At 39.0% G+C, this 110,785-nt stretch overlaps 1 protein-coding gene across 1 annotated transcript; it reads right to left on the bottom strand.

The window, feature by feature from the left end:
* Positions 1–1,788: 1,788 nt before the first annotated feature.
* Positions 1,789–73,970, bottom strand: cntn3a.2 (contactin 3a, tandem duplicate 2). Its single transcript, XM_041799615.1, has 22 exons — positions 73,916–73,970; positions 73,071–73,206; positions 62,692–62,867; positions 55,896–55,991; positions 55,527–55,730; positions 54,559–54,661; positions 54,018–54,202; positions 50,698–50,834; positions 47,660–47,789; positions 46,740–46,890; positions 45,143–45,270; positions 39,213–39,382; positions 37,742–37,859; positions 25,674–25,832; positions 15,390–15,539; positions 15,153–15,223; positions 14,289–14,523; positions 13,654–13,763; positions 11,930–12,116; positions 6,688–6,800; positions 6,348–6,516; positions 1,789–2,123 (listed from the first exon to the last, which is right to left on the bottom strand). The coding sequence occupies exons 1-22, from the start codon at positions 73,968–73,970 to the stop codon at positions 2,026–2,028; spliced, it is 3,081 nt and encodes a 1,026-aa protein (XP_041655549.1). The 3' UTR covers positions 1,789–2,025.
* Positions 73,971–110,785: the final 36,815 nt, after the last annotated feature.

The following is a 110,785-nucleotide window of genomic DNA, read 5'->3' as shown; positions in this document are numbered from 1 at the left end:
TAGCCTTATTTATTCTTGTTAGAATATTTTCCATCAAAGAGCTGCAATGGTACTGAGTCAAGTCTGAAAACCAAACATTTCCTGCTGTTGCAGCTTCCCACTAAAAATATTTAAATGGCAAAATGCAAACTGTCTTTATTTTGAAGGAACATTTGAATACTTACAGGAAAAGCCTGAGCTTAGTGTTTGCACTTAACCTCTCATCAAAAAGCATCTGAGTCGGACAAAACAGGGAACATTTTATGATTTTTTTTTTTGTGTCAGGGGTTAAGTTTTATTCAGTCTGTAGTGAAACAAGAAGAAGCTCTAAGTCTGTATGCTGTAACAATCAGGGCTGTAGCATCTACTTCACTTTGCAGGAAGCTTTTAATAAAATCATAGTAAAAATCAGGGAGATTTCCAAGGACAGCACAAGCCAGGGACAGGTCTCTTAAAAGTGGAACTGTCCCCAGAAATCGGGACTCTTAAGCTAAGGCTGGAGTGAGCCACCATCCACGTATCTACTTCTAAAACTACTTTAATCCTGGATTAGACCTCTGATCTTTTTTCTGTTTTATTCATAAAATGTTACTAAGAATGTAATGTTCACAATGTAGTTATTTCATGGATGCAACTGTAAGACTTTTTCTATGAATAAAGTAAAAAAAAAACAAACAAACAAAAAACTAAAACTGATGAGTAACGGCACTTCCATTCTGACGACGACATCTCACAATAACAGTCCAGGAGAGGGGCATCTGAGATTTGCAGCCAGACTGTCTTGGAACTGTGTGAGAACACTTACTCCTGATGAAGTATAACAACTATTTATAGCTCAAATAAAGAACTTAGAGATAAGTAGTAAGTTAACAGATGCTCACTGATAGATTTATGCTCATTTTAGCTAAGTGAACGCCTGAAACCCCCTCTTGGATTATTGCACAGAAATGAAAGTGGGTTGAATTCCATCAATCTGTACTTTGAACATTACCATATGAGAGAAATGTAAGTTCCATAACAAACTGCACGGATGATATGGTTACTTTAAAGTCAGTTTGTGGACGTGTGGCCCTGGTATAAATTCTGATTAAACTGTTTCATTTTGATTCTTTGAAGGCAAGGGGATAACTGACAAAAACATGCAAATCATATACAGCTGAGTGATTGTTCCAGATAGAGTTCAAAAGGAAACACACTTGCAGTTGTATTACTGTCTCACTAAAGGAGAATGTAAGCTTTGTGAAAGCAGTGTAAAGTCCGGTCCATCGATCTGCAGGCTATCACAATAACCAGTCTGAGGTCTTAAAACCTGTGCAGGCCCTCATGGTACATTCAGCTCTCCACTATCAAAAGATAAAAGCTAAGTGGCTAACACTGGCACTGTGAGCTTTTTTTATGAGTTTCTTCTGGGACACAACCAACTTTTAATGGAGCACATAAAGATGAAGGTTGGCTCCACTATTTTCCGAAACACAGAGTATCACGGGCTAGTGTCTCTAAGTGATGGCGTTACAAGCATCTCCAAAGGCACGGGCACGGGTGAATGAACATGTTAAGACTCGCCAAATCAGACATGAAGACAAAACAGGGAAATATTCCAAAATATAAAATACAACTCCTCATCTTGGCCCTCCACCGTGTTCTCTAAGACTTTCAATAAAAAACTGTGAGGAATAAAATGTTGAAGAAAGCATGTAGCTATTAGCGATTACAACAAGAAGGCTGAAACTACTTTGGCACATGAATGGAAGTAAGGCATCTGTTTCATTCAAAAAAAGGGTTGAAATGGAGCATTGTTCCCAACCAGCAGAAATGTCAAAACAGACTTATTAAGAAAAAAAAAAAAAAAAAAAGCTTAAGCGTTTATCGTTAATAAAACGTCTGACAGCACACTCCACTCTTGTGCTGCCCCATACCCGCAAACTTACACTGTCAAATACTATGAGATCGCCTCCAAAAACCAGAGAAAAAGAAAAAAAAAGCAACTTTCACCAATTCAAGAAAAAAAATACCAATAAGAAGGTTGAAAAACAGTTCCTCATTGTGTCACGACGTCGACCTGAATGTTGATATTGCGATGGCGAGGAGAAGGGAGTTGAGAGAGATTTCAATGCTCCACGCTCTTGAGCCGCGGGCACTCATACCTGAAACACAAGAAAAAATAATCACAATTACTGTGGGTAGAGCTTGTTAGGCAGCAGTGCCTACACTCTCCATCCAGCTGAAATGCTAATTTCTTATCTAAACTCTCTGCTGTGTTTCCTGTAGATCAAACTGAAAGCAGGCTGCCAAAAACAGTCATAATGATGGGCAGATTAAAATTTAAACTGAGTTTTTTTTCTTAGAATCTAATCCTGCCTTTCTTGAGACTAAAAAGAGACTAGTTGCTGCCACTTTATGTCTGTGGTGGACTATGGCGGTGTTTTATGCATGCATGCCTCTTCTAACCCACAATTCCCCCAGGATCCATCTCCACAGCCTTGCATCCATGGTTTTGCTCTGAATGAGGACGCAAACCCCTGCCCGCCGGGTACACTTCTGTAGCAAAGCGCAGCACCGCTTGCAGCAGCTGGATCACAAGAGTTCACGCAGAAATAAAGGACACAACTTACAAAAAGGATGTTTCTTTTCCTGTACATGGTTCTTTGCTTCCTCTTTATACAAAATAGTAAGGTGATAAGAAAAACAAGCAGATGTCTGTTTTTGGTGTTTTATTTTGAAGATGACAGGAAGTTGTTTAGGTTTGCGTGTGTCACTTTGTTCTGTATAGACTGCAGCAAAATGGCAGCGGGCTCAGCTGAAAATAGACTTGGTGGACATCTCAAACTGTTGTGGAAACTTAAAGACTGACTAGAAGGGAGCAAACGGAGCACTACACAGTCAGCCAATGTGGAAATTGGGGGTAATATTTCAGATAATCTCACCTGACACAACAGCTAGACTGTTTGACACATCAATTCCAATGGGATATATGTAACCTCCATCCTGGGACCATCGCATACATGGTGTTTGGGTGTCTTGTTCTCACTTTAGACAGCATATTAAGATGGACAGAGCAATAGACGCCTGGGAGTGAGGACAGAATATTTAAAGCACCCCCTCTTGACTGGCTGCAGTATAAGTCATAATCCCCACCTCTTACATTTTAACACGAGACCAGGCGAAACTATAGAGTAGGGGTGTGTCAATATCTTGAGACTGAAACATTGCAAGATTTCTCGTTGTGGTGAAAATGTCTTGCGAGATGCAGATTACAGCAAATGTTTTATTGACAAATAGATGCCTTTAAGTATATTTTAAACTGATGATCCCTAACACAGGCTAAGGATGGGAAACACGATTTTACTTATTTCAGTCATGAAGAGAGTTCAGGTAAATTCAGCTGCTTCAATTATCTTTATTATTTCAAGTGCTGTTTAAAATGCATGTTTGAGCCGTAATCAGTATATGTAAGCAGTAGGGCTGTAACGGTACAGAAAATTTTTGTTTTGGTACGTACCTCGGTTTTGAAGTCACGGTTTGGTAGTTGAAGCGAATAAATAAAATTTAATTTTTATTTTTTTAAATTAAATTGTATTAAAATAAATAGGCTGATTAAATTACATTTAAATTATAAATAATGCGGCGACCTCCTTCCATAAGTTCTTCAGTGAAAATATTAATAAATAAATATATTTTTTATTTACTAGATTTTTTTAATTGATATATATACCCATTCTTTAAACGCTAAAATTTCTCAGTCAACTTAAATGCATCATCACACAACCGCGAGTTAGCTTGTTTAATATGCAAATTAGCGTCTATCCTGCCGATTTCAACATGGACTTCAGCACTGGATTAATTTTTTTAACCAATGGGACCTACTACAAAGTTTGGGAGAACTTTTCATAGCCATCTAGGCGGATAAAAAAGGTTAGAGCTGTGTGAAATCTGAGGATAACTTTATCTATGATGCAGCTGCAGACATGATGGAGTCCTCTCTCTCCCCCCTCCGAGGCTGACATTTGAAGGTAAAATTAATTTGATTCACAGAGCCAGAGCACCAGTGTTATAATTAAAACTATCTTAAAGAATAGGAAATTCATAACTGGCTGGTGAGACTTGTGGTTGATCCTCCTCTTTACAGTGACATTCTAGTTTGAGTGGAGCATTTTTAAACGCTTTTACTGGTCTGCTGGATGACGTGCTGTCAGCTGCTGAATAATGTCAGCGCTATTGTTGCTGTCTTTGTACACTGTTGTATTTTACTGGGAAACAAAGTGTTCCTAAACAGGACACTTTTATCTGGGAATATTCAGGCTGTTGCTGTCGATTGCTGTGGTTGTGTGGTTGCCAGGACAGTGTGACAGTTAGTTGCGCTCCGGTTTTCTGTGTATGAGCTTCGCTGCACATGTTTTCATTCGGTACACGTCTGTACCATACTGAGAGGCCCGTACTGAATTGGTACGGTACAAATATGCGTACCTTTACACCCCTAGTAAGCAGTGATATTCAGTGCAAGAGAGAGAGGATTAAACTTTTCAAAATGGACCTGTAATCTTTACATTTTATAACTTTGACTTGAATAAAAGAACAAATATCCAGTAATATATTCTGTAATGAATTAAATAAGTGTAAAATCTCATCTTGTTCATGAAATATGACAAGCCATTGAACTGTACACAAAACTGCTTCAAACCAAGACAAAAATCTCCTCGGCTGCAGATGCTGCGGGGTGGGATCTTTCATGCCAAGTTTATCATGCAGGGGTTAGTGGACTGGGCATAGCTACAATTCCACAGTTACACTAGTAAAGTCCACTTTGAACATCTCAGCTCTATTTTGTCAGAAGCACAATATGTCAGCGCCCACTGCAAGGTTATTATGGCTTCAGTTCTGTACAATGGCAGGAGATGGAGAAGCCCCGTTCATATTTAGACACAATCAATGCTTTGTAGACATAAACTATGACACATTTATGATAGATTTTCTGAGTTTTTCAGGTCTATTAAATTGCTGCTTCCCATAAATCCTAGCACAGGAACTTGTTATCTGTTCAACCATTTATTTCTACTGTCTATCATAAAGACAAGAGCTTAAAAGTGGAAAAAGGCATTGGACACCAAAACTCCCTCAAGCAACTAGTCTCTGGATGATTTTAAGGTTATATTAAAAGACTTGAAGGCAGACACATTTGACTGTAGATACTCTGCCTGATATGAATATGTTTGTGGTTGATTCTGACAAACATCTGCTGGGTTTCTACCTTTTATATCTTGTCTTTTTTTTAATATTATATTCAAGTATCTCATTTTTTGTTTGTGTGACTGCTCATCGTTTGTTGGAAACTTTAACTGTGCTGCTGTCTGCCTTGGCCAGGATGCTCCTGGGAGAGATTTTTATTCTCAAGTTTTTCTGCTTAAATAAATATCAGAAGAAAAGACACACAGATTTTAAAAAATGCAGAGCTTCTTGAAATGGGGTAAAAGCTCTCATATACTGGCTTTAGACTGGGACTGATGTTAAAAAAGAAACAAGATATGAAGGGGGCTGGGTGACAAGAGACAAGATGCATGATGCCTTGCTTTGCTGCCTTTGCAAGTTTAACATGTACGCTCTTAGTGAGGGAAAATGGCTCTTATGTATCACTGAATATTTTTCTGTAATGACTCAATATCCAACCACAAACTCTCTCCTAGATAATAACGGTATATTATTGATGAGGAATAAAATCCCTGCACTTCTTTTTGATGTCTTACAGCTTCTAGCTTCTATAAACACTGCACCCTGTTTTGCCTGCTAATGTGTTTTGCTGAAGCCTTTTCCTTAGCAGTATCTCTGGAAAAAAAATATAGAAGCATATTTTTCAAATGATATTTAAAAGAAGAGCCACCGTGGAATTCTATCTCTCTGAAGTGCTGTTTTCAGGGGTTCAACACAGAATATCAACAATGCAAATTAGCATTTAGAGCAGTGGAAGAGCCCCCCGCTGGAGTCCCACAGGACAATGGCAGCAACTAGTAAAAGAGGAAGTCAACCTCTGTGACAGAGACAGATAGCGCAGCATATTTTAGCAAAATAGAAGATGAGGAAAAACCAAACAGGGGTGGCTGGGGACATGGGTAATGGTGAGTCAACGGAGGACAAAATGTCCCTGTCAGGTTTAAAATGTGCTAAGTGACTTCATTTACAAGAGATGGTAAATAATTAAAAAGTTCTGAGAGGCTGAGGTCATGTTCTGTTGTGTTTCTCCACAACAGCCTGGCATCAGCATATTTCAGCGAAGCACGTCAAGACTGAAACCTTAGAGTAACTTTCTCAATTTATTCCCTCAGAAGTTCACATATTTAGCCAGCACTACTTCTAACAACTGTCAACAGCAAGCTTACTTAGCTGATGGACTCGTATGGGATCCGAGGCTGGTCCGAGCCCTCCCTCACTCAGCGTCCGAATGTGGATGATGTACTCGTCATCTTCCTCAGGGAGGGTCAGCTCTGCAGTTGAGTTGGCTGTTGTGAGAGTGTTTACCTCATTGTGTCTCTGTCTCCTGTATGACAGCTGAATGGGAGGGAGAGAAACACGGCGGATGACAAATTGTAAACACATAGTCTTAAAGTCTGACAGCTTACAGTGAGCCAACAAACAGGCAAGGTCCTTGCTTTCACTCAGTCTGAAATATAATAGGAAATAACATTGTATGGTGAATCATAGTGAGGATTTATTACTCACTTGGTATCCTGTAACTTCTGACTCAGATTCCATTGCCATCACTGGTTCCCAGTAGAGAGAAAGCTGAGAACCAATAAGTGTCCATTCCACATTCAGCGGAGGCTGTGCTGGTGCTTCGTTATATAAAGAAAACATCACACAACAGTTAGACAAAATGGCTGTAATTGGTAGAATAGGTATGCATTAGACTGACATGACATTATCATACGCATGACACGATACCTGTCATTCACATGAAGGGGGATTTATGAACATTTATGAACATTGTCCTACATACAAATCAGTCAGTTATGACAACTTAATGAAAAGTTGACATTGTTTAAGAAGTCATTGTCATGACGACCATTAACGAAGACCAAATAAGCTACCAATGTCTTAATTATGTCAGCTTGACATTAACATGTCACAACAGACCTGGTCATCAAACCTAAGAAAATATTTAGCTTTATCTATGAACAATACATCGACCTGTCATGTGTAATTGGTCTTTACATTGGCTGCCACTGGACGATTATGAAAGTGTAATGAATAATTCCCTTGACCTCAAGTAAAGCTAGACACTTTGGACTATTCACTGGGATGTTATTAAGTGTTATAATGATAAAGTTAACAGATTTCATAATAGTGAGAAACGTGAGATACTTTGGATTTCATTATAAAAGTCCAAACTGAAGATAAACTCCCAGATCCCCAAATAATTTCTTTCAGTTTGATTATCAGGTCTGGTATAAAATGGTAATGCTGACATAATAGACACTGGTAGGTTGTTCTGTCTTGGTTTTGTCAAGTTGTCGTTACAAAGACTTTCCTAATAATGTCAACTTTGCATTAGTGGTGAAACAATTGACAGAGTGACACTTAATGACAATAACCATAAATGTTCATAAAGCCTCCTTCATGTGAATGACAATGTCAGATTATGACAGTTTCATGTCAGTATCATGTCAGTCTTACGCATTCCCCTTCAAATAAAGTGTTACCAAGTAGGTAATCTGATTGTAGAGTGCACTATATTGATAAACTGTACAAAGAAGCTGCAGACATGATGTAATTTTCCTCAGTGAGAATCAAAAAGGGGTCTGTGATGTAAGTGATCTGTGTATTAATTTAAACGTTGCATCATTTTAACAAATTAGAGCTGTGTATAACAGTACTGCATCTATTTTTTTCAGATGCCTACAAATCTGTCACTATATCAGAAAACATTTGCCCAGCTTTGAAACCCTGAACAAACACAAGTCTTTGGAGGCAATGAATCAATTCGATCCTGTTAACCCAAGAGCAGTTTCCTATTTTTATCAGATCCTGCATAACAAAGTTTCACTGAACACGTCAGGGCTTAAAAAGGCTTGGGCAGATGAACTGAATATAGAATTTAAGGATGAGATCTGAGTAGAGTGATTAAAGAGCATACATGATTGTTCAGTCAATGTAAGAGATAACCTTACAAACCTTGAAACACTCCATCAGATCTACTATTTCAGGGAAAACTGCACAGCTTTGTTACTGATGTGTTACCTCTGTGAAATACATGTAAATCTACAATCAGTAATCTCTCACATTTCTTTTGGTCATGTGGTAAATTGCCTTTATTCTGGTAAAGCATTTTTCATTGTTTTCTTCGGTGTTTGGAAAATGTTGGAACCTTACACAACTTGTAATCATCCTTGGCTCCTTAACTTCTCTTAATTTGTACAAAAACAGAGCTGCTTTGTTTGGTATGTTTGCTGCAAAAAACCCCTAATCCTTAGAGTATGGAAAATGGACTTTGTGCCCATCTATAATTTATGGATGGGGAAAATGGCTTACACTTTGCACTCTAAGAGACTGAGATTTTACAATGAAGACAGAGGAAGAGTGTTTGAGAAGATCTGGGACTCTCACCTTAAGTTTTTAATGGTAGAAAATAATGAGTGCTGGCTATAAACCATTCTGCTGCATTTGTTGTCCTTGTTTTAGCATTTTGATGTGAACCTTACAATAAGAAACTGCTTTGTTTGTGGCCTTATCTCAAAAAAGATTTGGTTTAGAGGTTTGGAGTCCATTCCTCCTTTTTATTTTTGTTTCTTTTTGCACTGTCATCATTTTACTTGCTCTGAAACCCAATAAAAGACACAAAAAAAGATCAAATTACTGTTTTTGAAGTCACACTTCTTAAAGAACTGTTGTTTAAAATCAGTATCACGCTTAAATTTGACCTTTTAGACAGAATATCTATATGGCTGTTTTTTCTTTGTCACCTTCTTAGTTCCTATCTATATAAACAAAAAGTACTGTAACCATTTTTATTGTTTACTGCTGCTTATAGAACTGTTGTACAAGGCAGAGTTCTGTTAGCTGGTATTTACCATTCTTCAGCAGGTTTTACAAGCAGATGTCTGGCAGAAAAGAATATTAAAGGGCCAAAATAACTGGCTGAAAAATATGACAATTACCAATTAAGTAAACAGCGCGTAACTTTGTATTATATTTTGTCTTACAAAAAAAAAACATGTTTCAAGAATCAAATCAAAATAATATAAATTCAAAGTACTTTTACAACATCCTGCTTACTGTCTGGTGCTGGGGTCATTTATGTAACACATCACATGGCTAATTTAGACGGTAAAAATTCATGTCATCAATGTGGATGACACCAAACAGAGCTTATCTCTTGCAAAGTTTAGAGCTACAGGAAACTATTTAGGGAAATCAATGTTATGTAAGGCAAAGGACAAGGACAAGAACAGGAGAGTTTGCTGTGGACTTTGATGAGTGGGTAAATCTTCCTCTTACTAAGTCTCTGATGAAGTTGAACTGTATTCAACACAGAGTCATGTCATGAAGAAAGGTGAGGGTTTTTTGGGCTGATGTCAAGAGTACCATCTCACTTCCTCAATACTGGAAGTGTTTGCTCGGGGTGTCGTGGCTAATCAGCAACATCAGTTGAATGTAACTTCAGCTGAGGGAAGAACTGTTGATGAGAGGGGGACAAATCTGGACTATCCACAGTGGACATTTATGTCTTTCTTTTGGACAACTCCAATGAAACCACAATGATTGAATTTAATATTTTAGTGGAGGTTACAGTTGAGATCACCAGTTTATGAGGACCAATATGGGACAATTGACGTAAAGCAGTGTTTCAACATGGTGTCTAGCTAACAGACCACTGATTAGTTATTTGTTTTGACAATTCTGCTGTTAGCCACTGAGCTATGGCATCAGCTAATCTGCTAACAGGCTAATTTAGAGCTAACAGTGCATATCTGAAGCTAAGTGTTGTCTATGTGTCAAACGTAAGTGTATATTGTGCAACTGACCTCATGTGAGTAAGGAACAGCTCACAATTTTTATGGTGTTTGTTCAGAAAACGTACACAAAGACATTTAAAAGATTTGGTCATGAGTAATATGTACAAACAAGCAGGCAGGGTAACAATTACGTTGTAACCTTTAGGCTTGGTTTCTTCTGTCTCAGTCTGGGGTCATGTATGCAAAGAAAAATGTGTCTCAAGTCTTGTTTTAGCTAACTTGAAGCTGTTTTACAATGTTCCTGTTTGTACATGTTAAATTTCTGTAAAATGCAGGCTACTGGTCACATACGGCTATCTAAAGCAAATGTCAGGTAGTTGTTCAGAATGGCTGGAATTCTTGGACTGCTGGCCATTGTAGCCGGAGACAAAAAAGTCCAGCAGAAACTCTGGTATAAGAGCAACATCAAACTCAAGCTGATTTTCACCTCATTCCAATCCCTATGATACCTAGTGTGAATTCTGATTGATACCTGCTGCCACTGAATATGGAACTGGTGTTTGCCATGGCAACAAGGCACTAATCCTGATTATTGGCATGATTCAGAGATAAACATGTGCAAACATCACAAAAGTCACCTTGAACGGGTCAAATGATTGGAGGGCAATATGAATAAATTGCCTCCGGCAACGTACACTAGCATATGTAGCTAACTTTATTAGCTACATTTAAATAATTACATAGTAAAAGAGTCATCTATGTGTTGGGACACGACTTTATATACTGTAAAGCAGATGTAGAGCCTAGTCAAAGCCTTAAGTTCTCTAATCAGCATGCCTGGCTTTTGATTTTAGTGCCATTGCTGTGTCATTAGCTGCTGGTTAACGGTATTGTACCTTCAAGCGCTTGCACGGTCTGAACAAAGAAACAAGCAGCCAGCATGACTCATCAGTTTCTTTTCAAAATAAGCTTAATTAAAGATCAGAATAAATATGAGCATGTACACTTAAAGAGGGAGCATCAAAAATTTTAGTCTGTGGATGTTCTGAAGTACTCATTATTTCTTAAATCAGTCCCTTTTTTAAAATGTCTCTTACTGATATCAATGATTCACGTGGGTCACCACTTCAGGTCAGCAAAGCTGAGATTATGGATTAATTTTGGAACAACTGAATCCCTGATGCAGATACAGGGATAGCATGTCTAAAAAACAGCTGTTGAAAACACAAATTCAGCTTTGATTGGTTATTTGTACAAGCCCCAACAGCACAACTGGTATCACAACCCCACACTTCACAAACTTCAAAAATATAACAACAACTTCCTGCCAAACAAGTGTCAATGGCAGAATAAGCTGATTGGCATTGGCAGAGAAGATTTGGCACATTTCTCATGGGTGCAACCAACATACTCAACTCTGCTGCTCATCCCACAAAACATGTTCCTTACAAATGGGGCACCATTTAAAAGAATAATAAACAGACTTTCCCAGTAGGATGTATTGCCAGGAAGCATTGTTACAACAAAAAAAAAATCTACTTAACCCAAATTTCCATCTTTTTGTGCTAAGTTTATAATTTAGATGAACATGTAATAAAAAAAAGAACGGATTTGCTAAATTGAAAATGAATTCCTTAAAAAAAACTGCCATTGGTAGTAAACCACTGTGGTTGACTGCTGTATCAGCAGAAGTTCAACCCATTACCACATCCACAGTTGAGCCCCTAGGAATAAAGGTCGGTATTGAATATCAGAGCTGCTATTTTTGTCTTTCATTATCTAATAAAGTGAGGAAAAAATAGTGATCTATTACACTACATGGAGCTGAAGTGGAGCTGTTATACTAACTATCAGCACAACTCTTGTTTTCCTTTGATTGAAGTCTTGCTGCTCTGATACAAAGCACTCTAGCATTTTCACTTAAGTCATGCTGCTCAGGTGGTAAGTACAGAAACATTTTACTTGAGCGTTTATTAACAGGCAACAATTATCTGGATGCCAAAACTTACGTGGCTTTTTCGTGGTGACATTAATTGCAGGGAGGAAGGGGCCGGTGCCGGCTGTGTTGAAGGCGCTGACAGTTAAAAAGTACTGCGTGTTCCCTGCTAAGCCGCTCACTGTGACTGACGTTTGGTTCCAGGGCACCCTAACCTTTCCCATGGTCTCGGGTTTAGTGTCGTCTTCCCAGTACACCACCTGCTCGAGACAGAAAGCATATCATCTGGAGTTAAACCGTGACATATGGCTTTGGAGTGGAGCAAAATGTGAACATTAGCAGGATGCATTTTCTTTCAAATACAACACAACAGGGTATTTGTAGCTGTGTTTGATGTCTTGAGAGAAATGTGGTGTTGATAAATGATCACCTCTGGGTATATCCTCTTAAGTCAGATCACGGTTTTCTTTTATCTTTGTAGGAAAATGTTTGATCTGATATTACAAAGCCTCTGTTAATGTGCTTTTACAGCTCAGCAGAATGTGCAACGACTATTAGAGAAAAAAAAAGGAAGAACATGATTTATCTTTTCTGTATTGGTCAATCAAGTGTTTTTTGAGCAGGATGTATATGATAGAATCATAAAAATGCCTTATGTTACAAGAAATATGCATTACATTTTCCAAATGGAATCCACTTTATTAACCAGTGCTGAAAAACATGTGTTTACTTGCAGTCACACAAAATAATAAGCAGCAGATGCTTTCATGTGTGCATTTAGGACCATTTTTGCTTGATGGCGGCATCATTTAATCAATTAGCAAAATTAACAGTGAAGATTTTTCTTCGTCAGACTAATGGATTTATTGTCCAATCATTTCAGCCGTTACATACATAAATCTATGTTGCCTCACAAGGCCTGTAATATTTACTGTTGACTAATTAAAATCTAAGTAATTAAAAAATGCATTTCAAATATATTACAACTAAAGTTTCCAATCATAATAGTGGGACTATTTTGTTATCACTCCACGTAGCAGTCAAAATGAAACACATCTTAAGCATCTATCCCCCAACTATCTGCTTCTCTGTCAACATAATTTAGCTTCAGCTGCTGTTGAAATCCCTAGGGTTGTTTGGTATTTTACATATACAATCCCACATGGAAATATTGGAGCAACTTTGCTGTTATTGATCAAAAGAATAACAACAACATCATACTTTAAAGCCCTTTGATCAGCCTCATTACTCTGTGGAAAGTATGCAGGTAAGGTAATCAGGCTGTCCCAGTTTTTGAGGAAAAAATAGAATAAAATCAACTGTAGTGGGTTTCAAATGTAATGTTTTAATATTCATGTTCTATTTGGAGAAAAATTACAAGGCTGAAGATCGATTCCCATGATGCTGCAGTGTTAGACTGTAAAAACAAACAACAGCAGACAGTATTTGGTCTAATCACAGTTTTTGCTAGCATGAGGTGTGCTATGTTTTGCAGCACGGACTATCATGTAGCTCAGTATCATGATATCCTGTAACTGACAGCAACCTGAAAAGGCATGCGGACAGGCAATTTTCTTTTGTTCTCATAAAAACGCTCTGACATGTTTTCCCGTCGTGTTGGGACAAAGCACTGTATAATTTTGCCCATAACAGTCTCCCAACTGAAACAGCCATTACCATGGCGACGCCGAGTTTGGAAGTGTCGGCTTTGAGGTACGACAGGGGTGATGACTAGCATTTGAATCGTCTTGTGTGTGAGTGTGATTTCTATTTCCATTTAAAAGGGAAAAAATGTACCTCATAGCCCAGAACCCTTTCAGGGGTGAAGGAGAGAGCCTGCCAATTCACCTCAATCTCTGAGGCTGAGACACTTCTGGCCCAAACTCCCGCTGGCATCCCACTTGGCTCTGAAAACAGACAACAGGAGACTGAGCAGTGCTTCTTTTTTCTCCACCGGCACAAAGACAAGCAGAACAAATCTCTTCACATTTTACATTTGTAACAGTGCGGCATTCTTGTTGATCTCTACGTGGATAAATCATCACACGCAGGTGCTGCTGGTAAATAGTGGAGCACTACACTAAACACTGACCCCCCTCTCAGCATGCCGAGAGGTAGCATAGATCTAAATGCCAAGCGCTTTTCACGTTGGAATAGCCGTTCGAAAGAGTGGTGATATTTGGAGGCAATCTGCCTGTCCTTAGATGAATTTGTTGCAATTTTACTCCCCATTTTTCAACCTCTTTTTTCATATGAAAGACTCTACAGATTTATCTTCCTGCATGTGTCTTTATTGGATACAGGAAGATAAAAAAGTCCGCTTTCAGCCTACGAAATGCAATAAAAACCACTTTCATGATCTTTGTCCTTTTCAAAAACAGAAAAAGCTTTGTAGCTTTTGCAAAAAAACCCACACATATTCATTCCCATACCTATCTCTGCAGAATAGATGGTGACCACAGGGCTGAAGGGACCCTGCCCTTTGCTGTTGTAAGTGCCAACCTTCACATGAAATGGAGAGAAGGGTGCAATGCTGTCGTTGCGGTACACGTAGCGAGCGGCGCCAGGCGCAGAGGTGGCCACGTGAGTCCAGCTAACATCTCCAAAGGCACGGAAAGCAATGATGTAACCAAAGCTCTCACCATTCTGCAGTTCTTCGGGGACAGGCTGAGAGTGAAACACAAAACTATAGTGATATTAAAACATATACAAACCACTCACGTTCACCCCCCGGCTGGGCACACATCATCGCCACCCCACACTCATAAGAACTGCGTGACCCACAAATTGCTTCTGTGACCCACCTGATGAAATGAAATGAGCGGTAAAATGTCATAAAAAACCTAAGCTCATTACAGAACATCTGTGCAGCTTTTGGAATGAAAAGTTACTTCTGATTTTAATGAAATGAGAAAATTCAAATAATGAGAGAGCTGTAGCAAACTAATGACTTCTTCAATACCTACATTATGTTTCAACCAGCAGACTGGTTTACTCCAGAGCTAGATATGAGCGCAGCGGATTTGGCTGAACAACAGCAATTAAACTGCAGATCAAAGCCTCATAAATGACAGTAACTGTCGGATTAAGTGCTCTGCTTGTGAGTGCTATATTACATGACGACTTTTTAACTAAGAAATTACAGTAACTTAAGCTCCAGACTTCAATTAACACCAAATTTATGACACCAACAAGAAAACAGAGCAGGGGCCTAAATTTAGCCCTCATTCAATCAGAAAAAAGAGGAGCTACAGGCACTTTGAATAATATACTAGAACATAAGACTGATGACTTACCTCCCATGTGATGACCAGTTCAGATCTGCTTCCACCTCCTCCACCCACGTTACCTGGCGGTGCATCAGGAACTGTACAACACAGACCTTGTTCAGACCTCCATGGAACAATCACTTCAGGCCTCAGAAAGTTGTACAAGGAGTGATGGTAGTGCTATTTTTGTAGATCAGAGCTGAAAAAATTTCTATCTGAACAGGACATGAGATCACAATGAAAAGGGGGATTTTTTTTTTGTACCTGCATCCTCTGTCCTGGTCTTGACTGACACAGGGCTGGGTTCTCCAACACCCACACTGTTTCTGGCCAAAACACGAAATTCATACTCCACCCACGCATTGAGGTCCACGACGGTGGCTGTGACTGTGTTCCCATCGATTATCTCAGGGACTGGAAAACAACAGAATTCACAGTGTAAATAATAAAAGGCATAGAAAGCTCATCATCAGAACTAGGGCTGCCAGCATGAATGCTATTATCGCTATTAATAAAGGTTCAGAATTAGGGTTTTTTTTCCTATCATGATTAATGTTTTGTGTCCCTTTCAGTCACTGCAATATCTCCCTGCAGCCACAGTGATGTAAAATAAGTCAACTGCTGCTCATTAATGTCAAATTTCACGACAGCCCAGTGGACAAGTCAAAAGTCATCTGCATCTTGAATTACAGAGCATTTATCTCTTGACTATTCCCATTTTGTTTAAATCCATAACACAATCATTGTTCTATGATCATGCTCATGTCATCATCTTCCATCTACATGAGGTTCCTTATTTTCCTTAAAAATATGGTCATGTCTGTATTTAAACACAAAGTAAATTACTCTTGATGAAAGCAAGTCCAAAAGTCCAAAATGAGACTACAGTTTGAAATAAAAAATAGCGGAATTTCAAAATTGAATGCTTAATTGCAATAAACTACAGAAATTTGGACAACTGAAAACGTAGTTGTCTGAGAGCCTCAATTAGAACTTGTATGATGACATTTAAGGAATATCACACGGGAAGGAAGGTTGTCTTACTACTTGTACTATCTTTGAAAAATGTTTCCAAGTGAGAATTAGTGACTGTTTCCTCTTCTACCCTGTGGAGTTCCCTAAAGCTCCAGCCTAGAACCCATCCTTTTCTCCCTCTACCTCCTCCCTCTCGGGTTGATTTTTCCACCCATTTTTTTTCCCAATTTATACTACTTTTAAATATTTTTTCCACTTTAAACCCATTTTTGCCACTTTTTAACAGCTTTTCACAATTTTCCCACCCATTTTTGCCCCTCTTGACCCATTGTTGCTATTTTATTCCTTATTTTCTTTTTTGCAATTATTTCATTATTTTCCCCTTTAATTTACTTCAGTTCCTTCCTTTTTTTAATTCACAGGCACCTGATGTTTGTGCTAACAATGTCAAAGTTAACGCGTTAATATCGCATTATCTCAAATTACTTTAAACACCATAAATTTTTTTGTTGCATGATGAACTCACGCGCATTCTGTGTGACCCTCATCCTGTAGTTTGCCAAATCAGGAAGCAGCGCTGTTGTGGTGCAGTGTGAACAGAAATGGATAAAGGACAGAGACTTTCGAATAGCAGGTTCAGCATTCAGATCATGCTAGATAAGACTGAGGGTTTTTTGTTCCTACTGTCGACATGAACTGAGTTACCAGGAGTTCGTGGAGTCTTAAATAGCCCGTACCACTCACTGGCTGAGCACACCGCCATGCAGAGGGCTGCCCCCTTAGCCACGCTGGATTGTTTACAACGGAGATGCTCAGACAACTCTGCAAGCAGGGATGGGACTCGCTATCTGGAACCAGGCATTTCCCGGTGGGTCGACACACTTTGGGGCCAGCATGCTTTATTCATTTTTTTAATCTCTGTTATGTTCCAGCTCCATATTGGCGCTGTCCCTTTATATTGACTGTTGACTGGTCTGATCACCTCTCCTAAAAGTCTGTTCACCCCTTCTCTCATCCCCACTCAGCTCCTGCTTGAAAGTGCAAGTTTTTGGAGAAAACGAATTGAACTCGCTAAAATGATCGACTGGGACTGTACTTAAACGCCAAATTAAAAAAACAGTCAATCAAGATGCTGCAAAAGTGTCAAAGACTCTGCAGTCCCTATAGGAGACGGTCTGATGCTGGTAAATATTCAGCTACATCATGTGGAGGAGGGGACAGAGCAGGAAAGGCTGGTATGTGACAGGTGAGCAGAGGTGTTACAGGTGAGCCTGAGAGTGAAGAAGCTCTGTAGAGTATCATTATATAGGCTAAATAGCATTATTAGACTGTGGGTCCCATTTATTTATGAAGAAAAAAACAGTTTGAGATTAAATCTGTAACTCTTCTATGATCTGAAGAATGAAAAGATGGTTAAGTCCTCTTTTTACACCTTAAAAGTTCTCCACTGAGACTTCTTTTACTTTGTGTGTTCATAAGTTTTGAAAAGCATCTTCAAATGTGTGTTTATTGGCATCATTCCAGTAAATCTACTGGAATGATGACAGTAATTTCTTACTGTCAGCATTTATTTTACATCTGGGCATTTTTTAGTTTGAAAATAAAAAGGTGATAAATAATAGCAGACATTTTTTTAAGTAATGACTTGCTTTTTCTCTTGAGTAGGGTGGATGTGTCCACCTTAGTCACCTCTGACCACATCATAAGAGTGAAACACCATTAGATGTGTCTGTGCCTTACTGCTGAGCTCTCAGTGGAGACTTGACTTCTCCCAGTAATCTGCAGTGTAATTCTCTAACTGTATTTAGTCTCTCTTTTTGTATCATCTTGTTGTGAGTCCTCTTGGTGTAAAGGGATGATTGTGAGCCTTAATTTCCCCCTATGTGGGGCTGAAATTCTCTGCTTTAAGCATGAGGGATCCAGGAATGATCTTTGAGGGATTTAAACTTAACTGACCATGTCCTTCATGTCCTAAACACAGTCCTTTAGAACAGATAAAAAAGTGTGATTAATTTGCGATTAATCTCGAGTTAACTATGAAATTTGTGAGATTAAAATTTTAATCTATTGACAGCCCCAGTTTGTGCAGATCATGGCTAAGCTATAAAGTCTAACACAACTTTCCATCTGGTTCAGTTACTGTGCCCATCCACATAGTTAACATTAGCACAAAAAGGTCTTTCCTGTTAACAGAAAAGAGGTTTAAATTTTTAAAAAGGCTACACTAACTTATTGCATATAAAATAAAATTCATTTCTTTGATAAGTGTGGTTATTATTCAGGTTCAATATGAAATATGGTTATTTCAGATTAATTAAACAATGGACCATAATTTTCCTGACCTCCATAGGCCCCTGATTTGGCTATGCCAAAGAACGTTCTCCCTTTTATCCACCCTTATGGGCGCCCTTGCTCTAATGCACTTTATATCAGAGTCAACCAGGTTTCTCTCTCATGTTTACAGTTGGTCCAAGTATCACTGCTCTCCTTCCAACAGGAATGTAAACTCCTCCCACTGGCTCCCTGATTACTTTGGAATTAATTTAAAATTGTATTGTTCGTTTTTAATGTTTTAAACATTTTAGCACCAAAATAAATTTCTGACCTCTATCTCTGAGATCTGCTGATCAGCTTCACTTTGTTGTCCCTGAAACCAGATTAAAAACCCAAGGTGATCGAGACTTTTCTGTGATGGCACTTTAATGTGGAACGAACTACCACTTGAAATCAAAACATTCCTCAACATTTCAATGTCATCTTAAAACTTGATTTCATCCTTTGGCTTTTCGCTCAGCATGAGAGCTGTGTGATCTCTGTCCTGGTTGTCTTTAAATTTCCTTAAGCTCTGTGTTTTTTCTTTATGCTTTTTTACGTTTTTATCGCAAGTTTTAAATCATTTTAACAATGAAGTAGAAGAATACTATTGAAAACGACAAGGCATCCAAGGAAAACTTATTATGTTTTTATGCTTACATATAAAATCCTAACAAGTCTGATGAAAATAGATGGTTTAACAGCAAAGATAAAAACAGACAGCCCATAGATATTTACCAAAAATTAAACCAGTCAATACATCAGCCTGACGCTACTTTGTTCAAATACCAACATTACTTCCATGTATACATGTATGCAGGCTTAGGATGTAGGAAATGGTGCCTGGAGTTAACCAATAAAGTCTGCTACAGATCTAGAGAACAGACACTGCCCTTTTTAACCTTGTACTGTGACATAAAATCTCAACATAAACTCTCAGACAAAAGTGAAAGTGTGGCTATGTGACAAGGACTGTGACCTCAGGAGGGGGCCCTTAAATGTGGCTGCTCAGTGCTACTTGTGCTGAGTATGGATGACATGCAGAGGACAAAGGTAAGTAAGTTGAAGGGCTTTGTTGTGAGCATTGCTGTCTGACTTTTTGATAGAGAGTTTGGGTTCAAAGAGATGTTAAAATTCTAACCTCAGTGGCTTTAACATGCAGTGAACTCTGTTATTGACCATATGGAGGAAAAATAAAGAAAAAGCAGTTTGCACTCACAGATATGTTTAAAACATTTAAAGATAAGGTCAACTTGCAAGCAAACAGGTGCCTTATTTCATATCAAAGTGATATTGACTATTTGAAAGCACTAATGAGAAGTCTTTGGTTGGTTATAAAACATCATGAAATTCATACCGATGCCTTTATGTCACTAACACTAAACTAACCATCAGAGAGAAGATTGATTATTTCTACAAAGTTAGTTTGAGTGCTTATAAGCTTGCTACGGATAGGTTCAGATAAGGCAAATAACATAAATGTCTATTTTCATATCCTCCAAATGAGGACACTTTTATTTTACCTCAAACTGGCATATACTGAATAAAATCAAGGTACAACTGGATTTTCTGATTAAAAAAAAAAAAAGTATAAATAAAGAAGGTGCAATCTTTGCCTATATATACTGTGAGGTTCTTTGCAAAGGCACCCTCCTGAGCAGCCCCTTCATTAGTGTTTGCCTCATTGAGGTAGGCCGCAACCGTATTACTTCCAGCATATTCCTGCCATTTGTGTTTGCTTGTCTTAATATGACTTTACATGATGTAGGCAACTTCAGATGAACACTCAATCTCTTTGGTGAATGCTGATTTCCTTGACAGCTAGCCTAGTTAACATTACACAGCAGGTCCTGTCCAAATGATTAGCTGGGCTGGTGGAGCAACAGCCAGAGGATGCAGGATCTTCAAAACCAAAACATATTGGTTTTGAAGAGCCTGCCCCCCATTGTGCTGACCAGGGGGCATATAGAGCGAGAAGCGGGGCTAGTGCGCAGCTCACTGATATAGAGAGACGTGCTGCCAGGAACAGAGGAGCAAAGCAGCTCTGGGAGATACAGGTAGAAAGAAGAGCACAAAGTGATGCAGAATGGCATATTTTCTTTTAATTTTACAGCAGTATCGTTAAAAAAACCCTCAGAAACAACGCATCTTCAACTCGTCACAAAGATGCAGGTTGTTCGTACTGACGTGGCGCTGCTGAATGTCACTACTCTGTCCCCCTTCACAGCATCAACTCCTGTGGCAAGCACCGGTCAGCAAATAGGCTATGGTATCATCTCCTTTTATAATCTTTTTTTAGTGTTCAAATTAGTGTTAGCGTCTCTTACAGAGAGAAAGCAGAGGAGATAAAAGACGATGTCTGCTGGTCATTACATCCCGACTAGGGCTGTCACGATATCAGATTTTCACTTCACGATTATCGTGAGCAAAAAATGTCACGATAATGATATTATCACGATATCAATAAAAATATAAATAATAATGGGACAATTAATCAAATTTGTCTTTAACTTTATCTATATTGTGTTCCCTCTTTTGGCAGATGAATTACACTCAAAACACCTGTCTAAGGAAGTACTGCAGCTGTTGTGTCATTGCAGAGGGTCATATTTCTTAAAAAATGCAGAAATATTAATGTAAGGTTTTTATTTATTCTGTAGCATGTGCTTTTAAGCTTTTCAAAGTAAAAAAACAAACATCTGATTTGGGTTTTTTCAGTTTGGCAACAAGAATGAAATTTCCATGCTGTGATCAGCAGGGTCAATCTGTTATCAAAATCCAAGATAGTTCTTTTTACATTCATCAGTTATCAGAGATAACACACTTTCACCAGAGGTAAAGATTCAGGGCTTTTGAGTTAGCATTAGGGGCACAGACCCCACAAGCCACCCCATGGCTCCACCTCTGACTGATAAAGTTATCCACCACACAGGATTTACATTGTCATAATGCCAAAAACAGTGTCCGAAACGTAGGGTTGTAAACACATTAGGAAATAATTAATTACAGACATATTTCAAGAGCACCTGCAGCAGTTTTTAACCAGAATTATCCTGTTAGCTCTACTAAAAGAACTGAGTTAGATGGCTGCATTGGGATAAGGTCTGAATTTAATTTTTGCACTAAAACTGTTTAAGTTAGTAAACAAGGCACAGTCTAATTTCTTTAAATGTGCACAGAAGCTTTAACGCTCCTCATAGCGCTACAGACAGTATCAGCGTCTCCACTGCTCTGATGCGCGTCATGACGCACAGGAAGGGACACTGGCACAGAGATTCTGAGCCAACATTCTGTTATTTGAGGGGAAATTCCTTCTATCCATAAAAATTGGCCTCTTTTCATAAAGTGTTTAATTTATGGACAAGGACAGGAACAGAGAGGGGCAAACAGAGTAAAAACTAACTCTCAGAGAGAGCTGACGGAGCGCTGCGCTCTTTGGCACTCGCGAACAATGATCAGTAAAATAATTCTACCTATGGCTTAAAAAACAAAGGATGTAGTCTGTAAATATCACCCTGATGTTGCTCTTATCAATATTGCCCAGTTAATTAGTCCAGGCTGCCAGCTGCCAATGTTTTTGGAGCGTTATAGCTGACGAGGATGTGAGACTCTTTTTCGTGCTTCATTCAGTGAGAAGACTTGGTTTAGAACAGTGAAAAAACCTTATTTGTCAAGGGCAGTGCTTAGGTGAACGCAGTATTACAATTTCTTAACCTGAACACAGCCTCTGTTATTCTGTGCATTACATGGATGGTCAGACTTTAGGAGGAATTGGACACGCATGTTGTGCGTTGAGGGGAGAGAGAGGGATGACACACACCACACCAGCAGGTGTTAACGGTCGGGGAGAGAGAGAGTGAGAGAGAGAGAGAGAGAGAGAGAGAGAGAGAGAGAGAGAGAGAGAAAATGTTGGTGCTGCAGTGGCACTGGATAATTTACATATTATCATATGCACATTTCTAACACGATATTGAAATTTTATTTTTTAAAACCACGGTTATCATCAATACCGGTATACCGCGACAGCCCTTATCCCGACTAGCAAACTCTTTTCCCCTGACCTCCTTAAATAAACTCTGCATGCTGTTTGCTTTATGTTCGTAAATAACAATGGCTGGATCAAGTGATCCTGTTAATAATTACTGTTATAAATGTATAAAAATCAATAATCTGAGATCATTTTGTAGGCTATATGAGTTTAAAGAGTTACCCCAAACAGGATCACAGAGATCATATGATCAAAGGCAGGTGCACGCTGATGATCTCTCAATTAATTGTTTTTTTAGTACAACGTAATGACCCTAAAAAATGTATTAATGCTTCAAAAGGCTTGTTAAGTTCATTTTAAGATCATTTAGACTACCAAACAGATGCAGTAAGGAACCTATCGTGGATTAAACTGGTCCCTGATTAAACTGGTTTATATATTTTTTTTTTTTTTCAAACCTGAACGACCAATCGATTGGTTGGTGCCTGGGTGTAATTTCGGTCAACTGAATTTTTCTTTGTTTGGCTACAGCCCTATTAAATTCCCTGTAAAGTGATTAAAAAAAATCTGTGTTTTAGGTTTGTCATATGACAGGCCACCGTGTTATGAACCACCAGGTCAAATTTCTTTCATGAAAAGCATCTCTAAAATAATATAATGTAGCTTCAAAATCATGAAAAATTAACCTGCACTTGCAGAGGCTGTCTTAGTGTTTATGATGCTAATTGTCTCAGTTATCCTCTAGGTACCGGAATACCTTTCACTTCCTGTCAAAAAATCCCCCGGTTTTGGTCACCAGTCTTGGTGTTTTGTCTTAATATGACCCCATGGTTTACACAGCCTTATGCTGTGGCGAGCTTGTACATCTTTACAAATTAAACGCTGGCTGCTGAGAATCATGACCAATGCAGCAAAATCCTAACTTTAATAGCCGACTCTGTAGGGATGGGTACCGAATTGGGTATTTTTATAGGTACCAACCAAATTCCGTCGGTACTCCTGAGTACCGATTCAGGTAAAATCAAATTGTACCAAGTTTCGGTACCTAAACGCATCCTTGTGACTACAAGAGAGTGTAGGAGTAGTCAATTTTCCATGAAGGACACAAACGTAGCATTGCATGCACAAGAGTAATGATGTCGGTAGCAGCTAACTGAATCAACAAAACAAGCATGGCTGATAGGAAGTGGTCGAAGGTAGTGCTCCATTTTGCTAAATAGGATGCAGGTTATGCTGCAATATTTGTGACATGAATTTCAAGGTTTACTACAGCAAAACTTCTAACCTGAGGAAGTAGTGTCATGATTGATAACCCAGAACGGCTCCTGCTGTTTCCTGCTTGTTTGCCCCCCTCCCTCTCTCTCGCGTACTGAGTCCTCACTTTAAACAATGTGATAAGCCTGTTAATCATGTGGATATCAACCATGAAAATATACTAGATAAAGGGATACATTTGTTATCTCAGTCACCTAACAGACACTGGATCAAGGCATGTTATGGATTGCCTAGTGTGAGTGTGTCCTAAAAGCTGCTCTCCATCTCTCCAACTTGGCACAGCTGGTGCCATATGAAGCCTGCCTCACACTTTGAGAAACACTGTTTTAAGCTTTAACACAATGGGTGTACAACAGAACTTTTAGCTATAATTTAGACTGTTGTTAGCAAGCGAACTTGCTGTTAGACAGTTGTTAGCCTTGATGCTGCAAGAAATTCCTCGGGGTTGGTTGTCATGTGAGTAGGCTATTACTGTTATTTTGTTCTTCATGTTGCTATAGACCTGTAGGTTGGCCTAAAGATGTTCCTGTTCATGTTTTTGCTTATTTTTTTGTTAAGATGCATTGAGTTATGTAATTGTCCACTTGTCAATGCAATAATTATTTTGAATTTACTTCTGCCTTCTTGTCTTCTTTTTTTTCTTCTTTTGTTTTCTTCCTTTTTTTTTCCAGAAAAACAACATTTTGACAAACAACCCCATAGTGTGTGACAACCATCCACATGATGGGGTTGGTTGTCACAATGTGTCAGAGTGGTGATAGTTAATTACCTCTTTGGTAAGATAAGTTGGAAAATGAAAGGGCTATGCATTTCAAGCCAACACCTTTCAGCTTCAATTAAGCGTAGGAATGACTACTGAAAGATGTTTTGATGATGAGCAATTCACTCTAGAGTAAAAAGTGTGACAATGAAAAAAATACATGAAAGTAAACCACTGCTTAAGTTTGGGACTTGGATAAACATAAGTGGGGATGAGAAAAACTTGACAGAGCCAATGGTAATTGCTTTGCTGGTTGATAATTACCTATAAGTTCATTAACACAAGTGACCCCTTTCACATTACACATAGTCTTTAGATCCTTTCTTAATTAAAAGTATTGATTAGGAACTTTAACCTGACCCAGCTTTTTCATGGTTTTGTCCTCTTACTTTCTTGCTTGCTGAGTAGCATTTTTAGTGAACTACAGTCTGACATACTGTTCCTTTTCTAGTGTTTTATGGGGTTTTATTTTAACATATTGTCAAAGAGTAATGTAAGACCCTAACCCTGCAACCAGTGTGATGAGAGCAGCACCGCTAAACTCAAATCTTAGCGATGCCCAATAACATTTCAGTTCCTCAGAAATATTCCATTACACTAAAGTCCAGACAAACATCTCATTTTAAGATACTACAAATAAAACATAAGGCTAGAATTGCTCTTAATCTGTAAAAATATCTGATATTCAGCAAGAAGAAACTCACCTGACGAGACGAAGTCAAAGTTCACATTTTGATTAATGTACTCGCTTTGATTTGAATATTTGCACACATAGTCTTGGTACATCAACCATCTGAACTAAACCTGCCCCACAAACATCTTATTCATCAGAAATAGACACAGCTTCTTATTAAAGAAAAATAATATCTAAATTTACTTTTACTCTGACAGTGATTTTGTCAAAAGCAACTTGCAGCAAATGTGTTGATCCTCCAGGAAAGCAGGAGGTAAATATCATCCACACTGTGCTGAAGAAAAGGGTTTTGTCTGTGACTGCAGCAGGTGTAAAGGTCAGTGAAGTGGTTTTAAATGAGATCATGTAAAAGCAGCAACATTGCCCTCTCACTCTCTTGAGTAAAACCCCTGAATCTCAACCATCTCCAGAGCTTTGTTCTGCAGCTGACCCCACAATCTGACCTCCCAGCAGAGAGACCAATTTCTCTGAGGGGATCTACGAATTATCCGAATAACATCACATGTGGTATTGGATAAAAATTCATCTTTAAGTGCTGCCTACCTGTGTTAACCCTCTGCCAGCCCACAGTGAAGGGAGTCCTGGTCTGGATGAGGTAATTGGTGATGGGGCTGCCGTTGTCTCTGCCGGGGCTCCATGCGAGCTGGGCCGTACTGTCTGTCACCTCCTCCACAGTCACAGAGTCTGGGGGGCTGGGGGGGCCTGGTTCAATCACAGGAACAGACACTGTGAAGTACTTGTGCATGCAGAGCCACAGAAAAGACTACAGAATGTGGATGTGAATATGTGTACTCACAGAAACTGTGAGGAAAACATGAAAAGCAACAACATTTGCATAAAAAACACATCCAGCTCCACTATACTGCTACAAGACATTATGCTTGGTTAAGATCCTCTATATTAGAAATCAACGTTAGTAGGAGAAAAAAAATATGTATTTTCTAAAGCTTTGAGTTTAAGCTTTGAGGAGAAGTTATGCCCTTCACAAGGAATTAAAAGTTAATTCAAGATTTATCCTCCAATATTCACCCAACCTGTAATCCTTCCCTTTCATGCTCCTCCTGGTAATTGATCGCGGAAACAGCAGACATAAGTAGGTGCAGGGGCTCGAATTAAAAGGTAAAAGATGAAAAAGAGCCTCGCAGCCCTGTAGAAACAGAGTTTTATCATTTATTTTCATTATCCCACCAATTAAGCAGTGTGATGTTTTACTTTACCCTCATCTGCTTCTTCCTGTTTCTAATGAATGTGTCAGCTCATCAGAAATAATAGACCGCTGGAGAGCTGAGAGACACACCGCAGAATAATGACGCCCCGAGCTCTGCTTCACACTCTTCACCGGCTCTGGAGTGCTTTCCATCCCAGGCAAAAATTCTAATTATTCAAATATTAAGTGATTATTTTAATAAACAATCAATGCTTTGGAAACACAAACATATGATTTTTTGATTACAGCTCATGCAGAATTTACTTGCTATATGTGTGAGTGCATGCATATAAATATTCATCAGACTCATGCGCAACTTGCATGCTAAATAAGTAACTGCTGGACTACATTTTTTCTTGTTTACAGAAGCCCTGAGCGTGCTGCCCACATACATTTGGCCTTAAGGCACCAGCTTTAGAGGTATTGATCTTTGTAAAACTCATTAGCAGCTCCTGATCAACAAAAACCTTTAATACACTGGCCTCATTAATACATATTAATGGAGCAGACAATCAAGGATCAATTCCTTATCCTCTTAATTATATTTCATTGGCCGAGAGAAGAGGGTGCTGTCAGTGTCTGCAGGGTGTTCAAATAATCTGTTATTAATGTGGACAGACTGTCTGGGCTTGTATTGTGAAGCTGGTAAAGGGCAAATTGATATCTGGTAATATCTTTAGAGCAAAAGACATGGCAATTATAACACATTAATCAGATTTTAATTTAATATCAGCCATATTTTTAATATGTGTGTATATTTCAGAACCACACTGCACCACTTTTTATTGCCTGTGTTATTCCCTTACAGGATGATGATGATGATGCAACTGTCAAACAAGCATGAGTGCTGACCAAGTGGTTTGAATGTGAACAACCATGATGTAATCCATATAACATGACCTTCCGCATCACAACCAACACTCAAAAGAGTGCATAAGAAGAACTGTGGCATCTCCAACATTTTCTGTTGTCTTTGATTTGATCTTTGTGTCAGCCGCGATCATCATTGACCTTCAGATCTAGCGGCAGTGTAGACCGAGACAGGATCAGACACCAGCTTCTGCATTTATACTCAGCCACAACAAAGAGCTTACAAAACAGGACTGCATTATTAATGCAATTAAGACCAATTATCATTATTATAAATGTCTATCTGTGTAGCAGTGATCAGACTCACTTCAACTCTAGCCCGCTGACAGACACACAGTTAAATGAGCCATGCATTATTAAAAGTGTTGTCTTAACATTAAAATTGCAGATTTTGAGCATGTGTAAGAGCAGCTACTGAGGGACGATACTTTCATTGTGTATTCCCATCGACCTATTCCAGTGTAATAAACACATCCACACAGTTTCTACCCGTCGTACAAAAGAAATGAATGATTTTTTGTTGTTTTGAGCCCAGCAACAGAAACGAAAAATTAAAAAGGAGAACAAAACAATCAAAATGCACGTCTCTTTTTAGATTCCCCATTGCTTTGGATAATATACACATCACAGGACAATGGCTCTGATAGGAAGTAGCTCTGATCAATACAGCAGTGTGCTGCTGATTATCCAGACAGGATGGGCTTGTGTACTAAAAGATGGCTTATTGTTAAAGAAGGGGGGAAACTGAGTTCATTTAGTCAAGTATTGTATTTGAGCTTACTTTATGAAACTTTGTTTGCTCCAGGGTTTTGCTTTTCACTGATGATTTATTTCTATTTCACTATATTTTACATGGATAAAATTGTATTTTAAACTCCACTTCAAGTATACGAGTCAAAGGCCCTGTTCCATTTCTAACTTAACCTTTGATTTTGAGTGCCCCCTTGCTCATTAAAACAGAGTTAGAAAAATCAATGGTGAAATTTTCTGCTTCTAAATCAGATTAAACTATTGATAAATCATGATGGCATTTATGTAATCAGACATTTCCAAAACAAACATTTAAAAAAAAAAAGCTTGTCTGAAAAAAGGAACATATTGCACCATAACAACATGAAATCATGATATTAGACTGATCTTCAAATCTAGCTGTTGATATGCAGTGTACTTGTGATTTCCCATGACACTTGGTTTGGCATGTACCTCAGGAAACATTTCTTTAAAAAGGCCATGCACCCCTAGCACTTCACTTTACCCCTCCATCCCAAAAAGAACTATGACACCCTACCCACCTCCAGAAATGAACATTCAAAACATGGGGGTAGAGCAACATGATAAAGGCAAGGGGTGGGCAGGGATTGAGCATTAGTTTCAGAGGTACCATATGGAGGGCCCGACCATGTAAAACGAGCATTGAAGCTTTCCCTAGAGGTTGCCACCCAGCGAGAATAGCCTCCACTCCTCTTGGAAGGATTTAAGATTTTGGAGTGCTTCAGTGGAATTTGTGCCCACTAATTCTGTGGGGCATGGATGAGGACAGGCACTGATGTTGGACGAGAAACTCATCAAACCATGTATTTATGTTCCTTGCTTTGTGCACTGCAGGGCACAGTCATGTTGAATTAGAAAAAAGACCTTCCCAAAACTGCTGTCACAAAGTTTGAAGCACAGCATTGTCAAAAATGTCTTGGTTGCCCTTCACTGGAGATAAGGGGCCTAGCCCAAACCCTGAAAAACAGCTTGTGTTATCCCTCTTCCACCAGTCTTCACAGTTTTTTTTTTTTTTTGCACAATTATGAAATACACAAAAGACAAAGATGACAAATTATATGAGGTGCAGGGAGAGGAAAAAAACCCAAAGGGCTTATTTGAAGCCTCCACCTAAAGGATATTAAAGTTACACAATATTATATGCACGTATAACATACAGTTGGCACAATGCAGTCAGGCAGGTAAACCTACCAGCATCTCCAAACCCCCACTTGCCATCTGTGAGGCTTGTATGCTGCTGCTCAGCCATGGAAACTCATTCTATCAAGCTCCTCCTTCACAGTTTTTGTGTTTACATTGATGCCACCTGAAGTTCAGAACTCTTCAGCAATGGAATCACTATAGTGTTAGCGACCTTTACGCACCAAAAGTCCTTGCAATTGTTGACCCTGCTCTGTGATTTTATGTGGTCTCCCGCCTTGTGACTGAGTTGCTGTTGTTCCTGAATGCTTCCACTTTCTAATAATATCACTTACAGTTGACTGCGGAATATTCAACAGAGATGACATTTTCTCAAACTGTCTTATTGCAAAGGTGGCAACCATCACAGTACCCTTCTTGAAGTCAATAAAGTCTTCAGATTATATTAAGCTAACATATGTGCACATTAGTTTATGCTAATGTTTAATGCTTTATTTCTATTCTGTGTATGATCTGGAGCGGGCTGTGAAGTTATATGGAGTTTTTTGTCTCATGTTATCTTTGCCAGACATTAAACTTGGTCATAAAAGAATCCCAGTGTCACAGTCTGAGATCTACAGTCTACAGCAAAACCGTCTTAAAAAAATCTACCTGAAGATTATATTCCTCCACATGGTATATAATTGCCAGACAGCAAACACATAATGGTAGGTCAAGCAAAAGACCTGGGACTAGTTTTGATCTTGACCTTGTACTTTCAAAATGTAGTGGGCATTAATGTAAAAATTGAAGAAAATTACTCAAAATGTGCTTTAGATATAACAGTTACAAGAATGGCTCAGATGTTTATGGACAGACCTACAATTTAAAAAAGAATGCCTCCAGCCCTGGTTGTCACCAACACAGAGGAATAGAAAATAATTAAATTAGCAAATACTGACCAGCTACCACAGTTCAATGCTGCTTATACACAAAAGCACTTATGGTTAGTATTAAACATTTGCCATAACACTACAAACAGGAACCTCTCTTTTCAAGAACTGATTATTTTACTTTCAGTTTTAGAATCTTAGTAGTTCTACAGGCTTTGGTTATTAACAACTGTAGAAATAAATAAAACAAAACCTGGGAAAATCAAATCTACATGTGCAGCTAGTTACCAGTGAGTAAATGAGAAAAAGGTGAGCCAGGGTCAGGCAGAGCAGAAATGAGAGCCAATCAATGGTGCAGCAATGGAGACTGGATTTTTTTCAGTTCACATTGCCCAAAAGCAAACAAAACAACAAGGACACAGCACAGTATCCAGTTGGGTACTAATGCGTTTGATACACCTGATGGAGCAGATCGAGAGCCATAGCATTGTGTTAGCAAATGCTAGACCGACAACTGTTAAGTTAACTCATTCCTGGTCCACCATCTGTCATGGATGTTGTTAGAGGATTTCAAGAGTTTCGACCAAGTAAAAGTGAGAGTTAAGTGTGGTATAACAACCACAACTGAGTGTTAGTGTAGGCTCATGGTATACAGTTATTGCATCACATGGCACAGTGGGCAACCAAAGGTTAGATGCAACATATTAACTTTGCGTGGCCACTTGGAATATCACAATACATTACAATACAAAAAAAAGTAAACGCAAATAGATAATTATGACATATATGTATGTAAGTACTGCTGGGCAATATGGCCAAAAGTTACAATATTGCCAAAAGTATTCGCTCCCCTGCCTTGTTTGCATGTAAACTTAAGTGACATCCCATTCTTAATCATTAGGGTTTCATATGACGTCAGTCCATCCTTTGCAGCTATAACAGCTTCAATTCTTCTGGGAAGGCTTTCAATAAGGTTTAGGAGTGTGTTTATGGGAATTTTTGACCATTCTTCCAGATGCGCATTTGTGAGGTCATACACTGTTTTTGGATAAAAAGACCTGGCTCTCAGTCTCCGCTCTAATTCATCCCAAGGGTGTTCTATTGGGTTGAGGTCAGGACTCTGTGCAGGCCAGTCAAGTTCATCCACACCAAACTCTCTCATCCATGTCCTTATGGACCTTGCCTTGTGCACTGGTGCACAGTCATGTTGGAACAGGAATGGGCCATCCCCAAACTGTTCCCACAAAGTTGGGAGTATGGAATTGTCCAAAATCTCTTGGTATGCTGAAGCATTCAGAGTTCCTTTCACTGGAACTAAGGAGCCAAGCCCAGCTCCTGAAAAACAACCCCACACCACAATCCACCCTGTGACGCTTTGCATTGCACTTGGTGATGTATGGCTTGGATGCAGCTTGCTAGGCTATGGAAACCCATTCCATGAAGCTCTCTACGCACTGTGAGATCTCTCATCATCACCATCCATTAAATTGTCTTCACAACAACTAATGACCAAGTAGTACCAGGTGCTGGGTCATTCACAAAGAGCTGGGCATAAAATACCAGAAGTAGAGCGGTATGAGCAAATCTGACTCATTTTCCTGACACCCAATGTTTTTTTTCCTGAGACTCATGTTTTCCAGAGACCTGACAGCTTTTCCTGAGATCTGAAGCTATTTATCTGAGACATCTGAGTCTGAGACCTGAAGATGTCCTAAAATGGACACTGTACACATTCAAGGACATTCAAATCATGTTTCTAAGCCATATTAACACGAAGTAATGGATCTAAACATTCTGGAAATGCTCGGAGAAGGGGAGGATGAATGAAAAAAAAAAATTAAAGTGTCATTTTTTTGGAAATTATTGTTGGGGGGTCAGAGGAACATTTTAAGGGGATAAGGCCCTGAAAGGCCTAACAATTTCTATGCTCTTGTTGTTCAGACAGCCAATATTTACAGCTTATATGGGCAGAATTTTTTTAAGCCAAAATATTGGTTGCAAATATCAGTAGAAATGTTCATATCTGCTGACACTGAAAATTGATGTTTCTATTCAATATCTTTTGATACTAAAATCCTACATCTTACTCATGTTTAAAGTCTCGGTAGAGTGAAATCCAAGCTTTGTATTGTAGAACACTAGATATGGTGGAAAAAGGGTGCTGTAGACATATAAAACTGAGATCTGTGTGTGACTGAATTTGATTCAGAACATTAGCCAGTTGTTCCCCTCTTTCCTGGCTCGGTTTTATTTGGGCAGGGCAAATACAGGAGCTCATGACATGACCAGTCTTGATGGGGAATACCTACGCTCCGAATGCTACCACGTTATAAAATCACCAAGCAATTCATTTAAGTACAGTCTAATGTTAGCTGACGTTGCTGCTTTCACTGAAAGTTGACAGCAAGCTTCATGCTGTGTTTTTGTTCATTGTGAGGTAAATTTGCCAAATCTGTCAGCCATGGTGGCCTATGATCATTAAAAGTATCATAGCAGAAATATTTGTACCAGAAACAGTAAATTAAATCCCCAACTTCTATCTGACTGCTCTGGCACGGAGCGAGGCAGCTGCTCTCTGATCAGAAGCATGCTTTTTTTTTTTTTTTTTTTTTAAATCTGAGAGGATTAAAATTTCTCATGAGTGGGTGTGGCTTTAGCTCATTTAACCTACACGCCCACACCATCCTAGAGCAGATATTACAGCTTCATTTTTCATTATTCTGAAGGTTCATTTTATAAACTTATAGATGTTTTTCATGACTGAAATTTGTCCTGGTGGTTTATAACTCAGTTGCCTGTCACACAGCAAACCTAAAAAAAAAGATTTATCACTCTACAAGTGACTTTAAAAGAAGTATGAGGAAATTGGATATTTTGCATTTGTAAAAATGAATATTTATTCATAAATTAGCTTAAGCCTCCTACAGACAGTGCGTTTCTAGCAATCTGGCAAGTTTCTGACATTAAACACTGCGACATGAATCTCATACAACATCAAGTTTGATGTGTGTAGTGGGCAGGCCGTTAGGTTGATCCAAAGTTCAGTTAAGACCACGATTTCAATATGGAGCCTACCGCAAATTGGCTTCAAAAGCAGTTTGAGTCCACCTATTGTAAGCAGATGGCTAATGTCACACAGGCTTTGTCCAATTCTTTCTACAGTCTATGGGGACAGCCACACAGTGTATACTATGCTTTAAATATCATGCCTACATTAAAATTAGTAAATCATTCAAAATAGTGATAAAATGTGTGTGAACCCGGTATCGTGATATGTATCCCATCATGATTGTAGTGAGTATCATGATTGAGTTTCAATGCATCCCTAAAGGCTACAGATCACAGATCAATAATGTCTTCCTCTTGACTGGCCAGCTGCTTGAATGGAAAATAATATTTGAATCAACATGTTTTGATATACTAAAGCCATTCGCTTTCCCCCATGACTGTTTTTTCTTTCCAGCTTCATGCTTTGCCGCCCAGCGTTTGAAGCCACTTGATCCAAGCAATGAGACATCCATGACAGCTGCCGTGAGCAGGAAGTGTAAATAATGCACAATCTGAGTCATAGACTAGTTTCTCTCCAGTCAATACTGGGCCAATCAATTTCCATGGCCTTGATATTGCTTCTGCAGGAGAAACTGCCTTATTTCCTTTTAGTCCTCAGCCATTTGGAAAGGAGGGCTTATTAATGAAATTAGCCTAGCATGTCTTCAGCGTGCCAAGCAGAATCACTCATGGGTATCCTTGCAAGATAAAGATATGGATCCAACCATTTCATGCCTTGACACAAAAACCATCAGTCACCTTGTGTGACATTTAACATACTTGCATAGTGTCAATTTGCTGGGCTATTTGTCATATCAATCAAAGGCACAATCATCCCCCACTCTCTCTGCAAACAATAGAAACCTGCCATTCTCACAAACTAAAGTTGCTCTATGTTGCTCTGCCCAATGCTGCTCCTGACAATTGTGTCTCTGTGGAGCTATACATACTGCATGAGTGAGCACAGACAGGCATCTAAACATTCCACTGTCAAGTACAATGTTACAATATTGAAAATTGGTCATTACCCAGGGAGACAGAGAGAACGGGAGAAAAAGAGAGAGAATAGCTGATGTTCCTGTAATTCTGCACTGTTTTTGTCAAGTTCTCTGCTTCTACAAACATCATTGCATGCAATTTAAAAGAACAGCCAGCCTCTCTTATTTGAAGTAATCAAGTGACTGCTGCTAAAAATAAGCAGAAGACAAAAACTTTGTGGTTTCTGATGACTTCTAGGATGATTTTCATGTGGATATGAGCATTTTTCCTTCACTGCAATCACCAGCTCCAACAAACCCATTTGACTAAAAAGACTTAGTGAACACTTTGCCTTGGCATTTTTTATATTTTCAGTAATGCATATCAACTCTGTACCACCAAACATATATTCTTCTATTATGTTTTGCAACCCAGCTTCATTGCTAACCATCACAGAATACAGACATCTTTTGTAGCTAAATCTATCACTTACTTTAAAGCTATTGTATGTCCATGTGTCCTTGAGCAAGATTCGCAACCTCAACATTCTCCCAATGGGCAGGCCTTGCAGCTCAGCTGTCATCACTGTGTGTGTGAATGGAGCGATGAGAGGTAATTGTAAAGTGCTATGTAGGTTAAGGTAAAATGCTATATAAGTAAAGTCCATTTAAAGCGCACAAAAGATGAGAGTGTAGGATAAAGTGGAATGGAGCAGTGAGGCCGCAGAAAGCAAACAACTGAAAACCATTCACTTTAACCCTCACTGTCAGGAAATGTACAGTGTTTAAAGAAACAGACATAGGCACTGTAACCCACTGACACAAACTTTAGTCAAATTCTGTGTTAAAAACTGTATATTGATTGACAGAACCTATGAATTCTTGAATCAAAAGGTGACTTATTTGGCTCAAAAGATATTTCTGCATCCTCTTTCTGATTGACATGCCTGAGCAGCTACTTATCAATCAAAAGCAGCCACACCTTAAGGCACACTATACTGCATTGTAGGTTTTCTATTAAAGGAGGGCATCATTTGTGAAATCAGCATCACATTTCACTAAGGAAGAATTAAAAAACTGAATATTCTATTCATAAAAAAGGGTAATTTTCCTTATTTATTTCTTCATTCTGGACTTCTCCTTGCAACATGTGCAATCACTCCCCATTGACTTTGATAGAAAAAAACAGGGTTAAGGCTCCTCTGTTTTGCCACATCTACTTTTTCCTATTCTCTTATTATTTAGTCTTTTAGGGAAACCTCAAAGACCTATCAAAAGTGTTAGATATTAATGATTCAAGGTCTGGGAGGCTAAAATGCAAATTTGAGCAGTAGAATAATCATGTTGAAACCACACACTTTGTGATTATTTGGACAAAGAATCGTTTGCAATGAGCCCCCACTTGAGATACGCCCCCATGATTGCCTGGGGAAGGCAAATCTGGCCTCAAATAGGGCTTTGAATCATGTAGTGTGTGGCCAGCCTAAGGTGTTAAAGAGGCACTGCTAGTGTTTTTAGCTGGTTGCTCATTCCCCCATTCAGTCTTGGTATAATGGTAAAATTCATAAGCAGCCATACACATTTGCACACCGCTGACACAGAAGTGGAGCATATTAGGGTTAGGTGTCTTGTCCAAGGACACATCGACGTGACTGTGGGAGGTTCAGATCAAAAGCTTTGACCCTTGACTCTACCTACTGAGCCAGCTGCTTCACAGCACACAGCATGCAGGGATACTAAGCCACAGTAGGCCAGTGAAATGATGTATGGCCGGGTTTGCCTAAGAGCCTTGCAAGTGGGTTCTGATATTAGGTCATCACTGAGGACACATTGTGAGTTCAAAGTGTGGATGTATATTCAGCACCTTTAAAATAATTCACCCCCTAAGATGTTTTATCCTTTTATGGATTTTATAAATCCATCATGATCAATATCATTTGGCTTTTGACAAAAAAGACACAAAAACAAAAAAATGTTTAATGTCAAAGTAAAACCAGATTTCTACAATATCAATTAAATAAAAACATGTGAAATAAGCTACTGTATAGATATTAACCCCTTTATGTCAGTATCTAGCAAATGCACCTTTGCAACCACAGCACTGAGTCTGTGTGGATAGGTCTTGATCAGGCTTGCACATCTGGACACTGCAATTTTACTCCACTCTTCTTTGCAAAACTGCTCAGGCTCTGTCAGGTTGCACAGGGATCAGGCGTGAACAGCCTTTTTCAAGTCCAGCCACAAATTCTCCATTCTGATGTCTGAGGTCTAGGCTTTGACTCGAAACATTTACCCTTTTCTCTTTAAACCTTTTCTGGGTGGTTTTCGCTGTTTGCTTTGGGCCATTGTCTTGCCTGAAAACAAATCTCCTATCAAGCCGTAGTTCTCTTACAGACAGAATGAGATTTTCCAGGATTTTTTACCTCATTCATTTTATTCTCTACTTTTACAGGACTTCCAGGGCCAGCTGCAGAGAAGCATCCCCGCAGCATGATGCTGCCATCACAGTGGGCATGGTGTGTTTGTGTTATAAATTTTCTTTAACAGTGGCTTTTTCTTTGCCACTCTCCCATAAAAGCTTTGACTGGTAAAGAATCTGGGCAACAGTGAGATGTAGAGTCGCTAACATTTCAGCTGCTGAAGGTTGTAACTCCTTCAGAATACTTATAGGTGTCATGGCTGCCACTCTCACTACAGTCACTCATTTTGTGAGGACAGCCTGATCAAGACAGATTTACACATGTGCCATATGTCTTCCATTTCTTGATGATGGATTTAACTGAACTTCAGGGGATGTTCAGTGCCTTAGCTTTTTTTATATCCATCCCTTGACTTATACTTTTTCAATACCTTTTCACTGAATTGCTTGGAGTGTTCTTTTGACTTCACAGTGTAATGTTAGCCAGGAATAGTGATTAACCAATGACTTGGCTTCCCAGACACAGGTCACTTCCATAGTCACTTGACACACATTCATTGCACGCAGGTCTTTCACCTGTTCACTTATTGTAAGACTAGTAGCACCATTTACCTGGTCTTAGTTGAATTAGCTCAGTCACTTTAAAGTGGGTGAATATTTATGCAGTCAATTATTTTACAGTGCATGTTTTATTTAACTGACATGATATATAAAAAAGGTTTGTGTATTTTTGTCAAAAACAAACCACACTGACAATGATTGATTTGAAAAAATAAAATAAAATAAAAAGGTAAAACATCAAAGGAGATGAATATTTTTTATATGCACTGCACTTCAGTGCAGTCTCTTAGTTTCCAAATGCCCCCCAAAATTGTAAAAGCAAATGTAAAACGGGCAAAACAAATGAACTATCAAGGCTGCGTTGCAACAGGCTGCTAGTGGTTGTTTGCATTCGAATGTTATATGTTCGAAGTATTTCAACATTTTCATTAAGTACTTCAAAATATCTACGGATTGTGATTAATCACAGCCTTTCATGTAATTAATCATAGTTTACTGTATAAATCTATAGACAGCACTACTTAAAAAGGGCTGCTGTAGAATATAAGAAGAGCTATCTCAACTGTGCCATAACAAAACCATTCATGGTTTCAGAGAAATAAATGCCAACAAACACATCAGTATGAATATTCCCTTTCCACAGATATATTCCTTAAAGTGCACTTTTCCCCTTTCTTATCAGGAGCCCTTAAAACAGTCAGACTGTTTTAATTAGCACCTGTAGAGCAGTGAAGACGTTTCCTTACCTTTCACAATCAGCACAGCCACAGCTGACAGGCTCTCCACATCTGTGTCCACCACACAGATATATTTGCCAGCATGGTAAAGCTGAATGTTCCTGATCATCAGATCTCCTGCTGTTCTCTGCCAAAAAAAGGGAAAAAAGCTTTATGTAGCATGAAAGATAACAGACCCTGTGACAGCTTATTAAAGAATGTAGTCAGGCATATATAAGGTGCAGTAAATAGTGGTGCCAAAAATCATTTGCAGATCCTGCAGTCCTAAGCTGAAAATATCAAGCCTGTTTCCAAGAAGAGATATTACACATATCTCTTGACAGTTTCTCTAGTCATGGCCATGAAGGCAAACATAATTTAAAAAAATCTGAAAATGACAGAACCTCTCACATTTTACAGTCTATGATGAAGATCAAGGGCAGAATTTTCAGAAATTGCATGCAGCAAATAGAGTTTTTGTGTGCAACAGGACCTCTGCTGTTTCACTGCTTTTTGCACTTTTTATAATGACCTTCAAGACCTGTTTTGAGAAACTAACAAATAAGCTATTACTAAAGAGTTCAACTGGTATTTGCTCTATTGGAGATGAAAAAAGCCAAGTTAGATTCTCATCTGAGAGGACACCCGTAAGCAGCAAATTGTAAATTAGTGGGGAAATCTTCCCTTGGCATTGGCAGGGAAATGTGGCAGTAGAGCCAACATGGTTTAATTATGGAAATTAAATTCCTTGAAGCAGCAAACTTAAGTTGATAATCTCTTTGGACTGGGGACATTCGAGGATTTCTGGGGAAGGAGTCTCTTCAGATAAGAACATTGTCAGTCAAACACACACAGGAAGAATGGTTAATCTCCAAAAGAGGGGGGTGAGGGTGTTGGGAAAGTGTTTTGTCATCTGGGGCTGTGCCATGCTTTCATTCCTTTAAAAGACACCTCTAATGATGTGTATCCCCTTTCTGTTACAAGGAGCTGTGCAGCAGGCTATGTCAAAGTAGGATTTGAAAAGAAGTCAGGACCAGCCTAAGTATTAAAAAATAGATTACTTTAGAGGGCTGAGCTTGAGTAGGAGAAGTGTGCTCAAGAAGATGACAACCTGTCACAATGGCTGAGCAGCTAATGCATTACCTACATGGTGATTTTTATGTTGGAAGGGCATTTTGACACAGCAGCCACCATGTTTTCATTCACACAAGTACAATTGGCACTTTCATCTGGGTGGAATGAGCCAATAGTCCCTCTTTTTAGAGATTCACATTCTCAGTATGACCATGCCTTCTAGGAGGCTTTAACAATTGCAAAGCAAGGATGCGATCACACTCATGGCAGCGACACAAGCCTCAGTAAATCTCTCCCAAAAATCCCATGATGTCAAACCACAAGCTGTCTCTTCTAACTAATGGCAGGGATGAAGTGAAGCAAGGTGGGAAGAGGTGCCAACTGCCCATTCACACGTTCTGAAGGAGTACGACTGCTGGTCACTCACCCCCCCAACCAGCTCAAAGTGACCGTCTCCCTCAGCGATGAGCTGTCCATTGAAGGCCCAGGAGAATGAGACGTCAAGGACAGGGTCACTGGCGACCTGACAGGGTAACACGATGCTCTCGCCCACAATGATCTCCATGTCCGCTGGCCCTTGAATGATTCTGGTTGGATCTGCCCCAGAGAAAGAAAAAAAAAGTAAAATATGGAGTCAGTTCAATGGGATGGCTGCCAATCTCACACAGAATGTGAGACATTTCATGCAAAAATGTGAGCAGTGATTTGCTGATTTTCAGAAATAATGGCTTTTTGAGAGTCAGAATCACAGCAACAATCAGATTTACTCGGTGAATTTTAGGCATTGCAGTTTCTCTGATACTGGTAATAAGGGGATTAAAATAGAAATATGTGAATATTATATATGTGTTTATGAAAGGCCGGGAATGACAAGGTAAGTGACAATACAATAATGCAATACCTGGACCATGATAAGAGCCCAATTCACAGTGCTGTTTAAAGCCATGATATGCAATGTTTCCCATATAGAGGCTATGCATGTGACGTCACAGTCAGGGGGAGTCTCTGCAGTTCTGGCTGCTTAGTGGCAGAAAGCAAACACTGGTCACAGGAATCAGTAAAGCCAGGTGCATACTGTACGATTTTCTTGCGATTCAGCCACGAATTGAGTCGCACAACTCACTGTTAAGTAGGGCCGACTTTCAGTCAGATCGGGCATCCTTTGTCGTGCTGTGTACAGGGGGGTATGACGGCCAACCACAGCCCAACTATGACCTGACAACCTGCTCCCGACTGGTTGGGAGGATTTTTGGCATGTTTGACATTTTGGTCGTACAACTCCAGACACTTCACAGTGAGAGCAGAAACACAAGCAGAATAAACAACTTTGGGGGATTGTTTTTGTTTGTAAACAGTCAGTCAACGTCCTAAATTACCATGACAACTGCTGGAAGGACTTTCTGATGCACCTCGCTATGATAAAGTAAATAAACGAGCAGGAAATATTCCTATCCACGGACCTGCAGCTGACACAGAGTTGATGCTGTTTGTCTGTATGGGACAGAGAGAGGTAGCAGGAGAGGGAGAAAGAGAGAGAGCGGGAAAGATAGAGGGGGGAGAGAGAGAGAATATGACTGGAGACACTTCACCCTGAGTGTGTGAGACTTTTAAAAAGGGAACTCTGCGGGTTTCTGTCACAGTCCATCCTGACTTCAGTGAGATCACTCAGGTTGTGCATGACCGTCGGATCGCACAGTTTGAGCACACAACTCGTGTGTGACGGTCGTGCGTCGCACAGTATGAGATGACATTCTGCCACGACTGTTGTATGGCAAACAAGACAGACTCCCCTCTCCCCTTCCCCCAAGGCTGATATTCAAAAGTACTGCATTTAAGTTTAATTTGATTAACAAATTTATTTGTTTATTTGGATCCATCATTAGATACAGCAAATATGCAGTAGCTATTCTTCCTGGGGTCCTCACAAACAAACAGTGTTTTATTGTTGTAAGAAAGATACCTTAAATCATGGAAAGTTCACAAAGGGCTGGTGAGACTTTCTGTGGAAAGATGGAGGATCTGAATTTCTTTACTTTGGCTCAGTTAACTTTAATGGGTGTTAAAATTATGTGTTCCCAACAATTTATAGGCTATGGTTGTAGATTGAATCCTTTAAAAATCCTTTCAATAGCTTTTGTCCTCTCAGAAATTGCCAGAAAGAGGCTGTTGAACTTCCAAAGGCAGCTATGTTTGCTCCACTTTTTCTCCTAGTCACAGTGGCGTTCATGTTTGTGTAGTGCCATTTCAAATGCTTTAATTGATCCAATGCTGTCAGCGAAGCACCCGCCTAATAACATCTTCACTACTTCTGTCTTTTCCTTGTCTTTGTCCACTGTTGTATTTCACTGGGAAACAAAGTGCTCTAAACAGAAGACTTAATCTGGAGGTATTCAGGCTATTTCAATCGTTTGCTTTGGTCATGTGGTTTCCAGGTCAGTGTGGGTTGTGCTCCTGTTATCCTGTCTATTAGTTTGTTAAATGTTTGTATCATACTGAGAGGCCCACACCAAATCAGTATGGTACGGGTTGTATGGTACAGTACGCGTACCTTTACATCCCTAGTTCCAAGTACATATCAACCCTTTAATTTTAATTCTGTGGTGTATTTACTGACATCATTATTTACACTAGAGTTCTGCACTGGTCTTCTTTCTTAATCCTGCTCCCCTTGCCCCTGCAGTGTGTGCCATCCACTCCTGCTGGCACCCGCAACAGGGATGCCAATCCCACCCCTATCCCACACAGATTCTAAATACCATAAAATCCTGTATATTCAGAAAAATGAACAGTGCTTTTAATGAAAGACAATATTGATATGTATACTTATGCACCACCCTGATAAAGCTTCCTAAGAAAACAACCACATCCATATAAGGGGTGTCACACATGGGTAAAGAAGAAGCTGAGAGTCTCAGACTGATTTAACTCCTGTTTATGATTTAGTAATGTAATTTCAAAGCAATATTTACCAACGTTAATTACACATAATTTATTTAAAATCATACAGAGATGAAATTGTTTTCTGATCCCTGGTAAGTTTGTGCATCAAAAAACTGCAACACACTCCCATCAGCTCTTGTAGACAGTAGAATAACCTTAATTCTATTTCTGCCATGCTCATCATTAGATGCTTAATGCAATAAGGCTAATTTGCATGAAAAGGAGTGTTTTTTTCCCAAAACAACTGCATTATGGCTCAGCATCTGAGTGGCAGTGTGTATGAAAGGCCAAGGACACAATAGGAGCAGCATTAAAGCTGAGCCTTTTGATGTATTACAATGTTTCAGTGCACACGCGTTATTCGTGGTGTTTAACAAGGGCATGTTAGAACAAAGTCCAATTGTTTTCTAGCTCTGTCATCTACCCAAATGGAACACATTCAAGGCCCTGAATGGTGACTTGGTGATACATTGTGGAATTTTATAGAAAATCTGTACCTTTTCAGGATTTTTCAATGGCACCAGTTTCAAACCATTTCACCCAAGAAGTCTTCTGAGGGGCATCAAGCAGAATTAGAGCAATAGTGTGGCGAGCAAATCAAGACACAGGGATAGACGTGCCGTCAAATACTGCAGCAAGATTTAAAAACACTTGTTCGTGAATGTAACATCACGACTAACAGTTGAAGGAAATACACTGAAAAAGTAAAACAATGCTGTTATAGGATTGATGTGATTTTTCGTTTTGTAACAGCCTAAAATTATTGATTTGTTCATTAAATTTAAATCTTCTAAATTATCTTAATAGTTTAACCTATATTTTATTTTTTAAACTGGCTGGACACCAAATTTAATTGGATCAATGTATTTTTATGGCATTAAGCCTGCTGTGCGCATGTGCATTTGTAACAACATCCGGTAGGTCCCGAGTGGATTCAAAATCACTTGATGCAACAGCAGCCGTCGCTTTCTGAGTGGCTCTCCCTCTACTCTCAGCACAGGCATCCAGCGTTGACCTACGTGTCGAAACGCGTCCGTTGTGGCCTGTTATGCCTGAATAAATGTTAAAAAGGACATTTCGAGTGCTGACCCTCCTGCTTCCAGTTTAGCTCAATGGGTTACCCTGCTGATGTTTGACTGGGAGATTTATGTTCCAAATCCCAGTCAGGTCCTAAACTTTGGACAGAAGTGCCTGAGACATAAGGAGAGTGACATCCATTTCCTGCAAGAAACCTATACTACTGTTTTTTCAGCAATAAACTTCACATGTATGTTTTCGGGACCACTGAGACCAATATAAACTTGTCTTAAAGGGCAAAATATGTCCCCTTTAATACATTTCTGCTCTCCCATCAGGCCAAAGTAGCAAGAGTTTTCAGGAAAAGTGTGTTGAGTTGACTTTCAAGACTTGTGGGAGGCATGGTGGCGCAGGGGTTAGCGCTGTTGCTTCACAGCAAGACAGTTACTGGTTTGCTTCCCGGTCTGGGCCTTTCCATGCGGAGTTAGCATGTTCCCCCTGTGCACATGTGGGTTCTCTCCGGCTACTCTGGCCTCCTCTGACCTCCAGAAAAATGCTCGTTAGGTTAAATGGTAACTCTAAATTGGCTGGGATAGGCTCCAGCCCCCACCAACCTTTATAAAATGGTTGTATGTACTTAAACATTTCAAGTTCAAATGAGTGGAATATTTATATTGGTTGACTATTTTTGACTATTTTTTTTTTAGTTTAGAACAATCTAAAATAATTAGGTTTGCTAAACCTTTAAACATAGTTTCTATGAACTTAAAAAATTTACATTTACCAAATTAAAAAAAAACGTAATTGATTCAATTCTACATGTTTCGTGTGATTGATTACTTCATTTTTTTTTAAGTTCAACCAGTGTTTTAATTTTTCACTGTGTGAAGATAGGACTATGGCCTGCTTGTTAAAATCTTCTGCTCATTCTTATCTTTCATCATAGGAGGGGAAAGCATATCAAACAGGCATGCCGGCTGTTTTCATGTTAATCAAAGATGCTGGCTGACAGTTTATGTAGGAGAAAACGCCCCAAAGTTGTGGAATCTGCTTTCGACTCTGCTCTCACTGTGCAAATGTATGCAGTCATACAGGCAAATCATCAATGTCAGAAATCCAACTCAAAGATCAAATTTATTTTCTGAATTGTCTGAAAACTGCATGGTGTACACCCTGCTTTAAAGAACATAATGGTGAACAGAAACCATTATGAAGCAGTTTCATTACACACAGAGAGACTGCACCATTCATGCATCTGTGGCAGGGTGGTACCAGGATAGGATTGTATTTTTTAGAATAGTGTATATCCATCTGTATTCTCAAATCTACTTACCCTGATTTTGCAGCATATTAAATTAAATAGCATGATAACATGGAGCTTGCCACTAAAATGCCCTTACATTAAAGGCTTACAAAGCCAGAATAATATTCCTATGTCCTGATAACAAGAACAATACACTGAAAATCAGATAAAATTTATAATGGAATGTTCTGTGCAGAAAACAAAAAACCTAAGAGTCTACATCACAAAATCATTTGGCTAAGTCTGATCTTCAAAAGTCCTGAAAATTAATCTGCTACACTCAAAGAACAGTGAAGAGGACTTAAAATCTTACTTTACGTGCTACGCCAAGGGATTAAAAAATCACATGTATAACGTCTCCCCTCAGCTCTTGAGCTTATAATAATCAATGTCTGGCTCATTGCTCTGTAACTGACGGCATTATGACATCTCTGTCATTAAAAAAAAAACAAAACGTTGGTCTCTACTTCTAGAGTCACACAAAAGCAAATGAATAAAAGCAATAAGAGAAAATGCAATGATCAGTCCACTAGAAAACACACACTTGAGGATAACAGCATCTGTAACACCTCCTCACCAGCACTTTCATTGCTTCCACTCAGTGCACTTTCATTTGTTGCACTAAATTGGTTGTTTTCGACTGCTTTGAGGAAAACAATGATAGAGTATTTTCTCAAACACCTTCTGAGTGCATTATTGCAGCTGCTGCGACATGCAGCCTGAGAAAACAACACAGTGAAATGAAACTGAGGACTACAATTCTTTTACTTTTCACTGCTTTTAGTAACAATTAAAACCATGAAAAAATACAACAAAACTACTGAAATTACAGTTGGAAAGAAATCATAACATCTCTGCATGCTACTTAATTATGCAAAGACTTTATTCAACGTCCCTAAAGGCAACTGACTACTCCTAGTTTCCACAACCCCCTCAGAGCAAAATCTAAAGTTTGTTTACGTTTCTCTACCCACCAGTTATTGACTCAAGCTCTCTTGGTGCAGCACCTCTCTCCTGCTTTAATCCATACTGAGCAGTGAATTCTGCTTACTAAGTGGGAACGCACGAACACTCCGCTATTTGACAGTAAGGCTCACCAGTTACAAGGAGCCTTCCAGTTGTACTCGACATGCCAAATCTGTTCCTGGCGAAACACGTATAGCTGCCTGCGTCCAACTTGCTCACGTTGGCGAGCCTCAGAGTTCCATCAGGGGAGAGTGTGATCCTGCGGAGGACACAGAGACAGTAGTTCGCAATCATTACCAGGAGCAGAGAATCATTCATCATTAAACTCTCTTTCTAGGTTTGTTAACCGTGCCTATTCACCCACTCCAATGTTTTACCCTTTCATTGGTTCTATAAATCAATCATGGTCAATATAAATTGGATTTTTTTGAACAAAATATTTTTACAAAAAAACTCTTTAATGTAAAGTGAAAATAGGTTCCGACAAAGTAATATCAATTAAATAAAAGGTAAAGTAAGTGTTTGCATAAATATTCCCCTCCTTCAAAGTAAATGACTTAATTCAACAGAGATCCAGCTGATTGGTGCTAATAGTCTCACAGTTATTGAAATGGGGATCATTGAGTACAGTGAATGTGTCTCAAGTGATTCAAGCATAAAGATACCTGTGACTAGAAGGTCAAGACACTGGTTAATCAGGATTCCTGGTAACCATTACACCATAAAAACAAAATAGCACCCAAACAAACTAAGAGAAAATGTTAGTGAAAAGTATAAGTCAGGGGATGAATACAAAAAAATTCCAAAGCACTGGACATCCTCTAGAGTTCAGTTAAATCATCATTAAGAAAAGGGAGGAATAAAGCACGTGTAAATCTGCCTAGATCAGACCGTCCTCACAAACTGAGGGAAGGTGAAAGGAGGAGACTAGTGAAAGAGGCCACAACAACAACCACAGCATCATGCTGTAGGGATGCTTCTCTGCAGCTTGTAAATGAGTGCAGCAAAATATAGGAAACACCTGGAGGACAATCCTATTCAGTCTGCAAGAGAACTACAGCTTGGGAGAAGATTTATTTTCCAGCAAGACAACAAGGTGAATGTTCTGGAGTGGCCGAGAGAATTTGTGGCAGGACTTGAAAAGGGCTGTTCATGCCCAATCCCTGTGCAACCTGTTTTGCAAAGAGAATGGAGAATAATTTTACTCTCCAGATCTTCAAGCTTGTGTGAAACCTATCCACACAGACTCAGAGCTGTCATTGCAGCCAAGGGGGCTTCTACTAAATACTGACTTGAAGGGGTAAGTATTTATACAGCCACTTACCTTACATTACAAATTCTCATTTAATTAGCATTAATTGGCAGAAGTCTGTTTTCACTTTAACATTCAAGAGGTTTTATGTAATTTTGAGACAAAAAAGCTAAATAATAATTACCATGATTCATTTATAAAATCAATAATAGTGTAAAACATCCAAGGGGGTGAATACTTTTTTTATAGGCATTCTGTCAATTCTCTTCAAGACCATAGACAATAAGCACTTTTGTATGTGTGCAGATTTTTGATCATTTAGATCACAAAAAGCTAGAAAAAAGATGAAGGATTAAGTTCTTTGATATCTTTGCAAAGACATACTAATTAGTGTATGAACAACCATCAAATCGTTTGTGGTTTGCATCACTTAAAAGGTTTAAAGTAAATCCATCAGCTTTTTTTTTAGGCCTCACCTGTCATTGGTGTGGATAGGCAGGTTTCCTTTCTTCCATAAGATGCTGGCGATGGGATAGGCCTGGGGTTTGCACTCTAAAGTCACTGTAGTTCCTGCCTTGGCTTTGAGCAAAGCTCTGAGGACATTCCCTGTGAAGTCTGGAGGAGAGGCTGATGGGAAAGAGTAAACTGACTTTAGTACAAGACTGCAGCAAATCTCGCAGGGCGTTTGCAGCATGCTTCAGTTTGATCTGTCAAAACCATGAAACTGAAAAGTAACAGAGGCAGACAGTTTTAACATTAGTAATGGGAATAAAAAGTATAAAATTCAATCCCTTCTGATTTGTTTGCTCTGGAAGCCCTGAGAGAACATAGAGTAATCTTATTTCAGTCATTTTTTTCCATGATAACAAGTACATTTTGATTGTGATCTTGAGGCCCTTACTCATTTATGTCATTACCTCGAAATAACAACACTGGTTTTCTTGTGATGACAAATTTTCTAGCTGTTTTCTCCAGAAAACAGCATTATTATCTTAAGATGGCAACAAAATATAGCCAAGATCTCCAGAAAAGAGCTTTGAATTCCTCATTATACTGGGAAAACTGAACCGAATTAAATGTATGGATAGATGTCCCCTTTAAGGCTTCTGTAGTATTTCATTTTTCAATGCGCCAAATGGTTTAATTGATCAATATGTTTTAACATTTCATATTCTTTAACAGTCGCATCATGCACCCTATAGCATCAGAGTGAATCTGTATATCATAAAGGGAAAAAAAATATATTTTTAAAATGTGTTTGACCCAACAAAAACCTCCTCACTGACCCCATTATCTGCTAATCCAGACAACCTTTAAGAATGACAGTAAGTTGACCTTTAAGAATCTTTGGCAACAATGATTGGAGGATTTAAGGGACAGATAAATGCCAGCTTACCTAAAACCATTAGTTCAGCAGCAAAATATATAACGCCATGTTTATTTTCAGCCACACACTGGTACATCCCAGCGTCAGACAGTGTCAGCGGCGACATTGTCAGGACTCCATCCTCTACATGGATTCTTTCCTGTGAAGAAAAGGATGAAAGAAAGCAATTATTGCTTAAGACTTAAAGGTTGCTTTTGCTTTGCTCAGCACACTTTGGCAGAGCTCAATAAGCATTGGATTGGATTGTAGGCATTGTCAATGGCTTCAGATGAAATCAGAATTATGTTGTAGAGGATAAATCAGTCAGAGCTGAATCTTTTTGTTTTAATTAAATCATTTTTCCTGTCAATCTTGTTAAAATGTCTTCATAGCTTGCCAGGTTGTCCTGCTAACTCAAAAACAGTCAAAATTGTTTATACCGTATTTGAATGATTTCAAAGCAAGGACAGCTTATTCTAAAAGCAGTATTCATGCTTAAAGCAATTCAATGTACTTCACAGAGTTAAACAGAACTACTGCATTGAAGTGCCTCTATGGGGTATACAATGCAGTGAAAGTGGTGTATCATGAACAAGGGCTGGTTCCTGAGGTAGTGTCATTGGAAGATATCTCGAAGTAAGAGATGAACTTTTAGCCAAACGACCTTGATTTTTGACTTCCCAGAACTGATCAGTTCATGCTTCAGTCAGAGTGGACATTTGCGCAAATTCGGAAGAAAATCTCTAAAAGCATACTTGAGACATTGTGTGTGTAAGCAAGGGGTGAACATGAGGCCCAATGACCTAGACCCTTGAGCGCCCAATCTAATTGGTTCATCCTTGGGTCAGAGTGGATTTTAGGAAACTTCAAAGAACATCTATCAGAGCTTCCTTGAGATCTTGTGTTAAATGACATAGCAAGATTGAAATAAGGAAAATAAAGGATTTAAAAAAGTAATAATGTCATTAGAGCTGCAGTCAGGAACTTTAAATTTGTGTCAGTTTTTTGTATGTTAATGTAGCTCATTCATTTTTCAATTTATCTTTTTATTTTGTTAACAAAAATGTATCTCCTATTTTACATTCAAATGATTCACTTATTTGGGATCATTGCCATGGAAAACTTCTAAAAAGTTTTAAGACAGTCTGGCAGCAGACCACAGGTCCCAGACCATTCCCTCGCACACCACTACAATGACAAACCGTATCTGTCAGAACTAATACACATCAAAACTGTCAAAATAAAATCAAACTGCTGGTTAGCATTAGGGTACATGTAAAGGTAAGTGTTAGGATTCCAAAAGTTAAAAATAAAAAAACCTGACATGCAAAACCTGATAACAAAGTGTTTCATAAAGCCGAGTAATCAGTCTTGACACATTAAAAAAGCTTGCCCTTCATAAAAAAAATTCTTATGCAGCTAACAAAGCTAAAGCTAATAAAACTAACAAAGCTACATTAGCTATGCAGACAACATAGCTTCATTATCTTTGTTTTATATGTTTCACATCTACGTAGCTTAATCTAAAGCTAACAAGGGTACATTAGCTATCTAGTAAATGTTGCGACATACCCATGGAGCTAAAGCAAAAGGAAAAAAGCAAACAGATCTACATTAGCTATGCTAAGTTATGTTTTATTTGCTGAAGCTAGGCCAGTTCAATATGTACTTATATGAATAGTTTCTCACTTTAGCCTTGTTAGCTTAATCTGAAACTAATGCAACTACACTGGCTTACACAATAATTTTAACTACGTAGATAATCTTTACAAGCTTTAGTTAAAGCTACAAAAATCAAAAGCTAGCCATCATTCGCGTAAAACGGGTCAATACATAACTTAACCCTAGGTTAGAAATCAAACATTTTTTCTGTTTAATTTATGAATTGTTGCTCAGTCTACAACATTTGCAATGTGGTTATTTCATTTATGTAACTGCCACACTTTTTTTTTTAATAAAGTTTTTAAAAACTTCTACAACATTGTGCCAGTAAATTACAACCTAGATGCAGAGTCAAACCTTAGAGGTGTACATATGTAGTGTCAGAGATAACCAGCCAGGAACTCTTTACACAAGCTTTTAGACAAATAAGTTTTTGAACTGCAAAATAAGTACTGTAAACTTTTAAAGACTAAAGTGAAACTATCTTGCTAAGAGTGTGTCTGTTGCCTAACTTTTCATTATCCTGTTCAATAGGTTGATGTTTTTCCCTTCATAAACCTTCAGTATAAACATCTACAGATTTGATATTTAGCACTGCATGAAGGTTTAAGCCTTAATGATGTAAGCATAACTCAGTCCAGTCCAGTCTAAAGAGGATTAAGCTCATATATTCATGGGAAGAAAACAGTCTAATTATCTTAAGCCATATACTGTTTATCCAAAACTGAAATTGTGATACTGGGATAATAATGCTCCTTTATTGGTTAAATTACAAATAACCAATCTAAATATTCTATTACAGCAGAGAGTGACATTTAAAAATGTCTTTCTAATAATAAAATCAGACACTTGCAGTAAAATTCAGGAGATGAAGCCGCACCCTGGGTATTATTAAATGCTACTGGGGAAAAAAATCTCAGCCACATGTTAAAGTCAATTTTAAAGCTACGGATCTTAAAATACACGAGACTGCAGGAAATTCTCTGGTGGTCTGAAGTGAGGTGCGCTGCTATATACAGTATATTTCACAGGAGATTAAGCCCATTGTCCCTAAATCTGGAGGAGCTTAAACATGCACCATGAATAATGAAAAACAACCACTGACTCCATTCAGATGAAATGGAGCAATCTCCGAGGGACTACACTGATCCACTCTCTAAGACTGTGTAATCTGCCAAGGTAGAGCAGAATAAGAGACAGTTACATCCATGTCTCATCACTGGCACACCTCAGCAAGATGTTTACACTCTCCTCTCATCTCACTCTGAATTGCTCTTGGAAGAAAAAAAAACAGCCGTGTGTGCTTGGCGCCTGGCTCTCTGAAATGAAAGGATGAGCTGGAGCTGAAGATTAAGTCTTTAAAATGAAACATCGGGGAGGTGGCAGAAGACGGGGCAGTAATTTACCTCTGAGAGTAGCTGTTGGCCGTTCTTCAGCCACGTGTAGGAGGGTTTGGGCTTCCCATTGGCTCGGCATTCCCAGTTTAGTCTCTCCTCTATGGCTAGAGCTGTGTCCTTCATGACCTGGATCCACTGGGGTTTGGCTGAGGGACCAGAAACACATTCCAGTGAAATATCAGACGGAAGCAGGAAGAAGGAGCTGAATTATCACATTAAATATGCTGCATCTTGAATGGTTCAAAGGGAAACAGACAGAGATTGACAGCTCAAATAAGTGGAATCACTTTGAGAATGGGTTTGTCTTTCGAGAGGGGAGAGGATGTATGGTATCACTCAGTTTCATCACTTTAATGTGTCAGCGCCCGGTGGCAACTCAAGATTAGCACAAACACTGCAGCACAAAGCAGGGAGCCTTCAAAACAGGGGTGAAGTGCAACTGACTCCACCGCTCAACCCCAAAACCTGTCACCTTAATTCAGCGCATAATAAACATCACCCCCATCTGTTTGCCACAACTCTCTGCATCTTAACTCTTCCATATTTACAGCTCTTGAGAAATTTCAATGGCTAGAGTGTTATTCTAAGCACAGCTCACTTCACAAGCACTGTACATACTGTCACCTTCGATTTCACAGGTGTCACTTTGCCTCTCTCTCTCTCACAAATATTCACAGCTGAGGTAAGCCAAGAGCCTAAAAATGTAATAACTGCAGTAAGATTAAAACCAACGGTGCCCATTATCCAGGGAAAAGGTAATGACTTTTTCTGGCTTTGCAAATATAACAATGATCGTATTACCAAAAAGACTCTTTTATATGCTTCCAATTATTGATGCCACTTCTGAACAGTGTTAAAAGAAATATAAATGACCAAAGCTGGGCTCAGGCTTTAGAAGTCTTAAATTTTATACCATTAAAATATCAGGTTTCTCCACGCACAAAAGGAGGAACTTCACTGATATTCTTCTCTGTCCTCATAAACATGTATATTATATGATATTAAAGTAATGACAGATTGATGGCTGCAGGATATTTAAAGACTATCATGTGTTCTTCATGGGTTCAGCATGTTCTTACAAGGAAGAACTGCAAATAACTGCTGCTCTACCAGCTGTACATTGCACTGCTCTAAGAAAAATTTAAAGGAGAGACCCTAACATCATTGCATGAAAAGATCTTGGTACATGTGGAATACACAGTTTAAAGGCATAGTAAAGTTGAGCTACGTTTATAGCTCTATTACGAAATTTAAACGGACAACTTTCTTTATTCCAGTTTATATGCACAGTGGAGAATCAATTTATTATGAGGCATGTCCGCCTCCACAATGGTGCAAACACTGACACATTTTACAGCTCTGTACATTTCATACTCTACATTTTATTCTTGGCACAAATACAGTGCACACTGTTCCTCTAGCTAATAGTGATACCCAAAACCAAGATGTGACTTTTGTTATGCTATGCTCATGGACTTCTGGGTCAAAGTACAGACTGGAAACTGAGAATCATACTCAGAATGTGCAAACCAGCCTGGTCTGATTGAGGTGCAAACATTCAAGAATAATGATCTCCAACTGCATTAACACTACATGTTAAGGCTGGCTCAGACTACACTAATCTTTGTTCATTCATGACGGCACCATGTCAGACTATGCAACAAAAATCTTGCCAACTAGCCTTGCCACACTACAAGTGTCAATCCTGACTGCTCATTTCATGCTGATGTCACCACCGTCTCTGCAACTGTGTGCAAGTTCATAGGGCGTCGGAGGACGGGTCGGAGATATTGAATCATAGCTAACAGAAGTGCTCTACATGAATCCAGCTGTCTTTTGCCCTCACAAGGTGGAAAAAAGAGAAAAAAAAGAAGTTATGGGCTTTTCCCTATGTATCCAGAAGAGGCCAATATGGGCCAGCTCTCCTTCAAATGAGGTATAAATGCAACAACATGTCAAGAAAATCTGCCCAGTGGTCGCTAAGGGCAAACGGCCTGCAAAAGCTAGATGTACTCTAAATGAAACAAAATGGTTTCAATAAGAGAAACGCTTCAACTTTAGAGACGCAATCAAAAGTCCAAATGAACTTCAAATGGGGAAACGCAATGCAACTGACAAAACTCTCTCCAAGAATCAAAAACAAATTCATGAATGACAAACGCGCTTCTAATACAGAGATGATTCCACACTTAAAATGATCCTAATCCAAAACGCGCTTCAAAACCAGAAACGTCAAAAAGCACCCGGCCTCCAGGGGGCGCTCTAGCAGGAAGAGCGAGAGGGAGGGACAGACAGATGTCATTCATGAATTTGTTTTTTAATTTTTGGAGAGTGTTTTGTCAGTTGCATCGCATTTCCCCTTTTGAAGTTCATTTGGACTTTTGATTGCGTCTCTACAGTTGAAGCGTTTCTCTTATTGAAGCCATTTTGTTTCATTTAGAGAATGTCTGGCTTTTACAGATCGTTTGCCCTTACCGGCCACCGTAGATATTGGTCAGAAAATTAACCCAGAGGAAACCAGATGAATCCTGAACAGAGGCTTCAGTCCTCAAACTGAGTTGTACTACGGCCCTCAGCACTTTATCATGTCATTCTCGGCAATCTCGACCCTGTTTCCAAGTCTAAATAAGTATAACAAAAAAACATAAAAGCCAATACCCTTAAAAAAACACAGACATAATCACTGACAGTGCAAACAAACAAAATTTTACTGTGATACACACATTTGCGATAAACCCATAACAAAGTTTCAGTTCATTGTGCTCAATAAGAAAAACTATTTTGTTTAACAGCAATGCTTTCTCGCGTATTGTGCATAGTCATATTCTTGTTAAATACAGTCAGAGGAAGCACAACTATTAGCTACCCTCAGATTAACTGGAGCCTATTTGACAAAAACAAATGTAGAAACCTTGACTTACAGCTAATATATACCCTTTGATTGGTGTTTCCTTACCACTCTTGGCTCTATAGCCCTATGCAATATTGAACAATGTGTAGTAAAATTGCACAGTGCACATTTGAAATACTCTAATCCAAAATACTGATATGATGTGATAGTATTGGGTAAGGCCTAATGAATCTAGTGTTAAGGCTGGAAAATTTAAACCCCCCCCATCATATATATTATAAAAATCTAGGTTAAGCATTGTTACAAAGAGCATAAACTAGATTTTGCCTGACTTTTTCAGCATGAATCTATATCAACCCAAAGAGCTGTAATAGAACCTGACCAAATTCGGCATGGCAAAGATTTTAGGCAGTTCCTCATAATTTTACATAACAATCAAATTTGTGTGCTTCCAAGGTCACAATCAAGGTCTGAGTACCATAAAAGGCCAATCTCCCCATGGCCGTGTTCTTGCCCATCTTGTTCTCAGCCACACACTCGTATCCTCCCGTATCATCCTGCTGGAAGCTGGGGATTTCCAACACAGCATTGGAGTACTTCATTTTCACTTTGCTGGGGAAGGGAGCGCCGTTAGCTCTCTTCCAGGTGATCTCTGGGACAGGACTGAAACACACAGAGGAGGTAAGCCTCAGAGGAGATTCTCATCCACGTTTCTTTGAAGTTCTAAGATTGTCGCACAGGTTGTCTGTAATAATCCTGCAATAAAGTGAGCAATGGAGCTTAAAGCCTATGCACCGTATTTTTTTTTCTTCTTTTAGCAGATGAAAGGTTTAAAGTTAACTCAATCCAACAACAGAAAAAACCATCTGGGATGGTTTTCAGACAAATTTAAGCTTGATGATACACTGTGAGAAATATAATTGCCCCATTAACTTTTCTACACAGAGATCCAGAGGGTTCCACGTCCGGAGTGAAAGACAGCAGAAGATTGAAAACATGCTTGACAGAATCCAGCTTACTTCCCAAGGGCGAAACACTCCAGCGTAACTGTTGATCCTTTTGCAGCGGGCACATTGTCTGGGAAATTAACTTCTATTTTCGGCTCGTATTCGCCCATCACTCCTGCGAAGAGCAAGCACAAGAAAACTTGCTCGGTCCTCCATTATTCATGACTTACAAGCAATATGGCTTGTATTATGGACCAAACAATGGCACAGTAAAACTAACATGGGAGAAATAAAAGGCATGTGAGCAAACATTCTCTCATGGGGAAACCTCAAGGTAGCACATCACTTAAGTGCGCAGTCACCGGATTGCAGTGGAGGAATAATTTAAACCTTCTCATGGTGGAATGAATACAGTATATTCAGATTCTTGTTTTTCAAGGTAGTCTGGTTGTTTGTCTATTATTTCAAAGCATGAGTGGGCAGCACCCAAACTCCACTGTTCTGTTGTTAATATCAGTATTCAGGAGAAACAATCGAGACTGGGATCAGACAGCGATTCCTAGCGATGGGATTTAAATTTATGCAGCTACATGTACAGTACACTGAGTGGAAACTAACTGGTTGAGCCACCGGAACACTCAATGTAATGGTCCAGTGACGTATGGCTTATGTTTTATTCATTCCAAAGGCAATTTTTATTCACTCTTTCTATGAAAGCATAACAGAGAAAAGAATAACAGACTGCAGAGGACCCCAGACTTCATGTGTGAGGCGCACAGGGAGAGCTTTTAAAGGCAGTGCGAATTATAAGAAAGCTAAGTCAGCAGAGGAGAGATTTGGGTGCTTTGTTTGCTGGCCTACATTGAGAAGCATTTATTTACTTACAGGCATTAGCACTCAGTGACTCAACTACAGTAAGGCACGACACGACAAAGAGCACTCACGCTACTATGATGATTAAGGCAACCTTGAAAGGAAAGGTCTTTAATACACGGCTGAAAGGCACACTTGTCACATCGCCGCCATACGCTGCGTCTTACCATCTGTCCGGAGGATCAGAGATGTAGGCGAGCTCTGGACTTTGCCCTTTGTGATGCTGTTCATCACCACACAGGTGTAGTTACCCACGTCAGAGGGTTCAACCTTGGCGATGTAAAGGTTTCCCGTCTGCTGGGAGACGAAGCGACGATTGTCTTGTTGAACAAAGTATGGGTACTCGTTGAAGACCCATGCATAAGTGAGATCTGTAAGACAAACAAGGAAAAGCATGAGCTAATCGCAGATAGCATAAAACGAGATACTTAATGTGATTAAGAGTGTTAAATGTGATTAAAGAAAGGCTAATCATCCATGTGAGGATTATACTTTAATCCTGTAAAAACACCAAAGATGAAGGCCAGAGAGTTTACCTCCTGAGGAAGTGGGCGTTCCACAAAGTAAAACCACTCCCTGTCCCTCTCGCACTGACACTGCGCTTCTGGTGTGGACTTTGAAATGATCTAAGTCTGATGAGGGGAAAAGAAATGAAAAGGAAGATCACCACAGGATCTCATTTATCACAGTGCAGCAGAGCTGAGTAAAAGCTTTGAGCGCGGCACTGACACGAGCCTATGAGGAAGTTGCCATGAGAATTACACTTCAGCTACGCCTGAGAGAGCCAGAGAGACAGGAGGAGAGAGAGAGGAGCTTGTACATGTGAGTGGGTATTGTTTCAGCAAAAATAAAGAGCAGAAATCAGATGTTAGGTATGGATTTAATGACATAGAGAAAGGCTGGTTTTTAATAGCTGTGTACACGTCTACAAAATATGTGAGAGTTAAGGCTGTCAAAATATGTGAGTACTTTAAAGCTTCAGGAATTGAGTCTTGAATACGTAAAAATGCATAAATAACTTCAAAGTATAAAGTCTCACTATCCATCCATAAAGATCTGAGTAGAAAGAGTTCACAACCATAAGGACACTCAGTTTAAAAGCAGTTAAATTTGCTTTTGGCCTATTTTTGAGTGTGGGTGGGATGGATCACATTTGGATTGACATATTATTGGCGTCATACACAACAACACATGAAAGACAGTTAAAAATCCCTAAATCCAATGGGCCATATTTTGATGGCATAAAGCATGTTGTTTAAAGTGCATTTCACAAAGTAACGTAGGGGGTGTCTGTCTACATTTTGCTATCTAGACAGTGCAGAGTCTGGGCACAAAGCCAGGGGCAGAGTGCAAAGAGGATGTATTATTTGGCTTGATCATACAAAACTGTATTTTGTGTGTAAGACAAATCAAAACAATCAGTGTCAGCTCTTGTTCCCTTTAAGAGTAAGGTGCGCCTACCAGCGTGCATGTTGGTATTTACACAGTGTATTTTAGTTTTCATTCTTAAATAGACCCTGGTGTAGCCAGCTTATTTAACTTCTCTCCCATTTTTTGTACCACTCAAACAACAGCAGTCACTTTATGAAATATGCTCTTGGAGAATTTAGGTTAAATTTCACTGAAGTATTCCCAAAAAGAAACAGTCAAAAGAAGCTACAAATATTTCCATGTAAAACCTCAATGTCAATGTCAAATAAAGGCAGGCAGGAAAAATTATTAATGTATTTTCTTAGATGGGATCATTGGCTGTGTTCTCAGCCAGTCTCTAGTAATATCTGAGGACTATTGTTTCAGTAACATTTAAAGTCACTGATAGAATAATTATAAATCTAACTCCTTGCTGAATGAACAGTCGGGAGCACATTGGGAAAGATACCAAGGGGTAGTTTCACAAAGAAAGAATGGCACCAGGATTAGCCAACATTTAGCATCTGCTACAGGTTGTTTGCAATCACGTGATCCTGAATGACCATTAGGCATCAGAAAGGGGGGGTTGTTAGGAATAAATGGGAATGGAGTAAAGTTAGGACTTTACAACTCTAAATTGACATGTACACTGATATTATCATCAGAAAATGTCTACATACATTGAATATGATCCCTACACTTTACAGAAACTAAATTTTTACCTTAATCTAACAGATTCATCCAGCACGGAGGCAACCATTATCACAATTAATCAGTCGTACAGACCTTCTAGCATCTTCTAGCCTGACGAAAGGAGACAGAAGTGTAAAGGAGTCTTGTACTGAGCTAAGAGACCAGCTGAGCCCTTTTAACATATAAAAAAAATCATTTTGTCATAAACAGCTTTTAATTTAAATGATGATGTACTATCACACAAATCAGCCTTGTGGGGTGAGTGACCAAGCGAAACGCACGCATGTTGGCACATTACATTATTATGTGCAACTCAGGGATTGGACAAGAAACAAAAGAAAAGCTCACTGATCACACACTGGTACCACTGTTGTTACAATACAAGAGAAAAAACATTAATATGAAATAAATCATTAAGTTTAGAAGTCAGTCATCAGTCAGTCATCACTGAAAGAAGTAATTATTTCTGACATTATACTTCCTGGAGCATAAATAAAAATTTGATCAGTTAATTCAAAATTTCGGGATAATTCTTTCTACTACTAACAGAAGTTCACAGAGCAACAGATGACAAACTTTACACAGATGTAGTTTATAATAATAATAACATAGCAATAGGAAGGTATTCATTTAATCACTGAAGGTATTCACTGATCCTAACACACTTTAACGCTGTTTATAGAAGACAGAGTCAGTCTAGTATTTGACATGACAGTGTTATTTACACTCTCTCACAGGTAAACTGAACTATATCAGAAACAATGCTGTTTATATTTTCTCTCCACTGCTGTGCAGTATGACATTCTCTCTATCGCTCATATGAGCTTGCTCTCCTTTAGAAGGATTAGTCTAACTTATCTGCACAGGAAGGAAGCAATTTTTAATATTCCCTCATTGCAGCAGGCCTACCCAGGGCAATGTTACTTTGCTGAGTGGTTTGTGTGCAGTTTGCATTGATTTCCCCTTTTGTGTGTGATCTACGATCAGATGTTGTCTTTTTCTTCTACTTGCACAGGTTTATCAGGTGCAAAAAGCAACGCTTTTTTTTTTTTTGCAGATCTGTCCTCACAACACTTTGACCACCAGATGCACAATAGGACCCTTTAAGTCTGAGTCTGCTGAGTCACATTCACGGTTAAAAGCTACAATATACCTCCATGTTGGGCAAATATATCATCCATTTTGAACCCAGAAATGAGTAATTAGAAATATTTCCATTAGACATCAATGGTTGGGACACAGAGATGCTGGACCATTGAAAAATATTACAAGATACAGGCAGAGGTCAAGATATACCCACAGAGTTCATTAAAAAGTCAATTTTAGTCATTAATTTTAGGCAAAATGTTTTCAATCTAAAACTACTTCAATAAGCCAAACTAAAAAATTCATAGAAATGTAAACAGCACTTAAATTACTATCTTTTGATTCTGATCCCTTTATCAATATCCCTTAACAATCCAAGTCTTCATTGATGATGTTATTGATACGTTGTTTTTATTTGGTGAAAACATATGACAATAATGCATGTTATACACCGGAACAACAAACAAGTTGAAAATACTCACATTTTTTGTCAAAAATGGATTATGTCAAAGTTTTTCAGTAGTGGAAATACATTTTTTGAGTGATCCCTAATGAGTTAATAAAACTCAAATCATCAGAGGCAACTGGATACATAAAAATGTAATTAACTGAAAAAAGGCACTGAAAAAACGCTACTTGTTTAATAGCAGGTGCTTAGCCATTTTAAGTTATATCAATTCAAATTAACTAATACATTTATATTAAGTTAACTTTTTTAAAGTTAAATTAAGCTGTGGAAAATTATGTTGAAATCCAACTCAGAACGACATGTTTAAGTACTTTTCATACAAAACTCCATGTTCTTCGTCTACTGCTATTTTCCCTCATTTTTATCACGTACTTTAATCTTCAACATTCATGCCTCTCAAGGTAGGTAAACTTGAGCGCCTACAAGGGGCAATAACTGAAAGGTGAGCACTGAACCAGGAAGTCCTCTTCCATCATCTTTGTTATACCATCCATTGTATATTTCCATTGCTCCCCACAGGCGGGACTTCTCTAACTGAGTCAGTAACCACTCATGGTGCAAAGTGTCGAAAGCCCAAAGGCATTCTGGGAAACTCTGCAGATTAAGGGATGACTGTTGCATAATTTGATGAAATGATGAAAAAAAACTCACAAGTGATTGAGTGCTGTTCACTTTAAAATATAAATATGTTCAATTAAATCTAAAAAATAGATCTGAAATAGCTGTTTTTGAGTTTTAAGTTAATGCAACTCATTTTTTAATCAACCTTCAACTGGTGTAACGATGTAACAATAGACATAAAACTTGTTCAACTGTTTGTTAGTTAATGCAAAAAAAACAGCTATTTTTCCTCCCAAAAGTTAGTTTAGTTAAGTTTCTTAAGTTTATTTGTGTCAGGGACAATGTACAAAATTACAATAGTCTCAAAAAGAAAAAAGATGCTTTGTACCAGATTTAGCTTGCTAGCTAATTTCCATCTGCAGTCCCTGGGCAATAATTGTATTTAATCATGGTCTTTGCCAAAAACCTGACCTTTTCTTTATTTTGATGTTACATTTAAGCACACTGTAATGGCATTTACCAAATGATTATTTTCCTGAGCCAACCTTGCACACTTCTTTTTGGAACTATATGTTACCTTGTTGCATCAGCTCACTAGCTTTTATTCTGCTAATTAAGACATGAACTACAACAATCATACCATGGCTGCTTTAAGAGGAGGATGAGTGTCCTGCAGCCAAAGTCAACTGAGTGTTTTCAAATATCAGATAATCAATAGATTAATTTGATGTAAGTAATTAACTTGCTCATTCTATTTCTGTCTCTAAGGCACACACACACACACACACACACACGCTTTTTCACCTCACCTCTGCTTGTATTTTGATAGATTTAAAGCTCAGGAGAGAAATCATGGATTTTGAATGTTTTTTCTTCTTAAAGATTTATTTTTGGGCATTTATTTGATAGAGGAGGACAGTGGATGACACAGGGACAGGAGCAGGGGAGAGACATGCGGTAAAGGGCCTCAAGCTGGATTTGAACCCGAGCCGTACAAGTACATGGGGCGTGCCTTAAACCACTAGGCCACCTGCACCCCTGGACTTTGAATGTTTGACAGTCACCCACAAACATTTCAGTTTTATCTCATAATGTTAACAAAAACTTCTCCTACGTTTCACCTGAGTTTTCATTTTCAAAGATCTATTTTTGACTTTTTCTTGTCTCATCTTCATGATAATTATAAGGTAATTTACAAACATTCTTCATCACTTTTCTCATTGATGTAATTAACACTGCATCCACCACTTCTAACTGGTCTTAAAGCTCCTACAAGGAGTTTTTAGCTGGAAATGAAACAGACTAAAATGAATATTTATGCCTCTTTAAGAAAAAAAAAAAAGAAAACAAGAACCTGCAGAACCAAGATTGGCTGTTTCACTGTGGTTATTTCTGGTGTCTGAAACAATCACGACAAGGTAGGTGTCAGATGTGTGATCAGCAGCATTTTTCTCGACGACTAAATTTTCAGCCAGTGATACAGTTGACATTTAAATAGAAGCAGGATGGCATTAAAAACATTCTACATCTTCCAAGAAAAAAAAAGTGAATCAGCAAAATGACAAAAAGTACTGCTTTGGTCAAAGGAAGCACAAAAAAGCATTATCAACAGATGCTTTATACAGGGACTGACAGGAAAATCTTTGAACCAGTCAAAAACATTGATTTTTTTCTTCATTTCAATAAAATGATAATTACAAAGATTCAAGGTACACTTGAATAGAGTTTGCTGACCCCATCCTTAACCACAAAAGTCCTTCCATCTTCTGCTACCTGTTTATTCAAATGTCTTTTTTTTTCCCCAGTTCCGAGCTACAGCACTATAATACCCACAATCCTAGAGGGTCACATCAATGTCTCTCAAAACTGGTATTTTGACACACATTTCAGGTTAAAAAATTGCATCTTCTGCGATTTTAAAATTGCAGCAGGCCATATTGTGATTCAATCTAGTTTTCAATCAACTGCCCAGCCCTACTGGACAACACCAGGTTAAAGCTTCAATTCTAGCATCAGGTAACCTCACATGTGATTAAAAAAAAGCATGGGACGATTGGACAGGCTGTAAAAAAAGAAAACAACAGAAAAATATTTAAAATATAGAGAGCTCTGCAAAGTATTTTAAGCCATATGTCTGTCACTGATGAGATGTGGATATTTGCATCATAGTCCCACATAGTCCCATCAAATGTAAATCTAAAGCACAAATAGATACATCTTCCTCTTATTACCTGCTTTGTCTGGTCGTACAGGTGTCTCCAGTAAATATCTACAGTCCAAAGCCTTTGCTGCAGTCTTTTTTATTGCATCTATTTTCATTTGAAGGTGAAAATTGCACAAATCTGTTATCAGTAAGGTGTGTAGATTATCCAGTGAATCTGGAATATTATTTCTGCAAAACCTTATCGTTGTTGATTTTTGTAAATGTAATTGTTCCCATTTTCTTAGCAGTGCATATCTTAAAAGCCTGTCAGGTAAACCAAAAATATCTGCATGGCCAGATGCCACCAGAAGAAGGTGTGAAAAGCTGTTTTGTTGTGGCTTGCATGAAAAGAACTCTTAATGAGATACACATGAAAAGGAATCATCTATTTCTTCATTTGAGATATCTGCTGGTTTCACCGATGAGATATGATGTGAAAGAAATATTTCACACTCAAGCTCACTGCCGATGTAATATAAAGCAATGTTTTCACTTACTCTTTTATTCATTGCCATTACTCTTATGTTCTTTTTTATTACAGTAGCAGCATATTAAAGTAAACACCACTTTCCACAGGCGTCAGGCCTTATTCACATATTTTTCATACACTTCTTTAGCAATGTGGCTGACTACTTCCCCACTGAGATCATCCAATAAAACACAACATGACTTTGGATCCAGCTAAGTAGTTATTCTTAGTGTGATCATAAGTACAGAACAGTCATCACACTCAGATGTTCCCATGATGCCTCAACATTTAATGCACCTTCAAAACAATGTAGCAGCACTCTGATAAATATTGCAAATATTGCCCACCCAGTTTGGTCTGAGTCTGCAGCATTTGCTAAGTGCAGTTTCAATGCTATTCCATTTCTTGGTAAGAAAGTGACAAACGCTGATTTCAACTTACAGGCAAACTGCAGACTGGCTCTCCTGCTGAGGATTGCTCCTACAGTGTTGAACGCCATACACTGGTACATCCCTACATCCTGGTAGCGGTCCAGGCTGCTTATAATGAGGTTGCCCCCAGACAGACGCCGCCGGCGATCCAGGCCCAGATTTATGAGAGTCCCATTCAATGACCATCTGTGAGGGCAAAGACACCATCAGTCCCTGGCAAAATGCAGCGTCCATTTCTTTCTACCAACCAAGGTGGTCTGACAGGAGGTGAGCAGAGAACACTACTCACTGCAGTAACTCAACTTGGACTAAGAATAATATACTGTGTGTTTGTGCTGGTGTGTATAGGAATTCACAGGTCTACAGCTTGACGAAGAGGCAGCAGGAAGTTTGCCATCAATTCTTTCCGCAGAGATTCAACTTTCCTGACAAAGTTTCACACAAAGGCAACCTTTATTTCTTAAATTTTATGAACCACTGATTGATGGAAATGTACTGCTTCCTCAATCTTAAATCACATCAGGCTTAAAGACAGTTAGCTACATGCTTTTTCTGCAATGTTCATATTTATGTTAAAAAGTTTCTATTCATGTGTTTTGTGATTTTTCATTGCGTAACTGTATTGGCCTCAGTTTATTTTTCTATTTGCTTGCTGCTACAGCTCATGCCCGGTGCCATAGAAAATAATCAAAATATACAGATGAGGACAAAATTATTAGCCTTCCATGAAAATTTCCATTTTTTCAAAGTATTTCCCAAGTGCTGTTAACCAGAACAAGGATTTTTTTTAAAACAGACAAACAAACATGCTGGTTTTATTTTGGATGCTTACATTATTTTACTTTGCTCAAAAAACAAATTATTTCACCAAAAAAAAAAAAAAAAACTAACAGGGCCCAAATCATAAGTCCCCTGATGCTAATAGTCAATAGTGTCTCCTTTTTGCTGGATAACAGCCTGCAGTTGTTTGTTGTAGTTTTCTCCTGAGGAATCCCAGCCCATTCTTCTTTGGCCAATCTCTCAAGCTCCTTCAGATTTGATGGTCTCATGGCATGGGCCTAGGCCTGCAGTTTACCCACTGATTTCCAATGGGATTCAAGTTAGGGCTTTGAGCAGGCCAGTCAACACTTTGGTCTCTGAAGGCGATTCTTCTACCTACATATGTATGTTTTGGGTCACTGTCCTGTTGGAAGACAAATTGACGACCCAGACCCAGTTTTTCTGCTGACTGCTTGAGGTTTTCTTCAAAATCTTTTCATATCCTTGTCCCTTCATGATTCTTTTACGAGAATCCCAGTCCCAGACGTACTGAAGCATCCCCACAGCATAATACTTTCACCACCATGTTTCACTGTGAGGTTGGTGTTTTTTGGTTTGTACACCTCTCCCTTCTTTCTCCAAACTTAAGCAACGTCTCTATGGCCAAAGAGCTCTAATTAGGTCTCATCTGACCACAGGACATGCTTATCATACTTCAGTCTGGCTTTAAGGTGCCTATTCTGCAGGAGTGGACTTTTTCGTGGTCTGAGACCTCTCAGGGCTCCAGTGATTGGCTTCTTTGAGACAACAATTGCTGACAACAAAAAGGAGAGATGTACTGTGTGCTCTCGTTGTGTGGTAAACTCCAGATAAAAACCAGGTGCTCTTGCAGAATGAAGCGTAAATCGAAAAAAAGGGAGAAGCCACCAGGGCTATCTTCAGGCACACTCGCTTGAGACAAGGATAAGGTTAAAAAGCCTTTAATGGTTCTAATTTAAAAAAACAAACAATAAAATCTCAAAGACAGCTGATCAGTTTCGACCACACAGGGTCTTCATCAGGGCGTGAACAAGACACAACAATTCCTGCCTCAGCTAAATCATTAGACACTAGTGTCTAGTTGTTCTGGGGTTTTTAGACACATCTCTCACAAGTTTTATTTCCAGAGTCTTTGAAATCTTTCTCTTCCAGCCTCTGCCAGGCTTATTCTGTACTGTATGGCTCTCATTGAATTTCTTGATAATACTTCTCACTCTAGTTCTTGACACTTAGAAACACTATGATAACTTTCTATATCCTTCTCCTGCTCAGTTAGTATCAACAATTTTTTTTCTTAAGTCTAAACTGATTTCTTTGGTTTTTGCAGTGTTGCTTTCTCAAGTGACAGCTCAAACCCTTACTGAAGGTTTTATACTGTGGAAAAAAAATTGAAAGATAACCCTCAATTTTAACCTGATTTTACAGGCTTTGAGCATTACATAGTTAAAGCACATCCCTGAAGAACAGTGGTTGAGCAAAATGGTCAGTTCTAAAAGGGGGCTAATAATAATTTTGACCTGAGTAGTTTTTGTTTTTTGTGAAATAATTTTGTTTCTGTGTCCAAATCAAAATAATGACAGTTCTGTGCAGGACTCTTTTCTCAATCCTATTGGTGTAGTTTTTGTCTTTTAGCGTGAGTTTGAGAGCGAAGGCCGTCTTCTCTTCTGCATTGTGGTGGAGTGATGGTATGTTCCATTTAATCTCGAAACTCAAAAAATTCTATTTGTATACTTCCTGAATTTGGAATTCCGACTCAGAAAGTGGAAACAACTCAGTTACCATCTCCTCCTACATCCAATGTAAATTGAATGCAGCATGAGTGTATGTGTTACACAGGGGAGGTGGCATAATGGAGGATGGTGACGGGGGCAAATCAAAGCAAAAGTCACAACAATTTGAGATTGAAAATCTGTATATTTTATATTTTTTATGGCACCATTTACCAACCAGTAAACCCAAGAAGTCTTCTGAGGGGTATCAAGGACAATTGGAGCAATGGTGTGGTGTCCAAATCGAGACAGACAGACATGCCACCAATTACAGCAGTAGGATGTATGCATCCAAAATAAAACTAGGATGTTTGTAAAAGCTGTGTTTAAAATTCTCTTCTCCATTTAACAGCACCTGGGAAATACTTGGGAAAAACTGAACTTTTCAGTGGGGGGGCTAATAATTTTGTCCTCATCTATGAGGGTTCTAGGAGCCATCCAATAGCCTATGACCTTCATACATAAACAAGAGTCCCAAAAATTTTAGTGAGTCGCATGTGTGAACACAAAAGGCCAAATTTTCACTCCCACTTTACCCAGAAATTTCCTGCCAGACCCCTGGTGTATATTCAGCATGAAGTTAGGGTGAACCAATTTGTGAATGCAGCAGGAAATAATTCAGGAAATAAACCAGAGGGAATGACGTTTACATCCTGCAATTAACATGACTAGAGCAATTTCCATGCATGCAGTGAAGCTGTTCTCCATTATGTTGTTCTCGGCTCTATACAGAGGCAAATACTGCCATCATAGCATCAGACTCTTTATCTGCCATTTGTATGTGATTCTTCTGACATCATGTCCTGCCTCCTGAGACCCTCCTCACCCTGTCTGACAGGGATTGTCTTCTGCTGTGAGGTGCATGTGTGAAAAACTAACTCAGAAAGATTTCAAGGGCAACTTGCATGAAATCGTCTAATTCTTTTCAGGAGTGTATGTGTGAAATCTGCTGTAGATATTATCATCTGTTTAACTATAATCATATCCTCTCTGTCATATTGTATTTACATAGTATGGCATTACTCCACCTTTGACTTTTTATTAGGAAGAAACATTAACACTTAGCAAGAACAAGAGGGCTGATGCAACAAATGATGAATTTTACACTCCTTTTCACCTTGTGTTTCATCTTTCCCACACCTACCAGGCGTGGGAATCATGAGAAAAACTTTTTCTTTTCTTTTTGTTGCTGAAGGCTCAGATTGAAAATCAGATAAATGCAGCACCTGAAAGAACTCCTAAAACATAAGGTTAATTTATTGATTTTAACAAGCCCTTTTATTTTTTTTACAAGAAAAGACTCCAGTAGGAGAACACACCATCTCTTGTTTTTAAATGCAATTCAAAAAATGGAGCATAGGGTTCAAGGACACTTTTCAGAAATGTTTCGTAATTTTTCTAAAGCTTTTTTTCTCATTCAGCCATATTTTCTGCTTTGCTTATGAGGAAATGAAAGCCATGGAGGCCATATTGAGCAACTTTCCCAAAGCTTTCAAGTCTAGCCTCCAAAATCAACCCCTTAAAAAAATAAATTCAATCCTCTGACTGAATCCCTGCTGCCATATTTTAGACATTTTTTCCTTGATACAAATGTTCCAGTATGTGCTGAGATTAACCTTGCTACTAGGAATACATGCCAGTGCGTGTCCACTTGCATGGATTCAGCTTTTTATCCCCGAGTCACCTGCTCTCACCTCCCTCTGACCTGCTCTGAAGAGCTTCTGCTGTTCAGCGGTGCCCTCAACATTGTGCGGGTGATTGAATCCCAACTCCAAAACTGAATTACTCCGCTTGAGTCTCATCTTGTGAACACATGTTGTCTGCCCACCTGAGCACAGAGAATCTCAAGTATTTCAGGTGATCCTGCAGTGGAAAGCCACTGCTTTCAACCATCAGGTCAAGTAAAGGTTGGACAAGTCACCCTGTGTTTTTATTTTTTAAAAATCCCACTGCATGACTTTTAAACCAGGCTGTGGAGGAAAGATTCATCTGTATAAGATGTGGTTTCCTTTCCTGGCTTTTTCCTGCTGCTATAGAGCACATACAATGACGGTCTCATCTTTTTGTGAGTGACTGACAGAGGAAAGAAGAAGGAAGAAAAGGGAGGAGGGGGAGTGAGACAGTGTGAGCCCATTTACACTTCAAGAGAGGAGCTAGAGAGGTGCTGAGGGCATGCCGAGCCGAGCACAGCCCGCTTGACAAGATGCCACGTTAAACATGCTCATCTCACCTTTAATCAGTACATGGAAATACCTGGTCTCAGGCAGAGGACGTGAAAAGCCTGAAATAACGAGCGTGCATACTCCCCGCCACTATCATTCAGCTCGTCTGCGCTGCACTAATTCCTCTGTTGAACTCCAAAGACTCTTGTAATCAATGCTAGTTAGTGCCAACTGGTGTCTGGCAACCTGCATTGGTCTCATCACATTATATAAGAGGAGGTTTGAGAAGCATTAAAATGCTATGTGTGTGACTGAGATGATATCTGGTGGGACTGGAGGCAGATTGGCAGGTGTGTTTGCTTTTCAGTGGTAGCATAAAGCACAAAAACCTTCAAAATTCTATTTCTTGGAGCGTATGTTTGCATTTCAGTCTGATGTAAATGACGGAGAGATTAAAAAAAGAGATAAAGCATCTGCCTATACTTAAATCAATGCAAAAGCGCACTAAAAGCACAGCAATTGACCATTATTGGGCTTTACATAACACAAAGCTTCAGAGCTTACTGAATTACATGTAGCTGTTTTCGCACAACCACTGAACTTCTGAAAAGGTGAGCCGCTTTGCTTTGTGAAAAAAAAAATATTCACCTAGACTTTACTTAGAATTTTTCCAGCTTGTCTCCTTCTAAAATTTCCTGGTGAAGTCATGGCAGATGTGGTAACACAGGTAGAAATATTTGGAAAGATACCCCGTGAAAGAGCAGGAAGGCTTGGCGATGAATATGTCACACAACTGACATGCAGCTCTTGCACTTAATGAAACTGCTTCATACTATTTTCTACTCACCAGAGTGCTCTTATTCAAATTTTTGTCTATGCAGTCTGCATGGAGCAATGTTATAATGGCAAACAGCACTGGAGGTAAAGCCTGGCTTCTGCATCGAGTCTATGCTGTAGCTATGCCATAGTGAGCCCTACATACATGTGGGTGAGTCCAATAATACAACACTATCATTGTACAGCCTAGTACAGCCCATATTCTGACACTCTACATCATAACACCACTAACAGAGGTAGAAACCTTTAAAACACATTAATATGCTCACAATCTGACAACAAACTGGACAGAGGAATACAGAATCACACAAATGCTGCTTGTCTGCACAGCTCAAAGGCAACAATACAACAAGCTTTTAAACTTATGATTCACCATGATACTCTTCTTGTCCCTTTTATCCACAATCCAACATAATAGGGATAATTCCAATTTCAAGCTTCTTTTTCTCTTTCTTTTCTGTTTGTAGCCACAGAAGAGAAAGAAAATTGAGGATTTTCCTTTCTGTAATGGATTACTCTTATGAATAAAGTAACTAATAATGAATTAATTGCATTGCAAAATTGCATGGCATTGTTACTAGCTCAACTGATTTATCGGCCAGCTGATATATTCAGGCGGTTATAGCCTGTTAAAAATAATCATTAGTTGGCTAAAAGTTGGCCAGTAGATGTCGATGTTAACACTTGTATTTTCACTAATAAAGTGCAGGGAATATGACTTGGTTTTACTTAGACATAATGTGTGTTCTATCATTTATCCAGTAGAAGGCGCTCCAATTCCTTTAGTGTCACAAGCTCTATATTTACCTCTTTACAGGCCAATGAACTAGAGCCCAGAGCAGCTTGGCTGAGCATCAAATTTGTTGAACAGACGGGTTTGCCTTAATGTTAAGTTTATAACTAGTTTGTGAAATAAACAATAACTCTACAAGTTTTCTGTTTCAATTAACATGCTTGTCCATGAGTCATGACGTGCCTCATTGTGTCGGTCATGCTTATCTGTTTACAGTTTATAGTGAGTGGTGCTGCTGTTGTAAGAGGTGTTCCTAATATTTTGACCATCTGGCTCATGTAAGTGGGGTTGGCAAATATCACAGACTCCTGATACCAACACCCAGTTCCACCTCAATAAGAAGCATACAGAAGAATTATCAGCTTACTGACAGTCAACAACATTTTAAAAGTAATAAGTCTAATGAAGAGGCCAGGAAGTGTACAAGCTACATTCATGTAAACATAAGAAAAGTACTTGATGTCTGACATATTTGGAACCATCTTCGAGGGATTGGAAGCAGCTATCTGTTTTATTTGTTAATCAATTAAAAAATTGGGTAGAAATTGAATCGCCTGATATAATTCCCTAATATCGACATTGGCCCTCAAAAATCCATATACTGGTCAGACCCTAGTCGCTGTGTCACCCCCAACACTGGGTGTGTCTGCATAGCTCTGCAATACAATACTGCCCAAATGCTACGATGCAGTTATGCCAGTTCCTTCTTGTTTGTGTACCATGTCAAATGAAACCTAATGTTTTATGTTGGAGTTAGACCTCTTAAGTATTGAGCAGCAGTTAATTATACAACAGTTATTGAAAGAATGAAAAGAGAGGCAATATCAGAGGAGATGGAGAGTGCAGCTGCCCAGTCAGTTGAGGTCAAAGACAAGGGAACTTTTTTCACTCATACAGTGGCTGAGAGACATGGATGAGGAAAAACAAATCTTGTATTGTCAGATGGCACAAATACACTATATTGCCAAAGGAATTCACTCACCCATCCAAATAATTGAAATCAGGTGTTCCAATCACTTCCATGGCCACAGGTGTATAAAATCAAGCACCTAGGCATGCAGACTGTTTCTACAAACATTTGCGAAAGAATGGGTCGCTCTCAGGAGCTCAGTGAATTCCAGCATGGTACTGTGATAGGATGCCACCTGTGCAACAAGTCCAGTTGTGAAATTTCCTCGCTCCTAAATATTCCACAATCAACTGTCAGCAGTATTATAACAAAGTGGAAGTGACTGGGAATGACAGCAACTCAGCCATGAAGTGGTAGGCCACGTTAAATGACGGAGCAGGGTCAGCCGATGCTGAGGCGCATAGTGCGCAGAGATCACCAACTGTATGCAGAGTCAATCGCTACAGACCTCCAAACATCATGTGGCCTTCAGATTAGCTCAAGAACAGTGTGTAGAGAGCTTCATAGAATGGGTTTCCATGGCCGAGCAGCTGCATCCAAGCCTTACATCACCAAGTGCAATGCAAAGCGTCAGATGCAGTGGTGTTAAGAATGTCGCCTCTGGACTCTAGATCAGTGGAGACGCATTCTCTGGAGTGATGAATCGGGCTTCTCCATCTGGCAATCTGATGAACGAGTCCGGTTTTGGCGGTTGCCAGGAGAACGGTACTTGTCTGAATGCATTGTGCCAAGTGTAAAGTTTGGTGGAGGGGGGATTATGGTGTGGGGTTGTTTTTCAGGAGCTGGGCTTGGCCCCTTAGTTCCAGTGAAAGGAACTCTGAATGCTTCAGCATACCAAGAGATTTTGGACAATTCCATGCTCCCAATTTTGTGGGAACAGTTTGGGGATGGCCCCTTCCTGTTCCAACATGACTGTGCACCAGTGCACAAGGCAAGGTCCATAAAGACATGGATGAGAGAGTTTGGTGTGGATGAACTTGACTGGCCTGCACAGAGTCCTGACCTCAACCCAATAGAACACCTTTGGGATGAATTAGAGTGAAGACTGAGAGCCAGGCCTTCTCGTCCAACATCAGTGTGCAACCTCACAAATGCGCTTCTGGAAGAATGGTCAAAAATTCACAGAAAACACACTCCTAAACCTTGTGGAAAGCCTTCCCAGGAGAGTTGAAGCTGTTATAGCTGCAAAGGGTGGACCGACATCATATTAAATGATATGGATTAAGAATGGGATGTCACTTAAGTTCATATGCGAGTCAAGGTAGATGAGCGAATACTTTTGGAATTATAGTGTAGCTTTGGCTAGTTGTACTGGCATCTGCAGCCTACTGTACTGTTTTCATTGAAAAGTCTGCAGTCTACAGTATTACGCACAGGCTGTATGTAATTCTGTACTCCTCTGCCCAGTTCATTGTCAGAATGTAAGCATATTAAAGTGCCATAAAAAGCTATTCTTGTTATTACTGTACTATAACTGCAGAATTACAAATTATGGGCTGTAAACTAGGTTGGAGAATAATGGTAACGTTCACACATTTAAAGGCAGACATACAGTCAGCATTTTTACAACTGGCATACAGAAACAAATGGTTAATAAGGTTTAAGTTCTTGTTCATGTACAAGTACTCAAATGTGTTCGTTCTTTTCTGTAAGAAACACAGCAGCCTAACTGGCAATTTATCTCGGTAAGTGACATAGTACCATGATGAGTGACTTTTAGGTTAAGCTACAAAACACTACAAAACCCCACTTAAAAAAATGTCTGACAATTTAGCTTTTCAGTTGTTTTTGAATCATGTCCTGCCTTCTGAGATTACCCTCTCCTTTTTATTTGACAGTGAAATTTCAAATTGTAAGGAAAATGTGCAATAAAGAAATTAGGAATAATATAGGGGCAGAATGTCCAGAAATTTTCTGTAAATATTCTTATTTGACAGGGGTCAGGCTGTAGACTGTACATCTCTGATGGCCACCATCACAGACTGTTTTTTTGAGACACTACATATTGCTGAACTGAAATACATGCTAAAACTTCAGAAATATAATCAGATGCAAAGTTTTGTTAGGGGTAACCATAACGATACCAAAAAGTTGAAAGTTCAAAAGATGACCTGCAAAACCTAATTACAAAACCTTTAAAGCCGAGCTTTATAGGAAAAAAGATTGTCCTTAATAAAACATTATAATGTAGCTAGAGTAGCTTATGTAGCTCTGTTAGCTGCGTTAGCTAGGTAGGTAAGGGAGCTATGTAGCCAACATGGCTAAAGCTAAACTAAGAAAGCAGCTCACTAAACTACATATCTATGCAGCTTAGTGAGCTTTAGCTACATTTGCTAAAGCTCACATTGCTAAAGCAATCTTAGTTACTTTGGTTTATTTAGTAATGTTTATTACATTGTTTACTTAAGTTTATACTAACAATGCTAAAGCTGCATAATTTAAAAGTGGATTTGACATCAGACCTTTTCTCTCTATATTTTTTATGAAATGCTGCTTAGCCTGTAATGTCTACAGTGTGGTTATTTCATGAATTTGACTGTCAGACTTTGTTTATGAATAAAGCTTACTTTGAAAATAAAATCCTAATCTGGAAATATGTTTTACCGGAAAATTCGGGAGCTTCCGTTCTGAGATATAGGGCATCTCAGACGAACGGTCTGCAGCCACACTGTTTTGATTTATTTAGGAGCACATGTGTAACAATAGATTTTGAAATATTAACTTAATCTATGTATATCTTTTTTATCCCTTTTTTATTTTGCCTTAAAGTATGTAATCTTTTTTCTAAATAAGTGGAAATCTTTTGAAATATTTTGGCACTGACTTTCTAACTTTGAGCAACGAAAGTTATGTTTACTTCCCTGTTTCACTTTAAAGATGTCTCATTTATGACACACCTCAGAAAAAGCTTTCAGTTTGCAAAAGTTGGGAGACACTGCAAATAAGTAGATGATTATGGACCTAATTCTTTTAAAGACACAATTCAACAAACCAAAAAGGGAGATACATGATCACTTCTAAATACCAAACTGCATAACACTGTATAGTAAATGCTATTTTTATGACCCCTTTTCACTCAGATGCTGGCATGCATACACCTTCATTTCGGCGTGCGCTTACCTATACTGTGGAGGTGGTATTCCCTTAGCATCACAAGTCAAAGTAGCTTCTTCCTCTATAGAATCGACAGGAATGAACAAGTCACCTGGCTCCATCCTCCATCTTGGACCGTGGTACGATCCAGTGTCCAAACAATCTGTGGGAGAAAAACAGTAACAGACTGAGCGTAGAAACTGAAGAAAAAAGTGTAATTTTTTATCCAGAGTCTGGCCTCCATAATTCCACATTCTTCTGAAGAAAATGGGATACTGAGGTCTAATAAGGAGGGCTTTTCAAAATGGGAGGTGCATGGGAAGGACTGGATATGTTTTGAATTATGTGGAGGTGATGAGAAGTAATGATCCCTCCGACAGAATAAAGAGGATAAAATGAACAGCTGAGAATCTAACACTGTGGCAGAATGGTGTTCTGGCACAGCGAGAGGAGAAATTTCAGCAATTACAAATAGAAGAATTTTTGCATAAAACAAGAGAAAAGAGATGGAGATTTTCGAATGAGAGATTGGTGTTTAGTTAATCACTGTTAACTGTAAAGTTTTTGGTGAATCTGGTGAATCCTTTATCATTGATTCTGAACATTATCATTACACCTATAAAATAAAAGAAGTCAACAAAAGCCAAAGTCTCTCCACCAGGTTAAACCACAGAGCAGTGAAGAGGAAGATTGAAAGTATTGTTTCTGTGTTGTGAATGGAAGTCAATACTGAGGAGTGTTTTTTTAAACTGGGGCCATCCTATCATCTCTGACACTGACAGGATTTTCTTCTTTTCAGCCATCATCCTCCGCAACTGTAAATGTCCAAACATGAAAGAATCATTACTCATATATAAAAAAAGGTGGCTTACCTGCCAGACAGTCGATGATTGATAACAGTAGAAGCTGTTTCCATGGCAACGTCATCTTTGGCAGCCAAGGGCAAATGAGAGTTTCATCCAATAAGCTTTAAAATGGCACCGGCGTTCTCCGAGAGAGGGGAGCTTGACCTGTTGGGAAAAGACTTTTGTTGTAAAACACCAAACTCAGCAAACAGTTCTATCCCAGCTTTCCACATTAGTCCTCTTAATCGTGTAACAGTATGTAAGATGAGACAAGGAGTGGAAGTCTGACATCAAAATTAAATGTGGAGTCTCATTCCTTCTGTCCATTATCACAAATCTAATCAGAAGATCCACGCAGTGTCACTTTGTGCCCTATTGTTTGGCCAACTTGCACCCGGAGATGTCTGAGGGTGATACCACAGGCATATGGGAGGAAGCCCATGCCAATGTATTAAGGGAGCAACCAATGCCTAAGCTCATCCTTCACTTGGACGGATTCGCTCTGGCTGCCTGAGGAAGACTTGGACCTGGGAATTGGGTGCCATCCAATCAATTAGATTCACCCACAGCAGCATGTGTCTCCCCACATGCTGGGGTGAATCAAGACAGCCTGATGAGGCAGCCATTCCACCCAGGTCCATAATCAAGGGCAAGTGTCTGTCTGCTCCTAGCATGTGTTGCAAATTGCAATGCACCCACTTCTTGCACAAGGATACCGAGCGAGTAATGATGAAATTATGAAATGTCAAACATACACACAACGGAGCGAAGGCAGTAACACAGCAGTCAAGCGAGCAGCCGCACACACATAAATACAAGTGTTTAGAGTGCATGCAGAATTGTGAAACTGCATGCATGAAATAAGCAGATCTGCAAACTGCCGAACCCACACAAAACACAAATTTCTTCAAGAGGTGTTCAAGATATAGTAAGGGCAAGGACAGATAATAACACCAATCTGCTAAATGTCACACAACCCACACACACCTACACACCAAACTCACTTTCACTTTCACACCGTGTAGCACACATATAACGCCCTGCCTCCACACACATCCACACACATGCACTCACTTTCCATTTAGAAGACATAAGCCACAACGAGCGGCTCATTTGTGGCCTAATCCCGGGGCGAACCAGGTTCAGAGCGCTACTTATGGAGGGCCTAATTGTTTGTCAGCTGCCTGGATGTCAAATCACACACGTGGGGTCTCTGCCAGGATTTTTTTTTCCTTTTTCCTTGCCTTTCATGTTGGCTGGGCCCTTTTTCTTTCCCAAAAGTCGACAAAATTGGATTGGTATGCTTCCTCTCTGGAAGAGTCCTGCACACCCTACCTCAGTGATAGGCCCCTGGTGCTGCAAACTGCTGGCACCTCAGGACTGAGGATTGGTGTTTGCAAGGTACAGAGGGTATTACACTACTGTCGACTTCACATGTTATGGTTTGCATTTGTAATGGGGGTTTCTGTCAGGGATGGGAATGAGTAACAGCTGATGCAATGCGGCCTCTTTTTTGTGGGCAAAATTAAAGCTCCTGTAGTAGGGCTGGGCAATTAATCAAAATTTAGATTCAATCGCAATATGTTCTGCTGATATTTTCAAATTACAGAAGGTGCAATATTTCTTTGACCTGAAATGTGTTGTTCTTCAGCAGAAATGATAATGCAAACATTCAAGTGTCAATTTCTTCCTTCAATACAATTCAGTCCTGGACGAAAGTATTGGCATTCCCTGGAATATTTCCAGAAAATACACTTTTTCTCCCAGAAATTGTTGCAATAAAAATTTTTCTGGTATACATGTTTATTTCCTTTATGTGCATTGGAACAACACAAAAAAGCAGAAGAAAAAAGCCAAAATGTACATAATTTTACACAAAACTCCATAAATGGGCCAGACAAAGTTGTTGGCACTCTCAACTTAATATTTGGTTGCACACCCTTTGGAAAAATAACTGAAACCAATCACTTCCTATCACCATCAAAAAGCCTCTTACACTTCTCAACTGGAATGTTGGACCACTCTTCTTTTGAAAACTGCTCCAGGTCTCTCAGATTTTATGGGTGCCTTCTTGCAAATGCAATTTTGAGATCTCTCCATAGGTGTTCAATGGGATTTAGATCCAGACTCATTGCTGGCCACTTCAGAACTCTCCAGAGCTTTGTTTCCAACCACTTCTTGGTGCTTTTTGAGGTATGTTTCAGGTCATTGTCCTGCTGGAACACTCATGACCTCTGATGCAGATCCAGCTCTCTGACACTTGGCCCTACATTATGGCCCAAAATCTTTTGATAGTCTCTAGATTTCATGATTTCTTGCACACAATCAAGGAACCCAGTGCCAGAGGCAGCAAAACAACCCCAAAACATCTTTGAACCTCCACCATGTTTGACTGTAGCTACTGTGATCTTGTCTTTGTAGGCCTTATTCTGTTTTCTGTAAACAGTAGAATGACATGCTTTTCCAAAAAGCTCTACCTTAGTCTCATCTGTCCACAAAATGTTCTCCCAGAAGGATTGAGGCTTACTCAGGTACATTTTTGCAAACTCCAGTCTGGCTTTTTTATGTCTCTTTGTCAGCAGTGGGGTTCTCCTCAGTCTCCTGCCATAGCGCTTCATCTCATTCAGATTACGACATATGGTCTGAGCTGACACTTTTGCACCCTGAGTCTGCAGGACAGCCTGAATTTGTGTGGAAGTTGACTGAGGATGTTTATCCACCATTCCAACTATCCTGTGTTGCATTCTTTTGTCAATTTTTCTCTTCCATCCACATCCAGGGAGATTAGCCACAGTTCCATGGGTTATAAACTTCTTGATTATATTATGCACAGTGGACAAAGGAATTTCAAGATCTCTGGAGATGGTCTTGTAACCTTGAGATTGTTCATATTTTTCCACAATTTTGCTTCTTAAGTCCTCAGACAATCTCGGCTCTTCTTTCTCTTCTCAATGCTTGGTGTGACACACACAGCCACACAACACAAAGGTTGAGTCAACTTTTATACATTCTAACTGGCTTCAGGTGTGATTTCTATATTGCCAGCACCTGTTACTGCCACAGGTGAGTTTAAATGAGCATCACATGCTTGAAATAAATTGATTTACCTACAGTTTTAAAAGGGTGCCAACAATTTTGTCCGGCCCATTTTCTGAGTTTTGTGTAAAATTATGTACATTTTGGCTTTTTTCTTCTGCTTTTTTGTGTTGTTCCAATGCACATAAAGGAAATAAACATGTGTATACCAAAAACATTAGTAACTGCAACAATTTCTGGGAGAAAAAGTGTATTTTCTGGAAATATTCCAGGGAATGCCTATACTCTCGTCAATGACTGTTATTTATATCCAATTTGCAACGAGTCAAAGTAATTGCAATTCAATATTTTTGTTCAAAATTGTTCAGTTTTAGTTTAATCTACAAAATTTGATTATTATAATATGGAATGCTTTGCTATTTATTTTTTGTTGAAAAATACAAAAGATATGGAACTAAAAAGGTAATTGCATTTTAATCACAATCCCAATTTTGTGACGGGGATTAGGAGGCATTGCAATAAGATTATTTTCCCAAACCGTTCAGCGCTACCTGTGAGGAACTTGTCGTGTGTGCTGATTTTGTTGATCCCTGTCGTCTCATCTTTTGGTAATTTTGGCCTGTAGATGGGAAGGTAATGCCTTTTAACAAATCTCTTATCCTGCTTTCTTTGCAAGGCATAGTCAGTAATATTTCCCTCAGTAAAATGTAGCAAAACAAACTTGAAAAATATTGTTCATAATTAAGCTGATATCAATTAGTGTTAATATATACAAATATGTGCAAATATACAAAACTGTTTATTTCTATTAGAATAAGTCTCAGAATGAGCCACTAATTTAAATATTGGATTATGTTGCCTGTTGTCTTCTGATGCCTGTTTCTACAGTACCAAATAACAGCTCTGCATTTTTTTTTAAATTTCACTGATTGTCTCAATCACCACCACAAGTGAGTATCGCCACCTAGAACCCAAGGTCGCCAATATCCCAAACTTTGCACACTGCACCTTTGAACAGTCAAATCTATCACTGATAAAGAATCTTTGCAGTGGAAAATGTTAGACCAGTGGTTCTCAAAGTGATCTTCCAGACCCCCTGGGGGATCATGATACACTACACAGAATGCTTTTCTAAATAACAGTGATATTTGATATGAATTACAGTGGTACATTTTATCCATTATTGTCAAAATATTGTTAAAATCAGTCCAATCTAAATTAAAAATGTAGTATTTAAGAGAGATTTGTGCTTAAACAGAAGTATATTACTATAATGTAAAATTTACATTATAGTAACTATAATGTAAATTTGTACATATTGCTTTGTGCAACATCATATGCTTGAACCACCTCCAACCTCTAGGGTTAGGGTCCCTGATCTCTGACGCTGTTATTTTGGGGGTCTCAGACTGAAAAGTTTAGGAACCCCTGCCTTAGACATTCCAGGTTGGGCTAACCTTGCTAACCAGAATAGTCAGACTCCATGTCTGTCAGCAGATCCATCTTACAAAGCTTCAAACTGATACTCTTGTTTGCAGTCGGAAAATTACTGAAAAAATCAGTGTCATTTCAGGAAAAAGATGCCATACCCACTGGGGTGGTTCAGTTGAAGTGACAGTAAGCGTGCAAACAATGATGAGATTAGCCTGACTGCAACGATAGCAGAAGTTTCAACAGACTGGAAATTTCGTTACAAGACAAGCACAGAGGGTGTTGGTTTGGCTCAGTTGGTGCAGTGGGCACAAGTGTGCAGAGGCTGAAGTCTTCAACACACAGGATGGTCACAGGATCGAATTTTGACTTTGGTGCTGTTTGATGCATGTCTTCCCCCACTCTCTCTCCCCATATTTCCAGTCTCTGTCAGGCTGTTCAGTCTAATGAAGGCACCTCCCAGGCACTGAAAGCTTTTCTTGGTGGGGATAATGTTCTTGCTCTTCTTTGGATCAGCTTTGGCCAGAGATTAATTTACCAACTGGCTCCATACTGATTATCAGTAGTTCATGAGACTGATGACTGATATTTGAAATCAATATCCATTTTTTATGATGTACAAAACATTCAATTATTGTACATTATTTTAATGCAAAATGGATATACAGTTTTACTTTGCAGAGGAGGCTCTGCTTAAAGATGCTCTCTGGGATAGTCAAGCAGCATGCTTTAACTTCCAAAGGAGCCCATAGCTAGAAACCCACATATGGATAGATACCTGTAAGACAATGTGTATTGAATACAATAAAATTAGTTTAAAAGCAATTAATCCATAGTGGCATGAATCTAAATATGATGCAGCTATAAATGAGGAGGCTGGGGTGGAGGAGGTGAAGCTTTGCCAGCAGCAGCAGTGTGGTGCATCAGCATTAATGCAAGCAGGGATTAATGAGAAGTATGCCATATTTAAATGAAGTGCAGTGTTGAGAGATTGGCTGTGGGGGCTAGGTGGCAATATTTGGGTCAGCAGGCCAACAGCTGATCATGGCTGGGCGTATGACTTCCATGTCCTGCATTAACTAATGCTAAGCTTCCTTTCATGTGGAAAGTAAAATTGCATGATCAAAAAGTTGAAGGAAAATTAAGAGTTTAGCCCTATCTCTATCAGTATGAGAAAGCAAAACACAGTAGCAGCAGGAAAACAGGAAGTGATGGCATAAGCTCGCTGTGTCAGTGGTACCCAGGCTTAAGTGTTGATAGGCTACTTCTAAAGTGACAGCTAGCTAATCAAATAGTGTTGTAAGAAAGCCATTTTTTGAGACTGTGAAAAGTGATTAACTCTATTGATTAACGGTAAAATGAAATGCCAATACCAATAATCAGCCAAATGCCAAATACTGGCCTTAATAATCTGTAAACCCATAATGACAACAGCTGCCTGTAGAGTCTGTGTTATAAGCAGTGCACGCCTCTACATCATATGTTTTGTTGCTCTGATTGGCCTGTAATGAATGTGACAGACTGAATGTTTGTCCAATCACCATTCAAGGCTTCTCTTGGAAAAGATTTGTCCTTTTCAAACAATGTGTATAGGCTGTTGTCTAGACAGACATGAAATACTGTAAATCCCATGCTGTGGATATGTCAATCAGGTTATCCAGCATGCCAGGAAAAGGTTTCAGCAGCATGCAGTGAAACACTTCCTCCAATGCCTCTGCCTGGCAGTAGTTCCAGTGATTAAAAATGACCGTATAAAGTGGCTGATTGTTGGTCATAAGAGACATCAATTATAAATTTGAGCCTGCTTCATAACCACCTAAAGACCCCCCATAGTAGCTTCAATAAATAATTTACTAACGCAAAATAGTGAGTTACACAAATATGTCAGCGATATTACAGGGAGAATTCCACTCAGTTATTCACATGTATGCACACACACATGCTCACAAGCACGTAGGTATCCACCCACACGCGCACACACACTGACACGCATGTGTCTCATGGATGATGGTGCTAACGACTAACGGTGATAAAAGGTGGCGAGGAAGCTTTACTGGGTGAATCATTCTCAATCAGAGATGGTGTCTGCTTGTAACAACACTACTGGCTTAAGTGACATGTAAAATATATAAAAAATGTATAATCACGATATCTCCCACCTCCATCACACCCTGCCTGCATCCAAGTAACACGCTGGTTGAACAAATAGCCCAGCTGGCAGAGTGGGAGTGTACTTACTTTGAAGGCCTGAGCTGCATTCATCACAGATATTCCAGCTGACATCGTGGCATAGCAGTATGCAATTACCTGGTGAATGTTGCAGTGTAGAAAAGGTGTGTATGTGTTTGTGTGCCCACCTTTAACACTTACTGTAGCTCACTGTGCATAAAGCCATCATTGCCACAACACTTCTCAAGGATTGTGGAAGGTGTTGTTTTCTTCTTTTACCTATTAATACGTCTCACGGGGAGGCCTTGGGGACACTTGAATATAACTGTTATTATTTTATCTTTAAGTGCATACTCCACCCAAGGCTGATTTGGTTGGCCCTGCAAATAAGGTAGTGTGTGTGCAACACATTTCAGAGGGTGAGGTGAAGTGAATCTAGGCTGCAGTGTGAGTGTAACACACCAGGTAGGAACCACAGGAGCTTTTAGGGGCTATAATACCACCATGTGAGTAATCTAACAGCAGGTCTGCAGCAGTTTGACAAAGAAAGGGCAATGCTGAGCCACTAAACAAGCCTGCATTTTCAGAAAAAGACATCAGAGTGCCTGTGTCTGAGTGCATGCCCCTCCAAAATGAGACTACTCAGTGTGCAGGAATTGGCTGCAGTTGGGAGGGCACGTCACGTTGCTCCAGCCTTGAACAAACAATTATCAAATTCATTGTATTAAGAACTGCCAGTTTGGAAGAGTAGGGAAGACGGGCCGACATGTAAGCCTGGTACAAGTAAATTAATATTTAAGCATATAAATAACACTGCGTAAATAATTAAGATTTCTGTATTTGTGCACGTTCACAAACGCAAAGCGCGCTCCTTGGCTGATTTTTTCTCTAATTATTTGATTGTCTTACCTCTTATCTTGAGATATCTTGACACCAGCAGCGACCAATTTCAGCCCTCGCAGAAAAAGCGACAGATTGATCCTCCATGGAAACCTTGTTAGGAAAATTTCGGTCACAATCGCAAGGTCGTTCATACAGGTGAAAAAATGAACCAGTGGTCAGTGAGAGATAACAGGGAAAGCAGGAGGCATAAACACATGCGTCTCATATCGCTGCTCTTCCCCTTTCTCCACTCCCCATCTAAAAAAGAAAAAAAAAACATACACACACACGCACACACACACAACACCCACGTTGTTTGCTGCGCTGAATCACATTTGAAACCTCCCCAGTCAAAGAGGCTCGACTATCGCCACTGTTTACGCTCGCTAATTCAACACGCGCGAGGCTCAAATTGGGCTCGAGAAGGAATCATGCAGAGATGATTTATTATGCGCATCAAGTCAGCTCCTCCCGCGAAGAAAGGGAAGAAGAAGAGGAGGAGGAGGAGTAGAGCTGTACGGCGGCTAGGAGGCGACGGAGCAGCCAGAATCAGCAGCAGCAGCAGCAGCGCTGAGATGGGAAGGTGCGGGAGGGAGGAAGGCGCACCTGGCAGAGAACCGCGCCCCCCTGCGGCAGACAGCAATAGCGCAACCAAACTAGGAGCATCAACGCAGTGGAGATCATACAGGAGGAAAAGGAGCATTGAGGCCCCTAGCCCGGTTTTGTCTGCATCAGTGATCCTAGAGATGCAATATTTGTGTGGAAATAGGCCAAACACCTTGCTTGTTTATTTTAAAGAACAGTAAAGTATGAAATTAGTTTCTAAAATAATACAAATGTGTGGAAAAAGTTGTTACAAACATTCACTGTATGGACAAAAGTATTCAGTCGCCTGTCCATTACAGCGTCTGGGACTGTGATGACTTTGTATTCAAATAAAAAAATGTAGAATATTTATGAGATCAGGCACTGACACTGGACGAAAAAAACGTGGCTCACAATCTCCGTTTCAGTTCATCCCAAAAGTGCTTGACGGGGTTGAGGTCAGGACTCTGTGTGGGCCAGTCAAGTTCTTTCACAGCTCATCAAACCATATCTTTATAGTCTTTGCCATGTGCACTAGGGCAGTCATGTTGGAATAGAAAACTGCCTTCCTCTTGCTGTTGCCACAAAGTTAGAAGCATTGCATTGTCCAGAATGTCTTGGTATAAACTAAGCATATCTTTCCTAGAACAATCATGTCATAGCCCCCTTAACCTATGTGCGTGAGCCAAACCAACAACAACGGCAGCTGACATGATTGTGTCTTCTGCTCCTCTACTACCACTGTGATCAACAGACAGTCATGGAGAACAGCGTACGCCACATGTTCTTAGATCGACTGGGGAGTGCAATCAGAAGGGCAGCCAGGGGAAGGTTTTGGATAAGAGGAAAGTTTTGGGTGCGCTTGATCCATAATCTTCTTCTCTTTTTGTGGTGTATTTCAGTGGCAGCATCACGGCGCCACTTACATGCCTGTAAAATATACTACAGCGTTTTCGGTGGTTTCATGCTTACGTTGACATTTCTTGAAATGATGTCATGTTTACAGAAAACTTTTTCAAAATGAAACAGACTGCGTGTGGACAAGGCCTTTGACTGTCAGAAAGTTTTTCCTCACATTAAAGTTCCACTTTTTTAGGGAGGGTAAAGGTTTAAACATACGTTTTCCGAAATTTTGACCACAACAGCATTTTTGGGTGCCTGAAAACAGAAAGCTATGAAATTGGCATCCAGAGTGCAGGAAATGAAAAAGCCACCATTTTCATTCTGTTATCTTGCAAAGCCAGTGGACTGGCCAGATTCTATGTCTGTCATCAGGTAGATACAGCATGCAAATTTTCAATTTGAAAAGTTTATGGCCAGTCTTAGAATTGATGGAGCAATCAGCGTAACTTGAGGAAAACTAGGCAGTAGCTGCTAGCATGGTTTTGTTGTGCTGCAAGCTGATTGGCGATGGCTGCTAGCTCCAATATAGCTAAAGCAGTTTTATCAGAATTGGACAGATTTTTTTTTTAATATAAAAGAGTAAGGAAATGCACTGAAAGATTTTCGAGACAGAGAACGCATTTTTTGTCTTCTTCTGACTGGCTTTGGCTTCACCAACTGGCTCCACTGATAGTGAACAATAATTGCAGGCTCCTGTTATACAGTTTACTCTTTGGGCTGTGCATACTCACTGTGCATACGTCATATGTGTTGTTGTCACTCTGATTGGCCCATAATTAATATAATCACTCACCCATCAAGATTTCTTTAATAGGTTCTGCCCTTTTCCAAATACAGACTATGGGCAGTTGCCCAGATGGATGTCACACACTAAAGATCTGATTCACAAATGGTTCCAACCTGTAACAGCATTGGTATGAATAGTACAGATTCATACATTAATTTTCAAATCATTGTTATTGAACTTAATTCTCAGTCCTCACTAATCAATATTATAGATTAATCATTATTTGTTTATATTAACCACAGGGAGAATTAGGAGAGGGAGAGCAATAATGATGACCAATCCACTTCAACTTCACAGAGACAGCATAGCCATCAATGAGCTTCTAACAACAGAATCGGTTTAATTTTTCTCTCCAGACAATTTAAAGTTAAACAGAACAGTCAGGAACATTCAGCACTGCCTCTTTTGTTTCCTTCTGTTTTGTCGAGTTTTACAGAGTCAATGAGAAATGTTTCAGTTATGAAACTAGACAGGACTCTGTCACCAGAAGCCGTGTCAGTCCTGGGAAAGGTGGTCATAAATCCTTAAGAAGTTGTCAGATTTTACCTGAGAGAAAATTGACTCCCTGTCCTTCGCATGGGGCCCTCCCTCTGTCCCTCATGGACGCTGAGACATCAGGACTTTGTTGTCATTGCTGCAAGATAATAATGTTTTCACATTCTCTAAAAGGGGTAACAATACTTTATCTATTAAATAGTATTCAGATATCAGATATGAATCAATAAGAGTGAAAGCAATGAAAGTTGATTATCACCTAGTCATTTAGGGTGGGCCAGCTGCACTGGTTGGTGGGCAGGACACTCAAATGCCATGTCTGGTTTCAACAGACAGGCCAGTGGCTGCCACTCTGACCCTCATCAGGATAAATGTGGCAGTGCTGGTGGGGGTTTTCTCCTGAGCCACATCCTTACCGCTGCTAGAGCGCACACCCTGACATATTTCCATCAGGACCTCACACTGGAAGGTAACCAGAGAATGAGTCAACCTGATTTCTCTACTGCAGAATAGAGAAAAAAAAGACAAAGAATGAAAGCACACACTTACTGAGAGCTGTGGTTGAATCTGAAGGTGGCTCATACTTATAAAAGGATGCTTAAGAACTTTAGTCAGAGAGATTCTTTCTGCAGCTTAAGAGTTTCTGTCAGTAGGTCAACAAAGCCCGTCTGGTCTCACTCATCAGCTGTTGAGTATTCTCCTTAGAGATCTTGAGAAATTGTACTGGATTAAAAAAAAAAGAAAGAGAATTAAAGGCTTAGATTTCTAATGTTACTTTTTTCATGGGTCTTAATGTTTGGGTTGCAGAAGAGTGCTTTCCAAAAGAATCATCCTCCCTTGAGCAGATTTTCAGAGTATTGAGTGACGGACACAACTTAATTTCATTGCCTCAGGTGGCCTCTAAAGACAGGAATTATGTTCATTTTAATTTTCTAAATGTTTAGATGTCGAAACATGTATAGCCAAAGTTAAAGTGTAATAACAGATCATGACAAAGTGGAGGATATTTTCACTTGAAAGAACATGAAAAGTAAATGTGAACCTCCTGTTCTTTACTTGTATAACTGGCTCACTATCTTAATCAACACTTGCAGAACAAGCAGACAGATTATTTTGTTCCATTTATATGGAGGATTCAAGACTAAACTCTAATAGTCTGGTGAAGTTATTGACCCTTTAACACTTGCTCTTGACTCTTACATTGATTTTTGAAATCTGAAAAGCAAGCCTTTTGGATGATTGGGCAGATCTGAGCCAGACTAAGAGACTGGTGGTGAGACTGGACTGAAATCCACTTTTTCAAATTCAAGACAAAAAACATTTCTGGAAAGTGAAAGATTCATTCCATCTGACGGCGTTGAAATGATCAGAGCTGAAGAGTTGCATCAGCTGGAGGATCATCATCAAGAGAATATATAAAATGTTAAGGAGAGATTTGGACAGAATTCAAAGTGAAGTGAAACAAACAGAGGATTCACAGAATTTGTGCCGCATCTCATCTTTTGCATCCTCAATGAACCCGCTGCCCTCAACGCCCTCAGTGTTTCTCTGTTGTTCACTTTCCTGTAGTGACGGACTTTTCCAAAAGTGCCATTCCCAAGGAGAGCCAGCACCTCAGAGAGTGAGGAGGCTGGGAAGATGCTGGCGCCTACAGAGATAGCTACTTCAAAATAGTCGGTATAAGCCATGGTGCTGTATTATAACTGTGAATGCTTTCTCACACCTTTGACATACAAGTCATGCCACTCAGGGTCTGAGGATCCATCCATCCATCCATTTTCTATTCCAATCGGGGTCCAGGGGGCTGGAGCCTATCCCAGCTGTCATTGGGTGAGAGGTGGGGTACACCCTGGACTGGTCACCAGTCAATCGCAGGGCTGACATATAGAGACAGACAGCCATGCACGCTCACACCTACGGTCAATTTAGAGTTACCAGTTAACTTAATGAGCATGTTTTTGGTGGTGGGAGGAAGCTGGAGGACCTGGAGAGAACCCACATGTGCATGGGGAGAACACGCAAACTCCGCACAGAAAGGCCCTGATCAGGAAGTGAACCAAGGACCTTCTTGCTGTGAGGCAACAGCGCTAACCCCTGCGCCGCCGTGCAGGGGTCTGAGGATATGAATATTTAAAAAAAAAAAAAACACATCACATGTCATCTAAAAATTATTGAACCAAAATAAATATGCTGTTTAATTATGCTAAGGAAAATCTTTAAAACCTACAAAAAATAGAAATACTAGTGGTTCAAATAAAAATATCAGACTTTTATAACCTTATCTTAACTGGTGAATTGAAATTGATTTTCCTGATTAGATTTATTCATGTTTCCAACTACTCATCAATAACAACACAAAGAATATCAAATATTATTCTATATGGCAAATACATTATTGTTAACAAATAGACAAAACTGCCAAAAACAAATCTGACACACCTGAAACAAATACAAGGAAAAAAAGCATTTATATTGCAACAATATTTCAAGCTGCTTTGTGATAATTGATGTGATTTGGAAAGTTGAACTGACTCACCAGATGTTTAATGGGTGACAGCAATGTCTGATGTCTGATGAATCCCATCAGAAGTAACTTTCTCTCAAGAAAAATGTTTTTTTGTGGTTTTCTAACCAGCAAAACAAATGTGAAATGATGAAAAGCTTGATGAAATGAAGAAAACCTTCCTCACTGTGATGGTTTTAATAGTTTTCATATCAAACAGTTGGTGGAACATGCTGTCTTATTGTGCATTTTAAATTTATCAGCTTTTTAAAGTTGTAACACGTGTAAAAGATGGATGTATGAAATATTTCATTTCTAAAACTACTGTATATAAAGAGAGAGATTTTAATAAATAGGCGAGAGATACTATCAGTCTTTCCCAGATCAAACCGCCACTCATCTCCAGGGATTAAGGGCAGATACGTAACCTTGCAAAGCAGATGGATACGCCGTGTTTCTCACTGGCGAATCCATCTTGCAAACCTCCCTTTTGGACCGTTTGGGCCCGGTTAGAAAGTGACAGGACCAATCAGTGTCAAGGGGCAGTACTTTCGAAAAGTTTGTTGGAAGACATCAGCATGGATGCTGCTAAAGCGTCAGTTTTATCAGAACTTGATGACATTTCTTCATTAAAATAAGAACGAAGAACAGCATTGAGTTGTTTTCTTTTCAAAAACAACAAAAGTTGTGTACTGACATGTCTACAGGTGCCATGGTTTGAGGAGTTTTGCAGTTCTCTATGGAGTTTGCTTCTTCGGTAGGGGCACAGGCGCCCAGCTCGGTTGCGGCTTCATCCAGATGGATGTGTGAAACACATCCATCTGGCATGACAGGTTAGCAGAGACGTACTTCAATATGGAGTTGGTCCCCCTTTAGCAGCCAAATGTCTTTTGTAGTCCTTGCTCTGTAGCCATGTTAGAATAGAAAAGGGCCTTCCTGTGACTGTTGCCACAAAGTTGGAAGCACAGTATTGTCCAAAATGTCTCGGTATGCTAAAACATTAAGAATATACTTCACTGGATATAAGGAGCCTAGCCTTAAATCTGAAAAAAATATTATTCCTCCTCCACCAAACTTCATAGATGGCACAGTGCAGACAGACAGGTAACATTCTCTCAGGTTCTGCCAAACCCAGACTTGCCCATCTGACTGCCAAACAGAGAAGTGTCACTCCACAAAACATGTTTCCTCTACTCCACAGACCAGTGACAGTGTGCTTTACACAACTCTATCCTATGCTTGGCATTGGACTTGGTGGTGTGAGGCATGCATGCAGCTGTTCAGCCATGGAAATCCATTCCAAAAGGCTTCTGCTGCACAGTTTTAGTGCTTGAATTAATGCCAGTGGAAGTTCAGGACTCTTCAGCTATGGAATCAATGGAGTGTTGGCGACTTTTACACATCATGTGCCTTAGTGGTCTTTGACTTTGCACTGCGATTTTATGTGGTCTTCTACTTCACATCTGAGTTGCTGTTGTTCCTAAATGCTTCCACTTTTTAATAATATCACTTCCAGTTGACTGGAATATCCAGCAGAGATGAAATTTCACCAGTTGTCTTATTGCATAGGTGGCATCCATCACAGTAGCAAGCTTGAAATCACTAACCAATTTTGTATCATAAATGTTTGCAAATGGAGATTGCGTGGCTAGGTTCCTGATTTTATTGTGGAAACAAGTCTGATTGAAACACCTGACTTCAACAATTAACAGGTGTGGCCAAATACTTATGTCCATTTAGTGTATCACTAAAGCATGATGACTGATTATTTACACAACCATTTTCTGAACATAATATCTTCAGGGTATTATCTCATTTGTGGAATAGGAGCAAAACCAAATTTCAAAAATCCTTCTGGTGTTTTGAACAGGTTGTCCCAAAGCGGGGTCACAAACAAGTGGGATTGCTGTTTTGTTTTGATTGTCATTGATACGCTGAATGATGGTGAGATACATGTTTACATTAAAGGGAAAACATTTTGGTTTTGTGCCACAAAATTATATAAATGAGATAAAAATAAGCATCTAAAAATGCATGCAAGCGATTAAATTGCTGCCTGTTTTTTCCAACTCTGATTTTTGTGGACAGGACCTCGAGTCGCAGTTGGGGCAGGAGGTATCTGGTTGGGGGACCTCAGAATTCCATCTCTGCTTTTTGCAGATGATTCTGTTGGCTTCCTCAGCTGGGACCACCAGCAAGCATTTGGACAGTTTGCAGCTGCTTGGGAAGTGATTGGGATGAATTTTAGCAGGCAATGGTTCTCTGCTGGAAAAGAGTGGATCCCTCTGGGCGGGGAGTGAGTATGCCACAAAGGAAGCAGTTCAAGTATTTTGGGGTCTTGTTCAGGACTGAGGGTAAAAGGGAGCATGAGATTGGCAGGTGTAGCGTCAGAAGTACTGCTGGCATTGTGCCAGACTATTGTGGTGAAGAGGAAGACAAAGGCAAAGCTTCAATTTACTTGTCAATCTATGTTCCAATCTTCACCTATGGTCATGAATTTTGGGAAATGACCCAAAGAATGAGATTGTGGATACAAGCAGCCAAAAAGAGTTTTCTCTTAAGGGTGGCTGGGCTCAGGAACTAAGAGTAGCTACTGCTCATTACCATCAAAAGGAGTCAGTTAAGGGGGACTGGGCATCTAATCAAGATGCCTCCTGGGCACCTCCCTTTGGAGGTCTTCTGGGCGCTTTCAGCAGGGAGGAGAGCTTAGGGAAGACCCAGAATGAGATGGAGGGATTATATATCCTGTCTGGTCTGGGAGTGCCTCGGGAGAGGGATGTCTGGGTTCACTTGCTCAGCCTGCTACCACTGCAACCTGGTCCTGGATGAGCAAATGAAGATGGATGGATGGATTAAGTATGCTCAAAATGATTCTGCTAGCAACTGTGGAGCTTCCAACATGTTTCTCCTGCATTCAGTTCAGTCCTTTATGTTCAATCTTCAATAAAAAAGTGCTCTGAAAGCGCATTATATGGCCTCCGTATTTATGAGGTCGGAGGTGGGACGCGAAAAATTTTTGAGACTTAAAAGTGGGCCTTGAGTTGGAAAAGGTTAGGAGCCACTGATCTAGGACTGTTACTTGGCACACTGGCAAAAACCTGTCAGAGCACACTGAGGAATACTGCTTGTCAAAATGCATCCATCCGTAGTCTATACGCTGCCTATGCCCAAAAATAAAACACCCATAAAAGGACATTTATGAAGGCTGACTCTTCAGCTTTTTGTTGTTGTTTTTGGTTGTGCACCTCAAGGGTTTGAGTTATTTGAGTGTCCTTCTGTTTTGTCTTCATTAACAATGAATAGTTAATGGACTTGAGCTTGCACAATGCTTTTCTAGTCATCTGAGTGCTTTTACACCACATCTACCCATTCCAACACCTTCACTCCATATTCACAGACTGATGGTAGAGGTTGCCATCAGTATTAGTTAATCCCATCCATACATTTACATGCCACTCACAGTAGTGGGAGCAAAGGATCCATTGATTGCAAGACAACTGACTCTGCCTATCGAACCCCAGTAACTGTGGAAATATGTCAAAGAACCGGTTAATTCATAGATGTAGCTTTAAAAAGCAATATTTAACGCTTATTGCCTTTTTCACAGCAAAGTCTTCTGCTATAGATCTGCAAACTTTAGCGATATTTTAGGCATTTAGGAGTTCCTAAGTAGCCCCAAAAATCCTGTTAATTTGGCAGCTGGAATCTCCCATAGCATGCATGAATTAAACCAACTGCAGAATGTAGCTCTTAACAGCATTAGAAAGTACAAGTAGAGGCTATTCTACATGAAACCATAAGAATTCAATAGGTCCCAAAGAGGAAATTTCAATTAAGCCAGGCTCGTGAAAGCTGAAGAGCTTTACAGAAATCAGATAAAACATTATGAGCTGTTTAAATCAGTTTAATCTTGGATTTTGACTCACTGTTAAATTACTTCAGCAGCAGTGGTGATGTGATTCACCCCCATGGTGTTTCACTGATGAAGTGTTGCGAATTGGGGCTCAGTTGAAAAGGTGACATCTCTTTCTTCCTTTCACCCATCAGGATTCAGTGTAATTTGAATAAAATTGCTAAGCAATGGTTAAAAATAGAAGTGTGGTAAACTGATTTTAAGTTAGATTTTTTTCTCATTCTATAATCATAGATAGATACTACAAATAAGACTTGATATTTTATAGAGCTTCCAATAAAAGCAGTCTGCATCTGAATTTACATTGGCAGACTGGGGATAACATTTCTCTAGGCACACAGGACACACATTAAAGTTAATGATTTGATTTGTTGGTAAGGGTATTTAAGCCGACAATATAGAGGATATTCCAGCATGACAGAGAGACAGACAACTGACCCTTCTGCTAGAAAACCTAGATGCTAGCTGAAAGGCTAGCAGTATCATTAGCTTTTTAAATTTGCTAGCCTAAAAATGTACTTGCTTTTCACATAATTTATCAGGAGAAGAGAAACATGATAGAGCCTTAAATAAAAACACATTTGTAAGGCAAGGTTTGCAGGAGCGCTGGCTGGAGGGATTTGTAATTGTAGAATTATTCTTACACTTAGAAGCAATGTTCTCTCTGTTTTTTGTACGTACGTGCGCTCTTTTCCTTTCTCTTCCCTCCCCTTGTCCATGAGAAATGATAATCAACCATTATCATGGAGGATCTGAAAATGTTAAGTAGTTTTCCAATCAAAGACAAATACGGTGATCCAACCCTTTCTGGTTTTGTGAAATGTATTTTATGCTCTATGAAATGTTGTGTTTTGTGAAATGCTGTTGTGTTTTGTATATTAACATTTATTCCTGTTGCCATCATAAATTGTGCCCCCCTGGTTAGCTATCTCACTTCGACTCTGTGCTAAATGTTATCAGCTGCTAGCTTGATTCAGATTGAAGCAGTTAGTTGGTAAGCAACCATTTTTTGGGTTATCTTAATAAGTACAGTTAGAACTCTTTCTTGAACTAATCATACTTTAATCAATTTATGTTTTGTTTAGCTAAATAAATTATTGTCTGGCTTGCTAACTTGTGACTGTGCTAATAGACATACAGAGCTAGCTTGTGTTAGAGGGAAGTAATAAGTCATCAAGAAACCATTGTTTGGGGGATCTCAACAAGTATGGTTAGAATTCTGCCTTCCTGTACTACTTATCATATTATTAACATAACTGATTTCAAAGTCTACCTAAATAAATAATCAGATGGCTTGCTAGGTTACTGTGACTCTGGGCTAACAGCTGTGCAGTTGCTAGCTTATCTTAAAAGGTTACGTAACAAATCATGCATACTTCTATGCAAAATTGCATACCTCTGCTGGTACACTTTTCTGTACTTCTACTAGTACTCAGCTGTAATTTGACAGGGTGAGCAAGTGGGATCCCAAATTGCAGACTATCGTCTTGCACTTAACACAAGTGATGACCATTAGAGTGGAGCAGGGAAACACCACTTCCTGCTTTCCACAGTGACCAATCTCCTGTCTGGGTAAAAAAAAAAAAAACAGCAATGAGATTGAAAGCTATTAATGTTATTTTGTGCCTTAAGCAATTAAAAAGCCATAATTTAGGGCTATAACAATAACATTTTAATTATGGTTGGAAGGACAGAGTCTGAACAGACACTCATATACAACTATGCATGCTTTACGAATGACATCAAGCAGCGGAGAACAACCTTGGGGGCAAAAAGTGATTCCTGCGAAGAGAAACGCTCCCAAAAGGCCATGTTTTGAGCTGTTTACGAATATGCCACGCGTTCAAAGTGCTAAAATGTGAACATTCTCAATTATTTAACTACTTTTGTTTTCTTAAAGTAGTGAAATATACAGACAAAAATTTTTAAAAAGTTTTTAAAACTCACTGAGAAACAACAGCAGGCAGGACTAAAAAAAAAAGGCACCTTCTGAAGCCTGGAAGAGTGGTGCCACACACTCATGTTTCCACAAAGCGGTCTGGTTTAGTGTTGGTGTTTTGTCCTGGTATAGCATATAAACCCTTACCCATGTTTCCTCGGCTGATGTCCATCCTGTCTTGCTGGGACAGGAAATCTATCTCTTCTGAGAGATCCAGATCATCTGGCTCAACTCAGTCAAGCTGGTTGTTTAGCCAAAATGGCTCTTATTTTGGAAAAAGTTAAGCTTTTTAAATGTGTATTAAATAACAATAAAAAAGACAGATGAAAGGCCACTGGCACTCAAACGGGAGCTAGCTACTTGGGTTCACAATTAAGGACCATTTTGTAGAACAGGCTCATTTGTGAATGGCACATCATTACTCGAACTCTTACACCAGAAGGTTTATTTGGTTGATAGTATATCACCATTTCAATTTAAAGCATGTTTATGAGAAAACTAGGAGGTTTCTTTTATACATTAAAGGGGCTCAGCTAGCCTTTTGGCTCAGTAATTACTCTTTTCTGTTCTCATTCATTCCTAATGGCTGTCCCTCGTCCTCAGCAGTGATGTTGTGGTATGTATAGAAATGGGTATACCCTTAATTTATACACTCTTTAGAAGTGGGTATACTCTATGGTGGCAAGAATAAATGAGTATACCTGCATACACCCTGCAGTCACCACTGGTCACCAGGATCACGTGACAGCAAACAATCTGATGCTTTACTGTAGTATACTTAAATGCAGTAATCAGCTCTAATCTCGACAGGATAAGTTGGTGTTGTCCCATATCGAGCACTACTGTTTTGCACTTAGGGGAAGTGATTACCATCAGACAGCCTCTTTTCTTCTTCTACTTCTTTTTAAATGGCAAATTACCATTAACAGTATGAAAGAGCGAACTGAATACCGAAATTTTACAGGTATTTTCGCCCACCATTAAATTCATTTAACTTGTATTTTGTTTTCAACATTATTCCCTAAAAGAAAAATTAACTTGTTTTGCTTAAATTTCTTATGCCTGATTAAAATATGCTGCCATTGCTAGTAGCAATTTGGCTAGCTAGAAGATGCTAAAGTTAGCATGCTGACAGTTTCAACTACATAACTGATATAGCATTTGTTAAGGAGTCAGTAGTTCCAAACTGAATTTTTCTCATTCTTCTCACACATTTCACATCTATGCACTCAAAGAAGGCTGGAAGGCTGTTTGGATCTCACCCTTGAGTTTGTTTTGAGCTAGCATCTTTTTGGTCATCTCTAAAGCTAAAGTTCCAGGTCTAGATGTCTCGTATTTTTTAATTTAAACCATTATTGTAAATATATAAGCCTAGCAAAATGCATCTTAACCACAGTACCCCTACAGCAATGCCATATCAACTTTTATTTTCATAAGCCTGTGAGTTAGATAACTGCTATTTAATTCAAGGTCCCTGAGGCTTATTAGAAAATAAGATTACAGTACAGACCTGCCCACTCTGTAAAGTGTATTGAGATAACTTTAGTAATGAAGTGGCAGTAAACAAAGATTCATTAAAAAATATATGAGGACTCGTTGGTTATACCGTCTATGACTTGTATATTTCAGTCTTTATTTCTCACCACTCAGCATCAAATCAGTGTGAGTTTATGAACTAGTGGCTGCTGTCTGTTATAATATGTGGGGTCACTGAGAGCCATTGGGATTCAAGTACACATGTACCAGAAAACCCAGTATAATGAGCCAGACAAGTGTCTGAAAACACAGAGCTGCAGAGTGGGGTGTTGAAATTACTCCAAAATGGGTGAGTGTGGCTTCTTTGTGTGCAAGTGGGGCATGCATGGGGGCTGAATGACATCACTCAAACTAGCTTCTGATTGAAAGGAGGCTGAAGTGTTGTGGGTACAGCTGAACCTGTTTTTTACTGTACTGTCACTCAGTGAACAAAAACACAAAAAAATGCACATTCTTTTAATGTCAGCTAAGAGCTGGTTAAAACACAAATACTAAATGAACATGCTGTTGATTATTCTGGTCCATTTCAACTGTGTTTTGTTTCATTTTTAATTTATCAGAAATATAACATGCCACAGTAGAGAAAAGATCAATATATTCTAATACTTCATTTTATTTTCATTACTGATTAAAACAGTGTCATAGCCTCAGCTTTTTATGAAGAAAAGTCAACATGTCTGCTGTTAGAAAAAGGCTTGTTTATACCATGAGCAGCAATAGAATGTTTCAGCAGTTTTCATGTTACGGTTTCCTAAAGGTTCACATTTGTTACCACAAAAACTGATTTTCCTGTTACTTGGTATGTACACCAGCATGGCTGTCATCCTATTTCAGTCCATCCTACAAGAAAGATTCCCTTTGTTTCTCTGAGGTTTCTGTCCACAGTGAGCTTGTTTTTTCTCCATTTTTCTGAACTGAGGGTCTGAGGATAAACAAAAGGCGTTGCCTGATGAACAGACTGTAAATCCCTCTGAGACAAATTTGTGATGGGCTATATAGGGAAAATTTACTTCACTTGACTTGACTATAATTCAAAACTGGATTCACCAACGGAAAGAAATTGGCTTTACTTGCAAAAGGCTGACGCTTCACTGTTTTGATAAGCATCGGCTGACAGCTTTGGTTCATGTTGAAAAGATGTATCCCCCATGACAAGACTGGAAAGAGACCACTCCTTCTCCCTCTTTTTCTTCTCGAACACACACAACTACCTTTCATTAGTCTCCTTTGCTCGCTCTCTTTGTTTATTCCATATCCTCAGACAGAAACACTGAATTCCTCTTCTTTACCACTACAGTTATGTTACCCTTGTGTACATCGCCAGCAGCTCAATATCAGTGCTGGGCCTCAGTGAAGCCTAACTGCATTATGGTAGGTCCCGTAGTCCCTCAGTCTACTAGTAACCCCATTAAACCTACATTGATCATCCTCATTTCAGGCCCAGGTTCCTTTAACATGGCCGGGGCGTCATTAATAATGCTCCATACAGCAGCCATTTGACATTTCCTTTAATTATGCCTGTAATTTATTCATGCACTTGATCCTAGGAGCTTGTTGTGAAAAGCTTCCTCCAGGAATATTTTATCCTGCTCCTCTCGAGGCCAATGGATTAACCATCTTAATAGCAACCCCCTGAAGGTATTACTTCCTTTACTGTGTGTCTGCTACGTGTGTCTTTGCACGTGTGCATGCACTTCAGGTTTGGGTGTGTGCAAGATGGCATTGTGCATTCAATGTGTGTGTTAAGCCGCAAAAGTCATTAGGTCTTATTTCTCAACCATTCAGGCGACTCAATGTAAATTCTCCTGTATTACTGGCTCGTCTAATTTTTGGGGGAACACAAAGAAAAGTGCAAATGGTTGCAAGATCTGCGCTTATCGCACAATGCAGCGACCCCCATGTTTAACCCAGTTTGCTGAGGAAAACATCGCTGCTTAATTTGCTCACTCTGCAGGTCGTTAACAGGCAGTGAAACACCGCAATTTCCCCGAAAGTGGTGCAGGAAATCTCAAATGCACGGTCTTCAAACGGGACTTAAGATGTTAATTATGATGTTTCCTGAGCACATAGCATTGCTCAGCTCCTGACTGCACACCTGACAGGATTCTGCACACTTTGTGGGAGAAACTGTGTGCATTTGAAGACTGGGAGGTGGAATCCCTTATATGAAAAGAACACATTCACTGACACACAAACATTGGTAAAAACTGAAGGAAATTAGTGTCGTTCTAAATGGAGAGTAATTTCTTTCTATTTCTCCATAAATGTAACAGCTATTGCTTTACATGTATAAACTTACATCACTTTCATTTTTTATGTAATCACTTCCACAAAACCATAAATCTGCTTTCTTTTATATAACCCTTTAGCACTGTTGCATAATACATCTGAACATAAAAACATCTCTTACCTATGAGCTTGTCAGTCATCTGCAGTTCACTTAAATATATCACACAGACGCTCCTAATGATGCTCTCTCTCTGTCTCTGTCTCTCATTTAAACTCCCATGTTGATTCTCTTTCTTAAAAAGAAAAAAAAAAAAAAACATTTCTGGGATCCTTTGTTCATTAGCCAGACTGTTTTCAATAGCCTCGCATACAAGACTAATGGGCCAGCATACCTTTTATTGCATACTGCAGTTCCATGGCTGTGGAGGTCCATTACTTTGGAGGATCAAGAATTTACTCTCTTCGGCTGCTGATAGGGAGGCCTTGCTAAGGGCTAATGAAGGGAAAGATCCACTTTGAGATAAATCCTCCTGTAGGTCAATAAAAATTTCACTTGGCTAAAGAAGAGAGCTGGGAGCAGAAAGCTGCTTGTGAGGTCTGACATGGAGGGAGTCAGAAAAAATCTGCAGTGAAATCTGTCTTTGTGTTTGTAGACAGCATTTATTTTCCAGTAAATGCCATGTGTATCTATGTTCATAGGCAAACTATATTCATTATTTCAACATGCCATGGGATGGATTGTGATGCTCCACTATAAGAAATGAATTGGTACTATATCATGCAAATGATACAACATTATATGATGCAATTTCAACCATGTGACAGAAATATCCTGAAGTAAAACAATGCATTTTGGTCCAATGTGATGTCATTACATTGCCATCTGAGGATAGGATAGGATGAGATAGGATAGGGAAAGATACTATATGATATGTTATGGTAGGGTGGGATTCAACACAGTATAATACAGTATGATATCATTGGAAGTCTGAGGACACCAACACCTTTTTTGGAGACCAAAAGGAGGTCCAGTATTGTTTAATCTCTCCCCTTCCTTCGTTTGCTCACAGTATCAATATCACCAGATACGAGTCACAATAGAATAGGAAAGAGTGGGATGTGATGCAATGCAATATATGGTTCAATTATATTTGATGCTATGCTATTTAATTTGGTTCCACAGGACAGGAAAGGGGGGGTACAAGACAAATACAATATTATACAATACGATATTGTATGGCACAGTACGGAACAATACGATGTGATGCGATAAGATTTGATAATATGACAATATGATACAGTACGTTTGGATGGTGTACAATGGGATACAGCATGATATGTTTCGATATGATACAATATGATACTTCACAATATGCTACATCAGGTACGTTACATTACAATATGATATCATATGATATGATATGATTTGATATGATACGATATATTGCCATATGATATGATGCCATATTGTACAGTACAATATGATATAATACGATAGTTTAGTATACAGTACAATGGGATAAGGTATGATGCAATACGGTATGATACAATAGGGTATGGTATGATATGTATTTGGTATGATACAACTCGATACAGTACAATTTGATATGATACAATACGATACAATTCGATTTGATGCAATTCGATATGACACCAGAACAAAGAATAAAAACAACACTAAAAGCTTTTCATGATGGGAATGATGTTTTTACTCTATGAATATTATTCATCCAGAAGCCCTGCTATTAACAGTCTATGGCAACGGTAACTTATCAGTTCAAGAGAAACACATGCATACAACGTCATTTTGTCTTGTTCCTCTAATTGGACCATTATTACTGTGATGGACAGAATGGTCCTCAAATCACCTTCCAAGAATTTTGTTTTGAAAAAATTGTTCCAAGATGAATGTAAAATATATCCATTCAATGGATATCTGAAACAGTCGATCTGGTGCATCAGATTACACTTCAGCTGTCATTTGGAAATTATTCCACACAATGGGAGCATCGACACTAAAAGCAGTCCCACCCAAATCAGCTCTAAACATTGGTATTTGGCTTTGAGTAACAGCAAGTGTTTCTAGATTGACGTAAAAAGGGCCAGCCTGCAGAACGATACAGGTTACAATGATGAGTAGAAAAACTATCAGCAGTAATAAAGCAAAGAGAACAGTGATATATGGCATTTAATGGCTTCAGAACAGTAGCGGCTGCATGTGTACACAGGATGTGTCAATCATTTTTTTGCTTTTCATTGACAGGCGGGGCTTATTCCTGTACAGAAAACCAAGAATGGTTGTTTGGTATTGGTATTGGATCTGGGAAATTTTTCATGGGCTCAAGACACATACTCAGCTCTACTACTCATCCCACAAATGCATGTTCATTACAAATGTGGCACCATTTAAAAGGGAAATATACAGAATTTCTAATGGTATACGATTTTTTGACAGGAGCATTGTTACTACAAAGAAATAATCTACCAAACATAAATGTCAATACTTGTTTCTAATCTTATGTCACCTGCATAAAGATATAATTTATAGTACTTAGCCTAAATTTTTCTGCAGCCTTATTGATACAAAATGTAAATAGAAGTGAATCTAAAATTGATCCCTGGGGGACTCCTTTGCTGATCACCTTCATCAACAACTGCTTGAGTTCTTTTTGTTATTTGGATCCAATTGCATGCAGTCTCAGCAGCACCCATTTTAGAAAGCCTACTCAATAAAATCGAATGATCAACTGTGTCCAAAGCCTTTGATAGATCAATAAAGATGGCAAATGCAATACAATATAATACACTATGATCGAATGCAATACCAAGGAAAGATGGAAAGAAATGATGCAAATATAACACAATTGCATGCAATAGTCTGAGGTACATACAGTATAATGCCATATTATACCATACCATACATTATACAATACAATACAGTACAATATAATACGATAGGTTGCAATTAGTGCTGTTACTCGATCAAAAAAATGAATCAAGTTAATCACATCACAACGCTGTGATTAATCATGATTAATCACAGCATTCTTTTAATATTTTTAAGTTTATTTTTATGTTTTTAGATTTTTAAAGGTTGTTATTGTCAAGTGTTTTATTTTTATTTTTTTAATTCTATGTACAGCAAATTGAAAGTGCTGATCTGAGTCTTTATCGATACTCTCTATAGTTTGGTGGAAAGACAAAATAAGGGCAAGTATTCAAACTACAAGTGGTTTTAGCTGAGTAGTGCATGAGTTAAAAAGCTATGATTCAGTCTGTTACATCTATTGTATATCCCTCAAATATAAACACATATTCACAACTGTATTTATTGAAGTTTCTCATCAAAACAAATTTTTTTCCATTTTTATGTGACATGTGAACACATCATAACATATAGAATACATTCTTCTAATTTACTGAGGTTACCTGAACACATCATATTTTCTGTCTTCAGCTCGTAAAGTTCACTAATTATCTTCAATTTTCCACCACATACAGTGCTTAACAAATGTATTAGACCACCTGTCATATTTGTCTCAGAGACCATCCAGCATCATGAAGTGCTTTAATGCGGACTCTTTCATTTTCAGTGAGCTCTCCACGTTTTACCATTTTGAACAGGAATGAGGAATTTCAAACTGAATTCACCCAAATTTGAGCCGGCTCACTGGGCTTCTCTGGGAAGTCAGAAATTAATCAAGCATAACATTCAACCACTAAAACTAATTTTTCTGTTCAGGAATGCAAGTAAATAACTATAATTTGACATATAAATCAAGAAATATTAATGCGCTTTAATATTTTTTCATTTTATTTGTGAATCAGTAAATTTGAAAATTCATGGATAACAATAATAATTATATTTTAGCATTAAAAATATCATTTGGGTTAAAGAGCTTCTACATATTGGTGTATTAACCACTGCAGAAACATAAAAAATGATTTTGGTAATTACCAATGCTGTTAATTTAGGGCAGCTGTGGCATAAACCTTACTTTGGTTAGGGTTAGCGTGGTCTAATAAATTTGTTAAGCGCTGTATGTCTACACTCGATTAATGTTGTTAACAATCAGGGCTTGCTACAAGTTTTGGAGCACTTTCAGCACTTATCCGAGCAGCTGACGAAGAAAACTGTCCTGAAGCAGCTGAAAAAAGCGGTATGACCATGGCTTGATCCTGTGTTGTTGTTAGCATCTTTGCTAACATTAGCAACATTAGCTATCAGGGCTTGATCCTGTGTTGTTGTTGGCATCTTTGCTAACATTAGCAAAGATGTGCTTTGCCCGAAGGTGGTACTTAAGACTCATTGTGCTTCGGTGTAAAGACAGTTCATCACTGCAGCATGTACCCACAATTTTGCTTTTATCTTAACTTCAATTCACCAGCTTTTTAAAAAGAAAATCCCCATTAAGCAGACCTGGGTCTGTCTCCTCACTGACACTGCTGGCTGTGTCTGACCCTCCTCTCACCTCTTCACCTCCAGGCACGTAAACATCCACGCTGGAGAACTACAGGAGCAAGTTGTGGTCAAATTTAGTCATATGATTAAATTGCTTTATTATTTTTTCAAATTGTTAAGGTTTCAAGATGAATCACAAGTGTTAACTCGTTAACGTTAACAGCCCTAGTTGCAATATTATACATTGTAAATCATATGCTCTGATACAATAGCTATGTTACAGTGTGATATGTTATAGTTCTATACTATACTATAACATTATCATACAGTACAATACAATACACTTTGATACAACATGATACATATGCATATGATAAGATCTGGTGCGATATAGTACAATACCATATGATAAGATATGATACTCATTAATATATGACATGCTACACAAAATGACAAGATCCAATAGATGACACACAACACCGTCTGATATGAAACAAAACGGCATAATATCGTACAAAACACTTCATTATGCCCTCTGAGAATTACCTTCTTGAGTCTTGGCAGTAGTCCTATGATGGCCAAGATTATTTCAAGATGTGGACTGGAGAAAAAAATATCCCATTAGTGTCCCAGCGATCACTTGAGCCTTAGCTGCACACAAAAAGCCAACAGGCCTGTGTAAAATAAATATATCATTTCAATAACCATAGAAAATGAGCTTTATGCAGCTTTCACCAGAAACTCATTATAAGTTAAGATATTTTGAGACATTCATTTCACATGATCCTTGGACAAACAAAGGCTTCTCTCTGGCTTTACATTGTGAGTCACTGTGTACAGGTATTCTTTATCACACTACATTTATGGCAGAAAGAGGTAGCATATTAAAGGGTCGGCAGGGCAATATTCAGACAGCATTAAGGGAACTAAAGCTTTTTTGTGGTAACAGATGGTGGTATGAGTGAAAAGCCGGCTTGTCATTATCAGCTCTTATGTTCTTAGTCTTTCACACAAACTCATGCAGAGTGGTGCTGTGGGGAGTGTGGAGCCCTTTCCTTTGTTACAGAAAGCCCTATGGTTTATTGGAAACATGGCCATAATCTGGATCATAATTAACCTTCGTTTACAATACCTCCACTGTGCTAAAGAGGCTACTACTAATTATCTCACCACAGCTTTATTAATTACTTCAAGGTTACCCTAGTAATCTAATGTAACAATGATTGCATACAGTATTGATTACTGTAAAATGCTACAGTAGAGCTTGTACCCTCCCATTAATACACACTGGGCGACACGAGAACAAATTCTGTAATGTGCTCACAATGGTCAGTTTAACTAGAGACTGTCAGATTCATCTGGATGGCCATTCAGAGGCTTTAGCTTGTAGTGTTATTAAGCAAATGCCAGGTTAAGTGTTTTAGTCGGTGTTTATGAGGGTCTACTTGTGACCGCTGGTTCTTTTTGATGAAGTGGTTGTCCTGTGTGTGGAATACGATTATTGAGAAGTTCTCTTTTGCAAAATTTGATCATTCCTCTGTGTCTGTGACCAAAGTGATGCAAAATAAAAAGCAGCTTCACACAAGTGAGTCATTTCATGTCAGCTTTACATTCACAGAGATGTGGTAATCACAGTTTTTGCACTGAATTTTAATGTCAGCATACAGGCAACATAAGGCAACTTGCAACTTAAAGAGGCATGTCAAGGGCGGAAGTCTCTTCATCTTAGCAGCAGTTGATCAGCCTCACAGTATTTTGGAGTTTAGTGTCTCATTCAAGGGCTTTTTAGCAGTGTTTGTAGGGATGTTGCTCACATAAACTGGCCTCACCTGATACCAGGAATCAACCTGACAGAGTATCTTACAGTAGTTTGCTGACAGTCGGTATCACTTCCTCAAGGCCAACCTTGAGGTATCTATTGACGAGATTAAAAAATTGCACTGACGTCATCATTACTGCGGATGCCTTTTTACAGCCACAGTAAAGGGACCCTAAATCCTAAACTTACTCAGAGTATTAGACTCGCTGCCTGCAGCCTTGCACTGCTGAGCAGAAAACATTGCAGAAAGGAGCAGGTGGCAGCACACACATTACTGCCCACGTCCTCATGCCAATCTGAACAGACATTTCCAGTGCCGCTCATTTGGTTATAAATTCTGCCAATGGCTACACATAGAGTGATAACAGAGTTAAAATTGCTTTAATGCTTTCGTTTCAGTCAGGATGGAGGGAGGGGAGGTGTTAAGTGTGGTGAAAGATGGCAATAGGAGATTTTTAAATGGAATAACTTGCCATGTGTTAGGAATTAAACACAAGGAGTCTGTCCTGTGCTAATACTACTGGCTACTTAATAACATGAGGGAAATGTGCATATTCATGTCAAGCTTTTGAACATCTTTAACCACAGAGAGGTCTAATGTATAGCATCTTTATATCTACCAGGACATCCTAAATCTTTAGGTTGTGTCCCTGCTTCTGTTTATTTTATCTCCTATAAATATTTTAACCATACAACTGTTGTGGGGGATGATACAAAGGTACTTCCATCTGAATATTCATTACTTATAAATATTTTATCTTTCATTTCACCAGCTTTCTATTGATTCATCTCATCTGTTGTGTCTGTGATAGCCTCGGCGTGTGCACACTGTAAATGTGAGTATTGTATGTTGTTTTCAGAGTTCAATTTGCTGCTCGGTATTAGCTTGTCTGACATCTGCAATCAATAACGGTACATAACCTACAAGGTCAGCTGAGTGCACATGAGCTTTTCTTTCATAAGGAGCTGCACAAATCGACACAATCACACATGAACTTTGGTTGATCTGCTCTTTTATTCTCTTTCTGGAGAGTGGTTATGAAAGCAGAGGGAAGATTCATTTCTTCATGTTTTCTCCACTTTATTCAAAAGCAGAAGAAATGACATAAATAATCGTATTATTGTGACTTCAATTCACAAGAATCTTTTTTCAACTGAATAGCTGAAGAAATCAATCAAAGAGGCCAATAACTGGTAAGAGTTCTTTGAATGAACAAACATAAGCATCCACCGACTTCTGCAACCCAACAGGTGCTGCCTGGCCCAGTGCGCCTCCTTAAATGAAATGTTTGCCTCCTTCATGAGAAAACGAGGTGGTTGGGAGTTGTGTTTGCTTTCATTTTGAAAGCATTAGAGGCTTATACGTTAGTGAACCCTGCAGTATAATGGAACAAACACCAGAGATGTCACCCAAGTGGGTTCTCTCCCATACTTTTCCTCTCCAGAGAGGGCTCCTGCACAAAAACACACATCAAGGATGTTCAGCAAGAGTGCAGCCTTGATGCTGCTGGCATTTGTTTTCACACATTGTTCTCAAGTGTTCAATGAGAAGATCTATCCTAGGTGATTGGAATTTGGATATATCAAGGTCCAAGGTGCAGACCGCAGTATGGATTTTCAATAGTCTCTCCCTAATGAATGTTTTCAGTCTTTTCTTGTCAATGACCCAGTGATCCCCCACACTTAGGATATTTGAAGCTATAAAAATAGCTTGAGTGAAAAACAAATATCTGAATGATTTTTAAAAATGTGCTTCTGTTGCAATTAGACTGCAACATCCCAAACACAAAACGCTCCCATCAGCACACTCAAGAAAGTGCACAGAGACAATCAGCCTCAACAGCTGGTAACAAGCAGCCACTCTGCACTTCCCAAGTGTTAACTTGCACATTTGTTGGTGACAAATGATGCAGAAAAAGTGTGTAAAGGCAATGTTTTCTCATTTACAGCCCTCAGGAACAGCAGTAGATCTGCTTGGCTCTCAAATTTTCATGGATGATCATTAGCTGGTTAAGGGTGAACACATCTGTTTCCCACTGGCTTCCCCTAGAGAAGCATTCAGGATATCACACACATGAATTATTCAAACATCTTGATTAACATTAAGGATCCCTTAATGGTCAACATGCTGACTTATGAGTGTGCATGAAACAGAAAATCTATACTACAAGTCTGCAAGGCTGGACTTGATGTTTAGGGCTCAAGGTACTGTATCACCACCTCACTCAATTCAAAAAGGTATAAATTTGATTTTAATCTCACATATATATTTCTAAAAAGTAATAACAGGTAAATAAACACCTCAGCTTATAGAGGACAAAAAGAAAATAAGCAAATCAGTGGCGATTTTAAAATCAGAGCGTAAGGATGCTCAGCTCCCAAAGACAGTGACATGTGGAAATCTGGTTGCAGACTGCAGATCTCAGACGACCCATTGCAGAAATTACTACAAGAAGACAAGCCGCCTCTGTCAGAATGACAGTGTTGTATTCTGTATTTTTAAAAAAAGATTTTTTTTTAAATTCAGCTGTATTCATAAAGTTTTGTACATACAGTTCATTCATGAAATAACCACATTGCTAACATAACCAATGTAGCTGTTTAAGCTTTAGGTTTAGCTACGCTAGTTTTGTAGGAACATGGCCTATGTAGCTAGTGAAGCATATTTAGCTTTAGATTTCGCTGCATAAGTTTAATAGCTATGTTAACTATGTAAATTAACAGAACTTTGTTAGCTTTAGATTTAGATAAATTTTATAGCTATTTTATCTCTGAAGCTAGCCAACAAAGCTTTGTTAGCTTTAGATTAGGCTACCTTGGTTTTGTAGATATGCCATCTATGTAGTTAATGTAGCATCTTTAGCTTTAGATTTGGCTACATTTGTTTTGCCACTACATAAGCCACGTAGCTTACATTGCATTGTTAGCTTTGCATTTAGCTACATTAGTTTTGTAGGCACGCCACCTTTGTAGCTAAAAAAATGTTGTTAGCTTTGGGTTCAGCTACATTAGTTTTTAGCTACATCACCTATGTTGTTATCTTAGTTTTGTTTGGTTGAGATTCAGCTGTTAGTTGTGTAGCTGTGTCACCTTTGTAGCTAATGTAGCTTTGTTCACTCTGGATTTAGCTACATTAGCTATGTACCTTGATACCCTGTAACTTATGTAGCTAGCGTAGGTTTGTTTGCTTTAGCCTAAACTATTTTAGCTGTGATAGAGTGTTTTCCTGTAACAGTTTGACAGCATAGTGATTCTTGGTACATTTTATTCAAAATAATAAGTGGGAAATTAAAAGATATTTGAAAAACACCTGTCAGATCTTAAAGACCCTGTAAAGTAAAATCAAAGTTTTTGTCTTATCACACTTGATATGTTGGAATATGGTTCCTGTTAACATGTGAAAATACTGAGATCTACATGTAACTGAATTCTGGGCTTAGTCTGTTAGAAAGTTTTTCACCTTTTTCCTGGCTAGGTTTAATTTGGGCAGGGCAAATATGTGGGCTCATGATGTCACGATCCCACAGTAGGGAATGACCCCGCCCCTCTAACACTACAATATAAAATCACAGAGAAGCTGATCTCAGGACAGTCTGCTGTTACCTGATGTCACTGCCTTGATTGAAAGTTAACAGTCAGTGCTGTTTTATGTTCACTGTGAGGTAAATTTGCCAAATCTATCAACCATAGTAGCCTATGGATCATTTAAAGGATCATAACAGAGATTTTAGACAGAAAACAGACTTTGTGTCTTCTCTGGCATAGCGCCAGGCCGCTGCTTTCTGATCATGAGGTCAAGGAGCAGGATAATGGTATGACAGCTTTCCTATATTCAGATTGCACATTTTTTAAAAATGTGATTGTAATTCTCCTGAGTGGGCGTGGCTTCAGCTTATTCAACAGACATGCCAATACCATCCTGGAGCAGATTTTACTGCCTCAATTTCCATGATTTTGATGCTTATTTTCATAAACTTTGAGATGTGTTTATTTAACTGAAATTTGACCTGGGGGTTCATAACACAGTGACCTGTCATACAACAAACCTAAATACACATTTATTTTTACTTTACAGGGTCTTTAAAGTTAAGGGCTGGGCAGTGCCCTTGTATTTTTAGAGGTGCCATATTGTGCACCATCACTTGCAGGTGCACACTGTAACACTCAACAGTCAAAGGTTGTTGAAAAGTGAGTGGTATAAATTTAAGAACCCAAAACAGCTGTTTCAGCCCTGTTATTAAAGCTGATAGGACACATTTTTAGTTTTAAGTACACAGTACTCTATCACTCGGTATTTTTGTCATTGTACTCAAATTATTTGAAAATCATCTCTAAACATACATTTTTTTTTTCCAGAATTCCATTAAACGTCTTCGCACCGTGAGTGAAGTTTCCCTCTCAGTTTGACAAGTTCTGTCTGTGGGGACCAACTTCAGGATAACACAGATGATGCACTGAACTCTGTAGTCTGTAGGAGAACACTTTCTGGGTCAAAGCACACCTGTAGACTTTGTTAGTCAATCTAATTGGCTTTCTTTGGGTAACAGATTGTTTGAAATTACTAAGGAAGACATAAGTCATACTCAAAAAATATATTTTCACTACTTTGGAACTTTAACTTGTTGCAAGCAGCTCTGGTTCTTACACCATCTCTTATTAGAGATCTGTATCATTCATTTCATCTCTTTCAGCTCCCAAATGGCTTTTAGTTTGACACAATTTTGATTTTTTTTAAATCAGCCAAATAAAGCAACAATTTGACATATGATTGTTCCATGGACATGTAAAGATTAATTAAAATCTCATAATTATGCTTCAAAATATCCCGTCTTCCCAAAAGGGCTTGCAGGCCAGATAAAATATGATCCCTGACAGGGTCATATGACACCCTTGGTATGTCATCCCTTTTTTCTGTCTAGCAAATAACATTAAAAAGGGTTTCAAACAGGATCTGGCTCCCATTCTTCACATAAAAGCGCTGGCTCTTTAACTGCCTCATTGAGAATGATACATCACCACTATTTTCATCTGAGTGTGTAAGTGCAGCAGGGCATTATTGCGCTTGCATTGCTGAGTGCAGAAAACTGAAATGGCTGAAAACGCTGAATTGCTCTGGATTTATTTAGAAAATTGGGGCTCTCAGTCTAAATAAACCGTACAAGGTTTTTAGACTTTGGATCATTTTCTTTGCAATGGTCAGTTTTTGTTAATTATGTATTTATGAGATATTTTATATGAATGAGTGTACAAATGGGCTAAAAACTAAAACTGAAGTGGTACTGACAACAAAACTATGATGCTGTAAAAGAATTTAAACCCACAGTTGTTAGTTTTTGGCATATTAAGTTATTTCAAAATGATTCAGATAGAAAAGGCCTGCTTAAGTTCAGACAAACTGAAATGTTAACAGACTGTCCCTACTTGCATGTCAGCTTCACACAAACATCTCTCCTCGGTGCAGTAAAGTGAAGCAAGACTAACACACAAACACACGTTTGTACCCACGCGTTTACAGTATGCCCAGAGGAGAGCACCACACAGCACAACAAAGCATAAATGCAGCCCTTAGTCACATATTCCCAGTGTGCATGTGTATTAAAGTCATTTAACATTTCAATTTAAATATTCCCCTCGGGCACCAATAGTCTAGTGAGCTGCCTTTAACACTGCTAAGTAGTGATGATGTAACATCTCTTATTCTACTGCAATGCTGATATCACACACATACTCAGACACACTCGCCCCCCTGGGTTTTAAGTCAATAAATGAAGGCAGCTGGCTTTGAATGCACTTATTGTTTGACATTTATTCCCAGTCTGTCTCTATTTATGAACAATCATGTAACTGTCTGCTTGTTGGGAAACAAATATGAGATAATCAATTTCTAGATCAACTGAAATTTTACATATGGCTTTTGATGTTCCCAGTGATTTCTACCCAATAGATCAGTGGTTCTTACATGCATGCAGTTTAAGCACTCCCCTCCACTGTCAGAAACATGTTATGTGTTCTCTGTAGCACTCTTCCCTCAAGAGAGCATTGCTCAGCACAGCTTCTTCTCCTTTCTTCCCACAACCCTTTCTTTCACTCTGGCACCACTATGACACTGTAAAGAAAGGCAGGTCAAATCAGATGCTGCAAAAAAAAAGCCCACCTGTTTTCTGCCAATGGATTCAGAGAAAGATCCAACATCCTCGGGTCAATGTGCCCACATGCTGGGCTTCAATACAAAGCAGCTCATAATTGGATGATTTCATACAGTGAGCCGTGGTTCAGCCTTGTATTATGGATAATCCTTGAAGCGCTGCTAATATTCACAGTCTGATGATAGCCTTGCAATGGCAAAAGGACAGTCAGTCAAAAGCAGATGGCAGTGCAGAATTCCTTTGAAATGTTGGCTGTATGGCTTTAGAAACCTCACAAGGTGTGAACCATGGAATTCTAATTTCAACCCTACAAGTTCTTTTTTTTTTCTTTTACCAAGTGCATGTAGTTTGCATTCTGGACAGATTTCTGTCATCTGCAGGCGAGAGAAGGTTCTTATATGAAAATTGCGCTCTATGGTCAGATGCACTTTTTAGAGTGTTATAGTTTACAGCAGGGGTCAATCAACTACATTTGTACTACATTTGGTTAGACTTTCAAATGAACTAAATCAAGTAAATATTTTGTCTTAATAAAAATATTAATGTATGTGTATTTTTATTTCCTTCCATTTTTAGGCATTTACAATGAAAACAGCCCCTACGGCCCATACTTCAGCCAGCCACAAAGCAGACAGCTGGACAGTTAACACAAAAAAATGCAGATTTAATTAGGAATTAGGACATTTAAGGGCTGGGATGCCAATTTGCTGATTAACACCACTGTCCAGTAGGAGGCGGTAACCAGGTTAAGGCAAAACTCAAACAAGCAGAAAAAGAAGAAGAAATTTAACAGTTTGATCCATCTGAGCACACGCTTAAGCCAAGTTTGCCCGAACTGTAAACAGAAGTGAGGACAACACAAAATGTACGTGATTTTATCTTTTGTGTAGCCCTATTCATTCATAGTTTTTGAAACTATAAGGTAAGGCCTAGATACTCAAGCTAGGTGTTTTTGTTATCTGAATTGAATTGTTTGATGATTTTCCTTAATCTGCAAAGTTTTTCTAGAATTCTTTTGGGCATGAGACACTCTTGCACCATGTGTGAAGTTGCCCACTCAGTGAGAGATGGCCCACCTGCACTCCATGACCATGCATTATGAATGATGAAAGGGCACATCCTGGTTTGGAGAGCACTTGTCAACTGTTTTTGCACACTGCAAGATGGTAATGTGAGAGGTTGTTAAAACAAATTGAAGTGAGTCAGCTTAAATAACCAAAACAGCCACATCAGCTGTGTTTCTCACAGTTAATGGAACATACTTTAAGTTATAAGTAAACAGTATTTGATCACTTTTGGTGTTTTTTTGCATTCTACTCAGATTTATTAACAACCATTTCTTAATCTGCATTTTTTCACAATTCCTTCAGGCATTCAACACCTTTGCACCATGAGTGAAGTTACCCACTCAGTTAGAGAAGATCTGCCTGAAAAGGGGTAGGTGTACTGATCACAACAGAAAAGCACTTCACTTGAAGACACAAAAGTTAGACATCTACAAGTGACATGAAAGTGTGAAATCAAAATATGTGAAAGATTTAAGTGAAAAAACACAATGAGGAATGTAAGTTAACCTAACATAAATGTACAAGTAGAATTAAGTTGATGTATCTTAAAATGCTTAAATACCTGCTACTCAACAAATTTTTTTTTTCAGTGAGTATTACTAAAGTTAAACTTGAGTAAAACTGCATAACACTAAAGAAGCTTTTGTAAATCCAACACACAATACGTAGTTTACTTCAATGAGGTCATAAAGTTATTTCAAGTTTTTTAAGGCAGTTGGTTTGAATGATTTTATTTAAGTAAGGTGTACAATTATCTACTAATGATGGCTGACAGGTAGACTTCTGTAAAAAAAAAAAAGAAGTCAAACTTAAGTCATTCCTGATAACAACTATTTCAATATTGATCATTTTAGGGCTGATTCAATATATTTGAAGATATAAACACAAATGATTACCTAAAAACCACACATTTTCTGAATTTAAAAGTCTTTTTGGGGTTGGATGGGAGGGGTTGATGATGATCACTGGTATACAGCTAAAGCACAAGACAGATGCTTACATCACTCATATCTCTCACTCACTTCATCAACTTTATGCTGTATCAACTTAAACCT

The sequence above is a fragment of the Cheilinus undulatus genome, linkage group 11 (assembly GCF_018320785.1).
Source record: "Cheilinus undulatus linkage group 11, ASM1832078v1, whole genome shotgun sequence".
Lineage (NCBI taxonomy): Eukaryota > Metazoa > Chordata > Actinopteri > Labriformes > Labridae > Cheilinus > Cheilinus undulatus.
The sequence above is the reverse complement of the archived record's forward strand: the minus strand, read 5'-3'. Positions and strand labels throughout refer to the sequence as shown.

Bases quoted from the DNA above. Each gene is read 5' to 3' on its own strand.
- cntn3a.2 (XM_041799615.1), bottom strand. From the start codon at position 73,970: ATGACGTTGCCATGGAAACAGCTTCTACTGTTATCAATCATCGACTGT. The intron at 54,662-55,526 runs GTAAGACGCAGC...TGCTCTTCGCAG, and splicing joins TCTGATCCTCCGGACAGATG to GAGTGATGGGCGAATACGAG. The intron at 6,801-11,929 runs GTAAGTTTTGGC...TATATAACGAAG, and splicing joins TGTCACCACGAAAAAGCCAC to CACCAGCACAGCCTCCGCTG.